This window comes from Lontra canadensis, unplaced genomic scaffold (genome assembly GCF_010015895.1).
Source record: "Lontra canadensis isolate GAN:19392208 unplaced genomic scaffold, GSC_riverotter_1.0 scaffold7, whole genome shotgun sequence".
Classification (NCBI taxonomy): Eukaryota; Metazoa; Chordata; class Mammalia; order Carnivora; family Mustelidae; genus Lontra; species Lontra canadensis.
Window position 1 is genome coordinate 22,663,166 of NW_022631001.1, and position 129,324 is coordinate 22,792,489.

The 129,324-nt window shown below is 46.7% G+C and overlaps 2 protein-coding genes across 7 annotated transcripts; one reads left to right on the plus strand and one right to left on the minus strand.

Moving 5' to 3' along the window:
• Positions 1-338: 338 nt before the first annotated feature.
• On the minus strand, positions 339-28,900 carry GVQW3 (GVQW motif containing 3). Of its 6 annotated transcripts, none has more exons than XM_032853029.1 (3): positions 27,282-28,870; positions 25,410-25,516; positions 1,789-2,224 (listed from the first exon to the last, which is right to left on the minus strand). In XM_032853029.1, the coding sequence occupies exon 1, from the start codon at positions 28,335-28,337 to the stop codon at positions 27,705-27,707; it is 633 nt and encodes a 210-aa protein (XP_032708920.1). In that variant the 5' UTR covers positions 28,338-28,870; the 3' UTR covers positions 1,789-2,224; positions 25,410-25,516; positions 27,282-27,704. The 6 variants fall into 6 exon arrangements, with proteins under 6 accessions (XP_032708922.1, XP_032708920.1, XP_032708917.1 ...); XM_032853026.1 differs by lacking the exon at positions 1,789-2,224 and adding an exon at positions 4,067-4,094; XM_032853028.1 differs by lacking the exon at positions 1,789-2,224 and adding an exon at positions 20,616-21,296.
• A 164-nt stretch (positions 28,901-29,064) lies between these two features.
• On the plus strand, positions 29,065-51,625 carry THAP12 (THAP domain containing 12). The gene is made up of 5 exons (XM_032853024.1): positions 29,065-29,422; positions 39,141-39,261; positions 42,645-42,752; positions 46,899-46,935; positions 48,695-51,625. The coding sequence occupies exons 1-5, from the start codon at positions 29,334-29,336 to the stop codon at positions 50,626-50,628; spliced, it is 2,289 nt and encodes a 762-aa protein (XP_032708915.1). The 5' UTR covers positions 29,065-29,333; the 3' UTR covers positions 50,629-51,625.
• Positions 51,626-129,324: the final 77,699 nt, after the last annotated feature.

The window sequence follows — 129,324 nt, forward strand, 5'->3', positions numbered from 1 at the left end:
TCCTCCTCCTGATAAACATTTGCAGAAGGAAACCCATGGCTTAAGCATTGGTAAAATGTGTGTTTATCTGCTTATCTAGGGGTTTAACTCCTCAAGGGTAAGGACCACACCTACTCCTTTAATCCCAACCCCCTCTCCCCTGCAAAGACTCAGGTCTTTGACAAACCCCACACTTCTTTTTTTTTTTTTTTTAAGATCTTATTTATTTATTTGACAGAGAGAGAGAGAGATCACAAGTAGGCAGGTAGGGGATTGTGGGGGGAGCAGGCTCCCTGTTGAGCAGAGACCCTGATGCTGGGCTCGATCCCAGGACCCTGAGATCATGACCTGAGCCAAAGGCAGAGGCTTTACCCACCGAGACACCCAGGTGCCCCAAACCCCACACTTTTGCTGAGTCTTGGCTCCCACGTCTGTCCAACAAAGAAGCTGAGCTCGAAGTTTAAATCGGGTCACACTCCCACCAGTGCCCAGTGCAGAGCCTGGCTCGCAGCGCCCACCCCCTTCTCCACAGACGACTCCCAGCTCCAACACTAGAGGCCTCCAGGACTCCAGCTGACATGATGGCGTGTGTACCCAGCACGTTGCAGCCTCTTCCCAGGCTGGCTGCGGAAACGGCGCCTCCTCCAGACAGCGGGGCTGCTGCACTCACACGGATCAAGTTGGGAGCCTCGTTAGTCATGTCAGATGACATAGTTAACACTTGGGGCCAGCACAGCCAGTTCATCAAAAGCTCCTCTGTGCCTGGCTCCATCGCTGCGGCCGAGGAACTACTGTATGTGCCGCAGGCAGCACATCAGAGGGGCAGCGCCAGAAGGCTTCCAAATTGGTCTTGATTAATTGCATAGACATGTCTTTAATTGGTGCCAGGGTAGCAGCCAGAGAACTTATGGGAAAGCAGGATGTTATGCTTTCGTTCCCTGAAGTCCCATAAAGCCGTGAAAGATGAGGAACAGAATCACTGCTCGTTGAAAATTTATTGACCGCGCAGACCCAGAAAACACAAATAACTATCTGAATCGAAACCTAACCTCATTTTCCCAACTCAGTGGAAGCCAGGCATGTTCCTCTCTGCGCCCCGGCCTGCCTGCTGAGATGTATAACTGAGCAAAAGGTGTGATTTCTAAGAAATGAGTGCTTGAGTACAGAGACAGCACGCTTGGCTCTCCCAGATGGGCGCAGAGGCATCTGGGAGGGCCCCTCCCCTCGGAAATGTCGCTCCCTCCAGCTCCCTCCAGCTCATTACAGTCCGGTGAATTGATATTAGAGGCTGGTTCACTTTGGGTGAAACGTTCATTCATACATTCATTATTTTCCACCTCTTGGAGATTTAAGATACACGGACTGAGTAGGTCCTAAATACAAAACACTGTGCTGGTGTCAGGAGGAATGTAGAAGGGAGTGAAATACAGACCCTGTGTCAAGGAAATGGTTATCTAGAAGAAAAGAGAGGGCAGGTCCACAGATGAACTAATACATGGTAAGACCATCACATAGAAGGTGAAGCTTTGGGATTTGGCACCAAGAGGACTTGGGTTTGACTTCTAGCTCTGATTCTTATTACCGAGCCACCTCAGAAGTCACTTGCAGGGGTGCCTGGGTGGCTCCATCAGTTAAGCGTCTGCTTTGACTCAGGTCGAGATCTCAGAGTCCTGGGATTGAGCCCCATGTCAAGCTCACTGCTTGGTGGGGAGCCTGCTTCTCCCTCTGCCTCTGCCTGCAGCTCCCCCTGCTTGTGTTCTCTCTCAAATAAACAAAATTAAAAAAAAAAGTCACTTTCATTTTCTGAGTTTTAACTACAAAATAGGATAATAACACTTACTGCCTGTGGTAGTCATGAGCCTTGTAAAAGCAGAGATGAAAGTCCCCAGCACAGGGCCTGGCACTGATCGATAAGTGGTTGTTAATTCTGAGTGTTGCCAGAGAGGTTCTGATAGAGAACTGTGTGAGAGCTCATTTATTCGAGGAACAAATAAATGTTTCCTGATCACAGACTCTGTGCCAGGCTCCATGCTGGGCATTAGGAGTTTAGATAGGAAGCTCTGCCCTTGATGAGACTGAGGTCCACGGGGGAGTAGCAATGCTGTAGTACGGAAGGAATGGCAAATTGTTACAGGTAGGCTGACAGAAGCGTACTCACTGACAATGGGAAGAAAGGGAGACAGTTACTTCGACCTGGGGGAAGTCAGGATATGTTTGCCTAAACAGGTGATGCTTGAGCCAAGTCCTAAGAGATAAAAGATTTTCACTTGCAGATGAAGCAAGAGAAAGCATTTTATACACAATGCCAGTTTCTCTCTTTTTGTTCGTAGAGTAAGCAAAGGTTTTCCCCTTGGCTGTTAGATCAGCTTCCACCTCTCTCCCTTCCTTTCTTTCTTTCTTTCTTTCTTTCTTTCTTTCTTTCTTTCTTTCTTTTTCTTTCTTTCTTTCTTTTTGAAAGATTCTATTTATTTGACAGAGAGAGACAGCCAGAGAGGGAACATAAGCAGAGGGAGTGGGAGAGGGAGAAGCAGACTTCCCACAGAGCAGGGAGCCTGATACCGGGCTAGAACCCACCACCCTGGGACCATGACCTGAGCCCAAGGCAGACACTTAACTACTGAGCCACCCAGGCACCGAGAGCTGCTTTCTTTGTATGGAAAGTTCTTTCCTTAGATATTCCCAAAGCTGCCTCCTTCTTGACCTGATATTTTCTTATTTGTTCCTTTGTTTATTTTATGTCTCCCCCACTAGAATGACAGGTCCATGAGAACAGGAGATCTTGGCTGTCTTTTTCTCCACTCTGTTACAACATCTAGAACATTGACTGGCACAATGTAGGTGTTGAATATATATAGTTGCATGAATAAACAAACAAAAGGAAACACAGGAGGGCATATATTGCAATCAAGGAACTAGAAGCACCATGTAGGGTGAACAGTGGGCACTGACTTTTTTTCTCATAAAGCTAAACAATCAGTTACACCTGAAGCACAGCCCAGAGGAACTCAGGTGGGAAGTGATAGAAGGAGGTGGCCCCTGAGCTGGGCCCTGAAGGCAGAGAGGGACGACAACAGTATGGGAATGTTGGGAAAGGGATCAGAGGATTAAATGAGATAATTTACAAATCCTTTCCAAACTTGGAGCTTCTAAGGATTTCTTACCAACATATCATCTCTTGCCACCTTTCCTGGTCTCCTCACCCTCATCCCTCCTTTCCACTCCACCCTGTCTGGAGGCTTTAAGGGCACCTGACACACCGTTTCCTGCCAATGTAAATCACAGGCTGATGTGTGATGCTCATTCTTGGTTTTTACCGTCCCCCAGGTGGAGATGGTCCCATAACTCAGGGTGGAGGCCACAAGCAGAGCCAGCCTTTCCATGGGGTGGCAAATAAGGGGGAACTGTTTACCCACCAGCGCCTTCCTGGCCCTGCTCCCAGATAATTTTATGTCCTCTGGTCCTGGATCTGTTCCTTACTTGGATGCACCTCAGTTCACTTGCTCGAGCACTGATGTGTGACTATTTAACTGCTGCTGCTTCCTGTCCCAGGGATCCTGGGCTTCAGGGAGCATGGGAAAGAGACAAGAAAGAGAGCTTTATACGAGGTAAGCTTTGACCATAATAATAACGGCCAAAAACTAACTGACACTTACAGAGTGCTTAACAATTTACAAAGCCCTAGAGAACTCCTATTCATCCTTCAAGACCCTGTACAAATGTTAACTCTTTTCACCAACCTTCAACTCTCCCAGGCCAAGCTAATCCTTCCCTCCACACTTTGTAAAACCTCCATTATACCCCTAGCTACCTTGTAATAAATTTATTTGTGTACATGTCTCATTTCCTCCATTAAACCATCAGCTCCTCAGGGGCAGATCTCTTCTCTCCTAGTAAAGCCCACTTCTTTTCTTTCTTAATAAGTAATTTTCATTATACATATTGTTCTAATTATAAAATAAGTACTTATAGTGATCAAAAATTATATATAATGAAGAAAATTTAAGGGTACCTGGGTAGCCCAGTTGGTTGGGTGTCCGATCCTGGTCTCAGCTCAGGTCTTAATCTCAGGGTTGGGAGTTCAAGCCCCATGTTGAGCTCCACACTGGGTATGTAACCTACTTTAAAAAAAAAATGTTATCAGTGCTTTTATCTGGGTGATGAAATTATAGGTGACTTCGAATTATTTTTTTTTAAGGAGGTTCCACACCCAGTGGAACCAATGTGGGGCTTGAGCCCACGATCTTGACATCAAGACCTGAGCTGAGATCAAGAGTTGGATACCCAAGGACTGAGCCACCCAGTTGCTCCAGAACTGGTAACATTTTGAGTGTATCTTAGGTATACCTTGAGCCTTTTTTTTTTTAAGCATATAGAAAGTAAAAAATGGGTCTAATCTATATAATGCATGTAGTTTTAGTCCTATTTTATCACCCTATTCTATTGTGGACATACTTTGACTACATCATTGACTACTCTTTAAAATGACTGCTTATTTCATTTAATCAATATACCACAATTTACCTGACCATTTCCCCATTGTGGGACATTTGGGTTAGTTGCTTCTTTTTACTATTTTGGAAATAAAATGAATAGCTGAATGAATATACATAAATCTTTGTCTGTTTCTTCGACTATTTTCCTAAGAAGGATGCCTAGAAAGGGAATTTCTAGGTCAACTCTCTCAATGCTTCACGCCAAATTACTCTGAAAAAGTGATACCATTTATAATTTCACCAGTACATGAGTGGGCCCATATTCCAGTGTTCTGACCTGCATTAAGTATTATCCCACTGGTATCTTTACCAAGTTCAGTGGTCTTCTCACAATGCCCCTCAAAATGAGTAATTTTTCTTTTTCTTTTGATTAATTAATTTTTAAAAATATTTTATTTATTTGACAGAGAGAGAGCCCAATCAGGCAGAGGGAGAAGCAGTCTCCCAACTGAGCAAGGAGCCCTATGTGAGACTCGATCCCGGGACCCTGGGATCATGACCTGAGCCAAAGGCGGACTGAGCCACCCGGGCTCCCATGAGTAATTTTTCTTAAACATAGCAGAAAGTACACAGCCAAACTCAGAGTTTTCTTCTGAGACATCAACCTGGGAGGATATATTTATTGCAACAGTGCTTCAGCTACTGTAAACATTTCTGTAATTCGATTTGAAAATTTGCCTGGGAAGCAGATCACCTGGACTTTTGTATCTAAATTGTACAATTCTGTCTTTGGAGAATGATTTTTTACTTTTTGGTAATACTCATAAGTCATTTGGAGCTTCTGGTAAATGAGATGAGGAGCTGCAGCTGGACTTAGGGTAGGAAACTAGGTATAATTGACAGCAATGATGAAAATCTTTTCATGACTTGCAAAGGGGCGTCCCACAGGAGTGCTGGGCAGTGGGGGCATCATTGGCTCCAGTGCCGAGCCTCCCAGTGTGACTGTTCCAAAGCGGCTGCATGTAGGGGAGGCATGGGGTAGCATGTGCAATTACGGAACCCTTCTTGTGACTTCATGGTTACTCTGTGTACAGCCCCGGGGTTAGGCGCCAACTTATTTTAGAGCCGATCCCTTTCCACCTTTTCTTTTCATCAAGCCCACTTGGGCCTGATAGGTCTCCAACACCAAGAGCTTAACGGCCAGGTTAGTGGGAGGGAGCACACGGCATGGCAATGGAAAGAGCCCTCAGAATTAGGTCAGAAAGAACTGGGTCGGAGGCCTGGCTCTGCCTATCACCAGCCGTGTTAGCTCTCATTTGTAACAGAACTTACTTCACAGGATTGTTAGGAGAAATGGAGAACACATATAACCTCACACAGACACAGACGCAGATAGGAAGACAGATGGACAGACATACACAGAGGTGCATAAAACATGTATTGAGCACTTTTCCTCTGCCAAGTACTGTGTTTTTTTTTTTAAGATTTTATTTTATTTATTTGAGAGAGAGTGAGAGAGAGAAAAGGAGCAAAAGGAGGGGCAGAAGGAGAGGAAAAAGCAGAGTCCCCACTGAGCAGGGAGCCCGATGGATGGCAGAGTTAGATCCCAGGATTCCAGGATCATGGCCCTAGTGGAAGGCAGACTCTGAACTGACTAAGCCACCCAGGCACCAAGTACTGTGTTCTATATGCAGGCAGCACATCCTGTCATTGACCATCCAGAAACCATTTCTCATATACTACCTCCCACTGCCTCTCCCTTGTTGTTAGGGGTGGTCGTGAGGCCTGGTTCTGGCCAATGAGATTTAGGTAGCACTCGGCTGGGAGTTATTGGGGGAGCTTTTGTTTTCCTGATGAAACAGGACTGCTGAGTCTCAACTGTCCACTTGCCCCCATGGTGGGTGGCTTCCTGCCTTGAACTTGGAGGTGAAGGCTAAGCACTGCAGTCATCTTGTAATCAAGATGGAAAGTACAAAGGAGCACCTCTGGAATTCTTGATATGTCAGAAAATACCTCTTTGTTCAAGTCATTGCTCATGATCATGACTTGCAGCTGGAAATACTCAATGCACATCCACAAAAAGTGTTCATACATAATAGATGCTCAGCAAAGGGTTTCTATTTACACTCTTATTTACATACAGTTCCTCCCTCTAAAGAACTGATGATATTAATGATGGTTATTGCATATGTATGCAGTACTTAGCTATTTTCAGAAGATTTTCACATCCATTTTTTAAAAAAAGATTTTATTTATTTGACAGACAGAGATCACAAGTAGGCAGAGAAGCAGGCAGAGAGAGAGGAGGAAGCAGGCTCCCTGCTGAGCAGAGAGCCCGATATAGGGCTCCATCCCAGGACCCTGCCGAAAGCAGAGGCTTTAACCCACTGAGCCACCTGGGTGCCCCATCACATCCATTTTTTTTTTTTTTATCTAATCCTCACAACTCTGCAAGGAAGGCAATTTTTTTTTAAATATTTTATTTATTTATTTGACAGACAGAGATCACAAGTAGGCAGAGAGGCAGGCAGAGAGAGAGGAAGGGAAGCAGGCTCCCTGCTGAGCAGAGAGCCCGATGCGGGACTCGATCCCAGGACCCTGAGATCATGACCTGAGCCAAAGGCAGCGGCTTAACCCACTGAGCCACCCAGGCGCCCAAGGAAGGCAAATTTTTATCCTAAAGACTCTTTTCAATTGCAAAAGGATATATCAAATTATTCTAGTATGGCTTATATGTTACATATTGACTTTTTTTTCCTCTCCTTTTCTTATTCCTTCTTTGCTCCCTTCCTCCCTTTTTTCTTTCCTCCCTTTCCCCTCCCTACTTTCTTTCCTTTCTTCCTTCCTCCCTCTCTCCTTTCCTTCCTTCCTGCCTGCCTGCCTGCCTGCCAGTCCTGGGCCTGTTTTTCTCAGACCTATTCCCTAGCCATCTCCTGCTCTTTCTGTTCTGTGACACAGCAAGGTAAATCCACTTAGCCTGTGAATCCAGGCTCCAGAACATCTGGTTTCCAGCTGTTTGGCCAAAGAGAGGTACTACCCAGAGACTGGGAGTAGGTTTATGAGGGTGTTTCTTCTCTTCCCCATCTCTGGCTCCTCATCATCCATGGCTCCTGCTACCACAAACAGGCCTGCTAGCATTCAGGTTTCTTATCACCTGGCTCCTGGGCCCTGATGACACTTGCTCCCCACCCTGCTCCTTTGCCTTATGGGCGGCAGTGGTTTTCTGCTCTTGCTAATTTCTGGATGCCTCTCTGTCTTCTATCCACTCACCTGTGCAACCAGTCTCTTTGAGGCCACTCTACTCTACATACTTGAAGTACCTCCTTTCTCCTCAGACCTTAACCAATCTCCATCAATCCACCACAGCTTTGCAGTGTACCCACTCAGGGCCTCAGTGCCAGAAGCACAGGGAAAGAGGGGCTCCCAGGCTAGGCAGCTAAGTGAAAAGTCTCACCCTATGCCAGCCTCTGCTGAGACATCCCCCAAACCCAGCAGAACTTACAGGTAAGTCCTTCCATGACCTGGGCTTCCTCCTGCCTCCAGAATCAAGCCAAAAACAATGTGCAGGAGCCTTGTAAGTCCCCTTCGTGATCTACTGCATAAGCACACTTGAGGATGCTTCTGGATGGTTTGGGAGATGTTTTACCTCCTCCCAGCCAAATGCTCCTACCAGTGGCTCTCAGGTTTAAGACAGCCCAGCTTCCACAGCTTGCTTTTGACTTCCTCCTCTTCTCTCCCAAACAGCCTTACCTAGGAAGCAGGAGGAATCTTATCCAGAGTATTTGCTTCAGCAAAATGCCACGGGAGAATTGCCCATAAAGGCTAACAATAGAGAGATGCCAGAGGTACCAAGCTACCTTTGAGATGCCTAGGTATCTTACATGGGATTAGTGGGCAGACAAAAAAAAAAAACAAAAACCTATTTCCCCACTTAAAATTTTAAGGCTTTGGCAATTTAGACAAGCGTTCTGAGCCTCACTTTTCTTATCTACACAATGGAAACAATAAATGTCTTCCTCACAGAATTATTATTTCTGATCTGGCAACTTCCAGAAACATGACCAACTCTGCTAATAGAGATAGGTTTCCCATTCCACCCCCTGCTACAGACACATAGAGAGGCTGGGTGAACTTTAACAGAAATGTTTTATTTTTACCACCAAATTTGAAAAATGTAGAGAAATCCCCAGATGTCAGAAACGAAAAGGCAAAGCCAGAACAGGGTGCAGGTGACGTGCCTTAGCAGCAGACAGGGATTTCACACTTAGCTATGGATCCTGAGAGCTGCAGGCTAGGGTTCCACCGCACACCAAGAAGAAGGAGATGGGGCTTCAGTCCCAGCCAGGTGAGGAAGCTGGAAAGGAGGCCCCTGCCTAAAGCCCAGACATTGGAAGCTCCGCCCCCATCTGCGCAAAGGAAACTGGGAAAACCGTGCCCCAGTATTAGTGAAGTTTCAGGAAGCTTGATGCCTGAAGAAGTTTTAGGTGGGGAAAAATGACACTCAGGAGAACGAAAAACCCTAGTCTCTGCCAAATGCATATGGGGGTCTAAATTTACTTTGCCTGTATGCACAGGCACCAACTGAGATAAATTAACATAAAAATTAGGTTAGGGCTGAAGTAAGACCTATTAAAATTCTTAGGTCAGAGCTGATGGGTGTATTCAAGATAGCCCCTTAGGGATGCTTAACAATCCAGGGCTTGAGGGATCCACTAGGAAAAACAACTCCCACCGAAGGTGCTCACAAAATGTGGAAAGAAACGACCAAAACGGAGCGCCAATGCACAAAACTAACTAGATGGAAAAAGGGTAAAGACAGAAACCATCTGAAAGAGACTATGAATTCGGATGACTCAAATAAAAGGAAGAAAGGCATAATAAAAAACCAGAATGGTATGAGAGAAAAGAGTTGGGAGATTTGAAAAAAAGATCCACACAGAACTTCCAGAAATGAAAAACAGCCCCTGAAATTAAAAACTCAAAGGATGAGTTCAACTACGTATTAGATCTAACCAAGGAGGGAATTAGAAGACAGATTTGAGGAAATCACCCAAAATAGAGTAAATACAGAAAGAGGCAGAAGAACTGAATGAAAGTTTAAGAGATATGAAGGATAAAAAGAGGAAGTCAAGCATATGCCTGATAGGAGTTCCAGAAAGATTTAATAGAGGCAACAGTAGAAAATCATTATTAAAGTACTATAGCTATTAGTAAGAGTTCTCTAGAGAAATAGAACATATGTGTGTGTGTGTGTGTGTGTGTGTGTGTAGATATGTATATGTGTATATGAGCACACACATACACATACAAAGAAATTCATTATAAGGATTGGCTTACACAACTATGGCAGCTGACAAGGCCCAAGATTCGCAGTCGGCAAGGTGGAGACCCATGGGACCCATGGTATAGTTCCAGTGTGAGTTTGAAGGCCCAAGAACCAGGAGAGCCAGTGGTTTAAGTTCCTGTCTGAAAGCCAGCAGGCTCAAGACCCAAGAGAAGCTGATATTACAGTTTGAATTTGGAAGCCAGAAAGGGCCAATATCTCAACACAAACAGCTCGGCAGGAAGAATTCTTTCTTACCTGTTGGTTGTGGGGGGGGGGCTGGCAAGGTGTCAGCATTTTTGTTCTAGGCAGACCTGATCGGATGAGGGCCACCCATCGGGGGTGGGGTGGGGCATTCTGCTATGTGTCCTCCCCAAACACTCTCAGAGACACACACAGAATAAGGTAGGACCAAATATCTGGGTGCCCCCTAGCCCATTCATACCCCAGTGAAACTGCAAAATCACAAGGAAAAGAAAATAAAAGCTCTCAGTGGAAAGGGACAGATTACCAAAAGGGGTGTTAACTGCAATGACGGCAGCCTTCTCATCAGCAACAATGGAAACCAAAAGACAGGAGGATAATATTTTCAAAGTGTGGAAAGAAAATAAATCTCGACACAGAATTCTATACACGGTGAAATTCCTAAGTGAGAGCCAGATTTTCAGACATTTTCAGACAAGCCAAGCCAATGAGTTTACCTCACACAAACTTGCTGAAAAGAGCGCTGGTGGATATACTTTGGTAAGAAAATTCAGTCCAGAAAGAAGTTACAAGGAATGTGATACAAGTAAGGTCGGGCCACAGCCAGCTCCCATTAGCCCAAAGAGCCAACTGCTAAAATTTTAGCAGTTTTGAGAATTGGTTGTTAAACATGGTCATTATTCAGCATTAGATTATATACACTTACAATTAAATGAGTTATTTTTTAAAAAGTTTAAAAAATCCTCACAATGCATCACTTCCTAATTATTTGATACAGTGTTGCTATTATCTACATTCTTGAGGTAATTTCTATCTCCCATACCTATACAGTAGAAGGAATATAGAATGGTGTGTTACTGTGCATTTCTTTCCCATCTCCATAATTCAGAGATGTCATGATGGCAGTTTGAGTATTTATACCCCAGAGATCAACAAATGCTACAAACCAGAGCTCCCCTTACCCCTTACCACGTAAGAGCTGGTTGTTAAATATCAGCACACCACTGAAAACAAGAAATAAGTTTCCACTCCTAGGTGTATATCCAAGAGAACTGAAAATACATATTGTGCACAAAAGTTCATAGCAGCATTATACATAATAGCTAAAGGGTGGAAACAATTTAAATGTCCATCAACTAATGACTAGTAAATAAAATACGGTTTATCCATACAACGGAATAGTATTCAGGCATAAAAAAGAACGAAATACCAATACATCCCCCAACATGGATGAACCTTGAAAACATCAAGCTACTTGAAAAGATGCCAGAATGAAAAGCCACATATTACATGATTCAATTTATATGAAATTTCTAGAATAGGCAAATCCATAGAGACAGAAAGTAGTTTAATGGTTTCTAGGGACTGGGGATAGGAGGGAATGGGGAGGGAATGGGAAGGGACTGGTAATGGATATGGGATTTCTTTTGGGGATGATGGAAATGTTCTAAAATCAGATATTGCTGTTGGTTGCACAGTTTTGTGAATATATTAAAAAACTATGGAATTGTACACTTAAAGGGGGTGAATTTCATTGTATGTGAATTATATACCTAGTTTTAGGATTTATTTATTTTTTAAAAACTAGGTTTTTTAAAAAAGACATATTTATTTGAGGGAGAGAGAGAGAGAGAGAGAGCGAGCATAAGCAGGGGAGAGGGAGAAGAGAAGACTACCCGCTGAGCAGGAAGCCCAACATGGGCTCAATCCCAGGATCCCGGGATCATGACCAGAGCCAAAGGCAGATGCTTAACTGACCGAGCCACCCAGTCACCCTAAGATTTATTTATTTATTTTAGAGAGAGAGCGTGGAGGGTCGGGGTAGGGACAGAGGGACAAGGAGAGAGAAACTCAGGCAGACTCTGTACAGAGCACGGAGCTGGACGTGGAGCTTGATCTCATGATCCTGAGGTCAGACTCAAGTCGAAACCAAGAGTCAGATGCTTAGCAGACTATACCACCCAGGTACCCCATGAAATCTATTTCAATAAAGAAAAGGCACCAAAGAAAGATAGACAAAGAAATTAATATGCAGGCTTGTAAATCCAAACAAATGTTGCCTATTAAATCATCTAATGGGGGGGTTGTTAAAAGTAAGTTAGGACCAAAAAACTAAAACCCAAATTACTTGGAAAATAGAAGAGGGTAGAGATCAGAATTGAAGAATTCTAAGGATCCTAAAACCTGCACAATGAGCTAGAGATGGTAATTAACACTGTTAACTCAAGTATGCACATTAATAATGTAAGAACATCCACTGAAGGAACAGAATTAGAACGTATATCTTCCAAATCACTCATGAGAATAAAAAGGGAGTAAAGAAAACAACTAAACCAAAGACAGTACAAGAATAAAGCAAACACATGGTAGGCAGACACCTAACCAAGTCACCCAGGTGCCCTACAGGCATATACTTAGGGACAAAAGGGATAGTTCATCAGGAAGATATGACCCAGAACCTCTCCGTACCACCTGGAAACACACCTCCAAATATATAAGATTATGAGGAGAAATGGACGAACCCACATACTGAGAATTAACACATCTCCCTCAGCAGCTGATGGGGTAAGCTGATGAAATATTTGTAAGGCTATAGAAGATTTGAAGAACACAACAGTCAAGCTTTTTCATCTTTCCATACTCCTGGCCTCAAAAGTTCCTTCTCACTATTGCTACACACTGAGTCAATTGCCAAAATTTGTGGATTCTCACAGTACAGTGGGTTGTTTCTGTGTCAACCCCCTTTCATCCTTAGCTATTTCTTGGCTCAGGCTTTAGTTGCCTCTTCCCTGAACCACTATAATTATCTTCTAATTGAACGACCCCCCCCATATTTATAGAGAATCACCCAAATGACCTGTGGTTCAGTACTTTCATTTTGATGCTATACATTTTATTTTTGGAATAAGCCAGACTAAAGGTATTGCGATATTTCAGTCACAGTGGAAGCACTTTTACTATACTGAGCTCTAGTATGAAGTTATTGGCTATTTGGAGGAATGGTAAAGACAAAATCCTAGGAAACTTCCTCTGGCTGGTATATTATTCCAGGTACATACTGTATTCTCTTTATGAGGAATCTTGGGGGGAGGCGATTCTGAAATCTGTACTTTTCTTATCCAACCAGTTTGTTTATATTTTATGGACACTGAATCATGTAACTGATATTTCCACTTTGCTAGGGTCACTAGGAAACTCACAGATTTGCTGGCTGCTTTTAACAAGTATATAAATAACTAATATTTATTGAATACAAGTTTTGAACCAAGCACTGTCCCAAATGCTTTACGTGTTTTAAGCTATTTAACCCCCATCTCAGGCCAATGAAATATGACCATTATGGGCCCCATTTTAAGATGAGGAAATTGAGGCCCAGAAAGGCTATATAGTTGGCCCAGGATATACAGGTAGTAAGATGGTGAGCCAGAATTCATACCCAGGCAGTCTGGTTTCAGAGTCTATACTCTTAACCACAATATGACATTACCTTTTTAAATCTTATGATATGCCTGCCTTTGTGCTAATCATAGCCCCTGGCTCCATTAATTTCCTATGCATATACTGTGGTTTCTGGCTAAGAAGATGTAATATTAGGGACTATACTTATCTGCCTATACAAAGCAGCTACAAATCTGGACAAAACATATAAAACAGTGATTTTTAAGACACTGGATATCAAGCAAGAAAAAACAGTGATCCCCGGAAAACAGAAAACAAGCCAGGTGAACCTTATTGTCCCTGCTTACCTCCTAGAGAGGGTTTCTAGGCCATAGGGCTGAGAGAGTAAACCCATGTGGAACCCAGCAGTTTTCCTGAATTGAAGAGATGGAGCTATGAGTCTGGGGAGGTCAAGGTAGCAAGACTTCATAGGGAAGACTGCCAAAGAGAAGAAATATGCACCAAAAGAAAGCTCTGGCTATCTACTGAGGTTCCCCCTGCAGTCTTCAACATGCATGTGAAGAAAATGCCTGAGACCAGAAAGAACCATCCAAAGGAAACAGAAGGAACAACTCACAAAGAACCCACAGGTCCAGTTCCTGTTCCCAGCATTCAGAGTGGAAGGCATATTTCACATGGCATCAGATGGGCTTTGCCACAATAGTGGGGCAAAATTAGCCCTAGACTAATGTTGCCCCGATCCCATCTCACAACGTTTAAAGGTAATAGCCAAAAGCTACTTCCAAAAATTCAAAATCCCTCAACTGAAACTGACCAAGACAGCTAGAATGGATAGATTAAAAGCATTGAAACAGTCACAACTATACTCTATGTGATCAAGAAGCTAGAGAAAACACTCAGCTTGTTATAGACACAGAAGATGCTGAAGAGGTCCAAGTCACAGTAGCCACAAACATGCTCAGTGCCCATCTCTTCATTTCTGAATACCATTCTCCAATAAAAGGAACCAGAGTTCTTTAGAGAAATGTTTGATTGTGGATCTAGAAGAGGGAAAATACAAGATGATTCTGGAGCACGCTGAAGTACTAGAAAGTAAGGAAGTGTTCAAAAACAAAAGAATGGGAACATGTCAAAGAGATACAGAAGCCAACCCGAAAAAGCATCCAATGGCCCAAACTGAAACAATCTGAGCAATAAAATAAATAACATAGCATTGAATTATAATGCAAAATATCAAATAAATATACATGAGCCCAAAATGATATAAATACTGACCCAATCAATAAAGTGGGAAGAAAGATAATTATTCTATACAGAATTCCAAATAACAGATGCAGATATTCTCCCTTTGCAGGAGGTGGAATATAATCATTCCCCTTCCTTTGGGTGTGGGGTGAACTGGGTGACTTGCTTCCAAAGAACAGAAAGGAAAGGAAAAAATAGTGTCTTTATAGTAGGAAAATCTATCAAAACTACCTTAATCAAGTGATTAAAGTGAAGGTCACCAATGATGTCATGTGGCTATCATGTGCTCTCTAATTTGATGTAATAAAAAGAACACTTTAGCTGCTATTCTTTCTCAAAACCTATAACCCCAGCTAATCATAAGAAAAACATCAGACAAACCCAAATTAAAGGATATGCTATAACATACATGACCAGTGCTCTTTAAAACATTCAATGTCATGAAATATCATTGAAAAACATGATAATGTCATGAAAAACAAGATAAGACCGAGAAACTGTCATGGGTCTCAAAAGACTAACAAGATATAATAAGTAAATGAGATCTGATATCTTATTGATTACTGGGATAGAAAAAAATCATTATTGGAAAAGCTGATGAAATCTGTATAAGGTGTGGGGTTTCATTAATAGTCATGCACAAATGTTGGTATCTTAGTTTTGGGATAAGTGCACCACAGTAACATAACAACATTGGGAGAAACTAAAACTGGATGAGGGGCAACTTGGAAATACCCTGTACCATCTTTGCAAATTTTCTGTAAGTTTAAAATTATTCCAAAATAAAAAAAATATATTTAAAAAAAAAAACAGGTCAAATTTCTTGAGATGGAAACCACTGTATTTGAGATGAAGAATCCACAAAATGAGATTAAAATAGAGTAGACATTTCAGAAGAAGGCATTAGTAAATTTGGGGACACAGCAATAGAAACTAAAAGAAAGGGAGGAAAAAAAAAGAAAAACATTGAACAAGTATCAGCGGGTTATCGGACAATTCAAGCGGCCTACTATACATGCAATTGGTGCCCCTAAAGGAAGGAGGGGCAGAGAAAATATTTGAAGAAATAACATCCATAAATTTCCCGAATTTGGTGAAAAGTTCTGGCCCACAAATCTAAGAAGCTCCATGAGCCCCAAGCACAAGAAACACAAGAAGTACTATACCAGAGTATATAAAATCAAATCACTAAACTCAGTAATACAAAAGAGGTCTTAATACAGAATACAGTAATACAGAAGAGCAGCAAAAGAGGAAACAGTACATACAGAGGAACAAAGATAAGAATTACAGCAGAAATAATGCAAGCCAGAAGACACTGGAGCAAAGTCTTCAAGGCACAGAAAAAAACTGTCAACTTATAATGTGAAAATATCTTTCAATAACAGATGTGATGATGGGAAAAGAAGAATCTTTTCAATAAATTGTGCAGGAGTAACTGGAGATCAACATGCAAAAGAATGAAGTTGGACACTTACTTTATGCCTTATACAAAAACAAACTCCAAATGGATCAAAGACCTAAATATAATAGCTAAAACTATAAAATCCTTGGGAGAAAACATAGGGACAGATCTTCATGACTTTGGATTCAGCAACTGTTTCTTAGCACAAAGCAAGCAAAAAATATATATATAAATAAATAAACTGGACTTCCTCAAAATTAAAACTCTTTTGTACCAAAATTAAAACTCTTTTGTACCAAAACTCTTCCTCAAAATTAAAACTATTTTGTACCAAAGAACACTATTAAGAAAGGGAAAAGACAATCCATAGAATGGCAGAAGATATTTGTAAATCATGTATCAGATAAAGGTCTAGTATCCAGAATATGTAAAGAACTCTTTCAACTCAACAACAAAAAGACAACCCAAATAAAAAGTGGGCAAAGGGCTTGTATAATAGACATTTCTCCAAAGATACACACATGACCAGAGAGCTCACCAAAACATGCTTGACATCATTAGTTATTAGGGAAATGCAAATCAAAACCACAATGAGATTCTACTTCACATTCACTAGGATGGATGGAGATCTATATCTATATCTATATCTATGGAAGATAATAATTGTCATATATGTCATATATATATATTTATAAAATTGTTGATGAAAATGTGGGGAAATTAGAACCCTCAGTTCATACACTGCTGCTGAGAATGTAAAATGGGCGATTGCTGTAGAAAACAGTCTGGTGGTTCCTTAATAAGTTAAACATAAGCTTACCATATAACCAAGTATTTCCATTCTCAGGTATGTACCCAGGAGAATTAAAAATAGGTGTTCAAACAAAAGTCTGTACATACACACATTCATAGCAGTACTATTCATAATAGTCAAAAGGTAGAAAAGCAAATGTGTATCAGTGGATGAATGGATAAAGAAAATGTGGTATATCAATGCAACAGAATATTATTCAGCCTTAAAAAGTTACGTAGGAAGTACTGATACATGCTACAACATGGATGAGTCTTGAAAACATGTTAAATGAAAGAAGCCAGACACAAAAGGCCACATATAGCATGATTACATTTATGTAAAAATTTCAGACTAAGCAAATCCATAGAGACAGGAAGTGGATTAGTGGTTGGTTGCCAGGGCCTTGGGGTAGGGGGTGATGGGGAGTGTCTGCTTAATGGATACAAGATTTCCTTTTGGAGTAGTAAAAATGTTCTGGAACTAGACAGTGGTAGTGATTGTACAACACTGTGAATATACTAAATGTCACGGAAATGTGCACTTTAAAATGGTTAAAATGGTGAATTTTGTTATGTGAACTTTGCACAATAAAAAAAGCAATTACATAAAAGTCTATTATTTTATTCATCCATCAAACATTTATCCAGACAAGCTCTATTCTGGATGCGGGGAATACGGAGAACAATGACATATGGTCTTGGCTTTTGAGGAGATCATGGGCTGGTAAGGGAAGAAAAACATTCTGCAAACAATTAAGTTCAATTAAGTGTTAATGTTTCTCTAACATTAAGAGTGTGTATGTACATTCAGGATGGCTGCTTTGCCGTTGCAGAGAACAGCAATGGCGAGGTTAAGGCTCGAGTGCTGAGTAGGAGTTTGCTGGGTGCCTGGCAGCAGCAAGGAATTCCAGGCGGAGGGTGTGACCTGTGGAAGTTCAAAAAGCTGGGGTCCAAAAGACATCGGTTTTCAGGAAACACCAAACCATACAGCACATGTGCAGCAGTGTGGAGGATGGGCTTCAGGACAGTGAGGTGACAGGTGGGCAACCACCTCAATCTGGTCTCAGCAGGTGGTAACTAAGAAATGTAAGGATAATGACATGGACCCCCCTGGACATGAGGGTCCAAGAAAGTGTGATGCCACAATTAGGCCACTTGGTGGGTGGTGGACGCTGCAGGTCCCTAAGGTGGGTCTGCCGGACGTTGTGTTCTCAGGGCACATCCAACCAGAATTTACTCCCCTCCTCCCCATCTTATGTATTCTATTTTTAATGATTTTTTTTTTCATTTGAAACCTACTTCCCTTTTCCTTGGGCTTCCTCTGTTTTCCTGTTTAAAATATGTGTTACTATGGAAATGTCATGGCACAGTATAGTGGCATTTACAAGTGAAGTGTAAAGAATTTTCAGAACATCTAGAAATATAACTCTATGGTTTAGGAATATAAACCCTAATGATGTGATAGCATTCACACCTATAGACACTGTGTTATAAATATAAACACACCCGGAAATTTGAGACAGCATAGAGGAGACAGTTAAGAACTTCATTAGGATTTATGTGCCCAGATTTTAAAAATATATATGAGAAATATTAAAAAACATAAAACCTAACACACTACTTGGGAAGGACATCTGGAAACAAATGAATGACAGAATGCCAGCATCTTATGAATACGCACCTCTGGAATAACCAGAGGGCCTGGACACACCAATGAAACTTGGAAAAAACTGTCCTACTTCGATGCTTTAAATACATTCCCTAGGGGCACCTGGGTGGCTCAGCGGGTTAAACCTCTGCCTTCAGCTCAGGTCATGATCTCAGGTCCTGGGATCGAGCCCCCAATGGGGTTCTCTGCTCAGCGGGAAGCCTGCTTCCCTCCCCCCCCCACCGCCTGTCTTTCTGCCTGCTTGTGATCTCTCTCTCTCTGTCAAATAAATAAAATCTTAAAAAAAAAAATACATTCCCCCAAAATTGCCCGTAAATCAACTGTTTGTAAGTCATTTTATCAAATGGGATGTTGACTGCTATTTCAAAGATATCTTAACAATGTATATGTTGGTAAAGGCAATTATTACCAGTGGAGTAATGGAAAAAAAATTCACTGGGCTGAGTGAAATTCAAGGTCCTTCATTATTATTCTGGCTTAGCCACCCGCTAGATGTGTGGTTCAAAAAAAGTCACTCAACCTCGCTGTGCCAATTTCCTCATCTAAGCAGAGCTGTAATTCTGAATTTTCACTTATTGGGTTCTTAAAGCAAGGTTCAGGGGGACTGGCCCACAGCCCAACATCCAGTTTCTTCTGAGAGGTACAACTTCACACTGAATCCTGGGGATGGTATAGCCAGCAGGCCAGTTAACCATTGTTTTGTGTTTTTCCTCTTTAAACTCAACTTTCTCGCTCCCACAATCACCCTATGTGTGATCTTTCTAACTTTCTGTCCTGGAGTCTTTATAAAAGCTTGTTCCTTACAGCTGTCCTCTGGGAAAGATGGACAATCTAAGGTGGGAGCCCATTTTCAGTGGTCCTTCCACCTAGAGCCCTTTCCCCATGCCACAAGGCTGGGCACAGCCTAAGGGCAAGCGCCCAACCCTCTTTGCCTCAGGCAGGCCCAGACCTGAAGGAACTCACCAAATGAATGCTCACTATGCTCCTGGAGGAAGATGAGGCAGAGAAATGGGTCTGGTGAAATACCTGAACTCTAGGGGTGAACTTTTGGCTGCTATTATCCAACATTCCTGGACCTTCCAAAATTTCCACAATGGGGCAGGAATATAAACATACGACAAGCATTAAACTCTCCTTTTCCTGGCTTTCCGACAATGTCCTGGCCTCCCACAAATAATGCAAACTTTGCCCAGTTCACCAGCATTGGGAACAGGACATGGGGAACACATCTTTAACAGAAACAGCCACGACAGCCTCTGCATCTGTTCTGTTTAAACAGCAATGACACCACGCCATTTGTCTTTGTGGACCTAACACCTGCCATCTAGTCCCAGGCCAAGACCCTTGCCAACTGGCTTCAGAAAAGGCCATCTATCAACAGTGTTTAGGCACCACCTTGATTAATCTGCTATACAGGAAGGTACAAAACATAACTGTAAGAATTATTTGTCTTAAGCAAAAACAGGTTTAAGCTTTATTAACTGGCAAGAGCTAGAAGGCAATGGGTCAGGCTTTGCCTATTAGTGCCATTTTGTGGAGTAATTCAAGAGCCATTAGGAAGACTAAAGAACCAAAGGAAATCGCTATCTACTGAGTCCTTTACTGTGTGCCAGGTCTTGTGCTGGGGGACACCTGCATTAAAGTAAGCCTCATATCTAATAATCACCATCAATCTGCTATATTCTTGCTCTTGCCTCTCTCCCCCACTTACAAGTATGCTCAGGAGGAGGAACGTTTTCTTGTCTCGTTTATTGCTGTATCTTCCGTGTTTAGAACAATGTCAGATACACGTAAGCAGTCGATAAATACGTGTCGAACCAACAAAACGAACAAATCTACGAGAGGAGTGTTATTATTCTCCTTTTACAGATGAGTAAATTGGAGTGCTCCGAGGGTGCAAAATGAAAGGCACATGGGTCGTTAAGGAGCCAGTACCCGTTCTTGCTCTTCTGTTCTTTCTACGGACCAAGAGACTTACACTTTGATCTTGAAGAACTATCTTAGCTTGACAAATCTATGCATCCCCCCAAAATATGTCCATATACTCATTTGAAGGTCTGAAATTTTACCAAAGAGGTATATTTGGCATTTTAATGATAAACATTTTGCTAAAGCAACAATGAAGGACAGATTTTCCCAAGATGATGACCTTTTCACCTATGGATAGGCCTTATCTACATCACTTCTCACTTTAAAATCCCAGGACATGTTTACTCTTCAGACACAAACAAAAAGCACAGCAATTCCGGATTCCATTGAAATCACATTTGCAAACTTTAGTTTTGTAAGTTACAACGGTAAGATGACTAATGATATGCTTCGGAATTCTCAGGGTGGGATGCCAAATATTCCCATGTACATCCACGCTGTGTGAGCGTCCCGGTATGGGAGGAGGTAGGCCTGGCCCATCAAAAGCCACTCCTAGTCTAACAAAATTATGTGGAAGGCTCGAGGATTCTTCAGAGAATCAGCTGTAATAAAATCCATCTTGAGAATACTCACTTTGTATGAAAGAATGCAAGAGAATGAGGTTACTTTTGCTTGGGAGAGTATTTCCATATCCTTTCCCATTGTCAGAACATTCTTGATCCATACATGCTCTTTTATTTATCCAGGATTATATAACAGGAGCGTGCCACTCATGGTAACTTCCCATATCACTTCGGCCTTTTTTTTGGGTAGGGATTCTGGTCCCTTGCCTTCTCCTCCGCGGCAGGCCCTTTTCCCTTCTTACTACCAATACAGTATCATACAACCTCCACATCCACCCAGGCTGTTAACTGTTCGAGGACCAAATTAGTGGTTTGGCTTGTCTCCATTGCCACCTTTTGGTGCTACTGTTTTATTCTGATGGTAGAGGTGGTAAGTAATATTTTGTAGAAATTTTTAGAAGAAACAGAGAAATTAAGAAAACACTTATAACCGAGCTACCCAGAGTTAGCACGCCCATTCCAGTCATTAAAAAAAAAAAAAAAACACATTTTCGGATTTATATATACTATTTTGTGTACCAGTCTTTTCACTTAACATTACAAGCATTTTGCCATGCCATCTTAACTGTTCATAAACATTAATTATAATGACCACATAATAGTCTATTGTACAGTCATATGGTAATTTATTTAACCAATTTTCTACTGTTGGACTTCTGGATTGTTAAGTATAAATTCTGCCCACATTTTAGACTATTTCTTTAGGACAGAGTCCCAGAAGCGGAATTAGAGGATCAGAAGATATAAACATTTTTAAAGCTCCTGATAGATACTGCCAAATTGCTTTTTAGAAAGCTGTTGCCAATTTACACTTCTAACATTGCCAGCGTGTTTCTCTACCAATCCAGATCTGTCTAAAGGATAATAAAATTTAAGTAGAACACACAGTCCTCAAGCTATTCATGCAGCTGGAGAGCCTTCATGACCACAGCACAGAGGCCTATGGCAAAGGTCAGACCTATTGCTGGGTATGCAATGAACAATGAGTTCGTGTGAGCCCATGGGGCATGGAAGAGGAGCTGTACCGAAGTGGAGAGTAAAGGAATTAGATGTCAGACTGTCGGATCTAAGGCCTGGGTCTGTTTCGTCCATTGCTGCACCCAGCACACAGGACAGTGCCTGGCACATATAGTCACACAACAGAAATGTGTTGAATTAACACAGACTCTTCTTTCAGATGCATTTTTTTCCCCCAGCAGCTGTAGGAGTTAGTCACTCCTGGATTCAAGGGAAACTTGACTGGTTGTATTATAAATACCCTGTCCGATCCTGAGATTCCACTTCAGTTTTAGAAAATCGGTTTAACTGAAGGTGACGCCATAAGGCTCTCTTTAGGGGAAAAACAAGTAAACACATCTGAAAGGTACACCCTGGGCACCAGGACACAGAGAAGTGTATTATTCAGTGAGTATTGTCACCTCCACAGTAGTCACTTCCACAGGTGAGAATGTAAACTCGTTCAAGTGCTGCCCATGACCGTGGTGATTTTGGACCCACCTTCAGTTCATTCGGTTACCACACTGGTTGCAACTCTGAACTATCTGCAGTATTGCCCAAACTGTTTGAGATATTATAAGGGCATAATATAAGTAGTAGTTTGCGTAATACCATTTTTAGTCAATATGGTTGAGATAAACTAGTTCATTCAGTTCTAGTTCACTCTCCTGGCACTGTAAAGATTCCCTTCAATATTCCATAATTTTTATATCATAAACTGTCAGACACTGCTGGATCAATATGGCATTAACAACGTTATTGATGGAAAAGGATCAATCTTCTGTCATTTTGTATATACACTTTATATACATTGGACCAGGCAGGCAAACTATGGTCCATGGGCCAAATCTGGCCCACCATCTGTTTTTCTCCGGTATGTAAGCTAAGAAGTCTAAGAATGGCTTTTAACATTTTTAAAAACAGTCGAACAAAATCAAAATAGTATTTTGTAACATGTGAAAATTATATGAAACTCAAATTTCAGTATCCAGAAGTAAAGGTTTATTAGGACACAGCCATGTTTATCTGTTTCTGTATTAGCTAGGTCTACTTTTGCAACAATAAAATGCTAAGCAGTTATTAAACAGACTGTATGGCCCACAAATCCTAAGGCATTTCCCTTATGGAGAAAATTTGTTGACCCTTTCACTAGACCCAAGGGTCCTTAGAGGTACTGAAGTTTCCCACTACAAATTTTTTATTTCTAGATATTAATACTGGGAGAAGGGTGATGAAACTGGGACAGTATTTGCAAGGATCTGATAAGGCAGAGACTAGAAAAGATAAATACATGCAGATTGCTTGGGATACTATGTAGAGGCCGGTAAAATCTGAGAGGTCTGATCCAACCAAGAAGCAGTTGGAGAACGCAGGGTTGCATATACAGTTCCAATAGCAAGGAACATCTTGCTAATTAAGCTACACAGGACCCTGGTGAGACCCAATCCCAAGAAGCCTAGTGAGCCTTGCTGACAAGGTGTTCTGCAAATAGCAGGCTGGGTAGCAGTGTATGAGATGCAGAGACAGACAGTTCCCCAACAGTAGCCTCCTCCTTTGCTAGATGTCCTCAAGTCAGTTGGTACCCAAAATTGATCCAGGCATCTCCATGGGCAAATCTGAACTCTAAGAAATGGATCTGAAAGGAAGCCTCTGAAAAGCAGGTCCCAGGTACACATTCTTCCCAAACAATAACATTTCAGTGAGGATTCAGAGCCAGGGGCAGAATTCGGGGGACTGCAGAGCTTCCCATGTTTTTTTTGAAATCAAACATTGGTGAATATTCTCTCTGTTTTTGCTCATTAACAGTGGGGCAAGTGGAAGTAAGGTAGGGAGGGGTGATGGGTGGAGGAAGAATTAGATAAAATCACTGATGGGATGATCTGCCCTGGAAGGTATCTACTCTCCTGGACTTCCAGCTGTGGAATATAACATTCCATATGGATTTTGAACCAGAATGGGATGAGGAGAGAGATCAGTCTGAAAGCCAAAGAGATTTCATTAACTGACTGTGTGCTGAGCTTGAGAATTAGTCAAGGTTTGCAGATGGCCAGCTCTCCTCCTGATGTCCTATAGGGAGCCAGGCTTCATCTTCTACATTTAGGGGAGTTTACCCTGAGAGAATGGGATTTGGATGTTGTATTTCTGAAAAACATTCATGACTCCTGAATACCTGAGATAACCAAACTGCCTCCTTAAGAAACTTGTAACACTGGTTGCCTCTGGGGAGTGGAACCCCTGGTGGCTAAGGGTGGGAGGGAGCTGCTTCCTCTTCCCGGTCTGTCTCTTAGATAAAACAAAAACAAGAACACATCCCTTCATGTTGTCCCACCCTGCTTCTTGAGGATAGGAAAGAAACTTAGGGACAGACAATTTCCCTACTCAAGACTATAGGGCTGAAGTGGGGAGCTGGAAAAAGGATAAAAAATTAGAGTTGTAAGTTGAATGGAAAATCCTGACCAAAAGGGAGGGAGGTGTGATCCTGAACCAGAAAACAAAGCACCAGTATAATAGAGGAGAACGAGCAAACTGATAGAGAATAAACAAAGGTGTGTTAAGAAAAGCCAAGAACAAGAGCCTGGGGGATGATGATAAGTGGATTCTTGAGACTCAGGAAACCTGTGGGGCAGGTGGAAGTCCAAGATGTAGTTCAGGGTAAATTTTGTGTCAGTGATAAAACAGATTTGGTGGGGGCGGGGGGTTGGGTTGGGGGCCGGGCACCTGGGTGGCTCAGTGGGTTAAGCCTCTGCCTTCGGCTCAGGTCATGATCCCAGAGTCCTGGGATGGAGCCCTGCATCAGGCTCTCTGCTCAGCAGGGAGCCTGCTTCCTTTTCTCTCTCTGCCTACTTGTGATGTCTGCCAAATAAATAAAATCAATCTCAAATAAAACAAAAACAAAAACAGATTTGGTGGGTGGGTGGGCACATGAGGGGTACTGTCATACAAGAATTCTCCTGTCTGGCGATAATCATAGGAACTCATGCTCTGGCCTGGGGCTTAGTGACTCTGGGCAGCCATGTATGGATAGTTTGCTGTGGGATGAGTGTTCAGGCAGAAATTTTACTTCCCCAAATCTGAGCCATCTTAAGGTCTATTATAATTTTTTTTTTTTTTAAGATTTATTTTTTTTGGAGAGAGAGAAAGCGAGAGAGTGAGTCTGAGCTGGGGCGAGGGGCTGAAGGAGAGGGACAAGCAGGCTCTCCACTGAGCACAGAGCCAGATATGGGGCTTGATCCCAGAATCCTGAGATCACAACCTGAGGGGAAAGCAGAGACTTAACCAACTGAACCACCCAGGCACCCTGGGTCTATTATCATTTCATTGAATATTTCCTGGGAAGCCTTGCAAACAGGTAATTGGTTTAGGGAGAGCCAAGGTTCGACCTGACTAGTACTCAGCACATGATCTAAAGTAAAGAATTAAGTCCTTTTCATTCTAGATACTAGTAACATTTCGAACTCACATTCTTGATTACCTGCTTCTGGTTGCTATGTCCAAACCCTGTCTGGGCCAGCAAAGCTTCTGGTACCCTATGCTCCAGCATGGTCTTGGTCCAGCATCTTTGGAAGGCTCACTCCAGCCCTGTTCACAGAACAGGAAGAAGTCCAGAAATAAGTTCTCTCAGGTTGGAGATAAGGCCTTGAGATACTGTTGTAGGATCCTGGCCCTGGCCAAGGAGCATACAATTTTCCAACAATTACCACTGAGCCTACCAAAGATTAATGTGAGGTTCAGCCACCAAGTTGCAATAGCCAGCTATGGGGGCTTTGTTCCAGAAGTGCAGGGTCCCTGGTGGCAAGTGCTTGTGGGGAACCAGGGCCTCACCTGATGTGGAAGATGTAATGGTCCTGAAACGGAATGCTACAAATGGCTAAGCATGTAGAAATCTATAAGCTGTTGTTTGGTTTAAGAGTTCTTTTGCACAAGACCTTTTATTTGTGGGATAAGGTCTAGGTTTCAGGGCACTTCAAAACTGACAGGTATTAGTAGGGAACTTGTCATTTTTTGGAAGAGATAGAGACAGTGAAAGAACAGAACTAAACATAACTGTGTCGAATAAATAAGTGTTGGGCTTCTATCAACCAATATGGTTTAGTAAGTTACTAGTTAAATAATAGGGACTGTTACCCATAAAAATCCTTGGGTAGGGACGCCTGGGTGACTCAGTTGGTTAAGCAGCTGCCTTCAGCTCAGGTCATGATCCCAGCGTCCTGGGATCGAGTCCCACATCGGGCTCCTTGCTCTGCAGGGAGCCTGCTTCTCCCTCTGCCTCTGCCTGCCATTCTGTCTGCCTGTGCTCGCTCTCTCTCTCTCTCTCATAAATAAATAAATAAAATCTTTAAAAAAACCCTTGGGTAAAACACAGACATCAGCTAATCCTGCGAAATGCTCTAACCATCCCTCCACTGCACTTCGTCAGGTATTTCTGAGATGTTTCCAGTCTATTGGAAGCCACTTGGGAAAAGTTCCATTCCATAAATCCTTGCAGGGAGGCAGAAAGAGATAAAAACAAATTCTAAACTTGCAGAACTTTTTCCGGGGCGGGGGGGGGGTGCAGTTGATGGGAAAACTAGATAATCAAGTGAGTTATTATAAACCTATCTACAGATTCAGGGGAAGCAATTTATAAACTTATGGCATAGTTAGGGCAGAGGAGAGGAAGCAAATTATCCGAAATTGTTCATCTTGTACAATAAACACCATTAACTTCCTCCAGACTTTGCTATTTCAGCCAACAGTGCCATCACTTTCATACCAATGCAGGTTGGAAGAGTCAGGCAATTCCACCTGCTTTGGGAAGCTTTCCCTAATTTCCTAGCCTCCTGTCTCACCCTTCTTTATGGATCCAGTCAGGAATCATCTCATCTTGACGTCCACCCAGCCAGCCCTTGATGATTTTGTTTTATACCTTCACAGTGTCGATGCCCAGCAGTGTTCTGAAAACTGCATGTGCTCAAAAGCCACCTGACAGTGGTAGGCATTAGTTACTAAAAACAAGCCGCTGTGTGGAAATCAGCACATAGGCAGCAGACTCCCTTAAGTCAAGGTCTAGAGTATCACCTCGTCTTCTCCTCACACACTGCGGCCTGGGACTAAGTCCACTGGCTTCTATTTTCTAGGACCAAATCCTCCTCTTCCAGCAGAGGGGATACACAAATGAGTGGGGGGTCCAAGGGCACAGGACTCATGAAACAAATCCAGCTTTTCTGTAAGAGACAGGTGTGTGAGAAAGTGAGTATAGGTGGCCAACCCCTGAGTACTGAGGGGTTCCCACTGAGTTATTTGGGCTAGATATGCCCTTAGCAATGCTCACTAGGTCCGCATGTCACTACCTTCTGTACCATACCTCAGGTCCTGCCTGTGACGCAGGCTGGAACTGTAGGCCTTCTTTTGAGGTCCTCCCATAATATGCCTTCATGGGCACAGAAGAACTCCAGGAGGTCCTGTTCCCACCTTTCAGTGGTATGATCCCCTGAGGCAGAATGTTGAGAACACAGGAACACAATAGCCACAACAAGCTAAGGCCTGGGCAGTGAGGAGATCCAAACTTTAACAAGCAAAAGACATCAAGAAACAAGCGAGTACCAGAGGTCAACAGGCAAAGTTCCTCAAAACCAGAAGACAGCCCAGTTGTCCAACAAGGGTAACTAGGAGGGTGGTAACATGGGGGAAAGAGTAATAAAGACTGAAAATGGATGAGCAGCAAATGAAGGTGCCTAACTGTGAAGCAGCTTTCTAGCTCAGGCTCAGCTACCTCACATTCCTTTTATCACGGGGTGAACCAGTCCTGAGCTGCCCTGGTGGGAAGGCTTGTTGATGATGAAGCCTGCAGAAGCTGGTTGGCAGGGTAGTGGTTTGGGGGATGGGATACAGGCAGGGGTATCTTCCCACCAGCTTCACACTCGAGATGAGTCCGTGTTTCAGAACTTATCTTTTTCCTTACACACAAGCTATTTTTATTTTTCCTCATTTCCTTTGAAAGATCAGACTGAAAGTCAAATCTCTGAGGTTTGGGTTCATCCTTCAAAATACCTGATACAACTTTTGCAGATATTTTCCTCATATTTAAGTTCTCTTTCAAAATGAGTCTAACGGTTTCTTTATCTAAATTTAACTCTTCCGCCATCATCCTCACGGTCAACCGCCTGTTTGAACAAACCAAGTCCTTGACCTTCTGGATATTTTCATCCGTCCGGTGGGTGACTGGACGACCACTTCGGGCGTCATCTCGGACATCTTCCCGCCCTTCTTTAAACCTTTTGTGCCAGTCGAAAACTCGGGCCCTTGACATGACTTCATCTCCATAAGCTTCTTTTAAAAGGTGGTGGGTCTCACTTGCGGACTTGCTCAATTTCACGCAAAATTTGATACTAATCCTTTGTTCTAGATAGCGATCACTCATTCTGGCACTTAAACAGCACACGAAAGTGAAAAGACCACAGCTGTAAGGGGAAGCGAGCGGAACCAATCTTTATAGGGCTGCAAGTGGAATCATGTCGCTCGTAACGATCCTCCAGAAGCCTCACCAGGGAAAGAGTAACTGCTTAAGTTTTCGTCCCTCAGCTTCCGGCTGAGGCGGGGAAAACCCGTCCTGAAAAGCTAACAGGGCTTAAGAGTAGCTGCAAAACTGGGGAAAATGAAATCTCCTACACGTCTCCGTTCAACTTGTGCACGCAGGTCTGCGGAAAGTGGGCAAATCAGCAAGGTCTTTCAATTCCGCGGCCCTTCAGAGTCTATGGCGATTTCTGCAATAGAGACCTAAGTGGTGGCAACGTAAGCAAGCAAGGAGAGATATAACGTGCAAGCTCGCCGACCCAGGTCTGCGGAAACCCCCGCACGCCAAACCTACCGACGGTGCCGGGGGCTCGCCAGCTCTAGAGTCCCGGGAGACATGCCCGCATGCGCAAAGCCATCTCCTGGCGGGGTAGGTTGTGCGCACGCGCACTGCGGCAGCCCGCGCCAGGCCTCGCCTCCACCTCGCCACACCCGGGCCGGCGCGCTTCTTTGCGCGTGCCCGCCTGCGGAGAAGTCGGCGGAAAGGAGGGGGCGGGGGAGGAAGGCTGAGGGAAGAGAGGGCACCCCCGGGCGCCAGGGTGCATTGTGGGAAGGAGGCGGCAGCGTCCCGGGCGGGCGGGAGGTGCACCAGCGGCAGCGGCGGCGGCGGCGGTAAATCCTCCCGGCCACTCACAGCACTGTGGAGCCGCGTCCCCAGCCCGGCCTCGGACCGCGGCGCCCCTCCTGCCCCTCGCGGCTTCTCGCCCGCCGCCCCTCCCCCCGGCGCGCCGGCCTCGCCGAGCCGGCCGGCCGGCCTGGCTCCCCTCCCCGGCCCCGACGGGCGGGCGGGCTGCCCTGAGGAGGCGGGGAGGGGAGGGCTGGGCCGGCCGGCGGGTGGGCGACGATGCCGAACTTCTGTGCTGCCCCCAACTGCACGAGGAAGAGCACGCAGTCGGACCTGGCCTTCTTCAGGTTCCCGCGGGATCCGGCCAGGTAAGCGGCGGGCGCGGAGCCGGCGGTCCGGGCCCACCTTCGCGGGGCGCGCTGCGCGCTGCCAACCGCCGGCTCCGGGGCTGCGTGGGGAGTGGGCCACGGTCGTCGACCCCAGCCTCGGCCGCTGGTGGGGAACGGACCTGGAGCAGCGGGCCGGCGGGCGCCCGGGGACCTCGGAGCACGTGCGCCAGCAGAGGCTCGGCGCGGCAGGCACCACCCGAAGGAAGAGGCTACTGGGGCGGCCCGCAGGCGGGATGAGCGGGGTTCTCGCCCTGGTTAGGTTGCTTGGGTGACCTCGGGCAGGTCGCTTTCCCCTCTAGGCTTTAGTTTCCTCAGCTGTCAAAAGAGGGACTTGGATTCTGTAGTTAGGGTTACCGGGGCCCGCCCTTCTCCTTGCCATTACCCCCGGGAGCAGTGTTTCATTTTGGAGTCCGGTCACCTTTTATCTCGTCAAGTCACAATTATTTCCTCCGGCGGATTTGATCCTAGTTTAAATTCTGGCTCTGACCGTTACTCATTGTCTTACTTGGTTATCCTGGGGATAACGGAGGGTAGGGTTGGGGGTGGGTACGCCTGTGGGCGTGGGAATGGGTATTGAAATGTCTTCCTTGAGGTAACTCACACGCTCTGACGTATATTTAAAGAGTGATGGAGAAGGGACTGTGAAAGTCTGAAGAATTTTCCTTGGCCTCTCTTCTTGATTCGTTCATTTAGAACCAACACTTAACTGTGTGCCCAGCACTAGTGTTAGGTGTTGGAAATTCACATGTGAGTGAGACGGTGTTGCTGCCTGCAGAAACCTCACAGTCTGTTAAGAAAACAGATATAGAAGAAGGCGATTATAATATAGCATTCTATTTATTAGTTCCACAAATATTTATTGAAGGCCTACTATGTGGTAGGCATTGCTCTGAGCACTGGAAGTGTACAGATGAACTGATCAGAGTCCCTGCTCTCTTGAAGTTGACATTCCAGTGGAGGAAAATAGACAAATAAATATGTATGTACAGTATGTCATATGGTGATAAATACTTTGAAGAAAGGACAAATGTTCGGGCATAGAATAAGGAGTAGCAGAGGAGGCACAATTGTTATTTTAAAATAGGTGATCAGAGAAGGCCTCACTAAGAAGGTGAATTTGAGGAAAGACCAGAAGTAGCTGAGAAGGCCAGCTATGAAGATATCTAGGGAAAGAGCATTCTGGTCTGTGGAAACAGTAAATGCAAAGTTAGGGCATGCATGTAACAGGTACAGTCAAAAGTCCATGGACAGTAGAGCTGGTTTAAGGAAGGAGGGAGAGGGAAAAAATGAGACCAGTAAAGTGTGTGTTTGTATGGTAGGGGCAAATTGTGTGGGACATTATAAGCAATGTAAAGCACTATGGTCTTTATTCTGATTGAGACAGGAAGTCATCCAAGGGCTTAGAGAAGGGAGACTATACTTTAAAGATTTTACTTATTTATTTGACAGAGAAAGAGAGATCACAAGCAGGCAGAGAGAGAAGGGAACAGGCTGCCTGCTGAGCAGAGAGCCCGATGTGGGACTCGATCCCAGGACTCTGGGATCGTGACCTGAGCCGAAGGCAGAGGCTTTAACCCACTGAACCACCCAGGCACCCGAGACCATATTTTTAAATAGGATTACTGGCTGCTTGTTAGATTGTAGGGAAGCAAAGGTGAGAGCAGGAAGACCAGTTAAAGGCAATTGCAGTAATCCAGGTTAGTAGAGGAGGTGGTAAACTGCTGGCGTTTGAGACACGTTTTGAAGGTGAAGCCAACAGGATTTGTTAATGGTTTAGATGTAGGTTGTAAGAGAAAAAGGGAAGTCAAGAATAACCCTAAGATTTTTTTAACCTGAGTATTTACTGAGCTATGGAAGTCTGGGAGGAGTAGGTTTGGTGGAGACATTCAAAGTTTGGTCTAGGACATGTGAAGTTTGCAGAGCTTAATAAATGTTTAGGAATATCCAGAAATGAACTTAAATGGCCCATATTTAGATCAGTAACCTAAATATTTTAGAGCTAAAACCATAAAAAGATAGTCTGGAATTTAGAGACTTTCAGACTAGATACTGTAAATATGGGTGTTCTCAGTTTATAGAGGGTATTTAATGTCATGCTCTGGGGTAAGTAAAGCGGAATAGGTCTGAGAATTGAGCCCTGGGGCATTCCTGGTGTTTAAAGTTCAGGGTGGTGAGGATGAACTACTTTGGAAGACTGAGGAATAGCTGTTGGGTTCCATGGGAGCAGAGAAGGGGAACATCTGAATCTGACTGGGCCTTAGCCCATTAAGCATTATCTTCCTTTTACCCAAATTTTAGCCCAAGGGCAATCTTGAGAGTATATTTCACTTTCATAATAAGGGCAACATTAGTTGATTCTGGACCACAGGTCATTTGTGTCTGTATACTGTAGCAAATGCTCTTTTCATTACACTCCTTAGAGGGGAGGAGGTATGACCTATAGGGGTGTACAGTCTCAAATTTGGGAGGAATTTTTAGATCTAGTGCATTCTATCCCCTTTGAGAATCTCACATAAGGACCTAACTTGAGAAAAGACAGAGACAATTTTGCATTCCACTGTCAAGGTATTTATGGACCCTATAGGGCCCTGTGCATTCCTGACAGGGGGGCCTTTGCTAAAACACCTCCAATGACTGTTCTCTGCTTTGTGAAGGGATGCTTCAAGATTTTGGACACCTTTAGCTATTATTTCTTCCTTTTATTGAGTGTGAATATGCCTCCCTATAATTTATGCTTTGGAGGTCCTAGTTATGTTCCTACAGTCATACTGAGCAAATCTGTGCCATTTTCTGTCAGACTGCTTTGAATATTTCGAGACTAAATTAAGAACTTTTCTTAATTTTTTTTAAACATTTTTATTGAGATAAAATTCACATACCATACAATTCACCCATTTAAAATGTGTATTAAGTGCATTTTAATATACGTTATACAGTATTAATGTATATTGTTTAGTATACATTATTTTTAAACATTTTGTTAAGATATATAACATAAAATTTGTCATTTTAACCATTTTTAAGTGTATAATTCAGTGGCATTAATTACATTCACAGTGTTGTGCAGCCATTACCACTGCCCATTTCAAAAGTTTTTTCATTACCCCAAGCAAGCAGTAACTCTTTCCCTACATCCTACTCTGCTCCATCCGCTTTCAGTCTCCATGAATTTGTGTGTTCTGTGTACGTCATGAAAATGGAATCATACAGTTGTCCTTTATGTCTGCTTTATTTTAGTTAACATAATATCTTCAAGATCCTATTTTATCCAAACCGAATCTCCTCATACTAAGGATTCCAGATTCTTCTGTTTTTGACAGTTTCTTCTTTACTGTGCCCAGAATTAATTATAATAAAGAAGTAGTTTTCAGAAGTGTGCATTGAATTAATGATAGTATTTTTAGGGTTATTAATTATAATTAGTTTTTTTTTCTGTAAATGAGTTGTAGGGAAGGTTGATAAAAGGTGACATTGCCAACCTGTCCTTGAAAAGTTAACTAATAATTGTTAACTAAAAATGTAGTATATTTAATGTTATTAAATAGTATATTTCTTTTTGTTTTATTTGTAAATTCCATGGACGTTTTTATAAAGAGCTATTTGAACTAATTTAAAATTCAAAAGTATGGTTAATAAAGGGCACAGTGCAGAATTTCCCAAAATACAGTACCTTTTATTGGTTCAGAAAAAGTGGCATTAATGTGCTTTTTATTTTTTTATTTTAATTTTAGTTTTTTTAATTGAAGTATAGTTGACAATGTTCAGCATTAGTTTCAGATGTACAGTGTAGTGATTCTATAAGTCTATACATTATGCAGTTTCACCACAAGTGTAGCTACCACCTGTCCCCATATAGTGCTGTCACAGTAACACTGACTATATTACCTATGCTGTGCCTTTTATCCCCGTTACATATTCTTTCTTTTTTTTTTAAACTATAAAATAATTGAATCGACTTGCTTTAAGACAATGGTAGAGAGATCATAGATTACCTAAAATTAAAGTTAAAAGAAAAAAAAAAAACCTTCCTAAAACTGGATCACTCGAGGATGGCTTGATTAATGCCAAGGCTTGGCAGAAATCTAGGGGCAGCTCACAGTAGAGCTCATACCCAGATGAGGTGAAGGTACAAGTAGAACTAATGAATTGCTCCTATTAGAGCGAGTTGGGCAACTGAAGCCCTCTTCTTCCTTCTCAGGCGATTAGTTTTAACTCACCCCTAAGGTGGTGAGGTCTTCAAGATTCTTTTGGCAATAATCAAAGTAAATTGAGAATTGATGTACTCTGCCTTGTAAAATGCAGAACAGTGGTTTTTTGGGACACTCATGAAGGTCCCCCAAGACTTTCAAGGAGTCCACAGGGTAAAAACTGACATTATTTGCCTTTTTCATGCTCATTCTTTCAGGAGTGTGCGCTGAAGTTTCCGAGGAGGTCCATAACATGGTAACATCATTGCTCTGAAAAGTTGTCTGTTATATTTTCTAAAATTTCCTAAGTATGATTATACAGATGCCAGTGTGTGGTAGACATTTTCTCAGAAATGAATGGAAGCCTGCCACTTCAAGGGAAACAATGGACATTCAAGCAAAAATTAGAATTTTTGAAAATTTAAATACACCACTTTGAGCTTGACAACTCTCTAAGACTTTCCTGTTGAGATTGATGGTTGAGATTGATGGTGATATTGATAAACGTGATTTTTTAAATAAATTGTATAAGGGTGGTTTGCATAACTGGCTGAACTGATATTTTCCAAATTGGTCAATTCATAATTTCACAAAGACATGCACAGATAAAAGCCCTATTCAGGGGCACCTGGGTGGCTCAGTGGGTTAAAGCCTCTACCTTCGGCTCAGGTCATGATCCCAGGGTCCTGGGATCGAGCCCCGCATCGGGCCCTCTGCTCAGCAGGGAACCGGCTTCCCTTCCTCTCTCTGTTCCTGCCTCTCTGCCTACTTGTGATCTCTGTCAAATAAATAATAAATAAAATCTTAAAAAAAAAAAGCACTATTCAAAGGATAAGATACACCAAGAGATTTCAGTGTAATAGAGTGAGAAATCTCATTGGTCTGGTGTTAGATTACATATCACAACTCATCTTTAAGAAACCACCACTTGTGGAGTTTTTGTGTAGTATTAAAGAGTATCCATAGTAATGTGGGTAAGAGAGGAATATTTTAATTACCTTTTTAACTGCATAGCGGTGTGAGGCCAGATTGTCTTCATATACTTTAACCAAAATCACATATGGCAATAGATAAAATACAAAAGCAGATGTGAGAATCTAGCATTAAAGAGATTTGCAAAGATGGAAAACAGTGCCACTTTTCACAAAATTATGTTTTTGTTTTGGAAAATGCAGTTATTTTTAATTAAAATATTACCTATATTAACATATAATAGGATTGCAAGTTTTAATGAATTAATAACTATTTTAAAAGTGTATTTGGTTTTATAGATGATAAATATTGATATATTGATAAATATTGATAAACAAAAGCTCTTTGGGTCCTCAATAAGGGGGTAAAAAGACTGTGAAGTTTGAGAATCATATCTATAAAATATGATCTTAAAGTGTTTTCATATCTCATTTAATCCTCCAACCAACACTGTGAGTTGTAATGATAATACTTCTTACAGAATACTTCATATTCTATGTTCCAGGCAGTGTTCTATGTGTTTTATGTACATTATTTCATTTAACCCTTGCAGTAGGTTTTGAGATAGTCCCTGCTTTTCAGATGACCAAAGCAGGCACAGAGAAATTAAGTAATGTGTTCAAAGTTCCACAGAAACATCTGAAACCCCAAGAATATAATAAAATATGTAATATTACTGAAACTTATTTGACCAGGAAACTTTTTTTATTTTAATGAAACAGTTGACTAGAGTTTCTTAAAATATGTTTTTGGAAATGCTGCAAGTAGGAGACCATCAAAGGGAAAAATACACAAAAAGGCTGAATGGTACTGAAAGGGTGATTAAAATGAGGATACAAAGTGACCATTGGATTTGGCAGGATTGAAATCATTCATACACTTGAGCAATTTCAGTGGAAAAGAGGTAAAGTAGAACCCTCTTTGGAATTGATTGAGGAAAGAATGTGAGACAAAGTGGAGACTGAAAATGGGCTGTAGTTTTGCTTTGCAGAGGATCCAGGTTAATGGAATTTTTTAGATGGGAGATACTAGGGCACATTTATACTGATGGTAATAATATACATAAATAAAGGATGTTGAGAGACCATATACAGAGAGGAAGAGGAGTGTTTCCTGTGTGTGCATATACATAGTTCTACACATATGTTTACACACCTGAATCAGGAAAAGTTTCCTTCAAGAAATGATATTTGAGGGGCACCTGGGTGATTCAGTCTTTTAAGTGTCTGCCTTCAGCTCAGGTCATTGATCCCAGGGTCCTGGGGTTGAGAACTGTGAGTCCCATGTTGGGTTCCCTGCTCAGTGGGGAGTCTGCTTCTCCCTTTCCCCCAACTTGTGTTCTCTCATGTGTGCGCTCTCTCTCTCTCATAAATAAAATCTGAAAAAATAAAAAACAAAAACGTTTACTCTGCAGTGTGGAGAAAGGGTTAGGGAAAGGCAAAAGACCAGTTTGGAAGTTAGATGGATTCAGAGAATCATTTCACTCTGCTAAGGGAAAAGGCTACAGAGTTTGGGAGTACAGGGCGCAGAATAATGAGAGGGAGAGCTAGGAAAGGGGAGACAGTGGTCAATTTGAGAGATAATTATGTATATCCTTAAAAGCATTTAAGTATATATACACATGTGTGTATACATACGTGTACACACATATGTAAAAAGCTTGTCATATATAATTTTTATAACTTTATTGATATAAAATGTATATATGCAAGACCATCAGAAGTCACAAGTGTTGCATGGCTTGTTGGATTTTCAGGGTGACCTGTCCATGAAGCTTTTGCCCAGATTTAGAAAAAAAATAGTCTATTACTAATATCCCAAACTCCCTCTCCCCCGAGGTTCTCTCAGTCATTATGCCACTATCCCTAGTGAGAGTCATTGTCCTACTGGATACAATCAGATTAGTTGGTTATTGAAAATGAGGGACAGAGTGAGGGAATCTTTTATTGATACATGACATACATAGAAAAGAATGTAAAGTCAGTAGTCTAGAACTTGATGAATTTTTATAAAATGAATACCCAGGTAATGTTTGAGATATAGAACGTATTTCCACCCAGAAAAGCCTATTAGAGATCCAGTGCCTCCCACTTTAAAAAGATTTTATTTATTTATTTGACAGAGACAATGAGAGCAAGAACACAAGGAAGAGGGAGAAGCAGGCTTCCTACCAAGCATGGAGCCCGATGTGGGGCTCTATCCCAGGACCCTGGGATCATGACCTGAGCAGAAGGCAGAGGAAGGCAGACACTTAACAACTGAGCCACCCAGGTGCTCCTGGTGCCCAAAGTTTTTATTGCAAGGTAGTCACACAGACACTCTCTGTCAAGGGTATATTAAAATTCTAGACTCTCAGGAGGAAGGCAGTTGTTCAGTATAAAAATGTTGTTAAAAAAAAATAAATCATGTTGTTTCCACAGTCCTAAATACAGTGAGCCATCTTATCAGTTAGGGAAAGTTTTATGTCAGTGTAGGGAACTATTAACTATTTATTAAGTTTTATGTCAGTGTAGGGAACTATTTATTTATTAATTATTTATTAACCAGTGTAGGGAACTATAAATTAACTATTTATTAACCAAGTTTCTTCCAGGCACCAGCCAAAAGGCTGTCTTTACGAGCGGGCCTTTCCTAAGGATAGCAATCTCAGAGCTCCTATATTAATTAACTTTTTTTCTGCATAATCACCATAGATGAGTTCTGCATATTTTTTATGACATCTAATTTCTCTCTCTCTTTTTTTTTTAAGTTTATTTAAGTAATCTCTATACCCAACATGGGGCTTGAACTCATAAATCAATTTGAGGGGAATTGATATCTTTAGAATTCCATATACCAATCCATGAACTTGTATATCCCTCATTGAAGTTATTTAAAATCTTTTTCAGTTAGAGGGTCTTGTACATCTTTCACTAGATTTACTTCTAGGTATTGATATGGCAGACATAGATGTAGCTATTTGGGCTATCTGCCCGACCTATCCTTGACTGAATCTGAATGCTTGTCATATCAGGAATCTGTCTCAACTTAGTTCAGAGATAATACAGACAGTAGTATTCTGTATGGAAGTTCTTCAGAGATCTAAGAATTAAAAAACAAACAGCTGTAGCAGTATGGCAAATTATTTTTTAGTGAGGCAGTTTCTGTGCTAAATATTTAGATGTTGAAACATGAAAAGTTTATGAAATCACATTGCACAACTGTGTAAAAATATTAAAATATGGACATCTTAGGTATCATTACTGTGCAGTAACACTTCTTGGCTGAATGAAATGCTGTGCAATTTAGGTGTGGTTTTAGTTTCAGTTAGATAATCAATATTTCACCATGGTTTTACATATTGAGAGTAGAGGGAATCAAGTGTCAGAGCGTGTATGTGTGGAGGGGTAAGCTGTAATATTAAGACATAATATACTATAATGTGATTATAAAATAAACCATGTTTTCAAATTTTTTTAAAGATTTTATTTATTTATTTAATAGTGAGAGACACAGTGAGAGAGGGAACACAAGCATGGGGAGTGGGAGAGGGAGAAGCAGGTTCCCTGCCAAGCAGGGAGCCCAATGCTGGACTTGATCCCAGGACTCTGGGATCATGACTGACTTGAAGGCAGACACTTAATGACTGAGCCACCCAGGCCCCCCATGTTTTCAAATTTGTGACTGTGACAGCATTTTTGTTCCTAGAAACTTGAGGAATGAAGGAAAGAAAGATTAGTTGTGAGCTTTAACAAATTACTTAACATTTCTGTGCCTTCATTTCTTCATCTACATACAGGGTATAATGTACCCCTTTTGTAAAGGACTTAGAACAGTGTCTGGCTTATAGCAAGTGCTTAGTGTGCATCATCATCATTGTTGTTGTCATTATTATTACTTGTTTTTCTGCAGATTTGTAAACACCAAAAGAACATGGACTTTGTCTTGTTCACTATCTTCAGCACCTTCTGTGTACTAGATTGTGTAGAATCCCTGCAGTCATGGAGCTTGCCAGTCTAATCTTGTACATGTTGTACAAGATTGTAGAGAATAAATCATGTTCATAATAAGGCAAATGAACACAGGCCATCATGTTCCTAGAAGAAACTCTAAATGATTTATAGAACATCTATTTACTAATTTTTTGCAATGACAGTGTTGTTTCATATCCTTGTTTAAGTTGAAATCCTGAGGGAAATGTTAGGCCATGGGTCTCATGGTTGTGCAAGTTTTTGGTTGAACTGCTGATAATTAAGTCCTCTCTGGTGCAAGGATGTCCTGGGAATTGAAAGACTCAGATTTAAGTTCTAGTTTTACTGCTGATTTTGTACAGGATTCTGAGCAAGTTACTTCTTTAGCTTGTCTATAATTGAATGTACTAAATGATTTCTAAGGTTTCTTTTAGCTCTCATTTTGTTATCAGTCAGCTTCTCCAAATATGTTCTGCAGAGAAAGGGGAGCAGGAATCCATCGTCTATAATATATCTTTGCCTTATAGCTGAATGTTAAAATATACATTGAGCTCATATTTCATAACTGTATTTTGGTTTTATTTATAGATGCCAGAAGTGGGTGGAGAATTGTAGGAGAGCAGACTTAGAAGATAAAACACCTGATCAACTAAATAAACATTATCGATTATGTGCCAAACACTTTGAGACCTCTATGATCTGTAGAACTGTAAGTAATAGAAGGGCTTGAGTTGTTTGTTTTCTCTCTCTCTCTCACTCAGTATCCGGTTGAAAATGTAAATCTTTATTAATATTGGGGTGTATCCTTGCACCCTACCACTTTTTTTAAAGTCGAAGACAAATTTGGAGCTGATTGGTATCTATTGTGTTCTTTAAAACCTGAGATTTTTTTTAACCCCACCTGTTTCTGATGCCCCATTCCTACTCACCAGAGGTTGCCACTTTTACTTTTCTTATGCACCCTTCAGAAAATTTTTGGTAATTATTAAAGTGTATGTTTAAGGTAGAGTTTGCATTTTTACTTGGAGCATCTTCTCCAGAGCTTTTTTTATGAGTGAAATCTTCATTGAGAAATGGAGCTCTTTGTTTTCATATGTACTGTTAGAACCCACCCTTATTTTTATGTTCCAAGTTACAACAAGAAGCAAATTATATATTTAATGTGAAAAAAATTTTCCATCAGTATTTTTCAATTTCATATCAAGACCAGGATCTCTCATCCTTACTACTGTTAACTATGTGAATTTGGCCATGTCACTTTCCCTTTCTGGGCCCCAAAATCTAATAAGGAGATTAAACCACATAATTCCTGAGATTTTAACATTTTTAACCCTCTGTGGTTCTGTCGTTGCTGTGAATTATTAGAGACACAAATAGGGCAGATTTTATTGAAATGAAGCAGACTTGAAACACTTTAAAAACTAGTTAGGAAGACAGTTTTGTTAAATAATATATTCTTGTTTAGTTATAACTAATGTATCATCTCAGATATTGGGATAGACATAAACTTGATTTGAAGATACACTATATATTGTTACGCAGCAATTTATTTTGATATTTTTTTCAGATACATTTTGCAGAGGCATCAGAAAACTAAAGAATGATTGGGTTATTTTATTTCTCAAAATTAATTGAAGCAGATACTTGTGAAGTCATTGGGAGGTGAGCCAATTCCGGTTCAACAGTTTAATCACAAATATTTGAGGGATATTTTTGCCTTGCTTTGTTAAGAGGGTAATAATCAACCAAAATAAGGGATTTCATATATTTAAAAGGCAAACCATTTTTATGTTCTTGACATTAAGTAAAAATATCCCAAATTATTATTTTAAATATACAAGCCATATGCATTTTTATTTTAGTAATAAATATGGTCTCTTTATTAGACAATTCCAGTGAGATTAATGTGAGAAATGTAAAATTAATAGTTCACCCATATTTTTGTTTAGTCAGAGCATAGAACAGAAAGATGAGCTATTTTTGCTTTTTAAATTTCCACATGATTCTTCAGTCTTGAATAAGTTAATGCAAGTACGAGAAGAAATTCTTTCTACACATGTAGAAGGAGACACTGCTATTAAAAACTGGCTTATATGGTATAGATATCCAAATGTTTGAGAGGTTTGATTTGATTAATTTGGCATTGAAAGTTTCATCACTAAACATTCATGGCTACTTCAACCAAAGCCAAATATTATCTTTAATGCTAGAGTAAGAGCATTGCTTTATGCTCAAACCTTAGTTCAGCAGTTAAAGATTAAATCTTGATACTGAGTTAAAACTGTCATGCACATAAATTGAATATAGCTCTTTTTTGCATGTGAACTTTTAAGTCAGTATTTATAAAAAGTAACGTATTTTTAATTCTTTTTTTTTTTTTTTGGTCTGTAATATCTTTGCTTTATAGCAAATCAGTTTGATTTAAATTTAAGAAATGCGTTAGGAATGTTTTATCCCTCCTCTCCTTATTTAATAATTGGTAAGGTATCAAGAGTTGACTGTGTATGTTTGTATGTCATGACATGTTTGCTAAGCAGGAAAGGTGAAATGTTTGGGGTATGGTATAGTTTCTGCTCCCTTCAGTGATTGTGTCCCTAATCAATCTGATTCAAAATTCCTGGTAGACTCAGGATAATTGGCCCAGCACTAGAAGTTGAGTATCATTAAGAGACAGATTTAAAAAAAAAAAAAAAAAAAGGTTTTCTTCTTTGTGTTTTCCATGAGGCATGGGGTTGAAATGGAAAATATTGACTCTGAATAGAAGTACTTCCCAAATATGTTTAACACTCTTTAGATAATACCCAAGATAGTGTGTTCCCTTTAGTGATGTATTTTTTTCTTCATATCATCCTAACTTTCCTTCCCTTGGTGAAAAAAAAATACAGTTGTTATTTTTCTTTGGCATATACTTTGAACATGCTTTAATAGTTAGCTTTGAAATAATCACTGCTCCCAAGAAAGCTTTTTGAAAAGAAGAATATGTGTCTTTATCAGTGCAGACAGACCTGTGAAGAAATTAAAGGCACTGTTTCTTTAGACTAGACTGCAGTTATTCCTCTGTTACTCTTCCTGTTAATAAGCTTCTTGTCCCTACCTGACCTCTGGGTTGGCTGTTCAAGACTGTCAACATCCAGTTTATAGCCAGGTCGGATTAGGTTAACAGGAATTAGAATAGAGAATAGTCATCCTCCAGTGATAAGAATGTTAGAATTAGAAATTTAGAAATACCTAGTGTAATGTTTGCAAAATCCAATTATGTATATCATGGTTGTGAATGAATTCAAGTGGCATATGAGTCAATTTTTATTTTAGGAGTTTCACTATGTGTTAAAAATATACGAAGCTCATCAAAATCATTATTTTATCGTTTGTATTGCCTAAGACAATGCTAACTTTAAAAATGAGTGGATTATGTAAAAGTGCAGATGATGGTATGCAAGCCTTATCATTAGTATGTGAATCTTTTCATTTTAGGAAATATTGGTCTAGTTTAATACTTGAATTTTATTCAGAAGAGGAAACTGAGGTCCAGAAAGGGAAAGTATTTGAACAGGATCTTACAGTGAGTAACTGGTAGAATTTGGACTAGTTCCTGGGTCTCCTGGGTCCGACCCAGTCCAATATTATTTCACTATACCTTGATGCTTCTCAGTAATAGTAGTGAAAGTGGAGTGAACATCAGGTAAAGAAGGAAAAAATTACTAAGAATATACAAAGGATAGATTGAGAAACTTGTGTTCCTGCTGTGGATTTGGTAGGCTCATGGAAGGGCAGAATAGATGAAGTCACTGGGAGGATGAATTAGAAGTAGATATGCAAGATGCAAATACATTTAATTTTTTATGCATACCATCAGTTCCGTTCCTTTTTTTTTTTTTTTTTTTTTTTTTAATAGTAAGATTGCCGGAAGGGCAAATGCAAAAAGAGTTAGAAATAATAAGCTCTTCTGGACTGACATTGTCATTCTGCAAGTCTCTACACTTCAGAGCTGGAGTTGAAGGAGTACTGGGGAAGTCATTAACATAGCATTTTCTTTTATGTGTAATACATTCTTACAGACTGTCTCTGAGTTAACATATTTTTCTTTTTCAGAGTCCTTATAGGACAGTTCTTCGAGATAATGCAATACCAACAATATTTGATCTTACCAGTCATTTGAACAATCCACATAGTAGACACAGAAAACGAATAAAAGAATTGGTATGTCAATATAGTTTTGGCTTTCCCATGCCCCATAATACTATGAAATCAAATATAGATGTGTTCATGTTAAAATTGAACCCAAGTTAGTCTTTATTTCAAAGGTAGCATGGAAAGTGAGTACTGTGGTTATTGAAGAAGCATGGATGTGCGACAATTAGTTTAATACTTAAGTTGGGAAGTCTTTTTCTAATTTAGCCTTTTGATTTAGCCTGTTGATACTCATTGCCTTGGGCCAAAATATGCTGTCAGTTACCACTAGCACATTCCCTTCCAGGGGAAGGGGAAGGAAACACTACCTTTTCTTTTATAGTAAGGAAACTGGAGCTGAGGGGTATTTCCAGAATTCAGCACAAAGGGATAAAGAAAGGGAAGGTATAAAAGTTAAGACATGGTGGGGGTCGGGGGGCGCCTGGGTGGCTCAGTTGGTTAAGCGTCTATCTTTGGCTCAGGTCATGATCCCAGGATCCTGGGATTGAGTCCAGCATCCGGTTCCCCGCTCAGCAGGGCATTTGCTTCTCCCTATGCCTCTGCCTGCTTCTCTCTCCCTCTCCCTCTCTCATGAATAAATAAATAAAATCTTTAAAAAAGAATAAAAATTAAAAAAATAAAAATTAAGGCAAAAAAATAAAAGTTAAGACATGGATACTTTTATGTAGAGGTTCTGTCACTATTAAGTACTGACAGTTAGAAAAAGCTTTTAAATCTCTGTATATGGCATCATTTATGCATATTTTTATATTCCTTTGATACCCTTTAGTTCTAATGCTTGAAACCTATCTGGTTTTTTTTGTTGACATTAGGTGAACAACATTAAATTACTGAGACTCCTCAGTCCATGACCTTCTGTCTTTGTTGCCACCGGCGAGACCCTTATTGTATTTTTTCTTCCTCCTTCCGGTATTACTGTTCTCATTTCCTCTCTTTTTGGTATCCATGCTAGTGTATTTAATATTTGTCATTTCATTCTGCCTGCTGTGTGCTTTTTAAAGACAACATTTATCTAATATTCCTCATTTTTTCTGTTTCTATGTTTACCTTTCATATTTATATCTTTCATTGATTTGGAGTTTGTATGTCTTTATTACCATAGCTTTATAATATATCTTGCTTTCAAATACAGTGATTTCTTAACTCTTCTTTTTCAAAATTGTCTTAGCTGTTTGTGGACCTTTATCCCTCCAGATGAATTTGAGAATTCTTTTTGTCAGGTTATAGAAATTGTATGGGGATTTTCATCATGAATGCTTTGAATTACCATCTTTGCAGTATTAATTAGTCCTGTCAATAAACAGAAAAAAACAGCTATCAAGTAATAGCAGTTATTGACAAAACTAAATACTAGTTCTTTGAATACTTTTAGGGGCACCTGGATGGTTCAGTTGGTTAAGCCTCTCTTTGGCTCAGGTCATGATTTCAGGGTCCTGGGATTGAGCCCTGATTCGGGCTCCCTGCTCAGTGGGGAGTCTGCTTTTCCTTCTACCCCCTCCCACCCCACTCTGGCTCTGGCTTGTGCACTCTCTCTCAGATAAATAAAATCTTTAAAATAAATTAAAAATTTTAAAAATACTTTTAGGAGTACACAAAGTAAAAAAAATAGAAAAAAATCAGGGTTTTTGCTGCAGTTCTTTAAAAGAGAACAATATGTACATTCTTCCTTAAATTACTTCCTAAATACACTATAGTTATTTTTGGTATAGATTATGTATTCTGGTTGAGATTGTTTCTAGCAATTTTGAAGACCCCTTTTTATTAATCCTAATAGTCCACCAAGTTTTCTGTGTGATTGATTGTATATCATCCTCCAGATTTGCCTCTTCTTCCTATCCTCATAATTAAAATTTTTCTGTTGCCTGTGTTCCTGTTGAGTCCAGACCCCTAAGAGTGCTGTGTTGAACAATCCCAGGAATGTCACAGCTGGTACATTTGTGGCATTAAATGTGCCTTTTGTTGTTGATATTGTTAAATAATTTTTATGAAGTTAAGGAAATTCCTTTTATTCCCTTTTTGTCCTCATGTTCAGAATTTTTATCATACCTTGTTGAACTTATCAGAAGATTTCACTGCATCTGTTGAGTAGAAAAGTTCACGATTTTTTTTTAAAGCAGTGAACAACATTTATGGATTTTCTAATGTTGAACCATCTTTGCATTCCTGTGATGAACCCTAATTGATTGCAGTATATCTCTCTTCATTTGTTTGATTTAGTTAGTTAATGTTTTATTTAGGATTTTGCATTTATAATTTTACGTGTTGTCCTCTGATTTTCTTTTTGTGTGCTCCTCTTACCCAGTTATGATATCAAGGCTCTATTAGCCTTATAAAATTAGTTGTATAGCTTTCCTTTTTTTCCTCTTAATTTTTCTAGAGAAACTTAATGTAAGGTGTATATATATATGCTGTCTGCTCCTGAAAGTTAAACCATAAAACAGAGGGCTTGGGGTAGGTGAGGGAATATTTTGATTGCCATTTTGATTTATTTATTGGTTTTCTCTTCTTGTGTTTCATTTGTTCTCAAGAGTTTATGAACTGCAGCTAGGATTTTGGAATGCTTGTTTTTTTCTGAACCTAAGATTATTTTAATAGTCTGCAAAAAAATAGTGGTTAGTTTTATCAATGATATCTGCACTTCTGAGCTATTTTATTGATTTCTTCTTGATTTGAGGGATTTACTTTTTAGCTCTTTTTCTGGCTTCTTGAATGTTTAGTTCATATGTATGTATATTCAAGCTGTAAATGTCCAAGTGTGTTTTAGTTGTATCCCACAATTTTAGACATGTAGTGCTTTCATTCAGTAACCAGAAGTGTTTTGTCAATTCCCCTATTCCGTTAACATAGGATTATTTTTGTTTTTGGTTTACAGGATTTATATTTTTAAAACCTTACTGTAATTTTTATTTGGAGTGTTATAATTAAATGATACATAAGAGGATATGTACAGTCTGTGCAATACTGATTCTTTCTAGTTTTTGCATCTGTTATTGCTATTGAAGTCTGATGCCAGCCTGATTCTTGCTCCTTTTTAGATGATCTGCTTTTCTCCCTCAAAGTCTTTAGTTTTTTTTTTCCTTATATTTGACATTTTGAATTTTTGCTAAACAGGGTCTAGATGGTTTTTTTAATTATCTGGATTTACATCTTTAAGTTCTGAGAAGTCCTCAGTTTTTATTTCTTCATGCATTTCTTTCCTTCTATTTATTTGTTTTTCTGGGACTTCTCTTAGATGAACACTGACACTCCACAACAGTCCTCCACATCAGCATTCTTCTTAGTAATACGTACCAGGGGTAAGATGCTCAGCAACTCCCCATCCTATAGCTATCATTTCCCCATATTCTGTCCCTTGGGAACCTCAAATACCTTATTGCAGACATACTCTTCCAGATCTGCCTGCCATCCTTGCAATTGCAACTCACAGGTTAATGAGGGAATGTTCCAGATTGGCTAGCCTGTTGACATTTCTTGTTAGCAGTATCATGTTTCCATGATGCCTAGCAGGTACCCTGCTAACTCCAGCTGCCACTGGTACTGCTGTTTGTCTGCCCAAGAATAGTAATGGGGTGGGTTGTGATTTAAGCATTGTGGGGGGTTAGAGGGAGAGAAAAGGACATGACTGGGAAGTCCTTCCTTGGTCTAACCCTGTATGTATGTGCCACTTGCACTCTGTGCTGTGTGCATCCATTTCTCTTCCATTCTGCGCTGTGTTACTCTCTCCTTCCCAGGGATTGTTCGTAGCTTTTATGTTAGATTCTGGGATCCAGCAATGGTCTCTTACCTGGCATTACCCCAGGATTGGATTGAGTAGGGAACATGATTTGTGACCCTTTGGAATGCCCATCCTGTACTTTCATGCCTTTTATTAGCCAGCAAACACTTGTAACCCAAAGTTATGATGAATTTAAATATAAAGTAAGTTAAACAATGTATTCTTTCCCCTCTAGTATTTTATTATGAGCTTGGAGTCATTAGTAAATTATACTTCTGGTTTTTTGTCATCTCTGTTTGAAGAATGTTTTCCTTATAAGGAATTTATGCTCTTGAAGGAATTAAATTTGAGTCAAGATATGCTTTTTACTTATGAGTCTACAGTGATGTGCTAGAGTTCAGTTTTCTTAAAGGTGTGTTTTCTTTTTTCTTGTCATTTAGAGTGAAGATGAAATCAGGACACTGAAACAGAAAAAAAGTAAGTGATAGTGTTAATGACTCAACTTCTGAATGTCTTTTAAAAAGGCCTTGACCTGGTAAGGACAAATAATTATGTTTTATGTCCAAAACCTGCCGTGAGAATGATGTAAGTGTGCGGTAGGCATTGTCCCATGGTCTGGAATTGTCTGTGAGACTAAAGTGTTAGCTTAGTTTCTTGATTGAGTGCTTCTGTGCCATACATTTTGCCTTCTCCCCACTAGGACTGTGCTGTTGGTGTGGTAGGAGTAGCAGACACACAGACAGAATGTCCCAGAATAGGAAAGGAGAGGCAGCAGGAAGGACAAGAGCAGAATCTGCATCTACCCAATGTGTGGTGCATAATAAGTTCTTTTTCTTTTTTTTTTCCTTAAAGATTTTATTTATTTATCCAACAGAGAGAGAGAGCACAAGCAGGTAGAGCGACAGGCAGAGGCAGAGGGAGACGCAGGCTCCCCACTGAGCAGGGAGCCCGATCCCAGGACCCTGGGATCATGACCCGAGCCAAAGGCAGATGCCTAACAACTGAGCCACCCAGGCACCCTCATGATAAGTTCCTGATACATTTTTAAGGAGTAAATGCTATGGGAACACTTAACCTAAGAGAGAATGGGAGTCAGAAGCCTTTCTGCAGGGTACTGATAGATGATCTCTGTCACCAAAAAATGAGGACCAGAAGTTGTTTTCGTTCTTGTCAGTGATTGCTATTATTCCTCCTTTCTCTGTCTCCTTCTACTACTGTGTTGCTGTTATTATTAATGTAAGTCTTTATGTGTATTGTGTACATAATCTTTATTCTAAGTGCTTTTCTTAATTGACTTAATTCTCACAGTAGTCCTGCAGAGAGGAGACCTAGAGTCAGGCAAAGGAGTGAAGAATATTCTAGACAGAAGTAGAGTGGCTTGACACCAGGTGCCAGATTTGGGCGATTATACTCATTTTGTTGTTGGAGCTTCTAAGGTCCCGTGATGATTAATCAGAAAATGAGCCTAGATGGGACCACAGGGTCCAGGACTTGCAAGGTTATGTGTATGACAGTGGGCAGGGCACTCACCTCAGAGCCTCGGTTTTCCTATCCAAATACAAAGATACTTCTAGTAGTCTAATATTAGCCTTAAAAATTGCCTGAATATAAAATAAATAAATAAATAAAGTTTAAAAAATTGCCTGAATATACTTTATGTTTTATTGGCTTGTATCACTCTCCTCTTCCATATAAAAATGTAGCTTAATTTCACAGAAGCTGCATCAGCCTGGATCTTGGAGCCACACAGGCTTGGATTTGAATTTTATTTCCATCCTTCTAACCATATCTGTGACCTTGGGCGGTTATTTACTTTCCTCATTTATCAAATGGGGTTGATAGCACCTGCCTGTAGAAGGAATAATGTGATATATATAAAATGCCAACACAGTGCCTCTGTAAATACTAGTTCTCTTCCTTTTCTTTTTTCTGAGGGCACAGACTGTTAGAGCTCTGTATAATTTTATGTCACATGCCTTGTTAAGTTTATAAGAAATCATTTCTCTCTTACAACATTCACTGCAGGATTAAAATAGATCTGTAATACGGTTTTTATCTCCTCCTCTAGAGTGTGCCTTATTGTAACCTCTGTACCTAGTCTGTGGTCCAGTAGGTGCCTTTGAATGTTGAATGGATGAGTTTGTGAATTTTAAATATTTAACCAATCAAAAATACAATTTTTATTGTTTGTATGGTTCTTCCTGAGCCTTTTTATAAATTTAATTTTTTTTTCCAGTTGATGAAACTTCTGAACAGGAACCAAAACATAAAGAAATAAACAACAGCAATGCTCAGAATCCTAGTGCAGAAGAAGGGGGTGAGGAACAGGATGAAGATATTTTACCTTTAACCCTTGAAGAGAAAGAAAACAAAGAATACTTAAAATCTCTATTTGAAATTTTGATTCTTATGGGAAAACAAAACATACCTCTGGATGGGCATGAAACTGATGAAATCCCAGAGGGTCTCTTTACTCCTGATAACTTTCAAGCACTGCTGGAGTGCCGGATAAATTCTGGTGAAGAGGTTCTGAGAAAGCGCTTTGAGACAACAGCAGTTAACACATTGTTCTGCTCGAAAACACAGCAGAAACAGATGCTAGAGATCTGTGAGAGCTGCATTCGGGAAGAAACTCTCAGGGAAGTGAGAGACTCGCACTTCTTTTCCATCATCACTGATGACGTAGTGGACATAGCAGGAGAAGAACACTTGCCTGTGTTGGTGAGGTTTGTTGATGAATCTCATAACCTGAGAGAGGAATTTGTGGGCTTCTTGCCTTATGAAGCTGATGCAGAAATTTTGGCTGTGAAATTTCACACTACGATAACTGAGAAATGGGGGTTAAACATGGAGTATTGTCGTGGCCAGGCTTACATTGTGTCCAGTGGATTTTCTTCCAAAATGAAAGTTGTTGCTTCTAGACTTTTAGAGAAATATCCCCAAGCTGTCTACACACTTTGCTCTTCCTGTGCCTTAAATATGTGGCTGGCAAAATCAGTGCCTGTTGTGGGAGTATCTGTTGCATTAGGAACAATTGAGGAAGTTTGTTCTTTCTTCCATCGATCTCCACAACTGCTTTTGGAGCTTGACAATGTAATTTCTGTCCTCTTTCAGAACAATGAGGAAAAGGGTAAAGAACTGAAGGAGATCTGCCATTCTCAGTGGACAGGCAGGCATGATGCTTTTGAAATTTTAGTGGACCTCCTACAAGCACTTGTTTTATGTTTAGATGGTATAAATAGTGATACAAATATTAGGTGGAATAACTATATAGCTGGTCGAGCTTTTGTACTCTGCAGTGCAGTAACAGATTTTGATTTCATCGTTACCATTGTTGTTCTTAAAAATGTACTATCTTTTACAAGAGCCTTTGGGAAAAATCTCCAAGGGCAGACCTCTGACGTCTTCTTTGCAGCCAGTAGCTTGACTGCAGTGCTGCATTCACTAAATGAAGTGATGGAAAATATTGAAGTTTATCATGAATTTTGGTTCGAAGAAGCCACAAATTTGGCAACTAAACTTGATATTCAGATGAAACTCCCCGGGAAATTCCGCAGAGCCCAGCAAGGTAACCTGGAATCTCAGCTCACCTCTGAGAGTTACTATAAAGAAACTCTAAGTGTTCCAACAGTAGAACACATTATTCAGGAACTGAAAGATATATTCTCAGAACAGCACCTCAAAGCTCTTAAATGCTTATCTCTTGTACCCTCTGTCATGGGACAGCTCAAATTTAATACATCAGAGGAACACCATGCTGACATGTACAGAAGTGACTTGCCCAATCCTGACACACTCTCAGCTGAGCTGCATTGCTGGAGAATCAAATGGAAACACCGAGGGAAAGATATAGAGCTTCCATCTACCATTTACGAAGCCCTCCATCTACCTGACATCAAGTTTTTTCCTAATGTTTATGCATTGCTGAAAGTCCTGTGTATTCTTCCTGTGATGAAGGTTGAGAATGAACGCTATGAAAATGGGAGAAAGCGTCTCAAAGCATACCTGAGGAACACTTTGACAGACCAGAGGTCAAGTAACTTGGCTTTGCTTAACATAAATTTTGACATAAAACATGATCTCGATTTAATGGTGGACACATATATCAAACTCTATACAACTAAGTCAGAGCTTCCTACGGATAACTCAGAAAACATTGAAAATACCTAAGAAACGTTTAAAGTAGGCTTTCTCTTATGTTTGATATTTGGAAAAATCTGTAAGAAATTTGAAAACATCTTACAGAAAAGCTGTCAGGTGTATGTAGGCCACTTAATCACTGAATATCTTGACATACTGACCTCTCATTGAGTGTATTAGCCATTGATAATCTGCCTATTTAAATGGCCCCTGTTTAAACTCTCATGCTTTGGAGACATAACTGTTCTTCCAGAAGATAGCATTGAAAGTGCCACATTACACTTCTGTGGGATTTCTGCTAGTGGCACTTGGGAATTGTTTTAGTTAAGTCATTTTAGACATAACATTTATTATCACTGTATCCAATTGTCGGGTATTGAGTTATCACTTCTTAGAAGATAAAGATTTTGAAGAGGTTTAGGGGGAAGGGATACATTTTAGAAAATGTTACAAGAAGCTCATGAGTGACCCTTGAGTAGTAGGAGTGTTAGTATGTTAAAAATCGGTAATGGACAGTTCAGGGAGTTACCAGACAGAAACATGTGAGCTTGCCAAGCAAGGATTGCAGTAGAGATTTTGTCTTTATCAAATGAACTTAACAGAACAAGTTACAGTTAAAGTTTGAATGGGAGACCCTGCCATTGTTCCACATTGGGTTGTTGCTGTTTACATTCCTTTGTTGAGCCTACATCTTCATAAGCTCTTTAGCACCTGTATGTTGAAACACCTACGACTTTATAAGCTTTTTAGCAGGTATATGTTGAACACCTCTGTTCATGGTCAAGGCAGGATCAGAGGCCATGGATACTGACAACTGATTTGTCTGTTTTCCTCTGTCTTTTTCCATGACTATATCTACTGCCTCGTCTTGATTTATAAACAAAACCTGGAAAACCTACAAAAATAAGTGTTTTGTGGTTTATCTAGGAATAATACAGAAAATATTGCTGTTATTTTTGGTGAAGAAGATCAATTTTGTATAGTTTATTTCAACTTAAATAAAATGTGAATTTTGTTTAAAGTTCAAGTATGTGATTTTTGGTGGGGGACAAAGTGGATTCTTGTGGTAAATTCTTTTTTCAAAAATATCACCTTTGCAATTGAAGACGGGTTTTTTTTTAGGGAGGTGTGGTTTATGGTTTACTGCTTGGGGTATATAAATGACATTTTAATTGAGTAATTTCTAAATAATAAGGTTTATCTAACTCATTTTTTAAAAAATATTATGTGCTCTATGACCCTGTTACAAATTTTCAGGGTTTGTGTAATTGTTGATAGCCAAAATGTAAATGAATTAATTATGCCGAGATGTCATTGAATTATTTTATGTTGGGATATGTTAGTGTTACTTGAGTTTCAGAAAACAGAGTGCGGTGCATTTGCAGAGTACAGGTCTTAAAGATAGCTGGCAGTGCATTTCCCTGTCAGGGACAAGGCTGACAGATGTGTTAAATCAGGACACATTACCCATTCAGGTTATGAAAAAGATAACAGAGTTTATCTTATAGCCAGAGTTCTAAGAGGAGCCTCTGTCTTTGGCAGAAAGAACTGATCAGGTACATGGTGGCAGAATGACAAGGAAGGAGACAGCTGGCCTTCTAATACCTGCTTCTATGGAGTTCTTAGGACACTTAAGAGTGGTATGACCTTGGAGCCCCTATGTGGGGCTGTCTTTTGGGCATCTGAATTGGGCGTGGGACTCTTGATCTCAGCGTAGGTCTTCATCTCTCAGGGTCATGAACTCAAAGCCTGCATGGGGGGAAAAAAAAGTGGTGTGACCTTGGTAGATTATTTGACCTGGGTATGTTTCCTTAGCTCTAAAAAACACACTTATGGTTGTGCTGTGAAGGGTAGATAATTTATCATCAATTACCTATGACTGCATTAACAACATCCCAAAACTTAGTGGCTTAAAAAAACAGTTCATTTCTCAGTTCTGTGGCTTGGTTGAATGGTTCTTTTGCTAGTGTCTTGTGGGCACTCTGTCTTCAGCTGGCAGATTGGCTGGGAGCTGGGTGGAACAGCTGGGTCTCTCCATGTGGTCTTTTATCTTGGGCTTAAGGCATAGTGGTCTCAGAGTACCAAGAAGGCAGAGGCAATAGCTTCAAAGGCTGAGCTCGAGAACTCACCGAACATCGAACATCGCTTTCACCACATTCTTTTGGTCAAAGCAAGTTATACGGCTGGCGCAGATCCAAGGGGTGAGGAAAGACTCCTTGTCTTGATGAGAGGAGCTGCAGAATACAACCCTTTTTGCTCTCCATCTTAATTATATATATATGTAAAACAGTCCTGCAGCTAGCACTGGGTAAGCTTTTAAGATGCCCATCATTTGTTTTTATAATCTGTGTATGTTCTCTAAATTGGGAATTTATTGAAAACCCCCAAACCTTAATTTGTTAAGGCACTTTCACAAACTGATGTTTGAAGATAGATTGAGTCATTGGTGGTCTCCCCACATATAAAACATTGTTGCTTTTGCAAGATTAGATAGAAAGTGATAGGTATTGTGACTATACCATAAATACTAGGTGAACACCTGGTGTGTGCCAGATTTAAGTGCTGGCAATAGCAGATGCACTTTTCTTACTAGAGCTTACAGTCCTGAGTTGGCCCTTGGACTATAATTTTACTAATTTGTAACTATACATACACACACTCAGAGTTAAGTGAATCAAATTTACTAAAATTAAAAAGACATAGAGGGTATCTATAAAAGCCTGTTCAGTTTTTTTTAATTCTATATTAAATCTAAACAGTTTGTGAAATATACTAGAAAATAGATTTAAGATTTAGCAAATCTAATTGGAGAAATTTTTGCTTTTGACCTATCCACTCTCATTTATGGGGAAAAAAAAAAGTTACACAGTTGAAACATAACATAGGATTTGTTACCTGAAGAATAAATGCGAACAAATGCTTATAACTAATTTTGTGTAATTTTTATTTAATTCCTAACAAAAACCCTGAGGTAAATAGTAATTGAGTTGAAGAGACCCCTCTTGAAGCGAGTTCCTCTGCAGTAACTTAATTGGATCTGGTTTTTATTTCATTTTAGGGACCGCTACTTTCAAAGTGCTATTTGAAGTGAGTGATTCATAAAACAGGAAAGTTGTACTTGCAGTGTTTATTCATATTTATATGATACTTTACAGCTTACAGAGCACTTTGACTATATCATTCCAGTGCTCTGAAAAACTCAAGCAACTATTATGCCCATTTTTCAGTTGAGAAATTGAGCTCAGAGAGGTAAATGAATTGCCCCAAATTATATAGCTAATAAGTGCCAGAGCCGTGTACTTCAATCCTTCAATCTTAAAATTGATTATGAAAGCCACTTCATTCTTATGGTTTATAAAAGAAATATTTGCTTTAGGAATAGGCTCCTTTTATGTTCCTGCTTTATCCATTGCCAGCTTTTAGCACGGCATCTCTAGAATGTGCTCATTATAGTCGATGTAGATTCTTTGGGGGGAATAAAAAAAGTCTGAAACTTCTGAGACTTCACAAACTGGGTGTAGAAATGCTGCCACCTTTGTTTGGCTGCCAAGACACTACCACAAAGGACTGTAGATCCAGGTCCATTTATTTCATGAGAGTGGGTGCAGCTGTCTTCTTGCTGTAATCAAATGCTCCTCTCTAGCCAGCTTTTTGTGGCCAGAAAAAGCAAAGAAATTTTTAGTACAGATTAGCATAAAAATCTCTACTAGATCAGTTTCAGGAAACAATTACTAGCTCAGAAACAACAATAAGTGTGATCTATAGGTTAAAATGGCAGTTAATTTCCAGATTTTTAAAATGCCCTTTATTTTTCACCATGAATACTGTATAAATAGAGTACACTACCTGCCAATGTATTTGATTTCATAAATTATGTGGACAGGGTGAACAACAGACTTCAAAACTAAGTAGAGGTAGTAAATCTGCCCTTTTTAATGAGTTTGGATTTACAGTAGTAGTTTAAACATCTGGAAGTTTAAAGTCTTAATTCATTCCAAATGTTCAACGAGGATATGTTGCAAAGAGGATATTGTAATTGGAGGATCAAGAAAACTACTATGACTCAATTTGAAGCCATCCTAATTTTCTATATATGCATTAATCACTTAAAACTTGAGGTTGACAGTTCAAAAACAGTCGAGATGGACCCAGATATCTAAGTTGGCATGCTTATAGAAGAGTAACTTAAAAGAGGGCATAGTTCCAACAAGGATAAGGTTTAAATGCTGCTAACATATCTAAGATACAGCCAGATAGTGTGGCTGTGTTCTGTGCTGCATATGGGTATGTGGTGGGCTTTTTATAATTATTCTTAAAACTGGACTGTGTTAGGGAGTCAAGGAGTCACAAGGGAGTCAAACCTTGTGACTTAGAAATTGTAATTTTGATTAATGCATCTTGTAGTCCAAGAATCTGCAGCCAGCACCTAGCATGAGACCAAGCATTCATTTAGTGCACACTTACTGAGTCCCTACTGGATGTTTGTTAGGTGTTGGTTTGATTTTCCTACAGCAAAAACGGCTGTGGTAGCAGGAAGAGTGGTTATCATTGTGGTAGCTGCTGTTAAGAGTGCTCACTGCCTGCAAGAGGCTGTGCTGAAGCACTTTACCTGGATTGTCTGGTTTCAGCTTACCACCCTGTGAAAACAATAGTATCTCCGCCTTTTTTTTCAGGTGAAAACCCAAGAATTAGAGGGTCATGCAGCTGGTGAGAACGTTGGAACCAGCATTTTAGCGTGATGTAAAGATTTACTAATCTAATTTGTTGTCCCTTGTATTTGAGGCTTTTCATGCTAATTTCAAATACTGTCTTGAATGCCTGTAGTGGTCAGTCTCTTTAGCCCTAGGCATGAGGCTAAGCGTCATGGATATAAAGATGAGAGTGAGGCGGAGCCCATGCCATGGGTGCCAGGGTAAATAAAACTGAGCCCATACTTCAGTGAGCTGAGTCACATGGGGAAGCCAGATCTGCAAGTCAGGATCTTCCAGGAACTGGGCTAAAGGTAGAGTATTGGTATAAGATCCTCATGACCAGGGCACTTTTGAGAGTGTAAGGAAGCACTTTTACTAGTTACGGCAGAGTAGCATAAACCGGGACTATCCAGAGCAAACCAGGACTTAGGGTCACCCTCGCAAGATGAGAACCTGTGGTGTGAGTGGAGCAGGCTTGAGGTGACGCCCCAGGTACACTTGTCTCCAATCATTACCCTTCCACCCTCACTGTCCTCCAGACCTCAGCTTGGTCGTCACTTTTCTGGAGACTTTCCGTCCTTGAAATCTGAGTCAAGCAGCCCTTATATGTGCTCCCAGGCTTGCCTGGCTCTTCAGTAGATGTAAGTCCCTGTGAGTGAGAATCGTGTGGTTTCTACATGTCTCCCTGTTTGCAGCTGAGAGTAGGGAGTTGGCAACAAACAGCCTTTGCAGAAACCTATAAAAACAATATTTCTTTTCCCACATATTGCTTCATTTAATTGATAATAGTATATAAAACTAAGCTGGATTTACCAATAATTGCCAATAAGTCCAGTTGGAATAGGTTTGAAGCCACTGAGAAATTGACATTTGCTAAGAGTATATCCACCTTTGAAAATCGTGTGTCTGTGGGACTTTATGGTCCTAAATGTTTTTAAGCTAGTCTCTTGCTTCTCAATGAAAATGTGATTTGTTATCTTAGTATTAGAAATCTACCTATATGCAGTTGGCCCATGAACAATGCAGGGTTTAGGAGCACTGACTCCCCTGCACAACTGAAAATCGTGAATAACTTTTGACTCTTCAAAACTTAACCAATAGCATCCCGCTGACCAGAAGCCTTAACAATAGCATAAAAAGTCGATTCACACATATTTTGTATATGCTATTATATACTTTATTCTTACAATAGTACCTAAGTTTGTCTTAATTTTTATGGTATTTCTAGGTTATGCAGTTCATCTATGAATTTTTTCTAATTGTCTCAAATCTCCAAAAAATTCTCCAATATATTTTATTTATTTATTTATTAAAGATTTTATTTATTTATTTGACAGACAGAGATCACAAGTAGGCAGAGAGGCAGGCAGAGAGAGAGGAGGAAGCAGGCTCCCCGCAGAGCAGAAAGCCCAATATGGGGCTCGATCCCAGGACCCTGGGATCATGACCTGAGCCGAAGGCAGAGGCTTTAATCCACTGAGCCACCCAGGTGCCCCCTCCAATATATTTATTGAAAAAAATTCACATGTAGGTGGAACCATGCAATTCAAACCTGTGTTGTGCAAGGGTCAACCATAATGTTATTCATTTCCCCCCTCCTTACTAAGAGGATATTTCTTTTTCCAACCACTTTTACACATATTAAACTGTAAAACCTACATGGTAGAGTTTTAGATCCGGAAGGAGTTTTGGAAACTATGTAGGCAACCTCTCGTTTTACAGAGGACTGGACAGGACACCTTGCTCAGGGTGACGCCACTCGGTGGTGGCAGAGGCCGAAGGGAGAACAGAAGGGAGAACAGTAGTGTGGTGTTCTGTCGTACCACACGGATGTAACTGAAAATGGAAAGCCTGAAAGAATTCTTTCTTGGCAGGTAAGTAGTGTCCACCCTTTAAACTGTTACTCATGCAAACCGTAATCCCGTAAGTATGTCAGCTCTTCAGGAGAGAGATTTATTAAGCGGGCCAGGGCCTGGGGTTAGTTCCTGGCACATTTCTGTTTTGTGTTACTGTAAAATTTTGGTCTTAAAAATGTTTAAAAATGTTTGGTTTTAAAAATATTGCTTACATCTTTACTGGCAAATTCCTATTCTTGGTGTGATTATTTTTCTTCAGAAGAGGACATGTGGTTAGATTATGGATTTGCAAAGCCTTTTTCCTAAAAAAATGAGATATTGAAAGCTTTCCTTATAATTGTATCTTGTGGGATTTGGACTTTTAGTAACAGCCGCTGCTGTATGTTGAGCACTTACTATGTCCTGTGTCCTCTTAGGGACTTCATATTCATCAGTTGTTTTAGGTTCACCATAACCTGGTGCAGCAGCTCTTGCTATCCTCATATCATGGATCCAAAAGTGACTTTTGCAGGGCCATTCAGTGGTGGAGTGGGAGTCAAACCCTGACCAACTGATTTGGGTCAACCAGTTTGCTCCTCAGAATGGAAATAGCCATCTTTTTAAAAATGTGTGTGAAAAGACTTGGAGGAAAGTACACCAGAATACTAATGATTAGCTCCAGGTGGTGGGAGTATGAAGATTTATAAATTCTTCTTTGACATTTCTATTTTCCATGTTTTCTGTAATATGCATATTTTTCCTATCTTGGAAGAGATTAAATAGCATTCTGAAATAGAAAATTGGAATTTCAAGATTAGTTATGTGAAGACATTTTTCTTCCGGAAGATTTGTTACTACTTTTCCAGTTCCATTTAACACACATCCTGCCAGACATTACACCAGGTGTTTTTGCTAGAGATAAGACGTTGACACTGTGGCAAGTTGTTAAGCTGGGAATTCTTAAGACCCAGGTCCTGTCTGTCACTATGCACCCCCACCTCTTGCCCCCAGTTCCTCCTTAACCACCTCTACTGTTACCATTGCAATTTAAAACCACTGCCATGTCTCTTTATCTTTCCCTCCAAGTTTATTTTCCAACTAATAGCCAGAGTGATCATGGATGTCCTCTTCTCAGACCTTTTCAGTGGTCTCGGACCAGAATCTAAGCTCTGACCATACATGAACTACAGACCTCCATGATCTGGTCCATGCCATCCTCTGGCATATCCTAGTCTGATTCCTGTTCACCCTGCCCAGCTTTTCTGGTTTCCTTCTGGTTTTTCCCACTCACCAAGCTCATTCAGAGAAGCTCATTCAAGACCTTTATACTCGCTATGCCTTGAAAGCTATCAATCCAGTTAGCTGCTAATTCACTTCTGCAGCATTTAGGTCTTTGCTTAAATATCTCTACAGAAAAGCTTTCTCTGCCTCCCCTTTTAAAACTAGCCTACCTTTACTAGAAATTATTGGTCTTTGCATATTCGTATGTAAGTTCTCTAAGGGATAAGACCTTGTGTTCACTACAGCTGTATCCCACTGCCTGAAACAGTGCCTGGCATGTAATAGGAGCTTTGTGTGTATTGAAGGAATGTCCAAATGATGTGTTTTAGGACCACTGGGAAATTCAGAGTGGCTTCAACTGGAGATGAGGATGGAAAGGCATTTGGAGCTGTCCAATCTCTGAAAACTGTTGAAATTCCTGCTTAGGAATTAACAATCACCCCCTGGTCAGGGCATACTCCAAGAGACGGTAAGCCTAGACTTCTTGCCTGTGTGGACTGCCACAGGAACAGAGTCCTTCATAGGCTCATAGATGTGTATGGCAGACTCCAGCCTGCAATTTCTGGGCATGTTTAGAAAATTTTGAGAACACAGTTGAACTAAAAAAGCAAACTCCACATTGGTCACTGTTAATCATAATTAATAACGTCTGTGATTTGTATAGTCTTCCAAAGCGTTCCCAGTTTTGAGACATGATCCCTTTGGTCCCCCCAGGCCCTGCCACAATAATGACCTTGGCATGTGATTCACCACCCTCCCCTGCCATATAATACCCTCTTATTTATCACCCGTCTTACCCCTTCCTTTCCAAGTCAAGTAATTTCTGCCTTGTTTTTTCTTCTCTTCCTTCCCTTCTCAAACCACAACCCATATAATTTTCATTGCCCTCTTTAGAACCTGTTTGCGTCTCGGCTCCAGCCTTTTTATAGAGAAGGGGAGCAGACCTGGAACAGTACGGAGGGAGAGATGTGCACTTTTAAATTACCTCCATTATGTAGTGGCATTTTCCTCTGGGCAGTTCCTTGTCCAGTTCCTTGTCCAGCTTTGCAGTCTCCCTGGGTGATAGATGACTAACACAAAATGGCTGCTGGTGCTTTAAAATCATTAGCAATCTCAGTGCTCATTCAAGCACTCTTGTCTCTACCCCATAGTATGAAATTGATCAGCTTGCTTAAATAATAGAACTAAGGTAATGGTTTCTGCTATGCTTCATATAATGATACTTAGGAAGGAATTTAATACTTACTGAGTGACTCCTGTATGCCAGGCACTGTATGAGATCCCTTATGTATAAAATCTCATTTAAGACCCACACTTTTATGAGATGGACACATTATCCCCATGAGAGAACTGAATTTCAAGGAAATTATTTGCTTGCAGTCACATGGTCCATGTCTGTCCAAAGCCAGAGCCCGTGTCTTTGCAAAACGCAATGCAGCTAGCCTCAACTCTACCACAGCACTTGAGAGTGTACCAAGGGTCTTCACAGACATATGTCATTTCAGTCTTCATGACAGCCTGTGAGAATGGTGGTGTCATCCTGAACTGACTTGCCAAAATGCAGCTCCACTGGAACTCAACTTCATGTCTCCTCTAGCTCTGTGGCTCTCTGACTCAGAGTCTGGTGTTTGGGGGAAGGGTCCCATGCAGATCACTCTGCTAAATGAGGGATTTGAGTTCATCTCTAGAAGAGTTCAACATTGGTGGGCTATGCTGGAGGGACCAGACCACAACCCCTGTAACATCAATGACATCAGGGATGTAGGTGTTCATTGGGGAGGTCTGGATGAGACTGCTGTCCCTTCCCTGCTAGTGAGAGTAGAGGCAGGCCTGGCTGGGACCTGAAAGCATCCAAATGAGGGAAGGGGCAGGGTTGGACAGACCAGTAAGAAGCAGAGGTTTGGTGTGAGGACAACCAGTTGGTGTTGCTACTTGTGAGCTATGTGGCATTGGGTGAACAATTTCACCTTCCTGACTTCAGATGTCACTCTGTTGATTGTGCAGTCACGGGCAAACCTCAACACGACTTGGAATGCCACTCTGTCCAAGAGAAGGCTTGGCAAACCTGACTTCTTGGTTATGGGAGACTATCCCAGAACAAGCAGGAAGTACTGAGGACATGAAGAACCTAGAGACTCACTTCTCATTTGTACCCTTAAAAGAGAGGTTAGGCAAGTTGCTGCCCCTCTCTGGGCCTCAGTCTTCCCATCTGTAAAGCAAGGATGCTAATACTGCCATGATTAAGAAGAAAATGTTTAGTCAGCTATATTTATCATGTCACTGAAATGCTCTGATAGAAAAAAGCTCCTTGATGAAATTAGGAAAGTCTCATGGACTTCACGCCAAAGGACCTGGAAAGATTTGGAGGAGTATGGTATGAGGTAGGTCCTAAAAGCTGGACAGGGGTGCAGGGAGGGGTGCAGAGTTTGGACTGCCAGGGCAGGAGACCAGGTGTCTTCCCAGACAGGAAAGGCTACTGCTCTGTCTCTTCCCTTTCCATCCATCTTTCCTTTTCCATTAGCATCTCTCCCACATTCACAGCTCTGGCCCTCAACTCTCATTTCTAAGAGGCTATTAGTTACGAGACACGCTTTTAATTAAATTGCGGCTTTTAAGGGAATAAAAAAATATCTCCACTATAAACACACACTGGTTTTAAGTTGCATCTCAGTTTCAAAACCATTAAGTTATGGGGAGAAAGTATATCTTAGAAATGAGAAAATACTGAATGTGTCACTTCAAAATAAATACTACCCCCAAAATTTCGTCATGTGGACCTTGAGACCGATATTCATGTTCCTGTTCTACCACATGCTAGCTTTATCCTTCTGGGCAAGTTGCTTGATTTCCCCAAGCATCAATTCATTTTTTAAATGGTCTATAAACTGCCCAGGCATAGGAGGTGAGCAGTTAAGATTATTTGAATCAGAATGTTGACTCATTTTGGAAAGAGGACTATAAAACATATTTTGTCTAAAATTAGGGGTTGCCATAGTTAAAAAAAAAACACGTATATGTTGTCATGTTAGGACAGTATAACACAGAGTGGTGATTCTCAACTGGGGGCGGTTTTAACCCTCAAGTGACATTTGGCAGTGTTTGGAGGAGTTTTGGTTGTCACCACTGTTGGGGGCAAGCTACTGGCATCTAGTGTGCAGAGGCTGGGGAAGCAACTGAACATCAGTGCATAGGACACCCCCCACCCCGAGAACAAAGGGCTTTCTGGCCCCGAATGTCCATAGCATGAGGTCAAGAAACCCTGACATAGAGATTCAGAGTGTTGATTGTGGAGCCCAACTATCTGAATGTGATCCCCGGCTCTGCCACCTACCAGCTCTGTCAGTTACTTGCTCTCTGTCATCTGGGGGAGCATAATAGCAGTTTCTGCCGCATGAGGTGGTTGGGAGGATTACTAGGACTGAATGTGGGTAGAGACCGGCTTCTAGGCGGCACCCAGTAAGTGTCAGATGTTAAGGAATCGAATAAGCACTAGACTGTGAATATACCTGCTGACGAGTTCTAGGACCTCAGATAAGCACGTTAATGCCTTGTGTCTCAGTTTCTCCACTGAAAATTATGTTAAAAAATTATGGAGATCAAATGAAATCATGACTATGATAGCATACTGGGAACAGTGGAAAATTTCACAAATACATTTGTGTCATTATTATTGCCTCAAACCCCAGTAAGACAACGTCCTGGGGTGAAGCAGTGAACTCTCAGGGGCCAGGCTGTAACTCAGAAGGAACAACAGAGAGAGGAGGTGCTCCGAGCAGCACGTTGCAGGCCCAGCAACGGACTGCACCTTAAGTACATCCTCAGCTATGAGTGCAGGAAGTTGCCTTTATTGCACAGTTATGTGCAAGCTGCGCCCGGCCCCACATACCACTTTCCCCGGAGGGGTGCTTGGCGGAGCGGCACGCAAGCCTGCGCTGCAGGCTCTGAACTCAGGGAAAAACAACAGCTCAGATGGGAAGAGAGTCCCGCAAACCCTTGGCCAGGGATCTGTTCCCGCTCTGCCTGTGTCTTCTCTGGCACGTAGACGAAGGAACTGGCTTGCTAGCCTGGACTCCAAGTTCTGCCAGAACTCTAACTCCAACCATACAGGACTGAGTGAGGATTATTATCCTAAACAATTATATCAGCAAACCATTAGTTAGCAGAACTGTGTCAAGCAATTTACATAAATAAACTCATGTGATTCTCAAAACAACCTTGTGAAACATTGAGTATAATGTCCGTATTACTGATGATAGCACCGGGACTCAGACCTTAAGTAACCTGCCCAAGAAGGCATAGAGCCAGGTCCACACCACTGTTCACTAACACGCTACATGTGCAGAATGTGCAAAGTGCCTGGAAAACATGAGGCACTTAATACATGCTCATTGAGTTTAATGAATGAATGCCTAAAGGCAAATCACAAAGTGGCTTGTCCTTTCTCCAGCTCTGCCCATCCCCGCCTCTTGTCCCCTCATCACTGTCCTTGCCTGGGCTCCCAGTGTCTGCTCACTTTGGCCAAGAGCTTGGCACCTTCTAGGTAGTAAGTAAAATTGTGCTTTCAGGGACCTTCAGGGCCAGCGGCAGAAACTAGCCTTTCCCACTGTACCATCCGGTGACCCCACTCCGTGCCAAGCCTGGGGGGCTTCGGAACACAGATCTTTGTCATCCTTAGTATCTGATCTGAGGGGGGCCCACATGTGTGGGAGGTCGGTGGGGCCAGAGGGAGACTGATGAGAATACCAGCTAGTTCCAAGCAGAAGGATAAAAGCAACCCTTGAAGGGGAAAGGCTCAGGGAAGCCTTCCCTCGGGGTGAGGCTGCTTTGAAATGCGCATACCTATATGGGCATAGATTGGGCCACAGCTGCCTTCCCATCCATCCCGGTGTATACTCCTTTCAATGTCCTCGCACCGTACAATTGAAAATGAGGAAACGGTCTCTCTAGCAGTTTCAGAATCCACACTGGGGAAGAAGGGAGAGGGAAACGGCTGCTGAGTGCCTACTTTGCCAGCTGCTTTCATCTGCTTTATGTAACTTAATCCTCTCAAGTAGCCACCAAGGTAGGCGCACCCATTGTAGAGTTAGGGGACGTGAAGTTCAAAGAGGTTAGGCAATTTGCTGAAGGTTCCAGAGGAAATTGCTTATAGGGATAAGCCAGTCAACTGGCCTCCTCCCACGTTGGATCCCTGTGCAGGTCCACCCTCACACAGCCCCTGAGAGGGCTATTGTTGGGGTGTCCAGTACGCTGTAGAGTCTGGGTGCAAAGGGAGGACAGCTCAGTTTCTGCAGACCCCCCACAAGGTTCTTTGGTCAAAACAACTCAGGGGAGTGCCCAGCTTCCCTGGAGTGCCTGTGGAGACAGTCTAAAGGCCAAGGGTGCACAGTGTGGCAAGACACGTGGAGATCCATATCCAGAGGTGGTCATTTTTCTCAGTGGGGCTTTAGATGGGGATAAGAGCCTGAGGGAGAGGCTTAGGAGAGAGGGACATCTTGCTCATCCCTCGGACTACCCAAGATTAGGCCAGTAAGCTGCTTTGGGACCCTCAGTCAGACCTATGGGGGAAAGTTCAGCCTACACCACCCATAGTGAATAGAATTGCCAACCCAGGCATAACACACTACTGTATCACTCACTATTAATCCAAACACAATCACCCCTAGTCATGTAATCCCCACCCTCCATCCCTCCCCCAGTCATTCCTCTGCTGCACTCAGTAACTCCTTTCTTTCAGTAAGGGTTTGCGGACACCTGTTAGGCAGCTTGAGAATTTTGCCAGGATCCAAGAAGCGTAAGACCCAAGCCTTGATGGATGAGTTGGAACTTTGGCAAGTAGAAATGGGTTAAAACAAACAGCAGTCAGATGGAAGGAATGGTGGGAACAAAGAGAAGTAGTAAAGTCTGGGGGAAGCAATAATGAGCAATAATTTGTCATCCACTTAGGCAGACACTGTTTCCCAAGAATATTTGACCACGGAGCATCTCACAAGAGGAGTGACTTGAGGAAAGCACTTCAAGAAAGGCTATCCCAGAGAGAGAGAGAGAGAGGAAGAGTGTGTGTGTGTGTGTGTGTGTGTGCATGTGTGCACACATATGGCAGAGAATAGACTAGTGAGTGCTGTGACATCTGTGCTTGCTCTTGGAGGTGGTGATTTTCAGCATCACTTCCGCAGAATCCTGGCCCACAGAGGTTCTCTGTGGTCTTGCAATACAGTGTCCTCGCGGATTCACGGATTCACGAGGACAGTAGCATACTGAAGGCCACTCCCCCACCCCCACCAGTCCTGCAGCAAAGACACATGAACTTTGCTTAACCCTGCGTGGACCAAAGTTACTTCACCATGAATCCTTTTGTTTCGAGGAACATCTTTATTTGGGGGGTTCGGGAGCTAATTTTTTTTTTTTTTAATGTTAACGTGTACTTACAGTGTGAATACCTTTCAAACAGAGCAATGGGGTATGCCATGAGAAGTTTTCTTTCCAGCCTTGGCTCCCTTAGACTCTTAGTTTACTTCTTCCACAGGGTAGCTCTTCTGTATCTTTCCAGAGAATCCTACGGTACACACGACACATGTGTATATTTTCCTTTCAAAATGTACATGAAGGCCACTGATAAGCACCTCCCTTCCGTAGGCACATTTCATCCCAGGGACATGAGATAAGTGTTTAGGCATTCCTGTAGTGAGGCATCAAGATCATGTCTAGGGGCGCATGAGTGGCTCAGTGGTTAAAGCCTCTGCCTTCGGCTCAGGTCATGATCTCAGGGTCCTGGGATCGAGTCCCGCATCCGGCTCTCTGCTCGGCGGGGAGCCTGCTTCCTCCTCTCTCTCTGCCTGCATCTCTGCCTGCTTGTGATCTCTGTCTGCCAAATAAATAAATAAAATCTTTAAAAAAAAAAAAAAGATCACGTCCAGTCTCTTGTTCATCTGAACTAGGGGCTGGTAAACTATGGCTTGATAAATCCAGCCCACTAGCTCCTCTTCTTCTTCTTCTTCTTCTTCTTTTTTTTAAGCAGTGAACTCTAGGGTCCTCTAGCTAAAGTCATCACAGTCTGGCCCTTAATAGCTGCGAACAATGCTGTCATGAATATTCTTCCCCGTTATTGCAAGCATGTGCAAGCAGATGTCTCGTAAATACATCCTATTTGCTCTAGGCCCGTCTGAGGGGCATAGCTCATGGTTGAGTTGATTTTCCTTTTGTTTTGAGTGAGGTCAAGCATCTTTTTACAGATATAAAAATGTTTATTTTTCTCTTTTTTATAAATTTTATTTCTTCCTACTTGGATAAAGAACATTGAACAAAGGTACTTTTCTTATTGCTTTATAAAAATATTAAAGAAATTAGTATTTTGTCTGTCTTGTGTACAAATGTTTCCTCCATTTGTTATTTGTCTGACTTTATGGGTTTTTTTTTTTTTAAAGGTATATCTACTTATTTTAGAGAGAGACAGAGAGTGAGCAGTGGGGAGAGAGCGGAGGGAGAGAACTCCTCAGGCAGACTCCCCGCTGAGGAGGGAGCCTGAGGCTGGGCCGGATCTCACAACTCTGAGATCATGACCTGAGCTGAAATCAAGAGTCCGGTGCTTAACCAACTGAACTACCCAGGTGCCCCTGTGGGTTTGTTTTTTTCCATGCAGAAACGTTCTTAGTGAAGTGAAGGTGAGTTCAAGTGCTGACAGTATAGGAGGTGGGAGGACCTGGCCCAAGCAGGCAGTTTTTGTTTGCAGAGCCCCTGTTTGGTTCCAGATCCTGGGCAGACACTGGGAATCCAGTAGTGAACAAGATAGGCAGAGGCTCTGCATGGTGGTGATGGTGGGAGAGTAGGATAGTGGTCTGCAAGGGTGTCACAGGGATACGTCCCTCAGTTGGACTGAGGAGTGAGGAGGACCACCCAGGGGTCCAGGAGGCAGGAGGAGAGTTCTGAGAAATGATTCCTATAAGGCTAGACCTCAGAGAGGTGGCGGTTTCAGAGTTCAGGTTCCTGGAGCCCAAGCCATTCTGGGTGGTGATGAGACACCAGGCTATTGGGGGGCAAGGCAAGGACAAGAGTCCAGGGAGTCTCCTCAAACTCCTAAGTGGACAGAAAATTGCCCTATCAGGGCCTGCCCAAGGTAGGAGTTTTGTCTCTTTGTACAGAGGAGGAAAGTTACTCTCGGGGCTAAGCCACGGCCAGTAAAGACGAAACCAAAGTCTGAGTGCTTAGGACTGGTTGGAGCGGGGGTGAAGTGTTGCCCTAAGAGCAGCAGACAATGGGAGCAGAATGCTGATCTCTCCCGGAGTGAAGTCCTCTCCCTACTTATCCACAGTCCTGGCCTGGTTCACACCTCTGCAGAAGAATCAAAGAGATAGCGAACCACGTGTACTAGACAGGGTGGCAGCCACGGAGGGGAAGATGAGGCAGGGAGGAGGGAGAACTGATGAGAGGGCTGATTCTGAGGCCTGGAATGCCAGGCTAAGGTGGCTAGAGGCTGATGAAGGTGATGAGGGCCAGGAGGCCTGGGAGCTGCTTTCCTGCCTGGAGCCCCACTCCCCGGGCTCTTGTAGGCAATGACAAGGAAGGGGGGGGGGGCGCCTGTGGGGAGAGCCAAGAGCTCACAAAGATTCCGCTGTGCTTGGCCAGGACTTCCTCCAGAGCCCGCTTGCCTGCTTGCTTGCTCTGAGGGAAGGATCTGATTCAGAAAGGTGGTTGCCCAGGGCTCAGGGCCAGGCCTACTGGCTGCCAGCCCAGCACAGCACCCCCACTCCGAGCTCCCCATCCTGGGGCCTCCTCATTCCTCGTTCTTTTAGCGCTCCCTGTTAGACCCCAGTAAAATACCACAGTCTCGCACTGAAGATGTAGTGAATGCTGGGGGCCAGTGTTCACCTGAGGACCTGGGGGAGGGGATGCACGTGCACAGTCTGGTCCAGCGGGCACTTCATGGGGAGAGAAACACATAGAAGCTGCCCTGACCTGAGCACCTACTGTATGCCAAGCATACAGGGCATTTGTAGGGTTCCTATTTAATCCTCCCAACCATCCAGCAAGGCAGGTATCATCATTTCCATTTGACACATAAGAAGAGAAAATCCCAGAAAGGCTAAGTGACAATAGTGAGTCAATAGCAGGGCTAGAATTCTAACTCTGGTCAGCCCTGCCTGCAAATCTTGACCTTAACTCTGTCGTCCTTAAACCCTATAGTCCTTTGTGCAGGAAATGGCCGTGTCCTGCACGTGTCTGGTGCAGAGAGAGGTTCCCATGGAAGTTGAGACATTTTCTCTCTCCCTCTGCCCCTTCCCCCAAATAAATAAATAAATCCGAAAAGAGAGAGAGGGAAAAAAAAGAACTGTGCTCAGGTGGCTGGGTTCAGGACACCCACCTGGCCCTGTATATTTCCTAGGATACTTGCAGCAAGAAAGGGCCTTAACTGGGCCTATTTCCTCTTCTGTCAGATGAGGACAGCTGGACTAGGACTTTGATTTTCCTTTTAAGCTGTGGTACTTTTCTTCAAAATAATCTTAAACTGAACCTCAGTATTCTTTCATCCATTCAACAAATATTTATTGAGACCTTCTGGGTTCCTGGAAGGTAAGGTTGATTGGATTTTCTTCCTACTGTGAGGCACTCTGGCATATGGTAGAGAAATCAAGGGTCCCCACCCCTCTGCTCAGGATGGGAATCGGCCACCTGGGCTACCAGGGGTCCACTTCCTCATCTGGGAGCCTAGCCATCAGAGTTGGCCTGAGAAGCTCACTGTGGTGACAGGAACCTTAGAGATAGTCATACACTCATAAGCAACCACATCACAGATTAGATGACAAAGGCCCAAAGAATATACCAGGCTATGGGTCCCTTGAAGCAGTCTCTTCATGGCATCATTAATCAAAGAATCTTTGCAAGGGTGCCTGGGTGGCTCAGTGGGTTAAAGCCTCTGCCTTAGGCTTGGGTCATGATCCCAGGGTCTTGAGATCAAGTCCCGAATCCGGCCCTCTGCTCAGCAGGGAGCCTGCTTCCTCCTCTCTCTCTGCCTGCCTCTCTGCCTGTTTGTGATCTCTGTCTGTCAAATAAATAAATAAAATCTTTAAAAAACAACAACAACAAAAAGAGTCTTTGCAGAGTTGTTAGAGACCTGGCATGTCTGTGGGGAGAGAGAAGCTGGGAGGACGCATGGCCTGGGAAAAGCCCTGGAGGTGGGAAAGAAGCTGTCTTGCAGAGGCCAAGAACCCCACCTTCTCCTGCCTGGCAGAGCCTTCTGGACAACCTCCCCCACCCCTCCCCACCCTTGCCATCCTCTGCCCAGAGCCAGGGTGCCAGCTTGGGTTTGGTGAGTGCAGCCCTAAAGAAGGTGTTAGATGACTGAAACCCTCCGTTGTAGACATTCTGGCATCTTTCACAAGCCCAGCTCGCCAAGTTGTCCTCCTGCCAAACTGGAGAATGGCTGGCTCCAGAAGGGGACCCTCTCCAAGCAGGTAACTTGATCTGCAGCCCATCCCCAGCCCATCCCTGGCTACCAGAGCTGGAGCCCTGGAGAGTTTACAGCCACATGGCAGGACCTGGGAGCAGTTTTCAGGATCAAGAGAAACAGCTACCAGGAGTTCTAGAGCCAGGGCAAGGGGGCAGGGTGGTAGGAAATGGGACTGACAGCCCAGAGACCCGGGTTCTAGTCCCAACACTTCACTAACTTGCTGTGTGACTTTGGGTAAATCACCTCCTCTCTTGAGGCCTACAGTTTTCTCATAAGGGAGTCCAATAGAGGAGTGGCTCCCAGAAACTTGTGGATGGACTGGCCTAGGGCTACAACACAGTTTCAAGTAAAGGTCTGATTGCTCTGCCCCGGCTGGTCAGGGTGCCGGCTGGCTCTGCACCCCACAGTCCTCAGCCTCTCTCAGCTCTCATGGAACATTCTGAAATCAGTGGAACTCCACTGGGTGTGGTTTCCATTTCCTTCAAGATAACCAAGTAAAACAGGGTTTTCCTCCACAACTGCAATAAAGTTCAAGAATAAGCTGGATATAGAACTCTTCCCGTCTGAATCCTTAAACTGACAAACCAATGTGTGAATAAAATTGTGAAGTAAAGCTTTGACTGTTTCTCCCCTGGGATTTTTTTCCCCCACTATCATATCAGTTTTTACTATCGTATCACATTTATTTTTCTGCTATCATATTTTTACTACCTTTTTTAACATATGATTTTCTTTACTATCATCAGATAAAGTATGCTGTTGTAAACTCACCACTGTCCTTTACTGAGATTATGCTTTTCCCATTTTATATGCCCTTTATAGCATGAAATGTCTTTTTTTTTTTTTTTTTCAGATGAAATGGTGGTATGATAGGATAGTACATGGTAGTTCTCTGAGTTAATTTTTTACAAAGTCAGATACATAGAATAGTCTGGTTCACATGTGTCCGGCTTAGTGTGTTTCCACTAAGTGAACACACTGGGTTCACCACCCAGATCAAGAAACAGAACACAGTGAGAGTTCTTATTTTAATGTTCTTCCCCAAGCAAAATGAGAAGTTGGCAACTTTACATTGTTCTCCCACTATTTACTTAAAATGGATCTATCTGTAAAACCTAACATTTGTGAATCTTCCGGGCTAGATGATCTAATGACCCATGCAGTGTGGGCGCTCTGCCGTTCTGTCTGAGCCCTTGGAGCCAGTGTCTTTGGAGCTGCACCAACCAGAGGGAAGTAGGCTTGGCCTGGAACTCTGCCCAACCAATGCCAGAGGATAGGGAGAATCTGGCCAAATGTCCCTCCAGATGTGGAACTCAGCACTGCTGGCTGCTGAGAGCCAGAGCCGAGGGACAGTAAAGAGGAATGGCTTTGGTAATGAACCATTTCTCCCACTCAGGCCTCTCTCCAGCCATTTTCATTAGCCATTACTCTGCCCCTCCACCCACCTGCCTTCCTGGACACCTAAGAATCCCTAAGGGCTCTTTTGTGCCCCAAAGTGGCCATCCCTTCTACCCCAACCAATTTGCAGGTCATGCTTCCCAGACCCAGGAGATAATTTTTGACGTCTTTTGCTTCTTTATTGATCTAGGAGGAAATCCTGGGACCTTTCTGAAAGTTTAAGAAATTTGTCCAAAATCACACAGCGGGCCGGGGTTCCAAGAGTCCACACCCGCTCACTAAGGTAATGCACATTTGTCAAGGACCGGCTTTGTGCCAAAAACATAGGAAAGGGTGATTATAACGAAAAAGAGCCTTTCTGTTCAATAAGTATCAAGTATTATTCTGTTCAATGAGCATGTACCCAGTCCTCACTGCCTACTGACCATTCACGCATTCAGCAAATATTTATTGAGCAACTTCTCTGTGCCACTTGGCTTCAGTCACCTTCCTTGGGGAACTCACAGCCTGGTGGAAAAGTAAGGGCAGACAAAATGTCTATAGATGAAGCTAGACAGTGATGGCAGTGATGAGAGTGGGATCAGGGATGGGGGAAAGGAGGTGTCACAAGAGGTGGCAGGGACCATGGAAGGCTTCTGGAAGGCATGGCATTTGAATTTGCTCTCAATACAGGAATTACAGTCCACCTACTCAGCTCCCTGGAGTCCGCCAGAATGTTCCTCTCCCACTAGCATTTCAGTATTGGTCCCTTCTGCTAAAAATGACTGCCCTCCTGCCACTAGTGGCCTGGGCTTAGGGGCTTGTCACTCAAAAAAAAAAAAAAGTTAGCTGCACACACACATAGCTCAGTTTAGGAAGCCTACAAGTCTCGTAATGGAAAGCAGCCTTCTCTCTGCTTAAAACACACGCACCCGCACACGCGTTTTCCGTTCTACAGAGGCAACTTGAGTTTTACTTGCGTTGCTCCTTCTCGATGTGTCAGTTTTGGACTTCTTTCTCTTTGCTCTCTCTATACCCACATGTCCGTTTTGTCTCCCCTCCACCCCCCGTCTGTCTTGTCCAGTATAATTATGTTACATGTCTGACTGGAAGAGTACTCACCGTTTGCATTATTAGGCATATAAATGCTGCTGACAAGTGAGCCGTGTAATATTCTGTGATTACTTTTCCTTTCCTGAGTAACAATTACAGTTATGTAATCTCTCAATATGTTTAAATGTGTTGGATAGCCTACCAATTTCATTTCTTGAAGAAATCTCTTCCAGAGCCTTCCGTCCTGTTCCAGGAGGGGTTAGTTGCTTTCTATTGTGCAACCATTGGCCTGGGGACTCCTCTGTACCCTCCTTTATGGCATCTTCTCCTTAGATACCATGTGCTCCTCTTCTTTGGTTTACTCCCTTGCTCATTTCTGCTGAAGCACATCCTCTAGCAGCTTCCTGAGAAAGTGGGCAAGGAGACCTCACACGACTAAATGTCTTTATCCTGTCCTCACTCTTCATAATCATTGGGTTAGGCATAGAATTCTGGGATGGAAGGAATTCCCTTCAGAATTTTCAAGGCACCTTGCCATTGGCTCCTAGGACCCATCTTGCTCTTAAGAAATCCAGTGTGGGCACCTGGGTGGCTCAGTGGGTTAAAGCCTCTGCCTTCGGTGCAGGTCATGATCTCAGGGTCCTTGGATCGAGCCCCACATTGGGCTCTCTGCTCAGCGGGGAGCCTGATTCCCCCTCCCCCTCTGCCTGACTCTCTGCCTACTTGTGATGTCTCTCTCTGTGTCAAATAAATAAATAAAATCTTAAAAAAAAAAAAAAAGAAAGAAAAGCAATCCAATGCCAGTATGCTTCTTACTCCTTTGCATGAAGCCTGCCTTTTTTTTTTTTTTTTTTTGTTCTTCTACCTGTAAGTTTTTGCCATCTTCTCTTTGTTCTCAGAGTTCTGAAATTCTGATGTCATGGTATCAATCTATGTTCATCCTCAGGGCGGAATCCTAGTGGGTCATTTTAGTCTGACACTCACGTATTTCAGCTCTGGGACATTTTCTCTACTGCTTCCTCCTCAAACTCCTGTTATGCACATGCTGAGTTCGCTTAAACTAGTCCTCTAATTATCTTGTCTTTTCTGCTTTCCCTTGTTTAGCCTTTTTGCTCTATTTCCTCAAATTTATATCTGAGTTCTTTTGAGTTTTTTGTTTTCTGCAACAGTATTTTTCATTTCCAAGAGTCCTTTTTTGTAGTCTCCCATTCTTACTCATCAATGTCCTTAGGACATTAACAAAGGTTTTCTCTTTCAAGTCTTCTGCTTTATGCCTAGTTGCTATCTTTCAAGTCCCCCGCCCCATGTGTTTCTAACCTCTTTCTTACTAGAGAATTTCCTCAAATGTTTACTCATTTTTTGCAGTCTGCTCATATTTAAAAATGGGACTCTAGGGGTGCCTGAATTGCTCAGTCTGTTAAGCGTCTGCCTCCGGTTCAGGTCATGATCCTGGAGTCATGGGATGGAGCCCCACATCAGGCTCCCTGCTCGGCATGGAGTCTGCTTCTCCCTCTGCCTGCTGTTCCCGGAGCTTGTGCACTCTCTCTCTCTCCTACTCTCGTTACATATCAAATAAATGAAATATTTTATTAAAAAAATAAAATAAAAATAAAAAGGGACTCTAAAACAAAGACCTGATACCAGACAGTCATAACTGGGGCTGAGCACGTGGAGCTAGTTGGGCCACTCCTTGTCTTTTCTGCTGAACCGGTCAAGAAAAAAACTCCTTCAATCTCCTGTCTGGGGGTACTATCCTAGCGGCCAGAGTTTGGGTAGTTGAATGGAGAAAAAAGACTGAAGACCTCAGCATTGAATACATAAGTCATTACTTGATTCCCATGGTCGGAATGCCCCCAGAGTTGAGATCTTCTGCTACTCTCTTCTGAGAATGGGCCTTTAGTATTCTACCAGGTAAGGAGTGTGTCTGGGAGTCTAATTGCTTCTTTTTTTTTTTAAGATTTTTTTTTTTTTAATTTGTTTGAGAAAGAATGTGAGAGAGAGGACGAGCTGGGGCGAGGGTGAAGGGAGAGGGGAGGGGAGAAGCAGACTTCCCACTGAGCAGGTAGCCCCATGCAGGGCTAAAGGCAGACGTTTAACTGACTGAGCTACTCGGGCAGCCCAGTCTAATTGCTTCTAAAATAGATTTTCAAGTAATCTTCCTCTTTTTAAGCCTCCCCACCCATCCAATTTCCAGAAGTTCCTGGTACAGCCAACTCCTGAACCATCTGGAGGTTTCACAGTGTAAATTGGGCTGCTTTTCAGCTTTTTGTTGTTGTTGTTGTTGCCTATTTAGGATTCAAGCAGTTCCTATTCTTTGTTGGCTGCGTCTGGTTTCTAATATTTTGATAAATCCCTTCACTGTTGTTTTAGTTGGTTTTAGGAAAGACCACAGTGTGTGTTCAACTTGCTATCCTTATCCTATTTCAATTTTAAATAAACAACACATTTTCGAGCGGGAATTCTCTGCTGCCAATTTATAGAAGTAAGCCGTGTAACCAGCATGTGGCAGAGTGCCTCCCCCACTAGTTCTTTACCTGGTAAGAACTTTCCTGGCCCTCAAAGCCCAGTCTAAGAGCCATCCTTTGTGATGCCTTCCTCAGTCTCCCAAGCTGCTATCTGGTTTTACCCAATTTGGGTCTACTGAGTGATAAACATTATATAGAACTTTATAGACATTATCCCATCTAAATCTTCACACTTTACACCTATAAGACCTGGGGAGGGGGGCAGTCCACAGACCAAGATCCCACAGCCAGTGAGTGAAAGGACTGAGATTTGAACTCAGGTCTGTCTCTACCACTGAACCCCTTTTGACATTATTGTTAATTCTGAGGAGGCCCAAAGGAGGAGCTTGCATTCTGGTGGGGGGAACATAAGTCAGGTGTACTGCACAGACAGTCCCAGGCATAGAATAGGAAAACAAAATAGGAATAAAGATGTTGAGTGGTGTGCAGTTCAAAGGAAGGGGGACTTCATCCCAAGGGACTGAATCAGGGTGGGCTTTATGGAGGAGGTAGCCCCTGAGCTCATCATCACATCAGGCTGGCTTTTCTCCTTGCCTAGAGGATTGGCAGTGACAGAGAATAATAAAGATGGTAGTGGTTTAGTTGCAAAGCACTTTTACACAAATCTCTTTGATATTAAAGAAACGTGGGCTGAATGTTAGCTCCATGTTTGTTTGCTCCACAAGAGAAAATCAAGGCACAGAGAGGTTGATCACCAACTCCTGGTTACCCAGCGGAAAATCAGAATTCAAACCCATCTCCTCCAAGTTCAGGCTCTCTGCTTCCCCCACCCTGTCAGTGCTAGCTTTATCCTGGCCATCAGTTGAGGGAAGCCTTCCTATTCTAAAATACCTCTTCACCAATATTTCACAGTATGTGGTGTATGGCCTGCCTGTTTGGGCCCCATGCTGGGCCTGCCTAATCCCTGGGAGATGGGGTCCTAAAAACCTGCGTTTTAACAACTGTCCCCGTGATTCTTGTGCTCACCTGAGTGAGTTGCCCTCGGCCCACAGAGATGCTAAATGGCTCAGTAGTCAGAGCACGGACCCAGGAGGCAGCACTACCCTTCATGATTCTGGGGCAGGACAGCCTCAGTTTTCCACCTGTGAAGTGGGCCGAATCATGTATGGCCTGCTCATCCCGGTAGCACAGCGAGCTCCACACCTGCCTCCCTCCCCAGGCTCCTTCCCACCTCCATCCCGCCCGTCCCGCCCTGCCGGAGTGAAAGGAAACAGCTGGGGACTCTCCGCTTCCAGGCTGCGGTTGCCTCCTAATCGCCTGCGGACAGGCCCTGAGACTGGGGGAATCTGGGCCGCTTTCCGCACGCGCCGACCCCCTGTCGGGGACCGCAGGGAACCCGAGTGCATGGCGCATCCCGCCTGCCAGGCTGGGGGGCCGGATGAGGGAGTGGGGGTGGGGGGGTTGCCTCCCTCCCAGCCTGGCCTCCGGCAGCCCATAAATATTCCCTGGGCCCTGAGAAGGCGGAAACCGACTTTCCAGCGTGCCTCCTGGCGCTGGCCCACCTCTTCCCAGCTCCCACCCCCACCCCGGCGCGTACAACCTTGTATGCAGAAACCTGGTCGAGTCACCCCTCTCTACCGCACTGCCCGAGGGGCGAGGGGCATACGCGCATGGGACATGGGCGCCTTCTGTTCAAGGTGCGGTGGATGAGGGCAGCAAAGCAACCAGATCCACCACGGGAATCTGCAGGATGTCTCCCCAGTCGACCCACGGGTAAGGGAATGCTTCTTGAAGATATTTAAGCTAGGCTCTGGAAGATGAAAGAGTATGACATGGGCAGAGGGAACAGAGTATGCAAAGCCCAAGAGGTTGGCATTTGGAGGAAGTTACCATTATGGTTTGTCACTGAAGTATTGAGCTCAAAGGCAAAGTGTCAGGGACTGGAAAGACCATCAAGGGCCAAGGAGGCAGGGTCTTCTGAATTATGCTAAGAAGGTACTGTAGGGTTCTTAACAGAACATGTGACTTGGCCAGATTATTTATTTGCTTTTAAGAAAGACCACTCTGGCTTGGTGTGGGAGGTGAAATTGAGGGGTTGCAGGGACATGGCTGAGAAGTCTGTAGTCAGAGCTCACGAAAGCTGGGCCAAGGTAGCTGCAGTGGGAGTGGAGAAAAAGGTATGGACTGGAGGGAGAATTTCTTAGTGGAATGTGTAGGACTCTGCGCTAGGATAGAATGGATGTGGGGATCAGAAAGTGAGTGATGGTGGATAACCCAGCCTTTCCCCCAGTAGGAAGCAAGAGGGAGGATGGTGCCTCCTCCCACAGTGAGTGCCTCCTGGAAAAATCCTCCTCCTTCCCATATCCATCGAGCTTAGATTTAGGGCCTCACTCCATGTCCTACCTCACCACCTCCAGGAAGCTTTCCCTGCTCCCTTACGGATCTCAGAACATCAAAGCTAGTATTTGGTTATTTCTGTTTTGATTAGTTCTAGAATTAATTTGTGTGCATCCATCTTCAAGGGAGCCCCGCATGGTGGTTAGGATCACATTTGAATCTTAGCTCTCCTGCAGACTTTGCTCTGTGATCTGGGAAAGTCAAAATTACTCCGAGCCTTGTTTTCATCTGTACAATGGAGATAATAATCCCTCCCTTGAAGGATTAATATTCTATATGACTGGCATATGGTATGTGCTGAGTGAGTGAGGTTTTTTTTTTTCCCCTCCGCTGGAGTTGGTCATCCTGGAAAACAAACGAGGGTCTCTACAGTGTCTCCTGAAACTTCTTGTCTGGAGCCTTTTGGATAGAGGTTAGTAACAGTGAGGTAACAGAAAGATTTTAAGGCCAGCGATGGGAAGGCTTGACTTCCTGCTGAAGACTTCCTATTTAAGCAAGTCAGGACCCCCTTGTCTACCTTGGACAAGACGAAATAGGCTGGACCGCCCCTGAGATCCCACTGTTGCCCTTGGTCAGTTTCTGGAAGAGTTCCCTAGCTCTCAGGAGGTACTGAGCCCTGTGGGATCGCAGTCCTTCGGTCCACTGGGACTGACTTAGGTCACAGCCAGGCCCCTGGGACTGGTGGCCTCTTCACAGGTGGACAGTAGGTGGCGCTACAGCTCTGTTTATCGTCCTTCAGGGGTGAGCCTACCTGCCCCTCACCTAGGTGGGGGAGACCCCTTCTCCAGCTTGGCCAAAGTGCTTTTGGACCCCATCTTCTGTGATGAGGCTCTGAGAAGGGCTGGGCTAGGCTAGGCTGGGCTTTGCTCTCTCTTCTCCAGAAGCTGGGAAAGCCACTTGCTTGGCTTTACAGAGCCACAGGACGTGTGAGCAGGGAGGGCTTCCAGGGCTCTTCTGGCCCATTTCATGGAGGCCACCCTGGAGATCCCTTAGTCCAACAGTCCAGGCCTTGGGAGCAAGACCCTCGCCCTTTCCCAGGCCTCAGCCATGCACATCTGCTCTGAGCCCCTCACACTTTGCCCATGCTGATTCTCCCTTCCCTGTTTTACCATCAAACTCCAGCTTTTCCTCTACCACTCTGTGAGCCTCTGAGATGTGGGGGCTCAGGGGATCCTATAGGCTCCCAGGACTGTGACTGCTTTGTGTGACTGGGTGTCCTGTGCCTGTCTCCTTTGCTGGTGGGGGGTCTGGCACAGGGTTTGGCCTCCTGTTAGAACTCAAGTCTTTTTGGGTGAGTGACAGAGGATAGGTACACTGGGATGAGGGTTATTAGATGATTGCACACTGCTGTGGCCAGGGATGGGTCAACTGCAATTGTCATCTCTATTTTACAGAAGAGGAGATGGGAGATGGAAGTACAGGTCGTCACGTGGCCAATGAATGAGCGAGTGGGACCTAGCTCATCAGGCTGTCAGCACAGTAAGGCCTCAGGCCACAGCTGAAGGGGGCTGCAGGTCTGTGGGAGCCACGTGTCCCCGAGGATAAGAGTAAGGCTATTCTGGGGCAATCAGGAGGCCACTTGGGGGTGCCTGGGGCAGAAAGTCTTCAATAAATAAGGCTTCCATCCCGTCTTAGAGCATGGAGAGCCCCCAGCTCTTCTGAGCCAGGCAAGGGCCTGGGACCTGAGTACCAGAAGTGTCCATGTGGCAACTATAAGCAGAGACCAGTGGCTGGAAGCCAAGGAAGAGGCTGACCTGGTAATCCAGAGAGAAGCACGGCCCAGCTCAGCGGGTGGCTCATGGTCTGGGATCAAGCTGGGCCAAAATAACAAGACTTTCCAAGGAGACCTGTGGTCAGCAGGCTGGAAGCTGGAAAGCCAGAGGCAAGGCTGCCCGGAGAAGGCAGGGCGTGGTAAGAAGCTGGAAATATTTGCTGCAGAGAAACCCAGGGACTGGGGATGGGCAACGAAGGGCCTATAGAATGTTTCAGGTTTCTGGGTCACAGTGTCAATAATTGGGCTGTCTTCAACTTGCTGCACAACACTGGTGTGTTCTAGGCGTCCATAAGGAAAATTCTAGCCTGGAGTCCCCCAAAGGACCCCTGTGTCTGGGTGTCCAGTCTTGAAGTTACACAGAAGTCAGAAATAGAAGGACCCTCGTGCTTAAGCTGGAGCCCTTCATTTATCTGAAGGAGAAACTGAGGCTCAAAGAAGGACTGTGTCTGCCCAGTCTCACAGTAAGCCAGGTGCAGAATTCAGGTCTCCCGATTCCCGGTGTGACTTGGTGGTGACTCCAAGGGCACTCTCTCCTGCTGTTTCAAGACTTGGGTCTGATTCTTTGGAGGAATGACCTTGGGGAGGTCATTTGGTACAACCCCCACCACTGGGCAGCTCCACCTTAACCCGCACCCCCAAGGAAGGAGGGTTCAAAATGCCTTACTGGTGGAAATTCATTCCTGGTAGTACTGGAGAACGTCCCTCTAGCTGCAGTCCTCTGCTTGGAGATGTGTTTGGGGCTGGACAGTGTGAGGAGTTGCTGGTTAGTGGGGTGTCTGCTTGGTGACAACACCCAGTTCAGCTCCATGCCTGCCCGCCTGCTGGTGGATGAGGTCATCCTCTCTCTGAGAGGCTTGCTCCCTGGGGCTCCCATGGGGTCCCAGTCAGGTCTTCCGCCTGACTCAGCAAAGGGGTCCAGCCACTTCTGGAAGGTAACTCTTCTCCTGGGTCATCAACATCCAGAGGGACTGCCTCTTCGTGACACCCCATCCTGGATCTGGGGCCTCTGGCCACTAATCCCCAGCTGTCTCCAGCTGGCCTTTTGAGGGGCAAAGCATCATCCCACCCCAAGCAGGGGACTCAGGCATGTCTTGACATGTCACAGAGCCTCTGTCCCTGGCCTCCTCGCTCTTCCTCGGGCTCTGCCTCACCCCTGAAACAGCCTCTCCCTTCCAGGAAAAGGCACACTGAGGGCGCTCACCCCACTTGTCAGAAGGAGAGGGGACAAGCATCTGCTGAGCTCCTGCTGGTACCTAGGGTCCCTGCCTTCTCTGGCAGTCTGTGGAGCTACTCTGTGTGGCGTGGGTGTCACCATCCCAGATGAGCAGCTGAGACCCCAAGCTGCCAGGCTACTAAGTCGGGGGGAACGGGAACTTGAATGTCCCTATTTGTGTTTGGGGGGAAGATCATTATTGTTTTTTCTTCAAGTGATTGTAACTGGTGCAAATAGTCACATATTTCAGTTAACACATAGTAGTAGGGGCTTAATAAAAATTTGTTGAAGGAATGAGTGAGTAGAGGAACTAGTTCTCAGTGGTTGGGGGTGCTGGATGAGGCCCTGTCCTTATTGGCATTCAGACCACTGCCCAGAGAGAAAAGGCCCCTTGGGAACCTGAAGGCAGAGCCACCCTTGACTCTCACAACTAGCTGGGGTGTCATTTCCTCTCCCTTTGTCCCCCACCTTCAAAGGAGGGGATGAGGGCCAGGTTATGAACAGAGGCTGAACGAACAGTGGGATGTCCCTTCCATGAGCTCCTGTGTCTTGCTCTCCTACCTCTGTCCTCCCTGCTCAGCTGGGAGTAGACCCCTAGGAACCCCTTTTTTCCTGCAGACTCCACCTTGCACCAGAGCCTGGGGTGGGCCTCCACCGGGCTCCCTCAGCCTTGGGAATTGCCACCCAAGCTCCTGTTGTCATTGACTAGTTATGCGGTGGTTTCCCCATAGGACCAGGAGTTCCCTGAGGGCAGGGCTTGTCGGTAGCTCCCATGACAAGGCCAGGAAGGAAGGTTGCTGAACCAGTGAAGGAATGAATGAATGAATGAAGAGAGGCGCAGCACAAATATTCCCAATTGGCAAGTCTGAGGCCTCCATTCTGCACCAGTTGGCTGGTGGACACTGGTCAGAGCCGTGTTCCACTTTGGTTTCAAACACCCCATCTCCCCACTGGGGTCATATCCTGCCAGCTGTCCCCTTGAAACCAGGAGTGAGAGCAGGGTGGAGTGCACCCACAGATTCTCAAGTTGCCCTGCTGTCACCATCCACTGAGTCCTAAGCCCCACTGAGGGAGGGTGGTGGAAGGACTCACCAAGTCACTTCAGCCCCTCGCTGCTACATATGGCCTCATCCCCGAAATGCTCCATCTCAGCTCTGCTCTCTCTGCCCTGAGCAAGCCTGCTCAGCCGGCCGACCCGGAGACACCAGCCAGGGCTTGCTGGGGATAGGTTCCGCAATGCAGCCCCAGGGGCAGACAGCATCTACAGTGCTCCCCAGGTTACCAAGCCTGCGCCACTCCCCAGCCACTCTCCCCACAGCCCAGGCGGCCAGATCTGGTCACCCAGGAAAATGGGACCTGCAGAGGGAGGGGCTGGACTGGCCCCAAGTGCTTAGTGCCCAGTGGCCTGGCCGGGAGTCTGAAATCAAGTTGTAAACTCCAGACTGGTTTATTTCACTCCCCAGTGCCGCCTGAAGGTGTGAAATTGGGCAAGTAGGTAATTTCCTCTGGGCCCCATTTCTTTATCTGTTTTGGGAAGATAACTTGCCCAGGAGCCCTGAGGGAGCTGGGAGCGATGGAGGGGCCACTACAGGAATACTTGAGGACCGCCACACCCCGCCTCTTTCTTTTCCAGCTTTCCCTGGGGCCAGTGAATGACCCCTGTCATCTTGATGTCCTTACAGACTTCCTTCTCCCTCTCCCCCAACTGTGACACCTCAACAAACACGCAGGCAGCTCTGGGGAGACTCCCTCCAAATAAGTGTCCACTATTTCCAGTTTTCTCCAGTTCTACCATCCCTAACCTTGTTGAACCCTCATCGCTAAAGTTTCCCTGTGATCAGGACAGTTGCCCAGCCAGTCCCTCTCCCCTATCTTCCATGTGGCAATAGGATAGTTTTCCAAAATTAGACCTGACCATGTCTGCTAGAAGCTCTTCGAGGATCCCCATCGCCCACACACAACCACCACATTCTATGGCTTGGTGACTGGCTGTGCCACCTTTCCAGCCTTGTATCGTGCCCCTTGCTCTCCATGCCTGGCCTTCTTCTACCTCCTCAAACTCCGACCTCAAAACCTTTGTCTTTCTGCCCCCTCTACCCTCCCCTCACGGCATCCACTGCTGGCCAATTTCCTCCTTTCATTGCCTTCCTGGAGCTATCTTACTCAACCTCCTGAATCTAGTTAGGTTCCTGTATGTACTCTCTGACTGCCTCCCTCCCCCAAGACTGTGATCTAGTCTCATGAAGGCCTCTGCTGACCCCATGGGGCCTCTAGAACGAGGAGGAACCTCTGGGTTGTCCCAATCTGGGGTACCAGGAGCTGGGCAAGTTGATGGGTTGTTGGTAAAGCCTGGCCCTGGGAGGGGGTGTGACCTCAGGTGACACAGTTGTTTTTAGCAGAGCTAGTCTCCCAAAGGTGGACATTTGAGGCAGGACTCTGGGCCCTTCAATCCTGAAGAGGGACCTGGCTGGCTCAGCACAGGTCATGGTGTGTGGGGAAACGAGGTCACGGAGCTTCTGAGATTTGCCTCTAATTGCTCTGGGACTATGGTTTCTCAGCCTCAGTTATCTGTCTACTCCCAAACGTCCTGTCTGGACGTTTTACCATAAAGCTTACCATAAAGCGGACATCGCTTTGCACTTGGAGCACTGTGGAGGCAACCGAGCACCAGTGGGTCTTAGGGATACTTCAAATAATCCAATGATCCCAGCGCAGGGACAGGGAGGGGGTGCTCCCGCCATCACATGGTCTCACCTGCTGCTCAGAGAGGCATTGCTGAAGTCATCTCTGGGGCACAGAGGGAAGGGGGAGATCCCAGGCCTCCTGCTGGTGTTGATAGCCTCATCCCTGTCCTCACTCAGGCCTCAGTGCCATCCCTGGGCTCCCACACCCTTCAACGCATGGCCAGAGGGTCTGGAGCACAGGAGGGTTTTACCGAGGTTGGTTGGTATTTCACGGTAGATAAGGGAAGAAGCAGACAGACCAGTAAATACTTAGCCTCTGCGCTGCCTTTAGGGCCCGTGTCCCTTGTCTCTTCTTGACAAGGTCCTCAGCAGGACCTGCCCACCCCACCCCCCACCCTACCCCCACTGTGGGTGTGTGGTGCACACACTTGCCTTCATGCATGAGTGTGCTGCTTCTGCCCTCCGACCAGGGCCCCAAGGGCCCCCAAGGCCACGTCTACCCTCCAGATCGGGGCTCGACCCAGAGGATTCTGTTCATGGTGCCTGATTGCTTAATGAGCTTGGCATCAGGGTTTGAATAATTGCACCATAAAGAATGTAAATCTAATCATAACAGCACCACGCTGGGCAACCCCGCATTCTCTCAGCTCTCAGGTGCCCTAATCCTGGGACGAAAGTTCCGTGGGAACCACGCTGCCCAGCTCCCTCCCACTTTTCTGAAATTATAACTGCAGTGTGTACCTTGGCCTCAGCAATTACAGTTGCACAAAGGGCTCCCTGCCCCCCACACCTCCCGAGTCTCGCAATAACAATGAGCGACCATTTACGGAGCACTTGTGATAGGGAAAGCATAGTTGCGTTTATTAACTCATTTAATCCTCCTAATAACCCCGTGAGATAAGCATTCGTGGATTCCCTGCTTTGCAGATAAGGAAGCTGAGTCTCAGAGGGGCTGAATCCCTTGCCTAAGGTGACATAGCTCCTCAAGTGGGAAGCCAGGAAGGTCTGCAGGAAGGGAAAGAAACGGAGGCACAGAAGGAGGAAATGGACTTATCCAATAACTCGTGGTCAATCAGGGTTCTCCCAGGTCTCCTGGGACACCTTCGGCCATCTCTGGGGTTTGTGAGGGCTGGGGTGTCATGCCGCTGTGTAACTGTGTAGCCGGAGTGTGTGTGTGTATGTGTTGGAGGTGTGGACTGGAGCCTCATTCTGGGAAAGTCAGGCAATGCAGCCAAAGTAAAGAGCTATTTTAAGGCCTCCCTGGCCTTCCCTGCTCCCCACATAGCCCCTCTGCTGAGCCAGGCTGCCGTGGCTGGGGGCCTGGGCCAGGCAGGGAGCATGTGTTCTGAGAGAGCCCAGGGAAGTCTTGGCTCCGGGACATTCACACCCAATGAATTACTTCAACGCTAGATTAGACTTGCAGGCTTGGAGCAAAGTGATAATAGGGCTCAATTAAATTAATTTATATGGACTCTGTGCTCTGGGCCCCTCCCTCAGTGCCGGGGCAGGCCTGACCCACCGCACCTTGGCCCTCAGGCCCAGCCCACGCTGGGTTGGCGTTGGGTGCGGAGGCCGCTCCTTCCATGATGGGAACAGCAAGGCTGGGGCTGCAGGGGGCGGAGGGAGGGAGAAGAAGCCAGGATTGTTGTTTTGTGTTTGTTTTCGTTCTGATGTGCAGGCTGGGAGAGAAAATGACCCTAATGAAACAAAGGTAAGGACTGGTAGGTCTGGCTGAGGCCCAATTCCCAAGGTCCTAGGGAGGGTTCTTGAAGGGATCATTTGGGGATGCCCTTGGCCCATGACCTGGCCTGTGTCCCTCACTATTGCAGGCAAGGGGACATGTGGCTCTTGGTGGTGAGTGGCTAGGTAAAAGGGAGGGCCAGGTTCCCCAGACATGGCAACTTGCTGTGTGACGGAATCACAGAGCCCTCCCAATCCAGCCGCAGTCTGCCTCTCCTGCTTCATCTCCTCGCCCTCATCCTTCTGTGCTACCTGCCTGCCCCCCTACTCTCTAGCTGCCCTGAATCCACCTGCCGTTCTCCTGGCTGGTGCTATTTGCCATTCTGCAAACCCCCTCCCCCGGGCCTTTGTACTTGCTGTTCTGTCCAGGATGGCCTTTCCCTCCACTTTTCCTAGAGAGTGCCTGATTCTTTCCCTATCCCTGCGCTTAACACTCCGAATGTGGGGGTCTGTCTCAGGTTCTGTCGTCTCTCCAGGAAATGGCCGTCTGGAGGGCAGGGGCAGATCTGATGGCCCCCCTGGCCCCAGGGCTGTGATAGGGCCTGGCACAGAGGTCGCACTGGGGGAGATTAGGTAATCTCAAGTGTCCCCTGCAGCACTAGTGTCGTGACTATATCGTGGCCTCTAGCCCAGGCCCGGGGCGATCATTCAGCGGCGTGGGCTGCCCTGTATAAAGAACCAGGTGCCTTGTTTGTGGCCCGTCTCATTCACTGACCTGAGATGAGTTACTCGCTTCTCCTCAGTTTCAGGTTCCCATTCTGCAAAAAGTGGGACTTGCTGGGGCGCAGAGACTCAGGCAGCCTTTGGCATAGGTCTTGCTGCACCGAGGGGAGGCAGGTGCTGCTGCTGTGAAGTGGGGGGGGGGTGACAAAGGTGGGCCCTCTGAACTGAATCTCAACCTACAGACTGCTTGAGGGCTTGCCCAGGAGCTCCGACTCTCTTGCTGTCTTTTCCCTGGCAAACGGGGTTCATCCCACAAGTATTTACCACGTGCCCTGTGTGCTGGTCCTGCCTCCACCTCTGCCACAGAACCCCCACTTTGGAGCCCTCACTGCCCTCTGCAGACTGAGAGTTTCTGCCAGGCCCACATGGGTCTGAGCCCCAGAGAGCCCCAAAGGGTCTAGGGATAAGGAGTCAATCTCCCCTCTTTGCATACTGGACCCCCCGTTTTTTGAATCCAGATCGAGGAGTTTGAACTTCACCTGAGAAAAGTGGGTATCTGAAAAGCAGGAAATGCCCTGGTTGGCCGGGGGCTTGGGCGATAAGCCTGTCCGGAGCGGCCTCCACGTGGGGTCTCTGTGGGCAGGCTCTGCTCCTCCCAGGGCAGGCCCATCTCTTCCTCTGGCATAGATGAGCTATTTTGTCTTCCTCAGACTTTCCAACAAGGCACTTCCAACCACGGAAAGACCCCCCACCACTCTCCCAACTCCACCCCCACCCCCCAAAGATGCCAGGCCTTTTGGGGGTTGTAAATTTACAGCGGAAGTGGAGGACCAGGCCGGCTGCCGGCAGACTTTGAACCTCAGCCTCACACTCAGCACCCACCAGGGGCCCTTCCTCCAGCCCGCAGGAGGAGCAGGCCTTTGGCCTGGAAAATGAAAGGCGTCTGTGGGGAAGCAGGAGCCTGCGTCACTCCTCCTGACCCCCAGCTCACCCCTCCCGGGCCCCAGAGGCAGCCCCTGCTAGCTGAGCTAAGGAAGGGCTGGCTCGAAAGCCCAGAGCCAGCTTGGACCCTCCACCTCCACAGGCCTCCTCTGCGTCTTTCCTTGGTCAGGACAGCTCATGGGATGGAGACTTAGAGCTTAGAATCCCAACCTTCCAACTCTGTCTTCTCTGGGTCTCATCTCCTCTTCAACAAGAGGGGGTTAGATAAAGTCGTCTGTTAAGTTTCACTGATTGTCTCTTTTTCCACTGCATTCCACATTCCTTTCTGAGCCTCTCTTTTGTGCCAAGGCCAGGGTCAAGAGAGATGCCAGGGCCTGCTGGTGTGTGGGAGTGGGGAGGGGGACAGGTTGTGGGGCTGAAGAAGTGCAGGACATACTTGTTCGCTTTGGAGGCCGGAGGAAGGAGGCCAGCAAGACTGCCCACCATGGGTGAGAGCTGAGTGGAGGACTGGAATTGCTGATGCATTCGTGTATTGATTAGACAAACATGGGGTGCCTACTGTATGCCGTAAATACACTAAGTGTTGCCACTCTCGCTGTTCTGTATGTGTGTGTAAAATAATGACCAAGAAAGAACAAAAGTTTTCAGATGGACTTGGAGGGAGGGCATTCCAGGCAGAAGGGGCTCTAGGCAAAGGCAGTGACTCGTGAAAGAGCATTGTGGGTTTGGAGAAGGACACACGGTTGTGTGTGGCTGGAGCTGGGAAGACATGAATGTTTTCTGGTGTAAACAGCTCTGGAACCAGAGACACACGAGATCAAATCCCTGCTCTGTCCTCACTAGCTGTGGGACGGTGGAGGGGGGGGGTTGCTTGAGTGCTCTGAGGCTCAGAGTTTGTAGAGAATGGGCTATAATCCTTACTTCTCAGGGTTGTGAGAATTACACTAAAGGAGGTAGAGGAAGCACCAGCTCCACGTCTGGTTGAGGTCAGTGCACATATAACCAGTAGGGGCACAACAAATAGTTTCCTATCTGTCAGAATCTTCTTACTGTGGAAGAAGCTGCCAAGGAGGGGTAAGTTCCCTGTCACGGGAGGTATGTGAGCTGCACTAGGAGGCAATGGACAGAGATCTTGAACCAGAAATCTCTAAGGTCTTCTAGTTCTCAGATCTATAATTCAGCCAAACACATATGGCCATCTATCCTGAGATATCCTTATTGAGGCCTAGAACTAGCACCCTTATCCCAAGTTTGCTTTTCTCCAGGGTGACCTGGCCCAGAAACCTCAACATTCTCCACATGTTCTGGGTTCCAGAACTCTCACCTCCCTAGTTCCCTCCTCTAACCACACAGTTCCACTCCCACACAGGTCACCACTCTCTAGGAATCCAGTCAGCATGGAGTAGCTCGAGAAAATCACCTCCCTGGATTTGGGCACAACCTCTATTGATGTGGCCAAAGAAGCCAATGGTTGTTTGGCAGCCTGCTTTTCACTTAGCTGCAGCTCTGGAGACCCACCCACTTTGGCTAAATGCTCTCAGACATCTCAAGATTTGTAGAAGCACAGAGCATTCCAAGGAAGTGATAAATCCTTGTGGGATGAATGAATGAAGTGTCTGACTTTTGGCTCAGGCCAGCCCTGAGGAAGGAAATCCAGAGAATTAGGGGCGCAGAAGGATCCTAGGCTGGGGGCCATGTTGCAGTCTTTCCTTGGGAGCTCAGAACACTTCCTGTCTCCCCATTCATCATCTCCCCACCCTGCTGGTTGCTTTCTGTCTTCACAATGCCCCTCTTTGGGGGACGGAGTCACAGGCTAATAAGACTAATAGACTCAAGGAATCACAGGCTGTCGGTTCTGCAGGCCTCCACAGAGGGTGCAGTTCGACCTCCTTCTCATATAAAGGGTGAAACCAAGGCCAGAGGAAAGTGAGGCTGGCAAAGGTCTCCCAGAACCAACCAGCGAGTTCCTGATGGAAGACAGTGCTGGCAGGTGGTGAGGACCACGTTGGTGATGTAAGTGTGGGTGGCCCTGGACCAGGGAGACAGCTGGTTCATCCTATTGCTGAGGTCTTGAGGTTACCCCCAACTACCACCACCAAGAACCCTGCATAAACTAAAAAAAATCTCTCAGCTTAGTGACCCTGGCAGTGTCCCAGGCCCCACGCCCTGCTGGAGGAGCCTGGCAGGGGACCATGGGAAAGCATCCATCCTGGAGTACAACCACAGGGTTGGTACAGGGAGAGAGAGCCTCCAGTTCAGGTGCTGGTTCTGGCTTTGCCCCTGCTCTCTATGGGACCCTGGGCAGGAGCCACCCCTCGCCGGGCCTCAGTTTCCTAGCTGTGAAAGGATGGTGCCAAACTGGACTCCAGGGCCTTTGGGCTCCCACCAGCTGCTTATCTGAATGCTTTAGCAGGGAGGAATCTGAACTCACCTTCAGCATTTCCTGCCTTGGCACACATCAAGCCCCCGATCTCATCCTGGGTGTCCCAGGCCTGCCCTCCAGGGAGAGATTGCTGTGATTTAAGGTTCCAGATTTCCTGGACCATTAGTGTCATGATACCTTATATCTGGGCCTCAACTGCTTTTTAATTAAATACGAATCCCTCCCAATCCTGGTTTTCCGTGTGTCTCTGGAAGCCTGTGGAGACTCTGTTCTGCCTGATGTTATGTGTAGCCCTGCTTTCTGCTCTTCTGTTTCCTCCCTTGTTTTAGGAAGAGAAGGGTCTGGGACTATTTATGGACACCTTCTTTGTGTTGGGTGCTGAGGCCCCAAATTGCACCCCATAGATGCCTAGTACCCCACATTTGAAGGCATCTACACAGAGATGGAGAAAGGGTCAGCCCCGAAGTAGTTCTGTGATGGGCACTTACTGCCAACCTAAGTATGAGATACAGCAGGGGCTGGAAAGACAGGCGTGGTGTGCAAGGAGACTGTCCTCTCCTCTTGGCAAGTCCTGGAGTCTGGGGGCAGAGAGACGTGTGTCTGATTCTCCCCTAAAACACCATCTGAGGCCTTGAGACTGGAGGGAGAGGAGAGCGGGCTGCATGGTCAGCCCGGCTTTGGCAGAGTTTGGCAGGCGAAGAAAGAAGTTGCCCGTGGGCCAAAGTGGACACTCTGGAATGGAGTGGGGGCACAAATCATTTAGCAAGGACGAGTCTGGGGGTCTGCTGCCTGCCAGGGACAGGTGACCCGCACAGAAAGTGTCAGTCTGCATCTTTAACCATGGCCTCCCACGGAAAGGAAGCAGAGGGAGGCCCGTCTGGTTCCCGCATTATTACAGCTCCCTGAGGAACACCCAGGGCTCCGTCTGCTTAGGAACACAGCCAGTCGTTCAGCTCACACAGCACCCAGACCAGCAGTCTTGCAGGACCTCCTCCATCAGACTGGCGGGATAGAGAGCCCTTCCCCACAGGGCCACAGGAACAGCAGGGCAGGCAGGGGGATTTACCTCGGTGGTCCAGTCACAGGGGCCCTGGCAGCTTCTCTTTGGTTTAGGGGGTACAGTCGCTCCCCAGAGAGCTCGGGGTGCCACGGGTAAGGGGATCCCGGGCAGTCCCAGGGCTTGTAAGCCGCCTGTAGTGACTTTATGGGGCAGCCGTGTTCTCTGGGCCCATAAAACACATGGAGTTGGAGGCCCTCAGAGTTTCCACATCTCCCAGGCCCGAGGCCAAAGCCAGAGGAGAGGGAGCCCCAGGGAGCGGCATCTCTGCGAGGCTAGTGCCTGCCAGGGGCCCGGGGGCGGCTTCCTGCCTCCTTCAAGGCACCTCAGCCCTGGAGCCCTCAGGGCAGGGGGACCCTTCCGTTTCTAAGAACACATTTTGGTCTGTTTCAATTTTGTAAAATAATCTCATATCCTCCTTTCACAGGAGATGAAGCTGACGCTGAGAGAGGAGTGAGGGGGGCTGGAGACGATGAAATGACCCAGGGGGGCCGGTCCTGGGGCCCCTTCCACCCCCCCACTACAGAGGGGGGTTCTTGTCCCTATGAAATTGTACTCAAAGCAGAGTTTATCCCCCCGCCCCCCCGTATATGAAAGAAATTATGTGAACAAGGTTTTAGGCTCAGGGTGGTGGATAATAAGAATTGATTTGGCCTCAGAACAGCTCTGAGAGCAGACAGGGAAGGGGAGGGCATGGAGGGGATGGCCCGATGCAAAGCCACATGGCAAGCTGGTGGCAGGCTGGCCGGGGCCATTTGGGCGAGGGGACCATCTGTCATTCTCAGCAGGTCCCCACCCCCTCTGGACCTTCCGGGAGGTCACCTTTCAGCTGGCTGATCTCTGGCCTACAAGCTCTTCCTCCTCCAGATGGGAGCCCGCTCTAGACCCCAGCAACTCTGTGGAAAGAATCCTCAGAACCAGAGACACCAGATCTTCAGGAGGGAACCCTGGCTCTAGCAATCCTAGCCGAGTGTCCTCTGCAAAGTGACTCTTCCACCGTTCCTTGACAGGGAGCTCACTCCTCCCAGGGCTGCACCCTGTGGGGCTGTTCTGCCTGGGAGCAGGTCCTCCCACACACTGGTTCAAATTATTGTTTCCCTGTGCTGCTTTTCTGTTGGCCCCCACTTTACCCACGGGGACCTTACACCATCCCAGAGTCCCAGGTGGGGGTGTGAAGGGACTGGGGTTAGCTCTGGGCCTGGGGTAGCTCTGTGTCTGCTCCCTGGGGGCCTGCCTAGGTGCCCTGTGAGGCAGTCACCCTTTTTCCCTGACCCTCAAAGCCCTGGACAAAGGCCACCTCTAGCCCTCCGAGGCCCTGCTCATAGTCTTCCAGTTCCTTATCTGGGAATGGTTACCTCTTCTTAGTATTGTCTCTGTCTGAATCAAACCTTCCCCGGGGAAGAGCCCTGAAGGTCTGTCCTGGACCCCTGCCCCAACACCAGGCTGGGGACAGAGGACGGTTTAGTTAGCATGGGAGTGAACTGAGAGGTGGGTGGCCCCAGGCAGGGTGACAGTGCACACTTTGGGGGAGGGTGATAGAGCTTGAATCCTGACCACAGCACAGGCCTTCTCTGTGAACTTGAGCAAGTTTTTAAGTTTTTAACTTCCCTGAGTCTCAGTTTCATATAAAATGGGAATAATACTCAGAGGCAGAGTTAAATAATAAAAATACATCTTATTATAGGCATTCAATAAATTACATTGAATTATATTATACAATATATATTATTATATTTTGTTTTATTTTTCTCACATAGGGCCAAGCATTTCTTTAATAAGTGTGCGTTCTATGGAATACGCCTGCAGAATGTAATTGTATTGAACTTATCTGTGCGTCCTGCCTGTCCTACTGGGCTCCTAACTGTGCTTCCCAATCCTCAACGACTGCATAGGGTGGGCAGCCAAGCAGGCTGTGTGGCCAGTGGCCGGCTGGTGGTAGTAGACTGTCCTTGGAACACCCGCTGTTGGAGGTCTGGAGGCCAGCACGGGCAGGCTTGGGGGACCAGGCCTTCTGCCAAGGTTGGGCAAGCTTGATTACCTCCACCCACCCTCCTGGCCTGGCCCAGTTAAAAGGTTCTGCCCCACTGGATGTGGAGTCCCTGGGGCTGAGGAACTTATGGGAGAGGGAAGGCCCCATCTCAGGCCAGGTACTGTGCACAGATGCTCCTTCCCTTTCCCCAGCTGGTTCAGCTCATTCTCCAGCCCTTTTCTGAGCACCGACTATGCGCCGAGCCCTGGCTATGCAGTCTCACTGCTCACTGACCTTCGAGGCAGGGTTATCATTCCTAATTTGCAGATGAGGCTCAGAAAAAGGAAGTGACTGCCAACTGTGGGGCCAGGACTTGAACTTGGATGTGTGTGATTCCAGAGTCCCAAGTGTGTTCCCGCTACTGCACCATGAGTGAGAGATGGGTTATGACGTGGGACATCCCCCCCCACCTTCATTCTTTCTGTAAACACATCCAGGGAGGGTGTTGGGTGGGTACATATGGCCCCTGCCCTCAAGGAGCTCATCATCTAGTGGGGACAACAGCCAGGAAGCTGACTGCATGAGGGAGGCCGGAAAGGAGGGAGAGGGAGAGGATCATGAGGAGGGCTGGACTGGAAGAGAGGAGATGTTTTCAGGACTCTTCATTCAAGAGACTTTTATTAAACTTCCAGATTAATTTATTTTTGGCCCATCTTGTGGCAAAAGGGAGGCGGTCCACAGACGTATGTAGAAAACAACCAGTTCTTAAAGGAAGAAGGGACAATAAGGAAAGAAAAAAAAAATCAGGATACAGGGGGTGAGGTCAATTCACAAAAGGCCAGGTGGGAGGTTCTCTCTACACATCAGATATGAGTCTGGAACACAGCTCTGGCCTTCTGGGAGCCCACACGAGGCAGGAAAGACACCAGTGGTTTTCTATCTAGTTTTTAGCATTGTGTCTCCAGATGAACTCTGTTTTCCAATGAACTCTCAAGCAGAATCCCAGTGCATATGCTCTGGGTGAAAGGAGATGAAGGGGCTTGGAACCCCAACCCTTAGCCTTCCCTCAACCCTCTTGGCTGTTCCTGGGCCCCTCTGAGGATCCTGAGGGCTCAGTTTAAGAACACCAAGCTAGGGATGCCTGGATGGCTCAGGCAGTTAAATGTCTGCCTTCAGCTCAGGTCATGATCCCAGAGTCCTGGGATTGAGTCCCACATTGGGCTCCTTGCTCAGCGGGGAGCCTGCTTCTCTCTCTCTGCCGGCTGCTCCCCATGCTCTTGTGCTCTCTCTCTCTCTCTCTCAGAAAAATAAAAAAACCTTAAAAAAAAAAAAAAGACTACCAAGCCATACTCTTCTTTGTCCTTTAGCTGAAAAGTGAAGGAAGCTAGGGGACCCAGCTTTGGCTGACCTTGAGCCCAAGACTGATTCTTCCTCTGGGACCTCTTCCATGCCAGGCTTGGACTGGGCACTGGGGACCCAGATGAGTCAGGCCATCCTTGCCTGGGAGCCTCTTCCCTGGCGGAAGAGACAGATGTGTGACAGGGACATTGGCTGGCTGAGCCAGCATTCACCTTGCATCTGCCCCTTTACCTTCCTCCATTTATATATTTATAATTGCAACATGGGTAGGAGATGTTGAGTTCCATGGTGGGAGGAGGAGGAAGATTTTGACTGGAGTCCTGGCCAGGGTAAGAGGACCAAGTCAGAAATTTCCAGCACTTATGAGACTTATTGTGGGCTAGGCAGGGTCAGATCCAGATTTGAGAAACCTGAAACTTATACAATTTTGGGAGCCCTCTTTAAGAAGAACAATACAAAAATCAAGCCCAGAAGTGAATATTTATTTCAAATGCAAAAAGAATTCACAATCAATTACACATTTTTCAGAGTGGAAAAACACCACAAACTTCACCAAATTCAGAAAAATTATATTTTTCCTAAGTGCCGTAAGTACCTCTAGGATACCTCTTTTCTTTTTTCTTTTTTTTATAATTAAAAAAAATTTTATAAACATATAATGTATTATTAGCCCCAGGAGTACAGGTCTGTGAATTGACAGGTTTACACATTTCACAGCACTCACCATAGCACACACCCTCCCCTATGTCCATAACCCCACCACCCTCTCTCTACCCCCGTACCCCCGGCAACCCTCAGTTTGTTTTGTGACATCAAGAGTCTTTTATCGTTTGTCTCCCTCCAGATCCCATCTTGTCTCATTTATTCTTTTCCTACCCCTCAACCCCCCGACGTTGCATCTCTACTTCCTCATATCAGGGAGATCATATGATAATTGTCTTTCTCCAATTGACTTATTTCGCTAAGCATAATACCCTCTAGTTCCATCCACGTCATTGCAAATGGCAAGATTTCATTTCTTTTGATGGCTGCATAGTATTCCATTGTATTTATATACCACATCTTCTTTATCCATTCGTCTGTTGATGGACATCTAGGTTCTTTCCATAACTTGGCTATTGTGGACATTGCTGCTATAAACATTTGGGTGCACGTGCCCCTTCAGATCACTACGTTCGTTTCTTTAGGGTAAATATCCAGTAGTGCAATTGCTGGATCATAAGGTATCTCTATTTTCAACTTTTTGAGGAACCTCCATGCTGTTTTCCAGAGTGGTTGCACCAGCTTGCATTCCCACCAACAGTGTAGGAGGGTTCCCCTTTCTCCGCATCCTCGCCAGCATCTCTCCTTTGCTGACTTGTTAAGGTTAGCCATTCTGACTCGTGTGAGGTGGTATCTCATTGTGGTTTTGATTTGTATTTCCCTGATGCCGAGTGATGTGGAGCACTTTTTCATGTGTCTGTTGGCCATCTGGATGTCTTCTTTGCAGAAATGTCTGTTCATGTCCTCTGCCATTTCTTGATTGGATTATTTGTTCTTTGGGTGTTGAGTTTGCTAAGCTCTTTATAGATTTTGGATACTAGCCCTTTATCTGATATGTCGTTTGTAAATATCTTCTCTCATTCTGTCAGTTGTTTTTTGGTTTTGTTAACTGTTTCCTTTGCTGTGCAAAAGCTTTTGATCTTGATGAAGTCCCAATAGTTCATTTTTGCCCTTGCTTCCCTTGCCTTTGGTGATGTTCCTAGGAAGAAGTTGCTGCGGTTGAGGTCGAAGAGGTTGCTGCCTGTGTTCTCCTCAAGGATTTTGATGGATTCCTTTCTCACATTGAGCTCCTTCATCCATTTTGAGTCTATTTTCGTGTGTGGTGTAAGGAAATGGTCCAGTTTCATTTTTCTGCATGTGGCTGTCCAATTTTCCCAACACCATTTGTTGAAGAGGCTGTCTTTTTTCCATTGGACATTCTTTCCTGCTTTGTCAAAGATTAGTTGACCATAGAGTTGAGGGTCTATTTCTGGGCTCTCTATTCTGTTCCATTGATCTATGTGTCTGTTTTTGTGCCAGTACCATACTGATGACAGCTTTGTAATAGAGCTTGAAGTCTGGAATTGTGATGCCAGCAACTTTGGCTTTTTTTTTTTTTTCAACATTCTTCTGGCCATTTGAGGTCTTTTCTGGTTCCATATAAATTTTAGGATTATTTGTTCCATTTCTTTGAAAAAAATTGATGGGATTTTGGTAGAGATTGCATTAAATGTGTAGATTGCTTTAGGTAGCATAGACATTTTCACAATATTTCTTCTTCCAATTCATGAGCATGGAACATTTTTCCCATTTCTTTGTGTCTTCCTTGATTTCTTTCATGAGTACTTTGTAGTTTTCTGAGTATAGATTCTTTGCCTCTTTGGTTAGGTTTATTCCTAGGTATCTTATGGTTTTTGGGTGCAGTTGTAAATGGGATGGACTCCTTAATTTCTCTTTCTTCTGTCTTGTTGTTGGTGTAAAGAAATGCAACTGATTTCTGTGCATTGATTTTCTATTCTGATACTTTACTGAATTCCTGGACAAGTTCTAGCAGTTTTGGAGTGGAGTCTTTTGGGTTTTCCACATATAGTATCGTATCATCAGCAAAGAGTGATAGTTTGACTTCTTTGCTGATTTGGATGCCTTTAATTTCTTTTTGTTGTCTGATTGCTGAGGCTAGGACTTCTAGTACTATGTTGAATAGCAGTGGTGATAATGGACATCCCTGCTGTGTTCCTGACCTTACGGGAAAAGCTCTCAGTTTTTCCCCATTGAGAATGATATTTGCTGTGGGTTTTTCATAGGTGGCTTTGATGATATTGAGGTATGTGCCCTCTATCCCTACACTTTGAGGAGTTTTGATCAGGAAGGGATGCTGTACTTTGTCAAATGCTTTTTCAGCATCTATGGAGAGTATCATATGGTTCTTGTTCTTTCTTTTGTATTGTATCACATTTGATTGATTTGTGGATGTTGAACCAACCTTGCAGCCCAGGAATAAATCCCACTTGGTCGTGGTGAATAATCCTTTTAATGTACTGTTGGATCCTATTGGCTAGTATTTTGGACACCTCTTTTCTTACAACTTTGGACTACATACTCTTTATTTGCCTCCTCATAGTACAATAACTTTCACAATGTTTTCTCTGGAAAGACTAGAAAGACAACTGAGTCTCCCTTCTTGTATGGTTATGTTTACTGAATACTCATTGTTAGGGTAGTTGGGATGCATGAAATACGCCACTTTACACGCAGATACACTTGCTGTTTGTTGTCCTGCTACAGATTGTGTTCCACAAATCCAAAACTTCTGGTAAGTTCTGTTTCACAAGATTCCCATCAAGGAAAAAAGGACGTATTTATAATGTCTAATTCCATTGACTTGGTCATCAGTGACAGGACAGATGGACGTGTTTCTGTTTTGATGAGGCCTAAATTATTTGCATGCAATTTGCCACATCAGATGCTTAAAAGAATATCCCCCAGATGAACTTACAGCTCCATACATTTCGAACCTGTTTCTCTTCCACTACCCACAGACCTTCAAGGCCAGTCACAGGCCTGGTGCTAGTTGAGTGGGCTCAGTGGGCAGCAGGGAACTTGGTTCTGGAAACTTCCTACATACACCAGGGCAGCTGGCACTAACTATACCTGTAAGTGACTGTGAAGCGTATAAATATAAACCACTAATCCCAAATTACTGTAAATGTGTCCTCACCTTCCCTTTAGCTAGATTTCCAAAAGGCCTTAGCCCACAACAGCCCTCAACAGGGAAGAAAGATGGAGGGGGATTCGGGGTGGAAAGAGAGGGTGCTATCAACACTTTATGGTTAAAATAGCTTCCATTTTACAAAATTTCCCAAAGATGTTTGGCCATGCGAGCACGTTTTGAGAGTATCTTCTTGAAAAAGGACAAATGCAAGCAAAGGGCCTTGAAATGCTGACTTCGTTACCTCCTGGGTGAAGCTGCTTCAGTGCCAGGCACTGTTCTAGTCAGTTTATACGTGTTGTCTTAGGAAATCTCATACCTACCCTGTGAGGTAGGGGTTTTTATTGTTGTTTTTTTAAGATATTATTTGCTAGGGAGAGAGAGAGAGAGACCACAAGCAGGGGGAGCAGCAGGCAGAGGGAGAAGCAGGTTCCCCGCTGAGCAAGGAGCCTGATGCGGGACTTGATCCCAGGACCCTGGGATCATGGCCTGAACAAAGGCAAATGCTCAACTGACTGAGCTACCCAAGCCCCTGCGAGATACGATTTTTAAGGATGAGGCTGAGAAAGATGGAGAGGGAAGCCAAAGGTCATACAACAGAGGACAGTGTTGAATTCAGAACCACGTGACTCCAGAGCCGGTGCTGGTGGTAGCTTTGCCGCCCAGAAGCTGGTGGGACTGTTGTCAAGAGTTGGGTGGATGAGGTGGACAGAGTCCTGCCTTATCCTCTGGTGCATTGGGTGCCCAGTTGTTTTTACTGGGAGTTTCGTAAACAGACGAGCCCCAATCCTCCCCTCACACCACGCTGCAGCTCCCAGGGAAGTCTTGCGTGGGCTGGGTAAGGGTGGGGAGCAGGATGTGCGGGTAAACCAACTTCTCAGGTCCCAAAGCCTGGCAAACTCACCCTTGTCCACTCGCCGCTCCAAGGTAGTGCCAAGCCTCCCTCTGGAGTTTTCCAAGATGTCTAGGGAATGAGATGCCCACCCGGGTGGCCCATTCCAAGATTGAAGAGCTGGAACGGACAATGCCAGATTGCTCCAAGCTGAGCTCGGTTTCGCTTGAAGCATTTTATGGGCCCAGACTGGGTAAACACGGACCTCATTAATGTACCGGGGGGCTCCACCTCCGCCGCCATGGGTCTCACCTCCCAGAGCCGCAGGCGCTGAAGCGTGAGGCCACAGGGCAGCGTGGAGAAGTCAGAGCTGGGGCTGAAACGGCTGCACGGCAGTGGCCCTCGCCGGCTAGTCTCCTTTCACAGATGGGGGACTGAGGCTCGGGGAGGACGCGGCACCCCCTGCATTCCATCCCTGCCGCAGGCCCTTGCCCTCCCTTAGATACAGATGGTGCTTTCCAAAACATCAGTCGAAACACATGGCGTGACAGTATCTGAGTCCTTATGGGAGCAACTGGAAAGAAACACAACCACCTTGAAATCACAACCGCCTTGAAAACTCTAGGACTCTCTCTCCCCTCGTTTATCACTGAGTCCCTTCACTTACTGCACACACCTTTCCTGAAAGCAGCTCCATTCTAGGCCCCAAGCTGGGGCTGGGGACTCCAAGATGAGTCAGACCTGGCCTTTATCCAGGATGAAGTCACAGTCTGGTGGGGAGACAGGTGTGGACCCAGGCAATGACAGTGACAGAACGCTGTGCTCGGTACTGGGACCCAGGGAAGCTCAGGGGCTCTGGAAGCCTCGAGGAGGGTCCCCCTCGCATAGCCTGGGGTCAGGAGAGTGGAGGAGTTCCCTAGAAGGAGAAGTGAATTTATTTTATTTTTTTAAAGATTTTGTTTATGTGACAGAGAGCAGAAGCAGGGGGAGCGGCAGGCAGAAGGAGAGGGAGAAGCAGGCTCCTGGCTGAGCAGGGAGCCTGATGTGGGACTCAATCCCAGGATCCCAGGATCATGACCCCAGCCGAAGGCTGAGGCTTAACCAACTGAGCTACCCAGGTGCCTCAAGAACTTAATTTTAAAGATGAGTTAATCCAACAACTCAGCTATGAGAAAGCCCCTAAGGCCTAAGGCATCACACCTGCAAAATAACAGTCCTTTAGAGGGTACAGTGGTACAGTGGGGTTGAGTAAGAGAGCCTGGCCCATAGTAAGTGCTCTGTAAATATCTTTTGAATAAATCAGTGTTAAGTAGTTTGGTGTAGCTGGAGTGTGGGAGTTTTGGGGGGTGTGTGGGGGTTGGAAGAAACTGGAGAGGGGCTAGAGATTGAGACAGCCTTAAAGGCCATACTAAGGAGTTTGGGTGGGACCCTGTGGCCACGGGGGAGCTAAAGGGGTGGGGAAGGGATGTGGCCAGATCTGCCTTTGAGAAAGGGCACTCAAGAGGTAGGGCTGGAAATGGGCAGGGGTAGAGTTTCCAATAAAATATAGGACACCAAGTTCAATGTGACTTTCAGATAAACAGTTTGAGTCTTTTTTTTTTTTTTTTTTGGTGTTTGTGTACTTGGCAACCTTAATCTGGAGCAGGGGTGGAAGGAATGGGGAGGTAGACCCATGAGGAGAAGGCCCGGCAGTGGTGCAGGAGGGAGGTAATGAGAGCCTGGTATGATGGCTTGAATGATGGTTGGGGCTGTGGGAGGAGAGGAGAGGACAGCCAAGAGGGTGAGGTGTTTGTGTGTTTGTGTAAATGAAAACTCGTTCGTGAAACATAACACGCACGCAGGAAAATGCACAATTTGTAACAGCTTGATAAATTATCAAGAGTGAACATACCTGGGGTGCCTGGGTGGCTCAGTCAGTTAAGGTCATGATCCCAGAATCCTGGGATCAAACCTCTACATCGGGCTCCCTGCTCAGCAGAGGACCTGCTTCTTTCTCCCTCCCCCTCTGTTGCTGCTCCCCCGCTTATGCTCGCTTGTACTCTGTCAAGTAAATAAAATCTTAAATAAGAAAAAAAAAAAAACAAAAAAGAGTGAACACACCTAAGGAGCCACCACGTAGATCCGGAAACAGACCAGGGCCCCGCACCTGCCAGGTCAGGACCTCCTCCCGAAGTGACCACTGTCCCATCTGCAGTCACTGCGGCCTCCTTTTGCCTGCTTGGGGCTTCTTCATCCAGGATGTGCCCGCGTGCGTCTGGCTGCTTTGGTGGAGCCTCATGTCCAGGAGGGTTAATCAGGGCTGCTTGTCTCGGAGTGCCGTGTTCACGTCTGTTGCCACGTGTCATTCTGCTGTGTGATCAGAGCACGGTTCATGAGCTCTTCCCGCTGTTGGTGGGCGTTTAGTGGCTAGCAGGAATTCTGCTGCTGTGAATGTTCTAGTCACTTTGTGCGGGCTCTATCCAGTGATGGGCAGGAGACCGCCCTTTCTGGCTTCCAAGACCCCATTCAGTGCATCTCTTCCCAACACTGCGCCCAGTGCCGTGACACTGACGGTCTGCCACGGGCCGTGCTGGGATTATTTATACCATGGGAACTGGCAGACGCCACAAATCAGGGAGCTTGTTTCTCCCCCCAAGGGCTGGCAGGTCAGCATTTACCCGCCTGCCTCCGGGTATGTCCCCAGAAGTGGATTGCTGGCCCCCTGGATATGTTCCGCCCTAAAGGCAATGCAGTTTTCCAAAGCTCTTGTGCCAACTGGCACCCCCTGCCCCAGGATCATGTGAGAGTTTAAGGGGGTCCACACGTTCACTGTGGAGAGGTTGTTATGAGGTGGGGCTGCCAACCCTGTGCACATGCTCACGAAGGGCAGGGAGGGTGAGCCAGGACCTTGGAGGAAGCCCACCCTCTGTCTGGGGTCCTGCAGGGGGGCAGAGAGAACACAGTGGGAGACCGGGGTTAGGCGTCAGGGGCGTTTTTGGATGTGCAGGGCTGGGTCTGCAGGGCCTGTGGGATGTCCAGGGGTTGCCAGATGTGTGTGTCAGCAGCCAGCACGTGGTCCAGGGCCTGGGGGTGAGTGTGCAGCACGCCTCTACTCACTGCTCTCCTGTAACCCTTCCTCAGCTCCCCCAGACTTCATGCCGGACCTCTGCGTGTCTTCTCGCTCCTTTTCCACTTTCCTCCCTACCTCAGTGTCCCTATCCAGACTGGCAACGTCTTAGGATAGTGTCGTGGCCTGCTTCCCCATCCCCCCAGTGCCCCGCCCGGGCCCTGGCATGGAAGAGATGCCTGATGGAAGTCTACTGAATAAAAGTTGGTAACACCTTTGCCCAGTCTTCCGTACAGGGTTCCCCGCAGAGTCCAGGAATCGGGCCTGCGGATGGGCCGAGTGTGTGCGTCTTGGGGGAAGTAGATGCGTGGCGGGTGGAGGATGGGGGAGTGGTCAGGGGAGAGGCGAGGAGGGGGACACGTCCCCGAGCAGCTGGGCCATTGTGGGGCGGGGGTGGTTGTACACAGATTACGCTGAGACCATGGCCCATTTCACCCAGGCAGTTCTCTGCGAAGCCAGGAAACGGTTTGTATTTTCAGAAGGAAATGAGTGGATTTTACTCATGGGGAGCAGACAGCTATGGGAAACAGTTCCAAGGGAAACAGGCCACGGGATGGGGGGCAGGGGGTGAGGGCCAGAGTCAGCAGCTCCCCTCCTCTGCGAGGCGAGTGGGGGGCAGGTGTGGACCAGCAGGTTGACAAATGGGCTCCCTGTGTCCCTTCCCACGCTGCTGAGAGATGCCTCTCCCGAGGGGGTTTTCTGCCCTGGAGACTCTCAGAGGTGCAGGGGGACCAAGCAGGAAGGGAAGGGCACCCAGACTCTGTACCACCTTGCAGACCCCACAGATCTGGGCTGGTGATGGGAGGGCAAGGCCCACTGTTGTCTTGCCTGGGAGGCCAGCGCAGGGGTGCCAGAAAGGCCTGGGAATTAGCTGGAGGCCTTTTGGAGGCTGGAGTGTTCCTTTGGTCGCTCCATTGGCTCATCGTCCTTGCACCAGCCAGCCAGCCCGCCGGCGTGCACCCCGCTGAGGTCTCTGAGCCGCGACTGGGTGATAGGGAGCTGTAGACTCGGTCCCTGACGTCAAGGGGCTGCAGACCTAATGTGGAGGGGGGGTACCCCTGGTAGACAGCTAAGGAATGGTATGGGGGTACCCTGAGTGGCAGTCTGCAGGGACTCAGGGAGCAGGTAACATCCGAGTTGGGTTTTGGTGGGAGGAGGAGAACTTCAGAGGGGAAGGTGAGGACACAGCCCTCTCGGGCACTGTTCGAGGAAAGGCCTAGATCCTCAGGCCTCAGGGGACTCTGAGGAGAAGGGCAGGGCAGAAGGGGGCTGTGGGTACATCCCTGGGCTGGCCTGGGTTCTGTCCTCCCTGGGACCCTGGTTTTCCACACGAGGCCCACTGGGAGCCACCCATGCTCTGCTCAGCCCCTGGAGGCCTTGACGGACTCTGGGAACCGTGCACAAGGACTCAGTGAGGCTCAGCTTCCCAGCCTGGAGGGGTTCCTGAGCTTTCCAGGCCCAGCTGAGGGTGGGTGAGGAGTTGCCCAGGAGGAGAAATGCCAGGCAAGTAGGGAAGAGGCTCAGGCTAGAGCTTGAGAAGCTCCCATGAATTTGTCCCCTTGTTCCCTCCACAGTGGGGCTCAGGCCATGGCCTCTGCCTTCCCCTGTGCCTCCGGTCCTACCCCTTCCCATCTATCGCCTGCCAGCAGCCAGGAGGGTCCTTGTCCCCTCAACCAATTCCATCTGCCCAGAAGCTCCCCAGTGCCCTACCTTGACTGTGGATCCCTTTTGGATCCAGCCCAGCCGCCTCTCCAGGCCTCTCCTTTCTTCCAGCCCTTCCACCGTGCTCTCCTCAGCTCCTATTGGTAGTGTCAGCCTTTGGGGTTTTGAATGTGCTTTCCCACTGGTACCCTGTGTCTATCTGAAGAATTGATGTACGCATAATTCAAAATCCAATTTAGCACACCTCCTCTGAGCAGCCTTCCTTGATCAGCCCCTTCCCAGCAGAGTTACACGCACTCCTCTGGGTGGCCCCTGGCCTCCCACAAGCTCAGCTCACTGTTTCAGAGGGTGTCCTATGCCTGTCCTCTCAGCAGACTGGGAGAAACCTCAGGACAGCTTATGGAGTGGGAGGTCAGAAGGGGAGCTGAATCGTCCGGCAGGAAATGCTTCTGTTGAGCCAAGATTGGGTATGGGGGAATGGAGTGTAGACTATGCTAGGTCCATGGTGGGCGCTCAACCTGGAGACTGAGCAGACGGGGATGTCTGGGTTGGGAGAGATCAGTGTGGGCTGGGCTGGGCTGGCCCAGCAAGTCTCTGGGGAGACAAAAGCTACCAGGGAGAGAAGCACACCCGGTAGGCTACAGTCTGAGGAAAGACAAAGAGTAGGACCCCATGGAGAGTCAGGGATGGGGAACAAAGAATGCCAGGAGGTGACATGATGAGAGGGACACTGGGAAGGCCCCAGAACGATGGCCGTTTCCCTCTGAGTTCACCGTGGCCGGGCATGGGCCCTGCCCTGGCTCTTCTAAACCACACAGCCCTCTGTGAGGTGGGTGCTGCCATCATTCCCATTTGACAGAGGAGAAAATGGAGGCATGGGGAGGCCTGACCACCTTCTTCGGTCAAAGCCAGTATCAGGGATTCCAATGCCCAAGATCATGACCACCACATCCTTCTGTGTCTGCTCCACTTGACAGAGGGGAAAACTGAGGTCCCAAGAGCACAGGTGGCTTACCCGAGGGTGCCCAGCCTATCCGAGGAAGAGCCTGGCCTTGGGCCCAGGTCAAGCAAACCATCCCAGCTGGGCCTTCCTAGCTGCAACGTCCACCACAGGGCCCTTCCTCTGCGCCCCTGGAAGAAGTTCAGAGGGGCTGAGCTGGTAGAGCTGGGAGGGGAGTGGGAGGGCCATGTGGCTTGGCACCTCTGTCAAGACAGACCCTAACCCCAGCGGCTTCTTTGAATCAGGAGGCTGAGGGCAGGGGTGGGGTCTACGGAATCCTTGGAATGTTCATTGTCTTCCGAGCTCCAGGCCCAGGGATCCCAGGGGCAGGGCTGGGAACGATGGGGGTTTGGGGGTGGGGGCTTCTGGGACTGGAGGGGGCAGGGCCGGGAGGGGCAGGGCTGGGCACTGGCTACACAAGGTCCTCAGGGTAGGGTGGCTCAGACGAAACCACAGAGCAGACAGGGAGTAGCCTCCCTTCTCCTGGAGTGGGTGTGGAGGCTGCTGGTCCTGCTATCCCCGCTTGTGGGGGATGCTTAGAACACCCACGCGTGCCCGGCCCCTCGGTCTCCGCAGGCCCCAGACAGCCTGTCAGCGTGTTTGGGACGCACACCCCTGGTGCGGTGTTTGCTGGCATCACACAGGCCCTCCCTTCAGACACCTCCATGGCCCACTCTTCCTCCTGGGCTCTCACCTCAACTCCACAGAACCTGGGGTAGAGGCCAGTCACCTCAAGGCAGGCACCGTCATCCCCATGAGGGTGCGATGGGTTCCCTGGCCCAGGGTCTGAGTGCCAGGTGCCCGGTGGGCCCCCACACGCTCCCGCGAACTCCGCCTTCCCCTCCCCTCCCACCTACTGAGGCCATCCATTTGCTTGGGTTGCTCTCAAGGCTGCAGAGTGAGGGGCCCCAGTGATCTGGTGTTCTTGTCTCTCAGTAGTCCAGAAAGATGGAAAGGGTGTGGGTTTAGGGTCAAGTCCACATGGGTTAAAATCCCAGCTCTGCCCCTTCCTGCTGGGTGACCTTGGACAAATCACTTCCCCCTCTTGCCTCCCTTGATGGCTGCTGTGAGGACATCACTAGATGCCGCTGGTGAAGACCCCATCACAGGAGTGGTCTCTCTCCCCATCCCCGCGTCCTCCTCATGCCCTCCTCTCTACCCCTTTTGCCCCCTGTGAAGTCAGCAGAGTCTGGCCAGCTGAGGCAAGGAAGGAAGGCTCAGCCCAGCACAGGCTTCCAGACTCTGCCCTTGAGGGGCCATCTGCTGGGGGTCCTACTGGGGTCCCTGGTATGGTCTCTGACACCGAATGGCTGCCATCAAGAGCCCAGAGCCTGTCTTATGCTTCCTGGGAATTCTAAAGTGCTGGAAGCTGGACATACCTGTGTCTCCTTCTCGTGGCTCACCCTCATGATCTCACACTACTGAGTACTGTCACATGCTTGCTTGTCCCCACCCGGCCAGCCAGCCACCAGCTGGCCTGCACTGAGCTGGACACCACGGCTCCAGGCCCAGTGCTGGTGAGAGGGAGAGAGAGGAGTCACACCCAGGAGTCCCAGATCTCAGGCTGATCCCAGGCGCCCCGGGTAATGGGTGTGGACTCAGCATGATCAGAGCTGGGAAGCCCAGGGACTGTGGGACTCCCAGGAGGGTACTGGGGGGAGACTCAGAGGGGCTGCCTGGAGCAGAGGCGGTCAGTCTGAGTCTTAAGTGTGGAGATGAGTTCTGGGGAGCTCAGGGGAGGAGGGCTGGTTGGCAGGAGACTCCTGGGTGTTGGACTAGACAGACAGGGCAGACGCAGACACACTGAGCCCCAGGCTGGGGAGACAGGGGGCTGCTGGCAGAGAGGGAGGGCTTCCCAATGCACACTGGCCAAGCTCGTCTTGGGGTATGTGGTGACGGCTCCTACTCCAGGCCCCACACAAGGGGACTCTCCTAGACTGTGGAACCCACCCCCGAGGCTGTCCTGGGCCCCACGGGCTGAGGCTACTGAGCACCACACCCCTCCCCATGCCTGCCCTGTGGTGAGAGACCATGCGGCTCAACAGAGCCCCTATCCAGAGGGGTGGGCACCCACTCTCTGGGCCATCCTGACACTTCTAGAAAGACTCTGGAACCCTCCCTCCTCTTCCAGCCCTACTCTCCAGGGCTGCTGCCCCCCATCTCTTTGCCACCTCTCTTGGCTTGTGCTGTGCCCTCCACGCTGTGGACAGACAGCCCCTTCCTGGAGCAGATGGGTCTGAAGGAGCAAATGCGTCCTGTAAGGTGGCCTCGCATCACCAGGTTCAACCAGGCATTCAAGGCCATCTCAATCTGTCCCCAGCGCCCTCTCCAGCCCTGCGCTGACACTTCTGTCCCCAACCCATCGAGGTCCTTGAGCCACACCAGGGACACTCGGGGCCCAAATGGACCGGGTGTCTTCGGGCTGTGAGCATTTTGCCTGCTGTTCTCTCTGCCTGGATTCTGTCCTTTCAGTGCACACCACCCTGGGGGCCTCTTCTATGCCAGGCACCCACAAGAGACCTCCCCTTGAGGAGCTCTGTTTGTGTGGGGGTGATGCCTGCAGCCTCTGGCAGGAGTGAGGCAGAAGCGGGGGAGAGGGGGCCAGGGAGCCTGTGGAATGATGTGGCACAGGCCAGCTGAGGGACACTCAGGAGAGGCCACAGTGGGGTGAGGCGGGAGCGAGCCGCAGAGGCCCAAGAGAGCAGCCCCAGCTCTGTCCTAGGCCTGTTTCAGCCACGGATCTTTCCAAACATTAACACCCAACCTCAGTCAGGATCACACATCTTGGAGAAGGAGAGTCACAGAGACATGGGTCTTCCTAGTTCAGGTCAGCCCAGCCAACCCGCCTGCAATGCTCTGGCGACTTCCTCTCACCCTAGAGGCCCATCCGAGGGGAAGGCTGGAAGCACCGTTAGCTGAGACCCGTCCTGCACCCAGGCTCCCCCAGTTAACATTCCCATGGAGTCCCCGAGCAGGCAGGCACAAGGGAACTGGCCTTCCCCAGGAGTCCCTGCCCTTGTCCATCTGCGGTCTCTGACAGCAGGAAGGAACAGCCAGATTAACAATTTCCCGGCTCCCCTTACTGTTCAGATGGCCCCAGTAATCACTTGACTGGGCCCCTGCCATCCTGTTAGGGAGCCGGGGGGCCCCTTATCTGAGCAGATCACACCTCTAGCCCCCACCTGGGGCCCTGCACATGGGTGCCCTGAGGTGACCTACCACCACCAACAGTAAGAAGGATACACAGGGGACCCCTCCCACCACCACCACCAATGGAGTTCACATACATCGTCTTGCTGGATACTTCCGCCAACCAAAGGGCCAGCAGGCAGAAACTGAGGCTCTCAGAAGGCAAGGGGCTTGCCCAAGACCACCTTCCAGATCCCAAGTTCTGAGGCTCTCACCTGGAACCCTTTTCTTTGCCCCCAGCCCTCCATACACCCTCTCTGGATACAGGAGCTTCCCCAGGAGCTCAATTCGGGAACCATCTTACACTCAGAATTTTCTCACTTAGACACAGCTGCAAAGCTGTTGTCCCAGCCCTGAAAGATATCTTCACCTGGACTCCATTGTTTAAGTGTCCCATCTGGCCCCAGCCTTCTCCCTCAGCCTTTGAACTTGACCAGGCCTGGGGCTGGGTCGCCCACTGTCTGAGCCTCCCCACAGGTGCGAAGCTTGGGGCAATTCCTTCAATTCCTTCCCCAGCCACTGCCCCCTGTTTCACCTCCCATGCACGCAGACACCTGCCGAGGGGTCTTCAGTGACAATGCATTCCCTTGGTCAGCAAATATTTGCCGCCTCTGCTTCGGCCCACCTGCAGGCCACCCAGGGTAGGAACAGAGGGGTTAGTGGCTGTGAGCCAAGGTTCCAGGCTACAGAGGATGCCCGGATCGTCTCTGGCTGGGTCACTGAGGAGCACAGGGGCCCTCTGGGCTCTGTAGATAAACTGGAGCTTGTCCAGAGGAGACAAACTAAGTTGGCTGGGTCCTCAAGTGCATCCTGGGACATCTGGCTGGGAGGATGGGGATGCCCACCGGGAGAAGGGCCGACTGAGAGGCAAAGGTGGGAGGATGGAAGGCCATGAAAAATGACTTTCTCCCATGTGGAGCCAGCCCACCGTGGGAAGGGGGCTTCCCCGTGAAGGTGAGCTCCCTCCACAGATGGTGTGTGAGGTGATAAATGTGAATTCCTGCTCCGAGGTGTTGACTGGTCACGGTCAGTGCGTCCCAGCGGGCAGCTGTGTTGGGAGAAAGAGCACCAGGCAGGGAGTCTGACACGTGGCCTCCAGGTCTGGCACTGTCCTTGACTGTGGGCTCTGACCTAGGTCCCCCGGCCTGCCGAGCCTCAGTTTCCTAATTGTCATGTGGGTATGCTCATGCTCACCTCTGAGAGCTATGGGGCAGTGGGTGAGAGGGGGCCCAGCACACAGTAGGTGCTCTGGAAATGTCCGTTTCCATCTACCGTGTAGAGACAAGCTGGATATGGGAAGAAATTACTCCTGTTTTACAGCACCCTTCAGTTTGGTGATCTGTCCGCGAGTCCTCTCAGGAGTACCCAGCTGCTGGTACCGCCTGGCTGAGGGACGAGGAAGCCACGTGCTGTGGACAGACTGGGCCTCCCTGGGAAGGTCAGGAGTCAGGGGTCCTGCACTGGGGGTGCCTCTAAAGACCTCTAAAGGCACTCTCCCCTTGGAGGGGAGTCCCAACCTGTCAGATGAACACAGAGCATGAGGTGAATGGGTACCCCATTCCCATGCCGCTTGCCTGATTCCCCACCCACCATCTGGCCACTGCCTGCTCCAGAACCTTCTGTGGCTGCCCAGTGCCCACAACATTCTTTTTTTTTTTTTTTAAGATTTTATTTATTTATTTGTCAGAGAGAGAGAGCGCGAGAGCAAGAGCGAGCACAGGCAGACAGAGTGGCAGGCAGAGTCAGAGGGAGAAGCAGGCTCCCCACTGAGCAAGGAGCCTGATGTGGGACTAGATCCAGAAACGCTGGGATCATGACCCAAGCCGAAGGCAGCTGCTTAACCAACTGAGCCACCCAGGCGTCCCATGCCCACAACATTCTTACAGACATGTAGGCTACAGCCTACAAGGAGACAGCCTACTGTCTCCTTGGGCTGGCCTCCCTCTCCAGCCTCACTCTCACTGTCTCTGACTGTAGCCCCACCCCCGACCCCCCATCCTTTTCTTGCTGCTCCCTTCACTTGCAATGCCCTTCCCGTCCCACCTCAGCCTGTTAAACTCCATCACCTGGCACTAGAAGAAGGCTTGAAGGAGCTGCTGGAAATAGGGTAGATGTGAGCTAACTAGGTCAACGTCTTTGGAGTTTGGATCCGCGTGGCCTGTCTGGGCGTGGTACAAAACTGTAGTGCAAAGTGGCCCTGCTGTGTGGCTTTGTCCCCTGAACAGCATTTGCTGGTCTAGGCATTGAAGAATGCTTCTTCGGGTTCCTCCACCACCAGATACTTTTGAGATTTGGTGCAAAGGAAAAAGGCAACGGGTTTGGGGTATCAGCAGAAGTGTTACTGGAATGATGGACTGTGGATAAGATGGAAGCCAAGAACAGGAAGATCGCGGGCAGCAGCACCGACTAAGCGAGGTGGGGGTGTCTGTAGCAGCAGTGGGGTGTGGACCGGAGATCCTGAAGGTGGTTGTTGTGGCAAGTGATGAGGGCTGAGGGGAGGCCGCAGGACTAGGGGCCGAAGGAAGTGGAGATGACAGTGGGAAGTGAGAGGCAGGTCCAAGCCATCACCCAGGATCTGCCTACCCACCTCCCCCGAAGGCCAGGGCTGGACAGGACAGCTGGATCCTGAGAGCAGAGCTATGGGTGTACTGTGGAGGATGAGCAGGTGAGTGGGAGATCAGCCCAGAGGGCAGCAAACGTTCACTCTAAAAGGGCGGATGGTAAAGTTGTTAGGGTTTGTGGTCCATGTGGTCTCTGTGGGGCGAGAGCAGCCAACGGCAATCAGTGAAGGCGTGGGCTGGGTCTCAGTAAATCTCTGTTTACCAACACAGGCCGAAAGACGGATCTGGCTCAGGGAGGGAGACGGACGACCCCCGGGTTCCAGGGTAATAGCCTTGAGCTGGGAATTGTCTGGTCTTTCTGGAAGCCTGTTTCATATAGTTGGCGGTGTTTAACAAAATGTTAGCGGATCCACGAGGGACTTCACCAACTTTAATTGTGGAAAATGTAAACCCTGTATAAAAGTACATAGAACGGTATCATGAAATCCCACATACTGATCCCCCAACTTCAACAATGATGGATACACATCCGATCACCTCTACCTCTGGCATGAAGCTCTCACTCAACCCCAGCATTCTGGCCACAGCATCTGTTTCCCCAGGGACCCTTGAGTTCATGGAGAGCAGGGACTGAGACTGGTCCATGTGGGTGCCTCTGCCCACACCAGGTCCTCGGTCATTTTAGGTGGCCTCAAGGTCACTTAGAGTAGGGAAAGGAACATTGTCTTCCAAGGACCCACTCTGGTTAGGACTCTTGCATGTGTCATCTCCCTGTGAGGGGAGGGCCGTTATTCCCATTTTACAGATGAGGAAATGGGGGCACAGAAAGGTCAACTGTCTTACCCAGTGTCATGCAGGTAGAAGAGGTGGGTTGGGAACCCACGTTTGTTTGGCCCCAAACCACACTACGGCTCTCGTCCATCCAGTCCCAAAGAGGAGGACTTTTCCAGATTTTGTTTTTGGAAGGGAAGATTTGGGTGCCACTCGGGGTGCCCCAATCCTGATCCTCTTCTCATTGTCTGAAGGACCTAGTCTTAGGGATCTGGGCAGGGGACTCGGTACCCACCCACTCACACGAAATCCCTCTGCCTCTGCCTCTCTCCCAGTGACCTCAAAGAGACCGTCCTTCCTCCCTAGCCTCTGGCAAGGATCACCTGTCCTCAGCCCCAGGGCCTGTGGGTCACCTGTATAATCGGATGCCAGTGCTTCCCCTAGCTGGGCTCGAGGAGGGCACAGGACACAGTATAGCTAGATCCTCAGGGACTTGGACACTTCCTAGGCTGCCCCACTCATTTTGCAGATGAAAGACTAAGACCCAGCAAAGGGAAGGGCTGTTGGAAATGGTTCTAGGACAACCCTTCTCCCACAAACACTGCTTCTCTTTTGAAAGGAGACCTAGCCCTTGATCCCAGGATCGGGACTGACTCCCTGCTTTGTGAGGATTAATGGTTCATTGTCAGAGCAATCTTATGAGGTAGACATTGATATCATCTATCAAGATATTGCGTATCGGCTGGGACCCAGAGAGGCGAACTGGTTTGCCCAAGGTCACACAGAGGTGGCTGTGATTTGAACCCATTCGTGTGGGTCCACAGCTCCCATACTAAGCTCTTCTGCTCTTGCTAGCTGGAACCGACTCAGAGTTTGCCTGCTGGCCTTTCAGTGGGGCTGGGGAATGTTGCGGTTAGCCTGACGTCCCCCCTGGTCCCTCTGGTCCACTTTCCCCAACCCCCTGCCTGGCTCACCACCCATCCACCTGCCCCAGCAAAGTAGGCTTTGATGGGCTATTTGCTCCCACACTCCAGCAAGAGGGGGAAGCAGGAGGGCCTGGGTGGTGCTGCTTGTCTCCCCTGGCTCTGCAGAGAGCCCCCTGACCTACCCAAGGTAAGAGTCCTGGGCCCCGGCCTGCCTAGCCCCAGGTGGGCCTCCCAGTTCATCCTGCTCGCAAAGCCAGCAGACCGTGGCATCTGCAGACCGTGACCTCCTCCCAGCAGACGGCAGCTCCGTCATCATAGCCCGCTCCAACGCCTCAGTGCGCTTGGTGGGGCCCAGCCTCCTGCCTCTCTGAGCCCACCCGTGTGAGCCAGATAGGGGCCAGGGGTGACGAAGGAAGCCTGGGACAAAGGAGCAGGCTGGTGGTCCTGGCTCAGCTGGATTGCGGTGTGGCTGTGTGACCTTGGGCAAGTGACTTGAGCTCTCTGAGCCCCCCTTGCCTCACCTCTTCTTTTGCAGGTTCAGTGAACCAAGGTGTGGAAATAAGCTTTGCACGGGGTAAACCGCTGTGTGGATGGGAGGGGCTCCCATTATGCTTGAGCTCTCTCCCATGACCCATTTCTCCCGCCCTTTCCCAGTGACCCCTGTGGTCATGTCACATTGACGAGGAATGCTCCCGTGAGCTTCAAGGACCATTGCCCTGGCTCGAGGGCCAGTCTGCACACACTCCCATGCAGAGAACCCAGACCATCCAAGCAGGCAGGGGCCTTGCGGATCCCTCATCCAGTGCCCGCTTACTCAGCAGAGGCAGAGAGACATGGATGGGGAGCCCCCTGCCCAGGTCGGGGAGAAGCAGCAGGTGTGTGCTGCAGGGAGAGAGGTTGGAGTCAGGCAGTAGGGTAGGTACAGCAAGTCAGAGAGGCCTCAGGTCAAATTTTGGCCTGGAGACAGGGGGCACAGGAGGGCCATACAGCTCTGCTGGTTGGCCCCGTGCCAGGGTCCACCCTCTCCATTACAGTCATTCTGTGATTTGTATATGAAGACAAATTTCTGCTCTGAGGAAGGGGCGCCTTTTGTCTATGTACAAAGATGACAGCTCCCTGCTTTTTGTCATCTCTCTTACTGCATTTCTTGCACCTGCCTGGGACTACTAGAAGGCAAGGGCTGGGTCTGATCACCAAGACAGGCCTTGCCACAGAGAAGACTGTTTCCAAGCATTTGCTGAGTGCCTGAGTAACTCCCTGGGTGTGCCCTGCAGCTGAGAACCCTGTGAGGGCCTGAACCAAAAAGAGGTCCCTCAAGCCCCAGACAGATAGACAGATAGGAGAACATCAGAAATGCCCAGGTAGGAGAGTACAGTGGGTTGGGAAAGGTGTTCCCCTCTCCTGCCCAAAGCGACAGTGTGGGTGACATACAATCTACCTTTCCTGAGGCACTCCTGCCAGGGCTGTGTACGGGTGTTCAGGTTGTGTACTGCACAAAGGGCCACCTGAGGGGCTGGGAGCTGCAGTCCAAACTGGAGTGAGGCTGCACTGCCAGGGGGAAGGAGGAGATTGTTTTATTTGTACTGAGACACCACATGGGGCAGCAGCAACTCTGCCCCTAGCATTTGTCCAGACCTAGACCTTTCTCTAGAGCCTCCCAGGCCTCCCCAAACTTCACTTGAGTCTGGCTTCAGGCCATTGGAAGAGGGCTGCAGACTTGAGATATGGATAGAGTTACTATGATGCCAAAAAGTGACATAACAATATGGCAAGGGTAGTAACTGGGGGCTCTCTGCCCAGACTGATCCAGTACAAAGCCTAGCTTTACCACTGATAAGTTGTGTGAGCTTGACAAAATCACTTAACTTCCTTTAGCCTCAGCTTATTTATTTATTTTTTTCTATCAGGATACTAAAAAAAGCAGAAGTGCAATTGACAGAGTTAAGTACACCAATCTGGAGTGTACATCTCAATTGCTTTTTCCATATGTATACATCTGTGTAGCCACCACCTAAATTAAGATACCCATTTTCATCCCCCTAGAAAATTCCCTGGGTGAGTCTCAGTTTCTTCATCTGCAAAATAGGAGAAACAAGAGCCTCACAGAGTGTGGTGGAGATGGGATAGAGGAAGCTCGTTGGGAATTTATTCTGTTTATTTATTTATTTATTTATTTATTTATTATTTTTCTGAGAGAGAGAGAGAGAGAGCAGGAGCACAAGAGGAGGAGAGAGAGAGAGAGAATCTTAAGCAGGCTCCATGAGCAGTACAGAGCCCAACACGGGGCTTGATCCCACAACCTGGAGATCAAGACCCGAGCCAAAGCCAAGAGTCAGACCCTTACCTGACTGTGCTGCCCAGGAGCCTCCTTGAGCGTTGTCATGGTGCTCGGCATTCTGTGTGCACTCCACCCATGGCGGGCTGTTATAATTTCCTTCTCACAGTCTGACACTTAGCTATTTCTGCCTCATCAATAGACCCATACCTTACCCCTGGGGAAACTGAGGCTTGATGAGGCAGGAGCCCTGGCTTTGCTGTGTGACCTTAGGAAAGTTACATCTCTTCTCTGGGCCAAAGAAGGAGTCAAATTAGATGCTCCCCTGGGTTTCATTTGACCTCTTGGAGTCTGTGGTTAGGTTCTGCAGTCTGAGGTTGGGGGCCCCTGACTGCTTCTACTCAGTCAGGGGGTCTAAGCCTCTGTGACTTGTGTGTGTTGGGGGTTGGGGAGGCAGCTGGCTTTTGGCTATCAGTCAACTGGGCCTGCCCCTGGGGTTGGACCAGCTGAGCCCTAGTTCAGCATGAAGTCTCTGCTTAGCCCCAGATTGCATGCAAGGCTCTTTTAGGGATCTCTTTACCTCCCCTGCGGTCCCCGACACAGTTCACATTTGTCAGGGAGAAATTGGAGGAGCCAGACTTGCACTTCCTCACCTCAGCCAATTCCGGGACATTCCTGGATCAGACGAGAGTAGAGGTGACAAGAGAGAAGAATAAATCCTGAAAGACAAAGCTGCACTTTTCCTCCATCTGATACAAAGTCATGCATTCCAATCCCCACTCAGTGTGGCTGGGGGAGCTTGGAGCTAGGGACGCAGAGGGGAACAGAAATCTAGATGTGGATAAAAGGAATTTGTTCCCCGGGAGTGGGAGATCTCAGTCTCATCCCCACTATCCAGGCAAACTCGTCCTCCATTTATTCCTCACTAGCTGGCCCAGAGGACATTCTAGCTACCCCTCCTCGGGGGTCCTTATGTCAGGACCACACAGGGAGCAGATCCAGGAAGGGGAGGGTGGCCTCAGCAGGACGTGACCCCCCGGCACTGCAGGGTTGAAGCAAAGGTGAGATGTCCCGGGGCAGGGAAGTGAAATGAGGACCCCAGTGTGACTCGAGGCCAGATGGACAAGTGTTTGAATTTTGGGCCCCTCTTCTACCAGCTGGTTGACTCTGGAAAGCAGGCTGTGCCTGTAGCCTCAGTGTTCTCCACTGGGCCATAACTATGATCATACCCATCTCCCAGGATGGCTAGGGGACCACAAGTGACCGTGTCTGTCAAGTGCCCAACCAGAGGCATAAAAATAAGATCAAAGGGAATATCACGATAGTGGGATTTTTTGTCTCGCTCTCTGAATTCGTTTTTGTGGCTGCTGTCACGAATTACCACAAATTCGTGGCTGGAAACGACACAAATTTATCTTACGGTTCTGAAGGCCAGTCGTCCAAAACGGGTCTCAGAGAGCTAACAGGAAGGTGTCAGCAGGGCTGCGTTCCCTTCTGGGGGCACTAGGGAGGACCCACTCCCTTGCCTTCTCCAGCTTCCAGAGGCTGCCCCCTTCCTGCACGCATGGCCTGTTTTCCCTCCAGCGGTGGCCCACTGAGTCCGCCTGGCAGCCTACCATCCAGACTCTTCTCTGGCCCCCATCTTCCGTGTCCAAGGACCCTCGAGATGACCGTGGGCTCATCCAGGTCATCCATGGTAACCCCCTTTAAGGTTGGCTGATTAACAATCCCAATTCCATCCACAGTCTTCATTTCCCTTCGCCATTTAACGTGACCTATTTATGGCTTCCAAGGGTGGGGAACAGCTTCGTGGGGGACATTATTCTCCCTGTTGCTCCACCCTCGTCCCACGTTCCTGCCTCCGGAAAGGGAAACGTTGCCACTCCTGTTCGGTGGGAACCCATCCGTACTGCGGACTGGTGGCCTGGCGGCCCCAGTGCTGTTTTCCTTTCTTTCCTCTTTCAAATGGGTGTTGACCTTGCAGTTTCTCCCAAGTGCAGGGTTATTGGGGGGGGGGGGACACGCGGCACAGGGCCTCCAGGACACATCAGACTCTGAATGAGAAGAATATAAGTCACCTAATATACATGAGTCTTCCCTTCATCTCCCAGCCAGGGAGAGGGATGAGAGGGAAAGGTCTTACCTTGCATTTGAAGAAGGGCATTTGTGAATGCCAGTCCATCACTGGGAGTGGACAGACCTTATTTTTGCCACCAGTGTCATTTCCATTTTTATTCTGGTGACAGCACTCTGCTTTTGCTTTGGGGCGATCAGCCCTCTCATGCACTCTCCCACACCCCACTTTATGTATTTCCGAGAGCGCGGTCCCAACCCCCAATCCCAGAACTGTCCGTGAGACACAAGCCCGAGCCATCAGAGCGTCCATCTTCCAGACCACGGTGGCACTCCCGGCCTCAGAACCTGGAGGGCAGAAATACTGGAATAAGTTGCTGGCGCTACCGTCTCTCTGTTTTGTGGGACCTGAGTTAGGAATATACCCCCTAGTTCTCTTTCCACGTCCTGGAGCATGAGAAGAAGCAACGTGGAAACCAGGAGAATCCAGAAGTGGGGCAAACATGTCCTGGAGACAGAATTAGAGCCCCCGAATGAAGCCATGCCTGAAATTCTCATCCCTTTGGACTTCTTTTTAGATCCATGACTAAAATTTTTTTTTTCTGAAGCCAATTTTGGTCACTTATATGGCAATGGACTGTGATTATAAATGATCTACTTACAAATGCTCTATCATTGACAAAGAACTCTGATATCCATGACTCTGGGAAAGCAATCGCTGAGCTGAAGTAAGGAGTACCAGCCCTAGATCATGGTTAAGAAAATATAGCCCGAGAGAGCGGATTTGATTTGCTGATGGCTGTGCGTTAGTTAGACTCCAGGGTCAGGTTTCCTAAGATGAAACTTACACTTTTTCTCCCCTCTGGTGTCACTGCTCCAAAAGTGAGGGATCAGAAGCAGTTCTGGGATGAAGTAGAGTTTGCACTGAGCCTTGACGACTAGGTAGGGTTCCTAGAGGAGAAAGCAGGAAGGACATCGTCAGGAAAGAAACAGGTGGGCTGAAACCAGGAGGTGGCAGTGTGTGACGGAGCGGGATGGACACACGGGTCAGGGCAGGCTGGCCTGGCCTGGTGCCCCCCGCCCCAGGGAGATATAAGGGACTGAGCTATCCCAAGGGGCAAAGCTAAGCCCAGAGGGCAAAGCACTGCTGGTGGGAACTGAGGCCCCTGATGTCTGAGGAGATGGACTTTGGAAGAGGCAATAGGGTCTGTCCTGGGTCCCACGGATCACACACTGTGGGGTGATGCTGCTTTGCTCAGTTTCCCGAGGGGACCCCTCTGTTTCAGATCGGGGCAAAGGGTCTGCTGTCATCTTAGCTTGAGCAGACACCCCCTGAATGCTAGCTCTTAGTATGATTATCCTCAACAACATCGTTGTCGTCATCATGGTGGGCCCACTCCTTCCCATTCTTTCTCCCAGGGCAGCTGACGGACCAACAGCCTGATTCCTCTCCCTGGTGTCTCATGGGCCCAGAGTGCCTGTTGCCTGCAACTTGGAGCTTGGAGTCTGATTCCTAGCCTGTAAAAGAACATCTTCAGTCCTTTGACTCAGGTATGTTGTAAGTTACCACAACAGTGACGCATCATGTGTGTGTCCTTTCACACTCATCTCCCCTGTTCTGTTCATTTCTCAAAGGATGGGCACGTATCGGTCTTGGTCGGCGTCCTGCTTAGTGCCTGGTGTATGCATGAGGCTCCCTAAATATTTGCTGAGAGAAAGATCGAATGAGGGACCCCTGAGACCCCAAGGACCCACTCTGAGCTCTCAGAGTGAACAGACAGTGGCACCAGGGCCACGGGCAAAGGCCCCAGCCTCTGAGGTCCTGGGAGACCACCACTGGCCACTCATGAAGGGATGGTGGAGTGAGGGGAGCTTTTCCTGGCAGCTCTCCGAGACAGGTAGGATTTATCCTCATTTTAGAGTTGAAGAAACTGCGGTTTACAGAGGCTTGCTCCAGATCAGCTTTCCAGTGAGTAGTGGGCTGGGACTTGATCCAAGACCTGCGACCAGGGCCTATCTCTCGAAGCCCATCTAATGCTATTTTCAGTGCCCACAAATCGGCGTGTTTATTTTCATCTGAACGTTCTATTTATTTCACCAATGATTTCTGCTTGCAATAGAGCTTTTTTTTTTTCTTTTTAAAGTAGGCTCCCTGCTCAGAATGGGGCCCACACTCAAGTACCCTGAGATCAAGACCTGAGCTGAGATCAAGCGCCGGATGCCCGACCGATGAAGCCACCCAGGCGCCCGGGCTAGAGAGCTTTTTGTTCTCAAAATGCTATTGGGTAAAACTAGAAAAAGGGGCAAGCATTCTTGGAGTGTTTTCCACAGCCAGTCATGGTGGGGGACGATATCGGGATGCCAGCTCCTGCTGTTGTTCCCAAAGACCCTAATGGAAGTCATTACACAAGCCAAGCTGCTAACCTGTAAGCAAATGTGTCAACTTAACAACAATCAAGTAATTCCCTGATCCATGCTGGATATTAGCCAGGGGCTGGAGATCAGCCAGCTGAGCGAGTTGCACAACACTCTCCCTGGAGGGGGATTGTTGGATGGGAGGGATTTTCCAGCTCGTGACTTGGATGAACCTGGAGTTATTTCCCCATTGAGCAGCCCCAGCCTGAGAGGCTCCAGCAGCTTCGGCTGAGGGTGGCTGGGACAGGGCCGGGGAGTGGGCCAGCCCAGCCTGTCCACGCCTTGCCTGATGGTGTAGCCCTCAGAAGTCTCAGTAGGATTTAGCCTACCCAGCAGCCCAGGAGAGCCCGCTGGAAACCCAGGAGCTGCCCTGGGTAGGGGGCTGGTTTCCAGGGAGATAGGGTACCCAGTGGCCGGCAGGCGGAGGGCAGGAACCTGAGGAGAGGCCAAAGCCGCAAAGGAGGAGACCCCGGCCTTTGGAGCTGAAGGGTCCAGGGTGGGGGAAGAGGACACTGTGTGGGAAGAGGGCAGGAAGGGGGATTTGGCACAGGCCTCTGCTGCCTGGTCTCAATTTACTTGTGAGGAGCCTCCTAATAGCCGGGTAAGAGCTGTGCACGCTTTCCTGAGAGCCTGCTAAGTGTTTATGGAATGATTTGTGAGGAGAAGTTTCTTTGGAAGCAGCTTGGGGAAGGTATGTTATTAAGAGAGAGAGAGAGCTCTCTCTCCAAGTTCCCGTTGGCCCGCTTCCCCCAAGGCCCCTGGGGTCTGGGCAGCCCATGGTCACAGCAGCTGTTTGCTATTTTGTAGGCCGTGGGGCCGGGAATGTATTGGGGCTGGGGGAAGTCAGGGAAGTAGGGCAATTTCCTCCTCCCTGAGGTGGCGTCACGCAGCAGAGGACGACCAGAGCCAGAGTTAGGAGCTTGCCTCTGAGGGAGGTGCCCTGGCCTGGGAAAGCGTGGGGGCTGTTGCAGGGGCCGAGAAGGAGGGAGGTCGGCAGGGCCAGAGGCAGCTGAGAGGCTGTAGATGATGGGGACGGAAGCATAGCCATTGGCCATCGAATAAGAAGGAAGCCACTGGGGAGGGATATGGACAAGCCAAAAGGACAGGGTGGGGCCAATGACCCAGCGATGAGTTTGTTCTCTCCAGGGAGGCTCCCTGGGCTCAGGGACTGTCTGGCTTTTCTTGACATCGCCAGCATCATCAAACATCAGGGCTGGCCCAGAGCAGGGGCTCGGCGTGATGAGTGGTGGGCCCTCACCCCCAACCATCCCACCACCCAGCCAAGAGCACCGTGCTGCCATTGGGCCAGCCCTAGAAGTTAAGTCCCCATGCCTCTTGGTGTGGGAAACTCAGGACCACCTACTAATCGTCCCCTCAGTGGAAATCTGCCCACCCTGGTCTCCACAGAACAGCCACTTTACCTCAGAAACCAGCAGCCAACCACACAGGTCTACTAGGCAGCCCTAGTGACCGGCCATTTCGGTTTCTCTGGGGCCGCTGCCAGGGCCTGTAGGCCCGTCATGATCTTTATCCCAATTTATTTGCACACCAGCCATGGAGGATTGGACTTTTTACTTGCCCTGATTTTATGGCTAAGAAAAGCTGGCGTCTAGGGATCATGGTCATTCTGCTGAGATCACACAGTGAGTACCTGCCCAGGGAGGGATCAAACTTCTGTTCAAGCCCAAAGCTGGTGTTGTTGCCTGTAAGCGATACTGGCGTAAAGTGCTCACCTAAGTTGTCTTACCCTGCACGCCACAATTGTCGCTGTGATGTCTCTGTTCAGTTGTCTCCATGCTTACTTGGGAGCTCCCTTAGGATGGGAGGCAGGGGGGCCCTATCCTGGGTCCTTAGCTCCCAGTACTGGGCCTGACATGGAGGAGATGGCCGGCTGGCTGGGTAAAGTCTAGCTCAGAATCTGGAAGGCAGGATACCAAGGAAGTGCATGAGCAAGTTAGCAAAGCTCCTGGCATGGTCAGGTCTCAGGGAATGACCAGTCCAGGGTGCAGGGGTATATGTTTGGGGCACTGGGTCTCAGCGGGTACCAAGTACCAAGCCCAGGGGCTGTACCGGATCCGAGGGAATGATTTCTGGATGTCACAATGATTGGGGGTGTCCACCAGCATCTCCCAAGCGGGGACATTTGAAAATCATTTAGAACATTTGAGTGAACGAAAAGCCTAGGCCTCAAACCTAACTCCGTTTTCTGTAGGAGCACAAAGGAATTTTTTTTTTCAAAGATTTTATTTATTTATTTGTCAGAGAGAGAGAGAGTGAGGGCACAAGCAGGCAGAGTGGCAGGCAGAGGCAGAGAGAGAAGCAGGCTCCCCCGGCTGAGCAAGGAGTCTGATGCAGGGCTCGATCCCAGGATCCTAGGATCATGACCTGAGCCGAAGGCAGTGGCTTAACCAACTGAACCACCCAGGCATCCCACAAACAATTTTTTTGCACGATTCTGATATACCCCGGATTTTCTGGGAATGTGACTACTTTGTAAATTGAAGGAAGATTATCCTTTTTTTAGAATGTGTTGGAGGCCAATTCACCGTTTCAGAAAAAATGATGTCGCCATCGAATGGCAACCCTTCTCACGACTCTGGAGTGACCTACAACTCGGCCAGCCTCTATCTAGGCCCTTCTAGTATGGCTTCTTAGGGGAGCTGGCCCTGAGCAGGAAAATAATGAAATACGTATTTTTGTTATAAATTACTTTCCATTCATTTCATTTCAGTTTTACTCAGTGGTGTGCGGGAGCCAAGTCACACAACAGCATAGCGCGTGTATTTCTCCCCAGCTCGGAGTTCAGCGTCATCACGTCAGCAGTTTTGAAATTAGCCGTGGTGGAAGTATTTACACCATGCAACTTGGCAAAGGGTGTAAATCAAAGGTTTTGTTAAAATTGTTAAAATTTTACCGGCCCACCATGGGTGACATTAGCTTTCTTCGTTGTGTCCGGAGGCAGACTACATTATCTAGGAAGACCATTTCAGCCTAATAAAGGAGGCATTGGACCCCATAGATGGAAAACCACAGAGGGAGGGAAAAGAGCTACAGATGCTTATAGGTAAGGATATCCTGCCCAGGGCAGGTAAGGAGTGGCCTCCTGCAGAAGGGAGATTAAATCCCTGGGAGGAGGTCTGGGTGCGGGTATCAAGCAACCACAGGAGGGGCTGCCCACCCCCACCCCCCCCGGAGACCAGAGCCAGACCAAAGGCAGCCATGGCTCCCTCCCTAGGCTGACCTGTGCGGTTCTCTATTTTGACACATAAAGCTTGTCAGAAAAAGAGAAGCCAGATGGCCTTGATAGTGGCCTGCCCTTGACTTGGCCTCTTGGGAGTTTTGACCCTCCATCAAATTGCCCCCTAGGGTCAGCCTTTACCTTCCCCGCCCTGTCGCACTCCAGCCCACTTCCCAGGACTCAGCATCTGCCTGATATGAGCACCGCCCAGCTTTTTGAGCCCCTGCTGTATGCCAAGCACTGTGCTAAGTGTTTCCTGTTATCCCGCTCCCTCCACCTCCCATGGGAAGTCCTCTTATTTTTCAGATAAGGAGACAAACTCAGATTGAGGGCATGACTTGCCCAGGGTCACCCAGACCGCACGTGGTGAAACCAGAACCCAGGCTGTCTGACTCCCCGCTGGGCTCTTAGCCCCACACTCGAGCTTTCAAAGGGAAGATGGTATCTGTTCAACTCCTCCCTTGGTGAGGTCCAGTGTGTAGGTCAGAGCTGGAAGGGACCAGAGAAATGACCTAATTCTACGAGCCTCAGCAGTTCATAAATCCACCCCGCCCCCAACATACAGCAGCTTCACTATCAGAAAACCTGCTCCCACCGTGAAAGAGGCAGGGGCCTCTTTTTTCTAAGAAGGGATGTTTCTGTTGGTGTTTATCGTGTAGGTAGGGTCAGGCTGAATAATGGTGATTTCAGCGGTGTCCCGGAGAGCCAATATTATTGCTATGGCTTTAAAACACAAACAACAAAAAAAGAATCTATTAGTCACCAAGGAGTGTAATAAGCCCGTTGAGTAATCAGCCTGCCGGCCATGGTACCTGTAAACCGCATGGATGATAAATGAAATGCCACTGCCAAATTCCTGGACACTCGCGGGTGGGCGTGAGGCTTGCAGGCTGAGAGGTCACGGGCCTTGTCCTGGAAACTCTGTTTCCTGCCAGTGGACTGAGGACCCCTGCACAAGTTCATTTCCCATTACATAGATGAGGAAACCGAAGCCCAGAAAAGCAAAATGGTTTACCCAAGGTCACCCATCAAGTTCAGGACAGAGTCAGGGCTAGAGGCCAGCTCTTGCTGGCTGTGCACAATCTGGGAGGACAGCAAGTGCTTTGAGCTGTGGCTGCGGTCACATGGCATGTTCTCCATCCCTCTCCGACCTGCCTACCTCCTCCCTCTGACATCCTTGGCTGACCTCAGACCCTCTCCTCCCTCCCCACTTGGCAGATAAGGCTGCCAAAGTTTCCAGAGGGACCTGGGGACAGGGTGTGGCTTCCGGAATGTCCAGCCTTGGGGACGGGCTGGAGAGAGAGAAGGATTCGGGACTGCTTTCCCCTTCCCCAGGCCTGTCCACTTGCAGCTGCATGGGCAGATCCAGACGTTCCGGGACTTGCCAGATGGACAGAGAGACCAAGGTTTCCCCAAAATCCAATCAGAAAGGGCCTCCTTGGAAGGAAGAGAGACAGGGAAGGATTTGGCCAAAGTTTTGGCTTCTGAGCACGCTCAATATTAGCCACTAGTGTTTGCCAGCCATTTCCCTTGCCCAGCCTCAGTTTTCCTCCTCTGAGAAGTGGGTGGAGGGATGCTCATCCATTCGGCAAAACTCAGATGAGTGCCCAGTCATCAAAGTTAATAATTCAGGGCTTATCATGTTTCAGGCACTGAGCTAATCACAGTCCGAGCGTTCTTGTATCTCCATCTCACAGATAGGTTTTTGTTTTTTGCTTTTTTTATTTATTTGACAGAGAGATCACAAATAGGCAGAGAGGCAGGCAGAGAGAGAGAAGGGGAAGCAGGCTCCCTGCTGAGCAGAGAGCCCGATGCGGGGCTCCATCCCAGGACCCTGAGATCATGACCTGAGCCGAAGGCAGAGGCTTTAACCCACTGAGCCACCCCGGCACCCCCTCACGGATAGGTTTTTTATTTCATGTTTCTATGACAAGGTGACGAGGGCTGGGAGAGTTTTAACAACTTGTCCAGGATCCCTACCCAGGGGCCAGTGGGAAGAGCCTGTGCCACATTCTGAAGGTACTTTGAGCTGGAGGACGGTGTCAGCTGGAGTAGAACTCTTCAGTCAGCCTTGGAGAGATTGAGGCAACAACCTGCAGAGGATGGTGGCACTCGGTGAAAACCAAGTCCTGTGGCCCAGCCGCTCGGAGCCTGAGAGGAGGGTATCTGACGACCTCCAACATGATGTCACTGATGGGCTGCTGGTCACCTAGCAGCTGGGGGATCCATGGGCAGAGCTGGAGAGGCACAGGGCCGTCCCAGGGCCCATCCCCTGGCCTGCTCCCTGAGGAGCAAGTGTGGGTCCTGGGAGGGGAGCCGGGTGCTAAGAATGACAACAGTGACAAGGCCAGCCACCAGGAAATACGTCAGGGCTTTCCAGACAGGTGGTGATTTGATCTCCCGACAGTCACAGTGGGAAGGGGGGATTATTAGCCTCATTTACAGATGAAGAGACTAAAGTCCAGAGCAGGGAAGTGGCTAGTTCAGACTCACCCAGGATCTTGATTTGGACCAGGGTCTGTCTGCCCACAGCCTGTGGTTTCTCCGTGACCCCGGCACCGGTCTGTGTTTGTTGAAGCACACTGTGTGAGTCACCACACCTCCCTAGGCCTCGGTTTCCATGACATGAGAAAATCCATTCCTGCCCTTATTAAAAAGTGTTGGAAGATTTCAATGAGGTCATGGATGTAGATGATGTGCTTTCAAGTTCAGCCGGTGATTGACACCTTGCTCTCACATGATTTTAGGAGGATTGCTGATTCCATAGCCTAAAAGTATCACCTCCCCTGGCCCGACCCCTGTCTCAAAATTCACCCTTAGAGATACTCTCCAGGGTCTGATTTGTCCCCAGTAAGTCCCCCGGCAGAGTGGTATGTTTGGGGCACAATCACCCACCAGGCAGTAGAGCCTTACGCTATGACTGGGTCAAGTTCAGTGGCTTCCATGAAAGCAAATGAGCAGTTCCTCTAGATCTGGGTGAAGTCCTCTCTAAACTCAATCCCTTCCTCTCAGAGACAGATGTACCCCTTCCCACAGAGGGCAGAAGCAGTCAAAAGACTCTGCGGCCACCAAGGCTTTGGGCCCCAGTAGGTCTGGGGAGGAGGTCTGGAAGTCAGAGAGGTGGGAGGCCTCACTGATCATAATCTAGCCGGACAAAAGGCATCAGGAAAATGGACACCCCCACCCGGCGGCCCGAAGTGACTCAGAGGTAGTAGGGACAGTGCTGAGATTAGAAGCTGGTGTGGGTCCTGCCAGAATGGACAGGCAGAGTGAGGTCAGATGCAGGATATGGGGGGCGGGACATCTCACTCATTACCTGCAGGACTTTAATTTACAGACGTGACTGAGCGTCTGAGACGATGTCATCTTCAGCACTGAGCTTCCAGGCCAGGGCGATGTCATCTGGGACGTGGGACTGAGGGATCCTTTCCAGGTGGGTCCCCATGGAGCTGATGTGGGCCTCAGCACCTGCCATGTTTGCTTGCAATGATGACTTCTTTGGAAGGCTCGGGTCTTCAGATTATAAATCCATGAGCACAGCCAGACCCACGGTAATAAGACCACAGTCACCAGAATGGTGTGTGGTTACACTTGACGGGTTTTTTTTTATTTCGGTGGAAGTTCCAGTTCTGAGGGGTCCCATGGCAGGTGAGCAGTTGCCTGGCCTGTTGGACAATCTGTGGTTAATGTGTCCCATGGGAGGGTGTACCTGAGGTTTGGCCTCCGGCCCTTATGGGGTAGGGACAGGTTCAAAAATTTATAAAGAGGGGCGTGTGGGTGGTTCAGTCGGTTAAGCATACGCCTTCAATGTGGGTCATGATCCTGGGGTCCTGAGAGCAAGTCCCACATCAGGACTCCCTGCTCAGTGGGAAGTCTGCTTCCTTCTCTCCCTCTGCAGCTCCCCCGACTTGTGCTTTTTCTCTCACTCGTGCGCACGCATGCACACACACACATACTCTCCCTCTCTTTCTCTCAAATAAATAAATAAATAAAATCTTAAAAAACAACAAAATTTATAAAGGTAGGTTAAGGCCTAGGGCAAGATGGAGACTCATTTAGGGGTCTATTTGCTAGACGGGAATTTTAAAAGGAGTTTTTAAGGAGTTTTAAAAGGAATTTTAAAAGGAGTTGTTTGAGGAGACCAATTATGTTCCTCAGGGAAACTGGCTATCTGGGATCTGTTGGGGACATGAACGTTTGATTGAATGCCTCTTCCAGGAGGCCAGAATTGTGTATTTGGAGAAGTAAAAATGGTGTCTTGGTGACTACCAGCAATGTCTGTGCCTCTGAAGGGACTGAGGAATGTCCTGACAAGGTCTGATACTGTGGCCTTAGTACCTACAGATGTATGATCTTCATTTATATTGTGGGCATCTGTGAGGCAGGAGATTTCAGAGTTCTTCATCTTGTAAAGGACAGTTTTTAGGGAATGGCCCAAAAAGGAATATGGGACCCTTCATTGGCCAGAGCACCCAGGGCAAGACAACTGATTGCCTCAAGTTTTGCCAAGTGTCCTATCCTTTCTCAAGGAGAGTCAAGCTAAGGCATGGAAATCAGCCACATTCCATTTATTTCTGTCATGTCAGATGCTAGCTAGCCGTGCCATTCTCCCGTGCTCTCTACTCAGTTCACCACTAGGGGCTTCCTGGGTAGCCAAGGGGGCTTGGGGAAGGGTAACCTCCTCCAGCAGCATGACATCTGGCAAGGGACTGAGGACAGGGGAAGCCCCCTCCTCCTGCTGGTGGAATATGCCAGGGGGACCAGGTGTGGCTCCATCCTATCATAAGGAGGTTTTGGTAGCATTGCCAAGGTTTTGGGGTACTGTTCCCATGACCCAAACCATAATGGGCACCTGGGTGGGGAAGGTCAGGCTCAGGGTCTGTGAGAAGCTCTATTTCCAGGAGAGACCAGTAGGTAGTTGGGCTGGACGTAGGAAGGGACCTGGCAACGTGGGTGAGACCAAGAGGGGCAGCCAGGACCCAGAGGGTGGGGCCCACAGTGGGGGAGGTGCAAAGGGCCAGGGTGCAGGGCTGAGCAGTGGAAGCTGCTGCTTAACCCTCGGTTTGCTCCAGGAACGGTTTCTGTTCAGTCCCCTGGGAAGGCCAGGGCAGACCAGCTTCTGGGAAGGGCTCTGCAGACCAAGGAGGCCACAACACAGTCAAGGGTTTCTTTCAAGGTCTCTGGCTTACACCATCAGCACGGTGACCTCTGCACAGAGACAGGATTCTTTTTTTTTTTTAAATTTTATTTATTTATTTGACAGAGATAGATCACAGGTAGGCAGAGAGGCAGGCAGAGAGAGAGGGGAAGCAGGCTCCCTGCTGAGCAGAGAGCCCCATGCGGGACTCAATCCCAGGACCCTGAGATCATGACCTGAGCCGAAGGCTGAGGCTTAACCCACTGAGCCACCCAGGTGCCCCGAGACAGGATTCTCTAATTTCACCTCACATGGATGGGAGTGCAGGAATGTGTGTCTATTGCCATGTTACCAGGAAAAGGTACATATTAGATGATGGGCCTCCACACACTGCAAAGCTGAAGAATAGCACAAAATAATTCTTTTCCTGCTCCCTTACCCCTGCCTCAGGGCACCCTTCAGAGAGAACAGGCATCACTCTCTCCTCTCTGCTCTCCCTCATTCCTGACTGTCCTCTGTGTTAATATTTTAATGGGCTTTTTGTTTGTTTGTTTTTATATTGAAATACTTAATTCACAGGGAGTTGATCTATAGGTTTAACTCATTTTCTATCAAATTCCCAGCAAGGGTTTTCTTTTAATAGGTATAGACTAGATTATTTCAAAATTTATAGGAAGGGTAAAGAAACTTGAATAAAGCAACTTTGAAAAGGGATAATAAAGTGGGAGGAATCACCTAGCTGGTTTCAAGACTTAGTATATAGCTACAGTAACCAAGACGACATGCTATTGACAGATAAATAGATCATTGAATAAAGTCCACAAATAGACCTTCACAAATAAAGTCATTAGATTCTTTTTTTTAAGCCTTTATTTATTTATTTGAGATAGATGGAGAATGAGAGATAGAGCACAATTGGGGGGCAGTGGGAGAGGGAGCAGGCTCCCTCCTGAGCAACGGGGAGGAGTCTCCATCCCAGGATTCTGGGATCATGACCTGAGCCGAAGGCAGACACGTTTTAACCAATGGAGTCACCCAGGTGCCCCTAGCCATTAGACTCTTGGAAAAAAAAAAAAAAGCTATTTTGAAATCATCATGGATTCACAGGAAGTTGTAAAGATAGTACAGAAAGGTCCTGTGTACCCCTCACCCGATCTCCACAGATGGTTACATCTTAGATCATTCTAGTCCAATATCAAAAGCAGGAAACTGACATTGATAGAATGCACTTGTGCGGTTCTGTGTCCTTTCATCTCATGTGGAGACCCGTGTTACGGCAACCACAGTCAAGATACAGACCTGTTGCCTCCCCCGTCAGCAAAGATCTCCCTGGGTGCAGTGGATCTTGACCACCGGCCCTCCGTGTGTGCTCTATGCACTCCCCTGCTTCCCTGGTTCCCCCTTTACCCACCCCTCACGGTCTCCATGCCTCTGGACACCTGCTGCCCCTCCTGTCCCACCTGTGTCACCAGATGCCCTCCATCTAGCCTGACTGTCCCTGATCCCAGCAATTACTACTCTTTTCTCCATCTCTGTAATTTTTATCATTGCAAGAATGTTATGTAAATGGAACCAGACAGTGTGTGAACTTTCGAGATCGGCTTTTTCACTCAGCATCACGCATACTGCTGCGCACATCCACGTTCCTCCCTTTATTGCTGAGGGGTGTTCCACGGTCCTTTTCCTTCTCCCAGACCTTCCTTCTCTTTCTGGCCTCTGAACCAGGTGTCCCCACCTGGGTCCCCCTCATCTGGGCTGTGAGTGGAGAGGGGGCGGGGTTTGTGGGCTTGGGACTGCAGGGACCTGGAGGGCACGAAGGTCACTGTGGCTATGTCCTTCGGCCTCAGAATGAAACATGAAACAGGCCCAAGATGTGCAAACCATCCCGGGGCTCTTGTCTGCTTTTGTCGCTCAACTTCCGTGCCCTCGTGAGACTGCATTTCTGTTCTCTCCTCCCATTTACCAAAAATGGCTCAGCTCGTGCTGTCTTGGCCCGGTGTGGCTAGGGCCTCCGTCGTGAAGGTGTGGATGTTCCTCTCAAGGCTCAGACTGGGCAGCCTGGCCCCACCAGCTGTGGCAGCCTCTACCTGGCCCACTGGGTGTGAGACGAGGGACACGGACAGCATCTTGTGACCAAAGGAAGGGCCTGCGTGCTGGGTTCTGGGTGCCGGGTACCAAGGAGTGGAGGTTTCCAGGAGACATTCCCTGTTCTGCCAGCGCCGCCTGTGTCAGAATCTTTGGTGGCGAGGGAGGGGGTGGGGTGTGGGGAGGTCTCCTAGCTCTGAGCTCATGCCCTGGGCAGCTGTGAGCCATCTTCTTTGGGACTCATCTCCTCAACTGTACAGTAAGGGTTTGGACCCCACAATCTCAGGCCCTTCCTCAGTTACCTTCTCAGGGTGCCCAGTGGCCTCCCTCTACCAACAAAAACCATTCCTGGTTCCCAGCTGCCCTCAGAGTAGAGTTCAAGCTCTTCAGCACGGCAGTCAAGGCCATGCCTGAGCTGACCACTGATGGCGCAGCATCTCCAACTCTCACCTCTGTCCGCCTTCTCCTTTCAGGTGGCAGTAGCATGCAGCTGGCTCTGACTCCCCAGCCACACAGGCACCCTTCCCTTGCTGATCTGCTGTCCTCAACTCCCGACGTAGACATCACCTTCTCTTGGAAGGCCTCCCTGACTGCCTTTACACCCCATACTCTTTTTCTCATCCAAACAGCCCACTGTTCTCGTCTGCATCGCCTGTCCCTGCACTCCGCTGGCCTCTCCTGGCATGGGTCTCTATGGGGACCTGGGAAGGGTGACATAAGGCTGCAGGGTCCCCCACAGTGTCAGGCATGACACAAACCCTTGCACTGGCCACCTCCAGCTTGGGAAGGTGATGCCACCTCTTTCTCCCCCTCCCCTCCTTCTCCCCACCCTCCTCCTTCTCTGGCTCCTGGGTTGTCATGCCCCAGGGGGTGGGTGAACTCACACTCTGATGTGGCTTGGCCAAGCCCAGTGCTTTCTTTTGAACGCAATGAAAACCAAACAACACATTGCTTGTCATTGTTAGAAAAGTCAGTAGGATAGAAAAGCTGCCTCTTTCCCTCCTCCCACCATGGTCCCGCCCCAGCTGGATTTTCCTATTCCTCAGAGCCCAAGCCCTCAAGAGAATGTAGAATTCTAGGATCTTGGAATAACAGGATAATGGAACCTTAGACTAATGTAATGCTAGAATCCTATAATCACTGCATCACAAAAAGCCACAATAATGATATTTTAGTATTATTGAAGCCAGAGTTTCCTTTTACAACATGGAATCTTTGTCTATGGAATCCTAGAATCCCAGCCTGTTGTTGCCAAAAAATTTGGTTTGGACCCAAGAGTCCACCTCTTCAATATCCATGTGCTATGGACTGAATGTTTGCCCTACCCACCCCCCACATTCATATCTTAGAGCCCTAATCCCCAGCATGAATGGTATTCTGAGGGGGCTTGTGAGAGGTAATTAGGTCACAAGGGTGGAGCTCTCGTGGATGGGATTAGTGCCCTTGTAAGAAGAGACACAAGAGAGATGATCTTCCTCTCTATTAAGCGAGGACACAGCAAGAAGACGTCCATCGGCACATCAGGAAGAGGGCCCTCACCAGATGCCAAATCAGCCAGCACCTTGACCTTGGGCTTCTCAGTCTCCAGAACTATGGGAAATAAATGTGTGTGGTTTAAGACACCATGAAAACTCCTCTGCCTGGGCTCACAGCAGGTGAGAGGTGGGGACAGCTGTGGTCCTCCCAGGGGAGGCCCCTGCCCTACACAAGACCCACACGTCCTCGGCTGGGAGGAAGACCATGGTGGCCAGATGGACCCGAGGCTGACCCCAGCTCCATGATCCTTTGGCATACAATAGTGGACAAGGCACTCGAGCTCTCTGACCGCCCCCTCCCCCCCAGTTTCAATGCAGCAAGGACAGGGGAATTTTAGGTGATCCACAAACTCTTAGCTCATGTCTTATCATCGTTCTAAGCTTTCTCCTGACGTGAGGCACTCGGGGTTTTGAACCGAGTGCTAGGATCTCTGAAAAGCTTTGGTGACCTGATGTGGTTCAGAGGGGCAGGGCGGGAAAACCGGCTTCCTGGGGACAAAGCCGGGCTCAGGCTGTGGGTCACACTGAGGACGCTGATCTCAGGTCTGCTGGGGAATGACACAAATGAGGCCTCTGGTTAAGGTTTTCTTGAGCATCTACTCCCAACCACGAAGCCTCCCTGATAGTAGAGCTGGGACATTCGCTTACTTGCCTGAGCCTCAGTTTCCTCAACCGTGGAGTCCAGGGAGCCACGGTCTTGGCTCGGTCCCCAGCCACCTACCGCGCCGGCCGTGCCTTTCCTCTCCAGGGCTCAGCTTGCTCATCCAGGACTCAGTCCCCAGGCCTACAGTTTCCCATGGGCAGGCTTACATTTGCGCACTTTTTTTTTTTTTAAGATTTTATTTATTTATTTGACAGACAGAGATC

Bases quoted from the DNA above. Each gene is read 5' to 3' on its own strand.
- THAP12 (XM_032853024.1), top strand. From the start codon at position 29,334: ATGCCGAACTTCTGTGCTGCCCCCAACTGCACGAGGAAGAGCACGCAG. The intron at 29,423-39,140 runs GTAAGCGGCGGG...TTTTATTTATAG, and splicing joins TTCCCGCGGGATCCGGCCAG to ATGCCAGAAGTGGGTGGAGA. The intron at 46,936-48,694 runs GTAAGTGATAGT...TTTTTTTTCCAG, and splicing joins GACACTGAAACAGAAAAAAA to TTGATGAAACTTCTGAACAG.
- GVQW3 (XM_032853031.1), bottom strand. From the start codon at position 28,337: ATGAGTGATCGCTATCTAGAACAAAGGATTAGTATCAAATTTTGCGTG. The intron at 1,008-27,862 runs GTTCTGAAACAC...CGATTCAGATAG, and splicing joins GTGTGTAAGGAAAAAGATAA to TTATTTGTGTTTTCTGGGTC.